This window comes from Garra rufa, chromosome 3 (genome assembly GCF_049309525.1).
Source record: "Garra rufa chromosome 3, GarRuf1.0, whole genome shotgun sequence".
NCBI lineage: Eukaryota > Metazoa > Chordata > Actinopteri > Cypriniformes > Cyprinidae > Garra > Garra rufa.
Genome location: NC_133363.1, coordinates 61,359,991 through 61,504,169, shown reverse-complemented (window position 1 = coordinate 61,504,169; position 144,179 = coordinate 61,359,991). Strand labels below are relative to the sequence as shown.

General features: G+C 36.0%; 3 protein-coding genes across 3 annotated transcripts in view; all 3 read left to right on the top strand.

Annotated features, from left to right (window-relative positions):
* actn3b (actinin alpha 3b) overlaps positions 1-8,909 on the top strand; it is a 65,203-nt gene extending 56,294 nt beyond the window's left edge. Inside the window, exons 19-21 of the mRNA XM_073836470.1 lie at positions 422-487; positions 588-746; positions 6,912-8,909. Coding sequence (XP_073692571.1) covers positions 422-487; positions 588-746; positions 6,912-7,070 — 384 coding nt within the window. The 3' untranslated portion in view covers positions 7,071-8,909. The remainder of the gene's footprint in view (positions 1-421; positions 488-587; positions 747-6,911) is intronic.
* Positions 8,910-17,436: 8,527 nt separating this feature from the next.
* On the top strand, positions 17,437-59,772 carry gal3st3 (galactose-3-O-sulfotransferase 3). Its single transcript, XM_073836469.1, has 3 exons — positions 17,437-17,657; positions 53,216-53,313; positions 54,889-59,772. The coding sequence occupies exons 2-3, from the start codon at positions 53,231-53,233 to the stop codon at positions 56,153-56,155; spliced, it is 1,350 nt and encodes a 449-aa protein (XP_073692570.1). The 5' UTR covers positions 17,437-17,657; positions 53,216-53,230; the 3' UTR covers positions 56,156-59,772.
* Positions 59,773-85,521: 25,749 nt separating this feature from the next.
* Positions 85,522-142,372, top strand: rin1b (Ras and Rab interactor 1b). The gene is made up of 11 exons (XM_073837531.1): positions 85,522-85,989; positions 120,387-120,503; positions 120,854-120,956; positions 121,971-122,043; positions 122,153-122,244; positions 123,035-123,405; positions 125,675-126,179; positions 129,911-130,216; positions 130,297-130,428; positions 138,235-138,401; positions 141,433-142,372. The coding sequence occupies exons 2-11, from the start codon at positions 120,387-120,389 to the stop codon at positions 141,748-141,750; spliced, it is 2,184 nt and encodes a 727-aa protein (XP_073693632.1). The 5' UTR covers positions 85,522-85,989; the 3' UTR covers positions 141,751-142,372.
* The last annotated feature ends 1,807 nt before the right edge of the window (positions 142,373-144,179 follow it).

Below are 144,179 nucleotides of genomic sequence, written 5' to 3'. Positions count from 1 at the left end.
TTTTTAGTTAACATTTTGTCATTTTTGTGTTTCATTTTGATTTTGTATATATTTACTCTTTTGTAATTTAAATACAGTTTTGGTAATTTTGGAGTGTTTGGTAATTTGCATTATTTTGTATATTTTTCATTTAGTTTTATTTTTTAGTATTATTTTAAATATATGTTTTATTTCACTTTACTTTTAATTGTTTTTATATTTATTTTTGGTAATTTTGGAGTGTTTATGTAATTTGCATTTTTTTAAATCAAATGTTTCATTTCACTTTATTTTGAATTATTTTTATATTTTTAGTTTTCATTTTAATTTTAGTAAAAATTCTAGCATTTTTGTCATTTCTATTTTTTATTATTATTTTAAATATATTTTTATTATATGTGACCGTATGCAAGTGCATTTACTATTGTTTCTTAACTTGCAGAAGAGAAACGGCATGATGGACCCCGACGACTTCCGCGCATGTCTGATCTCTATGGGTTACGATCTGGTGAGTGATGAGAAAACTCTGCCCACTCATACAAAACACCTTCAAATGCACTGTGACTTCTGTGACATAATTCTTAAATCTCATTGTTGGCTTCTGTCAGGGTGAGGTGGAGTTCGCCCGCATCATGACTCTGGTGGACCCCAACAACACAGGCGTCGTGACCTTCCAGGCCTTCATCGACTTCATGACACGTGAGACCGCTGAAACCGACACTGCTGAACAGGTCATGGCCTCCTTCAAGATCTTGGCCTCTGACAAGGTGAGATCAACATCAAGTGCCTCTTCTCTTTATTTCATTTGTGTGTATGGCAAACCATTTTATCCATTAAACATACTAACATCTATTTTTATGGGACTAGTACTTTTTTGCGACTAATATCTGTTAAATTAGGTGCTAGTGCTTCTTTATTAGCTACTAGTACTAATACTAATACTTATTAGATACTAGTATTTATTAGTTACTATCACTTATATGGCAAGCCGTTAACAGTTAATCCTCAAAACATACTAATTTCTTTTTTCATGGGACTAGTACTTTTTTGCTACTAGTATCTGTTAAATTAGGTGCTAGTGCTTATTCATTAGCTACCAGTACTTATTAGATACTAGTTCTTATTTATTAGTAACTATCACTTAAACGGCAAGCTGTTTAACAATTAATCCTCAAAACATACTAATATCTATTTTCATGCTACTACTAGTACTTATTCTTTAGCTCCTAGTAACTTTATTAAGATACTAGTTTTTACTCATTAGATACTAGTACTTATTTATTAGTTACTAGTACATATATGGCAAGCTAGTAAGGTACTAGTAACTTTATAAAGATACTAGTTATTATTTATTAGATGCTAGATATTATTTATTAGTTACTAGTACTTATTTATTAGTTACTAGTACGTATATGGCAAGCTAGTAAGGTACTAGTAACTTTATAAAGATACTAGTTATTATTTATTAGTTACTAGTACTTATTAGTTACTAGTACTTGTATGGCAAGCTAGTAATTTACTAGTAACTTTATAAAGATGCTAGATATTATTTATTAGTTACTAGTACTTATTTATTAGTTACTAGTACATATATGGCAAGCTAGTGATGTACTAGTAACTTTATAAAGATACTAGTTATTAAACATTAGATACTAGTACTTATTTATTAGTTACTAGTACGTATATGGCAAGCTAGTAAGGTACTAGTAACTTTATAAAGATACTAGTTATTATTTATTAGTTACTAGTACTTATTAGTTACTAGTACGTATATGGCAAGCTAGTAAGGTACTAGTAACTTTATAAAGATACTAGTTATTATTTATTAGTTACTAGTACTTATTAGTTACTAGTACTTGTATGGCAAGCTAGTAATTTACTAGTAACTTTATAAAGATGCTAGATATTATTTATTAGTTACTAGTACTTATTTATTAGTTACTAGTACATATATGGCAAGCTAGTAATGTACTAGTAACTTTATAAAGATACTAGTTATTAAACATTAGATACTAGTACTTATTTATTAGTTACTAGTACGTATATGGCAAGCTAGTAAGGTACTAGTAACTTTATAAAGATACTAGTTATTATTTATTAGTTACTAGTACTTATTAGTTACTAGTACTTGTATGGCAAGCTAGTAATTTACTAGTAACTTTATAAAGATGCTAGATATTATTTATTAGTTACTAGTACTTATTTATTAGTTACTAGTACATATATGGCAAGCTAGTAATGTACTAGTAACTTTATAAAGATACTAGTTATTAAACATTAGATACTAGTACTTATTTATTAGTTACTAGTACGTATATGGCAAGCTAGTAAGGTACTAGTAACTTTATAAAGATACTAGTTATTATTCATTAGATACTAGTTATTATTTATTAGATACTAGTACTTATTTATTAGTTACTAGTACTTGTATGGCAAGCTAGTAAGGTACTAGTAACTTTTTAAAGATACTAGTTATTATTCATTAGATACTAGTTATTCCCCCAGTTTCATAGACAAGGCTTAAGCCTAGTCCCAGACTAAAATGCATGTCTGGGCTGTTTAAACTGAAAGAAACTAGCACTGACTGATCTTAAAATATGTCAGTTTTTTTGTTTACCTAAGGATTTTTTTTTTTTTAAAAACTACATAAATGTCTTAATTGAATGATGGCCTAATCCTGGTTTAACCTAAACCCTGTCTGTGAAACCGGGACATTATGTATTAGTTACTAGTACTTATATGGCAAGCTGTTTAACAGTTAATCCTCAGAATATACTAGTATCTATTTTCATGCTACTAGTACAGTTTTTTTTTTTTTTTGTTACTAGTATCTGTTCCAATAGGTACTAGTACTTATCCATTTGCTACTAGTGCTTATTCTTTAGGTACTAGTAACTTTTAAAAAGATACTAGTTATTATTCATTAGATGTTAGTATGTATTAGTTACTATTACTTATATGGCAAGCTGTTTAACTTTTAATCCTAAAAACAGACTAATATCTATTTTCATGCTACTAGTACTTTTTTTTAGTTACTAGCAGTGTTGGGTGTAACGCGTTACAAAGTAACGCGTTACTGTAATAATATTACTTTTTTCAGTAACTAGTAGTGTAGGGCATTACTCGTCTGAAAATTGTAATATTATTACAGTTTTCCCGAGCTAGTTACTTGCGTTACATTTGCCAGTAGCACCTTCATCACACACAAGGCACACGACAACACAGAGAACAGAAGGGAAGGGAAGGGGGGCGTGAATGGAACAGTGATTGGTCTGGGTTTGGCACGAGGTATCATTAAATTACCATCACCGATTGGTCGACACCCGGCAGCCAGCAGCAGAGCGGCACTTGCAAATAGAGACCTGCAAACCCGCGGGACCCAACGCAACAGAGTGCGGCGCGGGACAAAACTTGATGGACAAGTGCGTGTGCTGGTGCGGGCGGGTAGAGACTCGTGTGTGTGTGTGCGGGATGCGGGAAAATAAAATGATTCGCGGGACTCACGCAATATAGAAATATCTAAACATAAAATATCTAAAAAAAAAAAAAAAAAAAATGTTATTCATCTATTGCACAAAAGCAGCAAGAACAACATATATGATTAGTAAGAGCAAGAATAGGCAGTTTCGATTTAAAACTTGTTTGCAGCATGAGCAATGTAGCCATCTGCTGATTTTTGGAACACATCGCCAATCAATGGTGTTTAAGATAGAATTCACTCACTGCTCAAAAGTTTTGAACAGTGCTGAATATTGCGTGCTTACGAATTACAACACACGTAGACCTTTATGAAAGATTAATTGTGCATAATATCCATTGTGTTATAAGAGCTTTATGAGATCGCGTATGCACTGGATGCACGCAGTAGGTCATGCTTTTTTGTTTAGAATAACAGTTTTTTGTGTAAGAAAAAAAAATGTAACTAGTAATATAACTAGTAATATAACTAGTTACTTTCTCCAGGGAGTAATAAAGTAAAGTAAGGCATTACTATTTTTGAGAGTAATATGTAATATGTAATATATTACTTTTTTGAGTAACTAACCCCAACACTGGTTACTAGTATCTGTTCCAATAGGTACTAGGTACTTATTCATTAGCTACTTTTGCTTATTCTTTAGCCACTAGTAACTTTTTAAAATATACTGTTGCTTAAATTTAGATACTGATTCTTATTTAATAGATACTAGCACTTATTTCAACAGTGACTATAATTATTCTACTTTTACTAGTAACACATTTTACAGATTTGCCATTGACTTCTATGGGAATCAGACATTACGATAATAACTATTCAGTTCTGACTAGTATGTAAGCTACTATTATGTAAGACTTGTGTACTAGTCACAAATGGAATAGCTACTAGTCAAAACTGAATGGTTAATATGTGAATGACAGATCCCCATAGATGTCAATGGCAAAAATTTGAAATGTGTTACTAGTAGCAACAGTATAGTTACTAGTCACTGCTGAAATAAGTACTAGTATCTAATGAATAAGTTCTATTATCTAATAATAAGTATGAGTATTTAATAAATAATTACTAGTATCTAATGAAAAAAGTACTAGTACCTTTTAAAGTTGTACTAGTAACTAAATAATAAGCACTAGCACCTAATAAATACTAATAGAAGTACTAAGTACAAGTATCATTAAAAAAATAGATACTTGGATGTTTTAAGGATTAAATATTAAAATGGCTTGCCATAGAGTCTGAAATCCTCAGAATTAATTTATTTGCACATTTTTAGTATTAGTTTTAGTACAGTTGGTGAGTACAAGTATCTCTAACGATTAGTGTTGCTTTCGTCAACGAAAATTATGACTAAATATCGTCGTCAACGAACCTTTATCACATGACGAAAACGAGACGAGACGAAACGAAAATGCTGGTCATGTGACGATAACTATAATAAAATGTATAATACAATATCGTTGACGAATAAAAACGAGACTAAATGTGGTTTACAAAATAAAAACTATGCTAAAATGTCTCTTCATTTTCGGCGACGAAAACTAGACGAAACGAAATGTTATAACGTTAAATTGATGTCTCGTGCCCAGTAGCCAGAGCTAGAAGGGATTAGCCTAAACCGCAGACGACGTCACTCCCTCAACCCACACTCGCGGCATTATTAGAAGACGACTACAAACAAAGTTAAGTCTGACACAGAGAAAGGGAGCGATGGCTGGTCAGCTGTGGTTCGTCTTTGGGAGAAAAAGAAGAAAGGACACATACAGTTATTCCTACTGTATACTCTTTAGTAGTGATATGAAAATGAAGCTTTTCAAAGCAAGCTTTTCAACACGTTCTACTCTAATGACATCTCGCGGTCAAAGGTGGAAAACGTTTGTTTTGCGTCCCAGATGTCAAAGCGATTTTTGGACAGTTTCATAAAATGAATCAATTTGTGCTACGAAAACCATAAGAAATATTTTACTTACACAAATTAATTAATCTGTAAATAAACTTATAAAAGTACAAGCATGATTTGTGTAGCCATAGATGATCAAAGTAAATTAAGAATATTGTTAAATTGACTAATTATTAATTAGAAGTGCTTTTGAAGCGGGAATTACTACTAAATAAACATGCACAAAACTACACGTATATATTTATTCGTATTATGATTTATTCTTAATAAACAAGTGAATGACACTTGAAACCTGCACAAGGGGTTCGTGTTTGAATCAGAATACGAAGCAGTCACGTTTGTTGAACTTGAATGTATTTTTTTTTCTGGCATTGTCATGTGATGCTATTTTATTTATTTTATTTTATTTATTGTTTTTATTTATTTTATTTCAATTTATGTGTGTGTAATTCTAACATGTTTGGTATGTAAAATAAATGTTGTAATTTCAAATTAGAGCATCTTCCATGTCTGGAATAGATGTATTTTTGAGTTTATAAGGTAGCCTAACAATAATATAATAAGATAACCTTGTTTGAAATTGGTTTGGCTAAAAGAAAACTTTGGTTTCGTCTATACAACTAGGTAGTTATACTATATTGACTGGGTTAAATAAAATTTCATTGACTAAAAATTGACTAAATGTCATCAGTTTTCGTCGACTAAAACTAGACTAAAATGTCATCAGTTTTCGTCGACTAAAACTAGACGAAAATAGTCATGGGTAATTCTGACTAAAATAAGACTAAAATGCTCAGACTTTTAGTCGACTAAAACTTGACTAGACTAAAAAGAGTATGAACGTGACTAAAACTACTAAAAACTAAAATGAGAGCTTCACACAAAGACTAGACTAAAACTAAAATTAAAATCGGCCGCCAAAAACAACACTACTAACCATTAGGCCACAGCTGCCCCTATTTAATAAATAAGTACTAGTATCCAATGAATACGTACTAGTATCTTTTAAAATTGTACTAGTAACTAAAGAATAAGCACTAGTAGCTAATGAATAAGTACTAGCACCTAATAGATACTAATAGAAGTACTAAGTACAAGTATCATGAAAATAGATACTTGGACGTTTTAAGGATTAAATGATAAAATGGCTTGCCATAGTGTCTGAAATCCTCAGAATAATTTATTTGCACATTTTTAGAATTAGTTTTAGTACAGTTGGTGAGTACAAGTATCTCTAACCATTAGGCCACAGCTGTCCCTATTTAATAAATAAGTACTAGTATCTAATGAATATGTACTAGTATCTTTTAAAATTGTACTAGTAACTAAAGAATAAGCACTAGTCGCTAATGAATAAGTACTAGCACCTAATAGATACTAATAGAAGTACTAAGTACAAGTATCATGAAAATAGATACTTGGACGTTTTAAGGATTAAATGTTAAAATGGCTTGCCATAGTGTCTGAAATCCTCAGAATAATTTATTTGCACATTTTTAGTATTAGTTTTAGTACAGTTGGTGAGTTGATGTTAAAGTGTCTCTTCTTGTCATTCAGTCTTACATCACTGTGGAGGAGCTTCGTCGTGAACTCCCACCCGAGCAGGCCGAGTATTGCATCAGCCGCATGACCAAGTACATCGGCACCGACGGGGCCCCTGGAGCCCTGGATTACATCTCCTTCTCCAGTGCCCTCTACGGAGAGAGTGATTTATAAGCGCTCTAAATGTCTTTCTTTTCTCTTTCTTTCCTCTTATCTTTTTCTCTCCTCTCGTTTTCTCCAAGCCCCCAAATGTAGCTTTCGATCTGCCAAGGAGTTTATAATATCCCTCGTTTCCCCTTACTGTTTTTCTGTCTTCTAGCTTTACCATCATATTGGTCTTACATTCACCCTGTAAAAGACGGGGGTTTTTAATCTCACTGTCACTCAGATTGGATGCCAAACCCTGCAATATGCATCTAAAGTAAACATGGCATAAAATCAGTCATATTCACGTTGCTAATTCACGTTTTTGTGAACGATTCATCAGTTACACCAACAAAAATCTTTCATTGAAATATAATATCTTGCTCCGAAACGACTTTCGTTTTCAGATGAGGTCATCCAGGCCAGAGATAGTCATAGAGCTGCAGTCACAACGTAAAAGTCAAACAGGTTATAAACACTGATTCATGTGGACTTTCGCACACCAAGCCCAAAATTTTCCCTCTCTGTGCCTAATAAAACCTTCCAAAATGATAAAAGGTATATTAAAAAGTGTGTTTGTTGATGCTAAAGAGCGCTTGTGAAGATGCACGCTGTGTTTATTCTACAGACATTAATTTGTTAAGTCTGTACTGTATTTTAAGACCCCAAAAAGCACTACTGCTGTCAAGTGTCTTCTTAATATGAAACTGTGAGAACAACTCAATAGTCTCTACACAGAACGTCATGTCTCTGTATGTTTTGTTGTCATGTTTACCCCTTATTATCACTTATGATGTACGTCTTCACTGTTCGGAAGCAAATTCATGATCTGTTTTCCTTTTATTTGGAGAGTTTGTGCCAAAATTATCAACCAAAGCCAGTAAATGAATTTAAAGATGTTATGGCAGAGTGTATGTGTTGTACTGACCGGAAAGGTTTCTGCTAGCCAAAGAGCTAAACGAGAACCAGGTTTGCCTTAAAACCGACTGTAAAGGCCAGGTACGTACAAGACAGTGTTGTAAGAGTTTAATGTTCACACACCTGTAATTTAAAGTTATGGTTCCCTCAAAAAATAAAGTTTTCATCATTTACTCACCCTCTTGTTCCAAACATTCATATTTTGTGTGTTTAGGTGGTCTGTCAAGGCGTCTATAATCACTTAAGGTGTTCTGAAGATATATGTGATCTTGTGAAAAACTGACTCTAATATGAGTCTTACATCAACTATAGCCTCCACACCAACGGACAATAACGGTCTTTGTATTAAAAGCCCGCGCTTTCTTTTACGTCTTCTGCCTGCGTTTCGATTGTCAATTGTTTACCGTTCATCAGCTGGAAAAAAAAATCGTTCTGAAAAAGTTTTCCAAATTGTTCCTCTGTGTTATTTTTATAGTTGTGGCGGGAACTTCCGTATATAGAACGTGCGAAGACAAGAAAGACATTCTGGTTTTGAATGTGAGTAAATGATAAGAGTTTTTAATTTTAGGGGAACTATTTCTTTAAAAGCAGTGTCGTGAAGAGAAGGTATCTGGTTCTTTTAAGGAAAGAAATTGAATGTTCTGGATGTTTTGGAAGGAGGCAGAAGGTTCTGATACCTTCATCCTCAGGCAGGCCTTGACGTTATTTAAGGAGATGTTCTAGTTTCTATTGGCGATATTGAAATAATTTCAGATTTCAGATGTTGTTTGTTGATTATTATCCACCATGATGTGATTTCTGGGTAAAAAGCATTTCACTGACCTTTCAGATCGCCTCATTGTGATCACCTCTCTGTCTCCTGTGGGTCTCCATTATCCTCATTCGCTTTTCAAACACAGTATTAAAAGTTAAACCGACAAAACCCAGAATAAAACGTCTCAATCGGCTCTATCTGTATCTGTGTTTTGTGTTGTCTGTAGTTGATTGTGTTTATCTCGGTTGTCTCCAGTAGGGGGAGCTTATGGATGGATTTACAGTAGATGAAGGCCAAAAGTTTTTCTCAGCAGTCAGCTGTGGGTTTCAGGGATTTAAGCTTTGAATATTTTTCTTTCACGTTGTCTTTCATGTAATGATAACTAATTTGTCAATTTTGTTCGTAATAATACGATTCACACCACTCTTAATAACTTAAGCATTTCTAATCGTTAAATTGACGGTTTTGACTAGGAAATTAACATAGTGTAGGCAACAGAAATTTGAAATCCAGTTACAGTACAATAAATATATTGTTCATTTAAGTATTTGTCAGTGTCGAAACATTAAAAGATGAGGTTAAAGGAGTTATTCACGAGTCCTCATTATATCGGTGACTTCATAGTTGGTGCATGTGCACGCCAACTTATTTTTGTTTAGGTTACCTCAGAGAAGAGGTAGGGTGAATTCAAGTAAAGTGGGTCACTTTTTGTAAAACGTTCAATTTACTTAGATGTTTTTTGTTAGTTTGTTTGTTTGTTTTCCTTATGACTTTTATTAAATTTAAGGTCCAGCTATAACATTTGAATATAGTTCACATATAAGTTTTATTTGCAAGTATATACCAATAAACATTTTGAGATTGTGCACTCCAGGAAAAAAATATTTCAGGTAAAGTGGGCCATTCCTTGTTAATCAAACAAAATCGTCTTAATGAAAAGCACACGATTTATTAACACATATTATCAGACAAACATATGTAACAAACTCAAAATATATATAATCTGCAGATTATAAATCAGATTTATCATGTGTAAATCTTGATCTCAATTCATGTGTGAAATTCCAGACAACTGGAAAAACATGCTTTGTTGACATGTGATTAAATCTGAATATCAGAATATTCAGAAATCAGAATATTGATAAAATGAACTCTACAATATGTTAAAAACGTGACTATAACAAAAGCAACAACAAATAGTCAAAAAAATTTAACAATGTTTTTCTGTCTATGCTCTTTAAACACTTTAAATTAACTTAAATTCTGCATCTAAATTTTGCTTCTCTCATCCTTCTACTCCACAGATTGAACTTCATGCATTGACTTCCTTTCTGTTCTTTCCTTTTTTTCATCTCTGACTTGAATTTTTTTGACTGCAGTCTCATTTCTGTGTTCTAAAAAAGTAAATAATACATGTCAACTACAAAATAACCAGTGAATTTCAATTTATTTATGAATTTTAGTATAATTACTAAAGGTTAAAGTGAGCCCACTTTACCTGAATCCCACTTTATCTAACACATTCAGCAAAAGTGGGCCAGCAATATTTAAACACTTACAAGAAACACATTTTTAAACAATTTGTTCTTTGCATTTTATTCCCTGTTAACTGTGAAAACAAAAACAGCAGGAACTAGTGAGCCAACCAAAACTATTTTATCATTTGGAAAAATAGTGTATCGTTAATTTAAAAAAAAAAAAATCATTTTTATGCTCTGAAAGTGCAAACACTTTGAGCACAGTATAATCAAACTTAAATGGCCCATGTTACCTGAATTCACCCTAAACTATTTATTACCCTTTATCTTTGAATACCTTTATCCCTTGCACATACCAGCATGCTCTGATTGTTGGTAAGGTCCTAAACTAATGAGAGGCTGAAATGTAATTTTGACATGCTTTATTCGGTAGATAAACATCCATCAAAGTACGCCTCATTCAATGGTCTAATTGAATCGGGACGATCCTCAGAGAGAAGGGTCAATAAAAACCAGGTCTGAGTTAATTATATCCAACAGAAAACAATTTCCTTATCGGCAGAGTGAAATCCTGTCCCGACTCCAGCGATTTGTTTTCTCATCATGAACTGCTCCATTGTGTCAAATAGACCCAAATCCATTCACCGCAGCTTTATGGTACTTCAAGACCCATTGCTGAAATCAACCTGAGTTGAGAGGATTATTTCCAGAGATGTGTGTGTGTGTGTGTGTGTGTGTGTGTGTGTGTGTGTGTGTGTGTGTGTGCGGCTGATCTGAAGTGGATGATGTGTGGGGTGTTTTCACAGATAAGCCGGTCTGAATGGCCCCGGCTGGATGTGAGTTGTGGCCGACACCGGGCTGGCCTTCATTATGAAGATTGGCTGCCGGTCTTAATCTAGATTTTCTTTTTCATCTCCAATCCAACTCATTTGGGAGCGACGTAAACCTTTTATTGATGCAATGGAAATGCTAAGCTGCACTGTACGCAAGTTGAGTGTGAGTGTGTCTGGTACAAACCGTGCTGTGACAGTGAAGGCGGATTGATATTACACTGCATAATGCAGGAGTGTGGCTGCATTTGTAATAACTTACTATCGCACTACTCATACTGTTGCAGTGATTTTGTATGCATTCTGCATTATCAGTGCACAATGCATAAAATAAGCATATACTTTTTCATATATAGGTCTTGTTTCGATTCCTTGAGGAAAGGAATCGAATTCATCGAATTCATCAGGCAATTAGATGAAACACATTTAGTCATTCAGAAACCACTATTTGCAATAAGTAGTAAAAATAGCAGAAAATACTGGTATTTTAACATAGTGGAAATGGAATAGCTATTTGCACTTAGTGCTGGTCATATAATTAATGTCTTCAAAGAGTTGATTTATTTCACTAATTCCATTCAAGAAGTGAAACTTGTATAATGTATACATTCATTCCACACAGACTGATATATTTCAAGTGTTTATTTCTTTTAATTCTGATGATTATAACTGACAACTAATGAAAACCCCAATTCAGTGTCTCATTATTGTGAAAAGGTTCAGTATTGAAGACACCTGGTGCCACTCTCTAATCAGCTAATTAACTCTAAACACCTAAAAAAGGCCTTTAAATGGTCTCTTAGTCTAGTTCTGTAGGCTACACAAACATGGGGAAGACTGATGATTTGACAGTTGTCCAAAAGACGACCATTGACACCTTGCACAAGGAGGGCAAGACACAAAAGGTGTTGTGTCCAAGCACATTAATAGAGAGGCGAAGGGAAGGAAAAGATGTGGTAGAAAAAAGTGTACAAGCAATAGGGATAACCGCACCCTGGAGAGAATTGTAAAACAAAACCCATTCAAAAATGTGGGGGAGATTCACTGCAGCTGAGTGGACTGCAGCTGGAGTCAGTGCTTCAAGAACCACTAGCACAGACGTGTGCAAGACATGGGTTTCAGCTGTCGCATTCCTTGTGTCAAGCCACTCTTGAACAACAGACAGCGTCAGAAGAGTCTCGTCTGGGCTAAAGACAAAAAGGACTGGACTGCTGCTGAGTGGTCAAAAATTATGTTCTCTGATGAAAGTCAATCTTGCATTTCCTTTAGAAATCAGGGTCCCAGAGTCTGGAGGAAGAGAGGAGAGGCACAGAATCCACGTCGCTTGAGGTCCAGTGTAAAGTTTCCACAGTCAGTGATGGTTTGGGGTGCCATGTCATCTGCTGCTGTTGGTCCACTGTGTTTTCTGAGGTCCAAGGTCAACGCAGCTGTATACCAGGACGTTTTAGAGCACTTCATGCTTCCTGCTGCTGACCAACTTTATGGAGATGCAGATTTCATTTTCCAACAGGACTTGGCACCTGCACACAGTGCCAAAGCTACCAGTACCTGGTTTTGGGACCATCCCACTGCGCAATGTGACGTCGTAGTGACATCTTTTCCATGTCATTTTTGGACGTCCAATTTCCGTCCATTGATGGGGTTGTTTTGTAACGCCAGGCGACGTCTTTTTTCGACGTCTACCGCACGTCTAATGTTGACGTTGGTGGGACCTCCATGTAAGGGCTACTCCAAAAGTGGTCCAAACGTGATTTTTTTTAATATAAAATATATAAATTTATACATATATATACAGTGTATATGTAATCCCTCACACACAGGTCCTACCGCATTCGCTCCGCGCAGGTCTCGAACCCGGGTCTCCGGCACGGGAGGCGGACGCACTCACTATGAGGCTAGTGCATCTCTTGAAATCTGGAAGTGCGGTTTACCTACTCATCACTTACTAGATGGCCTCCGTTATATATAACATAAAAAAAAATTTACTTGATTATAGGCTACTTTAAATAAAATAAAAACTGTTAAAGGAAAACAGGAAAATGTAAAAAAAAAAAAAAAAACATATGGACTACCAAATAAATAAATAGTCATACAGGTAATAAATCTTGTTTGTTTATAAATAATCTGTATTCGTATGTATAATCATGTTAATAGGTTAATTCTATTTTGTAAAACACATTTACTGCAACTGCCATAGACGTCCAAATGACGTCCAAAAAAACCCAGATCAAATGTTGAACGTCAAAATGACGTCTAAATTGGGTCATGGATAGACGTCCAAATAGTGGACCTAGTTTGGACGTTGAATAGATGTCCAGAATTGGTCCGACCGACAGACCCAATATAGACATGATCTGCACGTCTATCCGACGTCCAATGTGTATATCACAACTGCCATAGACGTCCAAATGACGTCCAAAAAATTAAGCCAGATTAGGTCAAATGTTGAACGTCAAAGTGACGTCCAAGTTGGGTCATTGTTGGACGTCCAAATAGTTGGACGTTGAATAGATGTCCAGAATTGGTCATGGACCGACGGACCCAATATAGACATGATCTGCACTTCTATCCGACGTCCAATGTTTAGTGGGATGGTATCCCTGTTCTTAATTGGCCAGCAAACTCGCCTGACCTTAACCCCATAGAAAATCTATGGGGTATTGTGAAGAGGAAGATGCGATATGCCAGACCCAACAATGCAGAAGAGCTGAAGGCCACTATCAGAGCAACCTGGGCTCTCATAACACCTGAGCAGTGCCACAGACTGATCGACTCCATGCCACGCCGCATTGCTTCAGTAATTCAGGCAAAACGAGCCCCAACTAAGTACATGCTCATACTTTTCATGCTCATACTTTTCAGTTGGCCAAGATTTCTAAAAATCCTTTCTTTGTATTAGTCTTAAGTAATATTCTAATTTTCTGAGATACTGAATTGGGGTTTTCATTAGTTGTCAGTTATAATCATCAAAATGTGTGGAATGAATGTATACATTATACAAGTTTCACTTCTTGAATTTAATTAGTGAAATAAATCAACTTTTTGAAGATATTCTAATTATATGACCAGCACCTGTATATGGATGAATTGTGCACAATAAGATCTATAACATGCATGTACAAAATAGTGGTTTACACTGCAGAATCAACATTGGATTAAAGTGGCACTCTCTGTGTATTGTGTATTTCAATCCTCAAAATGCTGTCATTAGACAATCACAATCGAGTACTTTGGGAGCTGTGTAATATTGAATTATACTATTTTTCCCACGGTTTATTTGACACATCCTGTCAGAAGCAGTGGCAGATGTGGATAGGCGGGGTCTGAAATGGGACAGAGACAGCGATTCAAGTGGCTCACAAACCTGTCTGATCCCTCTGAGGTTCACATGCATTTTACAAGCAAAGGTAAGTCTGAAACATCTCCTGTTCATCTTTAACTAGTTTCAAGTCTCACCATCCACTTTTATTCTCACCCAGAACTCATACACAAGGTCTATTCTTCTGCCAGCCTGCACTTAAACACACACACAGAGAGTCTCACCCAGGCCTCATTGTTGTTAACAGTGCTCTGTGTGTGCTGAGATACTTGATCCCACAAGGACAAAGTCACTGCGCAGAAATAAAGGGAGAGAAAATGAGCAGTAGGGGGAGAATAAGAAACATAGCTGAAACCATAGCAGAGGTGAGGAGCCATATTTGAACAAAAAAAAAGTTATTGACTTGACTTGAACCTCATTTACCTCATAATAACACCTCAATGCAGACACTAGAAACAATATAAAAAACTTTAACAACCAGTAAAGCGGATTTTAGTATCACTGATGTTATAGTTTTAATAATATTTGGAATTAGTTCTTACTTTTGTATCATGTTTGTGTCATTTTATAATTTTTTAAATGTCTGTACATTCAATAATTTCTATTTCAGTTTCAGTTATTGTGGTACATCGACATATTGCCTTTTATCTTTTAAAACAAGGAAGCAAATTTGGTGGAAAATAAGATCTGTTTGCTTTCCACTAGAATTACGAATCAGAGCAGATGGTATTTCAGTCATAATATCAGAAGTCCACTCTGATCAGAGGTAACACTGATTATATATTCTCTTGTAACATAACCATGGCTCATGTCACAAACCAGTTTTATGATATAGAAAATACGTTCTGAACTTGTTTAGCAGTAGAATGTTGGCATTTGAGCATGCCAAACAACACATACTTCCTTTATTAAAGACGCACAAAAGCATTTAGTAATGCTGTTTAACTTGCTCCATCCTTTGTACTTTCTAGGTTGGAAGGATCTACATTTACATTACATTTACATTCAGTTGACTCTTTTATCCAAAGCAACATGCAAAAAAACAACAAAAAAAAAACAATAATAGCAGGGCTGCAATAGCTAATTATAAAAGTAAATTAGAGTGTTACGAGACTGTAGGTCTCCATAAATAATAACAGATCATTGCTCTTTTCGGTGCCCATGATAATATTTATGATGCTAATATGAATTTATGATAAGAGATTAGGGAAATGTCAATGGACAAAGTAATAAATGTGTGATTGTGTTTTCCTGATAAAGACACTTAAGTCACCTCAGGATACGCCTAAATGAACAAAAACAAGAACCATAATATGTGACCCTGGACCACAAAACCACAAAACCAGGGTCAATTATTTCAAATTGAGATGTTAGAATAGAACAATATTTGGCTGAGATAGAACTATTTCAAAATCTAGATTCTAAGGGTGCAAAAAAGTCGAAATAATGAGAAAATCGCCTTTAAAGTTGTCCAAATGAAGTTCTTTGCAATGCATCAACCATTTTTGATATATTCACAGCAGGAAATTTACTAAATATCTTCATGGAACATGATCTTTACTTAATATCCTTATCAATTTTGGCATAAAAGAAAAATTGATCAGCGCTTTCCTTTTACAAATGAAAGAAAAGTTTTCCTCTGCGTCTTCAGTGGCTCAGATGTCAGGAGTAAATGACGACTGCTATGTTCATTATTACATCAAACAACAGAACACCTCAAACACTCAACATATATCTCATTACATATCTTACATCTTCGTTGTTGTTATTGTTTCATATAAGATGCAGTTGCCAATGTGACAATAGACTGTCATTTGGCATGACATAAGGGTGTGGTAAGTAACAGATTAATTTTTTCCCCCCGCAGTCAACTTGGAATATAGTGCAAAAGTCATATGGGCCACCTCCTTAATAGTTCTTTTTGTTATTTTGGAGCTTTTTAAATCTTTGTCCAAGTGTTTATCAAACATTTCTGTTTGTGTTCACAAACAAAATAATGTACTATGGGTTTAGAAATTTGAACAAAAGATAAATGTTAATTTTGGGTGAGCGATTCCTTTCAAACACACGGACTGATGGTATAGCTGAGTTCAAAAGTTTTGGTCCCACACATTTTTTGGTTTTCCTGCATTTTTATGTATTTGAACCCTCTCCAACAATGACTGTATGATTTTGAGATCCATCTTTTCACACTGAGGACAACTGAGGGACTCATATGCAACTATTACAGACGGTTCAAATGCTCACTGATGCTCCAGAAAGAAGAGCCGGGAGTGAAAACTTTTGGAATTTGAATATTAGGGTAAATTCATCTTATTTTTGGTTTCTGGAAAACACGTATCTTCTGTAGCTTCTGAAGGGCAGTAGCCTACTAAATGAAAAATATGACATTTAGGCAAAATAAGACAAATTAACACATCTCCATTCTGTTCAAAAGTTTTCACCCCTGACTCTTAATGCATGGCTGTCCTCCTCAGTGTGAAAATATGCATCTCAAAATCATACAGTCATTGTTGGAAAGAGTTCAAATACACAAAAATGCTGGAAAACAAAATTATTTGTGAGACCGGAAGTTTTTTTTCTGAAGAACAGCAGGCAGTTTAACTATTCAGCTGTTCAGGACAAACAAGGGACACATGAACAACTATCACTAAACAAAAAAGCTGTGGATCATTCAGGTAACAACACAGTGTTAAGAATCAAGCCTATGTTAACCTCTTAACTGTGTCATTTTTATAAATTCAACTATTTTCTTTTGTAGACTATAGCTATGTCAATATCTTTCATGTGAAATATTTTATTCAGGTCAGTACTAAATAAACAATAACATTTTGTATGATCCCTCGTATTTTACTTAAAAAAATTACATTTTGCAGATTATGAAACGTTTGACCTCATCTGTAGTACAAATGACCAGAAATAGGCTATGCGAGAAAACGTCTGAAAAAATGCGAGATACACCTAAGTGACTCTAAAAATCGTATTCATTTGTAAGTTAATTGTAGACCCTATCGGCTCCCGATTCGTGCACCTTCCACGCGCGTGCGTCGTGAGTACGCGGGCGCGCGAGAGGGGGAGCGCGCGGTGCAGGCAGCCAGTGGCGTGAAACGCTGATGACAGACAGCGGCAACCGACGCGCCGATATCAACGCTGAGATGACCTACCGAACACCTCAGAGTCTCATAAGCTTCACGTCTGTTGATTCCGAGGGCAAATAACCGGGGACGAGCGAATTTGAAGCGTTTTGGTCTCGCCGTTTCACTGTGCGGGTCAAAAACTACATCCATCCATCAGTCGCGGGAGCGTGAGATGACAAAGGTGGGTGAGAATACAACCGGCTACCGTACTGCTTCATCACCGTCACTGGCCTGGATTGACAGCACACCTGTCTCCTTTCACATCCTAGTATTAATACACAGGTTGTCTGTGGTCTATTTACAGTACATTGTTACGTTGGTGCAAACGCACCGCATCGGCGTCCGCTCATTCACCTTTCAGATTCACCGTGGCTGATTTATGGATATTGATCTCATTGATCTGCATGATATAAATCAGCTTTTAAATGGCAGGTTCACCTGTGAGGATGTGTTTGGCCAGCCGGTTTCATTCAGGATTACATCTGACATCAGCTAGTTCATTTAAATGAATGAAATGTAATGATGTTCGTTTCAGTGTTAGCTAAAAATAAGCTAATAAATTAGTTTAGCATTGGGATATCATAAAAAGGCTTGTTATTTGTGTTCAGAAAGTTTTTAAAGCTGTTATTATGATTCAGTGCTCACCTTAGCTCTTTGGTTTCAATTTTTACAAGAGTTCAGTCTTGTTAAAAATGTAAAATGGATAGTTATGCTGTCCCCGAATGCTTTTTTAACAGGTTTTTAGTTAACATTAACACAAAACTGTCAAGTATGACTTGTCACTGTGTGTTTTGCAATTCAAATAACACCACACCAGGCTTTAGCACATCAGGCTTGCGTGGCATGAGCTGATCTAGTCTCCTTCGTCTTGTTTATCTTTTTCTGTTTGTCCTGCTGTTCCTTGTTTCTCCCTTTAGAAAATTATTAATCATTTTTAGCACAGCAGATAATCACTCGGTTTATAGGCTCAACACCATCTGGTTGAACAAATGCAAATACAAAGAGATAGTAATGAAACAATATAGTTATAAAATCTGAACTAAGAAGAACCGGAACTCAATATGGATAAAAAACATTTTAATTAATATTTTAGAATTTATAAAAAGAGAAAACGAGTTCGAAAAATCTTATCTAATGAGTTTATAACTTATGGTTTGAATCCAGTACGAGGTCTTGTTTAATCCCAGTGACTTTTAGCCGATGTAGGTTACCAGCCCAGATCCTTGTGCATGTTAGGTGAGCGCGGGAGTCTGACCCCGAAACGTTATTATTATTTTTTTTAGCAGCATAGAGGATCTGATTATTAAAGGAAAAGTTAAGCCCAAAAATAACAATTTGCTGAAAATGCTCCCCTCTGACCATCTGAGATGAGAAATGTTTAATCACATCAGTTGCTCACCAACGGATCCTCTGCAGTGAATGGGTGCCGTCAGAATGAGAGTTCAAACAGCTGATAAAAACATAACAATAATCCACAAGTAATCCACACCACTCCAGTTCATCAGTTAACGTCTTGCCAAAAGTTGTGTGTTTGTAAGAAACACATTCGTCATTAAGACGCATTTAACTTCAAACAATTGCCTCTGGCTAAAATCCATAATATTGATATCTCCAGTGAAAAACTTTGTGGATTTTAATGTGAGAGACAACAGAGGATGGATTATGGACTCGTGTTTTGGTTGAAAACAATGGTTAAAATGTCTTAATGATGGATTTGTGTCTTACGAACATGCAGCTTTTTGCTTTACAAGATGTTAATTGATGGACTGGAGTGGTGTGGATTACTTGTGGATTATTGTGATGTTTTTATCAGCTGTTTGCACTCTCGTTCTGACGGTACCCATTCACTGCAACATATTGCATGAATGAAACTCTAATTAACAAAGTGATAATCTTCATTTGAATGAAACTGTGCAGCTTTCAAATAGTTTTGTCCAGTTTGGGCCACCATATAAGCAACTCTTCCCAAATATATTGAATGTGCACTACTAGTCAAAAGCAAACTATGCTTGCATTTTGTTGATATAAAGTACAGCAAAAACTGTAAAATGTTGTAATATTTTTTACTGTTTAAAATAGTTGTTTTCTATTTGAATATTTTAAAATGTAATTTATTTTAGCATTATTACTTCAGTCTTTAGTGTCACATGATCCTTCAGAAATCATTCTAATATTCTGATTTGCTGCTCAAAAACATTTACTATTATTATTATTATTATCATGTTGAAAACATTTTTTTGGTTTCTTTGATAAATAGAAAGTTCAGAAGAACAGCATTTATCTGAAATAGATATATTTTGTAACATTATAAATGTCTTTATCATCACTTTCTATCAAATTAAAGCGTCCTTGCTAAATAAAAGTATTAATCTATATAATAAAAAAATGCTATATATATATATATATATATATATACAAAAACGAAATGCGAAAAATCAAGAAATTATATCATTTAATACTTTTATTTAGCAAGGATGTTACAAATAATGTTACAAAAGATATCTATTTCAGATAAATGTTGTTCTTCTGAACTTTCTATTCGTCAAAAAACCTGAAAAACATTTACTCAGCTGTTTTCAACATAATAATAATAATAAATATTTTTTGAGCAGCAAATCAGAATATAAGAATGATTTCTGAAGGATCATGTGACACTGAAGACTGGAGTAATGATGATAAAAATCCAGCTTTCAAATAGAAAAGTTATTTCAAATAGCAAAAATATTACACATTTTTAGACTTTTTGCTGTACTTTGGATCAAATAAATGCAGGTTTAGTGAGCAGAAGAGGCCTTTTTAAAAATGCATAAAAAATCAGTGCATGTTGGCAATGCGTTACTTGCCTTATTTTTGTAACTGCGAATTTCACTAGCAACGTTCTTAATGCAGGTTTATGAAAATGTAAATTTACCAAATTGCCACTCGACGTGGTTAGACCAAACGTAATTACAATCTTGGATCTTGAATATCGCATTACTACAGTAATATATCTTGAAACGGCTTTGTTGTGAGAGTCTGATCGCCACTCTCCCTGAAAGTCAATAGGAGAACGTGTGTTCAGCTGCGATCCATTACATGATTCTCTTACATTTTTAATAGAGCCTTCAATTGGTGCTAATCTAGTCTGACGGGGCAAAATACCATCAGCAGCTGTCTAAAATGACATTTATGGGATAGATTTTGATCTTTATGACTTAATGTAATAATTAAATTGCAGTGATGTCAGTCAATGTGATATCAAAATAATTTGCTCTTGATTATTCTTGCATGTATTGTGGGCACTTGAGAATGTAAGGTGAGATGCGGAGACGGTTGACGGCGCGTCTGGTTGCCCGTCCGCTCTTGTGTTTCTACTGTGCTGGTTTGTGTCGGCATTTAAAGTGGGAATCTGATTAGATCGCCTGTGATTAAATATTTACCGGCGGCTCCTCCGCTGCTTCAAAGAAAAGTGAAAGCGGGAAGGTGTGTGTGTGTGTGTGTGTGTGTTTTTGCTTGCATGCATCTGCCTGCTTGTTTGTGGGACTAATTTGCTGCACTCATTAAACTCGCTGTTTCTCCATTTTCCCTTTGGTTGTCCTGGTCGCAACCTTTTCCGTGACCCTTGCATTAATTTTCCTCTGAGGATGCTTGCAGCTTTTCTTGTGTGTCTTTTCATCTGTGTCTCTCTCATCCTCATTTTCTTCCGCTTGACTATTAAAGTCCGTTTTGCTTTATCGGGGAGCTGCATGTGTTTTAATGTGAATCTTATCCTCCTACTGCATTACTTCTGTTCTCAGTGCAGATTAATCATGTGTTGGTTGTTAAAACTGACGGGGAAAAGATATGAAGTGGACAGGAAACAGTGGTGGTTTGCTTCAAGCAAAGTGTCGGATTTGAGACTTTTGTAGGTTTACGATGAAATACACTATTGTTAAAAAAAATAGAGATCAGGGTTTTTTGGAAGAAATGAAGACTATTATACAGCAATGATGCATTAAATTTAGTCAAATATGACGTTATAGATATTTATAGTTAGGGTTGCAAAGAGGTGGAAAATTTCCGCTAAATTTTCGGAAACTTTCCAAAAATTCCTAAAGGATTCCAAAAAATCCTGGAAAGGTTCTAAAATTTCTGAAGTGTTTCCGAAATGTACTGAAAATTTTCAAAAAAAATTTGCAACCCTATTTATAGTGTTACTTACTTATAGATTTTTATTTCAAATATTTTGTTTCTTGTTTTTATTTCTTAATTTTTAAACATAAATTGAGACTTTTATACCGCAGTGATGCATTGAATTAATCAAGTGACATTATAGATATTTATAGTGTTAAAATAGATATTTATTTCAAATATGTTTCTTGATTTTTATTTCTTATTCTTTTAATGGAAATTAATACTTTTATTCAACATAGGTGCATTAAATTGATAAAAATGACATATTAATAGTGTTAAAATAGATTTTTATTTTAATTTTTTTTTTTTTTTTTTTTTTTTTTTTAAGAAAGTAAGACTTATACAGCAATGATGCATTAAATTGATCAAAAGTGACATTATAGATATTTTTAGTGTTAAAATAGATTTTTATTTCAAATATTTTTTTCTTATTTTTTTCTGGTTTATTCCTTTTTTTAAATAAAAATTATATACCAATGATGCATTAAATTGATCAAAAGTGACATTTCGAATATTTTGTTACTTGTTTTTTATTTCTTTTTTTAAGAAATGTATACCTTTACAATGATCAAAAATGACATTAGAAATATTTAAAATGTTACAGTAGATTTTAATTTCAAATATTTTGTTTTCTTGTTTTATTTCTTAATTTTTTTTAAAGAAATGTACACCTTTACTCAATAAAGGCGCATTAAATTTATCAAAAATTACATTATAAATATTTATAACGTTACAGTAGATTTTTATTTCTAATATTTTGTTGTTTTTTGATTTATTTCTTTTTTTAACTAAATTAACACTTTTATTCAACAAAGGTGCATTAAATTGATCAAAAATTACAGATATTTATGTTTTTTTTTATTCTTTTTTTTTTAAGAAATTAAGACTTTTATTTAGCAATGATGCATTCAGTTTATCAAAAGTGACATATTTCAAATATTGTTTCTTTTTTTTTTTTTTTTTAAAGAAATGTGTACCTTTAAATTGATCAGGAATTACATTATAGATATTTATAGTAATAAAAATAGTTTTTTTTTTTTCAAATATTTGGTTGTTTATTATTCAACAAAGGCACATTACATTTATTTATTGTTACAATAGGTTTATAGCATTACAATAGGTTTTTATTTCAAATGTTTTGTTGTTTGTTTTTTTATTTCTTAAGTAAAAAAGAAATTGTACTTTTATTCAGCAAAGACACATTAAATTAGTGAGAAATTACAATAAAGACATTTATAATGTTGCATAAGATTTCTATTACATGTAAATGTTCTTTTTAACTTTCTGTTCATCAAAGAATCCTGAAAAAATTGCGATTTCCACAAAAATATGAAGCAGCACAACTATTTTCAACATTGATAATAATAATAAATTTTTTTGAATAGAAAATCAGAATATTAGAATGATTTTTGAAGGATCATGTGACACTGAAGACTGGAGTAATGATGCTGAAAATTCAGCTTTGATCACAGAAATAAATTAAACTTTACAATGTATCACAATAGCAAACAGTTATTTTAAATTGCAATAATATTTCACATTTTTAGTGTATTTTTGATTAAATAAATGCAGAGACATTTTTCAAAAAATTTAAAAAATCCAACCAACCCCAAACTTTTAAATAGTAGTGTATATTTAGCCACTGTTCTAACCTGGAAAATGCATGTCAACATGACTAATTTTTATTTATTATTATCCATAGTAAATATAGTATCACATTATTGATTTAAAACGCTTTACATTAGCAGCAACTCACAATTGATTCCTGTTCAGTTTGATATGCTTTAGCAGACACCATTAACGAGTTCATTATCTAATAAACTCTCATGAACTTTTGCAACACTTTCTGTTTTTTTTTTGTTTTTTTTTTTGTTTTTTTGGTGAAATGCAGACAAACTTGTTTTGATGGACCAGTTAAAAAGACCGGCTGTCAGCCTTTCGAAGGTTTGATATTTCCCTCTTCTGCCGTTTGACAAACTTGAGTTGTGGTATCAAACGGCTCCACTTTGACCTCAGTGTTACGGCGGACTGAAATTAGCCGCTGTTGTGGTCCCGACGATATTGCGTTTCAAAGCAGCGTTTTTCATCCTGTCATCTCTGTGAATGGAGAAGAGAGTCTGCACAGTCACTCCTTGTTTTCTCTGAAACTTCAAATGTACTCGTATGAAAACATCGCAGGCTAAGCTCTTGGTTTTAGTGTCAGGAAAATAGAGATGGTTTTCAGCAAGGTCTTTTTCCGGCTGTCACGTGTAGAATTTCTTATTATTACATGTCTTTGCTATGTTTGATGTTTCATTTAGTGAGTCAGATTTATTTTCTCAAAAAGTAGACTTTTATATTATATTTTATTTTAAAATATTTAAATACTTAATTAAAAAAGATATTATTATTATTATTATTATTATTATTATTATTATTGTTCTTGTTAAATCCAATTTTGTGTAAAAATTGCATTGGATATTTGACTGATGTCTGATGTTTAATTTATAGTGAGTTGGATTTATCTCAAATTAAATGTTTAATATTTATTATATTTATCTATATTATAATTTGTATTAAATATTTAAAAAATGTCTATATTCAGTCATATTATCTAACATTTTTATATATTTTATTTTAAAATTATTTTATACATTTTTAAATATTAAATATTTTTAACATACCTTTTCAAAATATATATTTTTATAATAATTAATATTATTACTACTATTATTATGTATATAAAGTCCTTTTTTAAGTATTTAGTAGTAGTAGTAGTAGTAGTAGTAAAATGTCCTTGTTTAATTATTTATTATTATTTCTATATAAAAATATGAATTATTAATGTTAGCTTATATATATATATATATAATTAGTATTCAATATTAAATAATTTTTATTTATATTGAAAAATGTTTTTAATCTATTTTAAAATATTTTATACATTTTTAGATATTTAATTGTGTAATAAATTTTAAAAATATATTTTTTCATAATAATAATTATTTTTATTATTATTATTATTATATCAAAAAATGTTTTCATTTGATTCTTATTATTATTATGCGTAAAATGTTTTTAATTATTTCTTTATTTTTATAGTATGTTAATAAATATAAAAAAATTATTAAATATTCTTTTTTTTTTCTTTTTTTAATATTCAATTATTTTTAATCTATTAAAATATATAATATAAATATATATAATATAAATTCTCTTACGTGTAAAAATGCTGTCATGCATCGGATATCTGACATACTGTGTATGCATGACATACTATTATATTGAGTTTGAATTTATCTAAAATGAATTTTTTTCATTATATTATTTAATTCATTTATAAAATATGAATTATTAATTTTAGCTTTTCTATAATTTGTATATATTTTATTTTAAAGTTAATAAATTAATTAAAATTAATAATCTTTTTAACATTTTAATATATTTTTTTTACAAATATATATATTTATTTATTTATTATATGCAAAAAAGTTTTCAAGTAATTTGTATCACTAAAAGGTTGAGCACTTTGCATTGTAGAATATTCATTTGTATCCTTCAGATTTTTGCCTTTTGCTTCAATGTTTCCATATAAAACATTTGAATGCTGTGCAAAACTAGTATAAGGTACATCGTTGCAAACACACCCATAAACACTTCTCTATTGTTGAATTTTATTCTCAGGCTTGCGGTGGACGGCCGGTTGCTCGGGGGCCGCTGGAGGATTAATTAAATGCTCTTTAGGAAGGGCTTTGACTATCGGTCTGTTACAGATGCTCCTTCCCAGCAACAGATCCAATAACCCCATAAACGCACACATACAGACACAGAGCGGCACGGCTGAACCCCCGCGGGTGAGCGCAGGGCGTCTCTCGCTGCTCAGACAGCAGGAGTGTAAGTGGATATCAGTGGCGGCGCAGTGACAGCTCGCATTAAACCCCGCAGACGCTGCTCTCATCACTGATACTGCCGGCACTTTTTCTGTATGCTGCACTTTTGTATACAAATGCTACACACTATGCACATTTGAATGACTTCAGTGTTAGTATTAGTGGAAACTAGGGGTTCCCTAACATTTCTGTCAGCCGAACCCCTCAGACATAAAATATTTACTTGCAATACCCTTGATATTTTACGTTATGTATGTAATATTTCAATAATTTAGTGACACATTTGTTCAGGTTTTTTTTTAATGTAAGTGAATGGTCACATGATGTGCTTGTAAACATAAATATTTAATCGCTTTTATTTTGACTTTAAAGCTGGATTTTAAAGTGGACACAGTTCTCTTTTCAGTTGGGAAAGTTGGGAAGACCATAATAATGAATAATAATAATAATAATAATAATAATAATAATAATAATAATTAGTAATAGTAACAGTAGTATTTAATTTGGATGAGTTCCTAGTGGGGAAAATAATAATAATAATAATAATAATAATAATAATAATAATAATAGTAATATTTTACATAGGTGTTTATGAACCCACAATAAATAAATAAATAAATAAACAATCAAATTTATTACTATAATAATAATAATAATAATAATAATAATAATAATATTTTCAACCTGCAATAAATATTTGATAAATAAGTAAATGTATTATTATTATTTTTATTATTATTATAAAAGTACTATTACTATTAATATTACTAGTATTATTCGTTTGGTTGGGCTCCAAAAACACTAGTGTAAATAATAGTAATAATTCTAACAGTAATAATAATAACTATATGTATTTATTTATTGTTTTTATTAATACTGCTGTTTTAGAAACCTGCAATAAATAAATAAATAAATTGATAAATACATTTATTATTATTATTATTATTATTGTTATTATTATTATTATTAACTGCTGTTTTAGAAACCAGCAATAAATAAATAAACAATAAAATGTATTAATAATAATAATAATACATTTGATTGTTTATTTATTTATTGTGGGTTCCTAAAACAGCAGTTAATAATAATAATAATAATAATAATAATAATACAAAATGTATTTATCGATTTATTTATTGAAGTTTTAAAAATAGTGAAAAATATTATTATTATTATTATTATTATTATTATTATTATTATTATAAATAATAATAAATAAATAATTTACAAAATTATGAAATGCAAAAATAAAATTATTATTTTTATTATTATTACTGTTATATGTTTTAGGAACCCAATCAAGGTTAATAATAATAATAATAATAATAATAATAATAATAATAATAATAATAATAATAGTTTTAAATTATAAAAATAAAAACAAACGTATTTCTGTTTTAAATTACAATTGTGTCTATACATATAAATATTCCATAATTATTCCATAATATTTTAGCTAAAATATCAAATATGGATATTTGTGTTTTAAATTATCAACTTACAAATCTTAAAACTCTATAGCTTTTAATAATAATAATAATAATAATAATTTTGATTTACATTGGTACCCAATCAAACTGATTAATAATAATGATTAATAGTAATAATAATACAAATAATATATATAATATAAAATGTTTTAAATTACAATTGTATTATAAAATAAAATAAAACAAATATTTCATAATTATAATGATTTTATATTAAATATACAATACTAATCAGTATTGTATGTTAGGAACAAAATTAAATTATTAATAATAATAATGATTAATACTAATAATTAATATAAAAAATATATAAACATCAAAATGTTTATTTTTACATCACAATTGTTTATTATTTTTACATCACAATTGTTTTATAAAATAAAAAAACTAATATTTCATAATTATAATTTTATTTTATTTAATTTATAAATGACTATAATGATTAAAAGTAATAATTAATATAAAAAAATATAAACATGTTTTACATTACAATTGTATTATAAAATTAAAAAATAATAATTATTATTTTATTTTATGCTGCAATATAAAATACTAATCAGAATAAAACACAATCAAATGTATTATTATAATAATATTAGTATTGTCACTGAGCTCTACAGGCAGTTATCTTGACCTCAGGACTTGGTTTTTGCTCTGATATGCATTTACAGCTGTTAGACCTTTTCTGAGAGGTGTGTGCCTTTCTAAATCACACTCATTCAAATGAATTTGCCACAGTTTAACTCCCCTCCAAGTGTAGTAACATCTAGAAGCAATATGAATGCTCCTGAGCTAAATTTCGAGTGTTCTAGAAAAGGGTATGAATACTTATGCAACGGGATCTTTTCAGTTTTTTTATTTCTAATACATTTGCAAAGTTGTTACAAATCTGTTTTGTGCTTTGTCATTATTATGGTGTATGGAGTGTAGATTGATGTGGGAAAAAAAGTAATTTAAAGCAGTTTAACATAATGCTGCAACAAAACAAAATGTGAAAAAAATGAAGGGGTATGAATACTTTTGCAAGGCACTGTAGTTCTTCATCAGCTAACAAACCTGTTTATTAAACCCTTACATAAACTGTTTCCTACTTTGTCAAAACTGCACTTCTAGTCCTTAAACAAGACATGTTTGTGAATGCAAACACTTACAGCACATTTGACATTTAGAGCAAGATCCATCGCCCCTTCAAACACAGAGTTTTTAAGAAATAACGCACGAGCGGTTTTTTTTTTAGTTTTCTCATTCACCATCCTTATCAAAATGCTTATTATGGAAAATGCAGAAAATCAAACACGATCCGATTTTTTTTTATGACGGACGAAAGTTTCAGAGGCATTGTGTAAACTCGATTAACATAACCGGTATTTTATTTTTTTTATGTGCAAAAATCTCATACGAAAATTTCGTACTCATGTGTGCAATGACATTAACTCCAGCAGCTCGTGTTGGATGCAGGGTTGCCAAGTCCGCGTTTCCCCCCACAGAATTGGTCTACTTTTAATCTGTTGCCATGGGTTGATTTCCCCCAGTTATTTGAAGGTTTTAAATATTGCAGAAATTAAATTTCAATAAAAAATATTTTTTGTTTTGTTGTACACTAAGTAGTCTCGCGTAGCCAGACCTCCAGACTGACGGCTGAAGGTCTGGAATTCATGGCAACTTTAATTGGCCAAGGCCCGCCCATAAGACCGTTTGACCGACACGTCAAACAACCAATCACAGTTCGGGGTGTAGAAATGCCCCCACAACAACAGACTGGCGTGCAACAAGTCAGTCATTAAAATAACCAGCATTAAAAGTTAACGAAGAAGAGGGAGAACAAGCAGTAAGTCAGTAATTTGTTCGCGAACGTCGCAAATGTGTATAACAACAACGGCGTCTGCATAAGCGCCTTTTAGCAAAACGCGAGTAAATCAGTCTGCTCTTTGTTTCCCGGCGGACCGAAAATAAACGCGACACTCGCGTGTTCCGGATATCCGATCAAATTCAACGAATCAGATCACTACTTCGACATTCCTGAAGTGTTTCCAGTTAAGTGTACCATATGCATCAGACGTTTAGCCAACGTTCCCTGGGCGTGACGCCTGAGGCTGAGACTATACACTAAGTAAGATCTTTAGGTTTTTTGCAAAATAAATATGTTGAGAATAGGGTTGGGTATCGTTTGAATTTTATCAATTTCGATTCCGATTCCACTTATCGATTCCGATTCTTTTCGATTCCCAGTTTCGATTCCAGTTTAGTAAAAAAAAAAAAACAACAAACACAAAAGCCAAACATTAATATATCAAACATGTTTATTTTCAGTGCTAGCTTGCAACATATTATTTTATTACAGGGGTTCTCAACCTTTTTTATATCAGGGCCCCCTTCTTCTTGGGTCAATTTTGCAAGGCCCCCCTATGCCTGACATTTCCTCTAAAGTGTTTATTTTTGAATATACATATACAGATTTAAAGCACCTGAATTATTTAATTCAGAAATTCTTCACAACTTCAGAGTACTCTTTCTTAAGTGACTGAATATCTACTGTTTGAAATTTTTATAAAATAAACATATAAATTAAAAATACAGTAAATACATAGTAAATCTGTTTATGCTGGTGCTCATATGTGCATAAACACCACTGACCCTTACAAGATCCACCTCTATGGGTAAGCATTCATTATAAAAAACTCACAGGACATTTATTTTGAAAACTATGCAAATATTTCGAAATTTCACGCAAAAATACTATGGATCAGAGCCCCGAAAGCATGAATAGTTTGTGAATCACCAGCGGACTTATGCGTGCCTAATGTACGACTCCGATTTACAAGAATGAATACATTAGGCTCGCGTGACTTCAATCAAATTCGTTACTATTACTCTGGTCATCTTTGCCTTTACATTACCGGGAGGGTTTGTTTCATGCAGCCAAGAGATGAAGTAGATACCTGTCTTCCCACGGGGGTAGAAGTTACTTTTATGTGGGCTTTTGCGGAACGAAATAACATACATTCCTTCTGGAGCGGGCGGGCGCAGGACTAAAATCCGTCCCTTGAAGATCTCTAAGATGAAGTTTGCGTGCAGCGGTAGATTTGTCTTCGGTTTTTACAAAGCGTAGACACACTTTTAAACGCTTACCGCGATCCATCTTATCAACTGATGTTTACATTACCACATAAGGTCCTGGCAGGTTGTACGCGCGGAAGGTCCTGGCAGATCACTAGATGAAAAAATGCACCCAGGAATCGAAACAAGGAATCGAAATTTTAATTTTATAACAAGTATCCGATTCTTTATCTTAAGTATCCGATTCCAGAATCGGAATCGATTTTCGATTCCCAACCCTAGTTGAGAATGCATAATACTCTCCCATGTCTCTTTTTGATAAGGATACCTACCATTTACTTATTATATTATAAAACTATTAACTTTATTCACATACTAAAGGGACAGGACAGGCTGCTCCTCCCAAAATGTACCAAAAAAAGTAATACCGTGATATTATACCGTCACTGTTCATAAGATGAAAAATAATTTTAGGTCATATCGCCCACCCCTATAATGCGCTATCACTCATGCACACGTTTCAGGACGTAATGTTCCCGTCTTTCACTCTTCGTTCCTCTCTCTCTCTCTCTCACACACACAGCTCCTGATCGCTTTCATTTATCTCCCCGCAGCGTTACACCAGAGGTTGTGCCATATGCTCAAGTCCATAAACACGACGGGCGCTAGTGAGGGCCGGACAGATCTGAGCTGATTCTTACATCTCGCACAATAATTCAATCTCGCGCTTGGCTCGTCTGGCGCTCGAGGAGCGGAGCTGTCTGTCTGCCTCTCGGGATGTTTTGGTCTGCGGGGATTTAGTCAGACGAGCGCCAGGGGGTTTGACCCCGTGACCTGTCGGGATGCTCTCGCCGCCTCGGTTGCTGCGCGCGGGACGCGTCTAATCCTGCGGAGGACGCTGGAAATTGATTTGGAAAGGCGCACGTCTTTTAAATGTTTCTGGAGTTCAAGAGTGCAATCTGAAGGACTAGTTAATCATGCACTTCATGAATAATTATCCCTGTTCTCTATTCATTGTCGTCGATGCAAGAAAACAGGCTGTTCCCTTATTAACCAGAGGAACATTTCTCACGGATTCGAGCTGCATAATTAGGAGCGACCCCAGACATTTAGTAGCATTTAGTAGTCGATGAAATGTCTTTGTGCAAACCAGTAAAATCTTGCTTTGTTTTCATCATTATGTTTAGCTTTCAGAGTTGCACCTAAACATATATGAAATTATCAAAACAGTTCTCATGTTTGTGACCTAAAAGTATACAGATAAAATATATATATTTTTTACATAATTTTCATAATGTTAAGTGTTTTATTTTTACTTTTAGCTGGACTTTAAAGTGGACTCGTACTTAATAATAATAATAATAATAATAATAATAATAATAATAATAATAACAATATTAACAACAACGATAATAATAATAATAATAATAATAATATAATTAATAAAATGAAAAATTATTGTTATTATTATTATTAATATCATTAATATGATTAATAAAAATAATTATTATTTTACAATTTGGGTTTTTAAAACATCATTATAAATTGTTAATAATAATAATAATAATAATAATAATAATAATACAATTTATGTTTTAAAAAATGATGATAAATTGTTTTAATTCTAATCTAAATAAATATAATTGTAAATATTATTAATAAATAAATGTTAATCTAATTATAAAAATAAAGAGATTTTAGCTACAAGTTGAAATAATAAAAAAAATACAATTACTGTTATTATCAGTAATACGTATTATTATAATCAATAATAATAATAACAATTATTATTTTTATTATTATTACTATTAATAATAATAATAAAAAGGTATAATTGTTGTTATTATTATTCATTTAATTTAATACAATTATTAATAATGTTTAATTATCTACATAAATATTATTGTAAATATTATTTTCATTATAAAAATATACAAATATATTACTTTTTTTTTAAATTTGCAATTGTACTGTAAATTCAAATAATGAACATTTCCTAATAATTATAATTATTTTAGCTACAAGTTACAATACTAATATTTGTTAAACCTTTATAAACATAATAATAAAAATAATTTAATATTGTTATTAAAAAAATGCAGTTGTCCATTGTTATTATTATCAGTAATACTTATAATTATTATTATAATCAATAATAATAATAATAATAATAATAATAATAACAATGATTATTTTTATTATTACTATTATTAATAATAAATTTATAGTTATTATTATTCATATTATTATTATTTTATTAATTTACAATTTGGGTTCTTAAAACATCAGTGTAAATTTTGTCAATAACAAATTATTAATAATAATGTATTCATTATAATCTAAATAAATATTATTGTAAATATTATTCTTAAATAAGTATTTAGTATCATTAATCTAATTCTAAAAATAAAGACAAATATTACAGTTTTTAATTGCAATTGTACTGTAAATTAAAATAATGAACATTTCCTAATAATTGTAAATATTTTAGCTACAAGTTTAAATACTAATATTTGTTAAACCCTTATAAACACATAATAAATCCTATTTATTATTCATGTTTTAAGTCATTCTTAAAATGAAGGCAGAAATATATAATAACATTATATTCATATTAATTAAATAATACATAAAATATAATAAAATACAATCAAATGTAAGCATAATAATAAAAAAAATCATTAGTCATTATATACTATATATTAGTATAATTAGTTATTATTTAATAATTGTTATTATTATTGTCTAATAAAAAATAAGAAATATTACCATTGTAAATTTTATAATTATAATTAATTGTAAAAATAATAATAATAATAATGTTTTAACTCATAATGAAGACAGAAATGTATTATTGTTTATTGTAATACAAAATAAAAATTATATTTTCTCATTGTAAACATTTTGTTTTATTACAGTACAAATATTATTAGATTTTCACATTGAAATGGTTATACCCTTTAGTGTTTAACATTTAAAATATTTTAATAGCAGAATATAGGTGAAATGCTGACTTCTGTCCACAAAAAAAGGTCGGAAATTATGCGAATGTATAAATAAAGTGAACATAGAAAATGTTGTGTTCACAAATGTCTGTTAAATCCACTGAGATGTAATTTGCTGCTTTGTTTAACTCTACATTTGCTGCAAAAATTGGTAGGTTTATGCTATATAGTATAGTTCTTTGTTTGCATCTATAAACTCAACAAATATGTTGTTATTTAAAATTGAAAGGTCAAACTGTGAAGGATGCGCAACTGTAAATGCTCTTTTAAACTGAAATCCTACAAGTGGAAAACACGAGTAAACATCCAGCTTTGAGCAGGAATTAGTGTCGAGATGTAAAGAGACGTCTGTGCGTCTAATCTGCTCTTCTCTCCGGGGTATTTGGGGCAACCGGCGGGTGGATGAGGGACGGTGGACGCTTCGTGGGGCGTCATGACATGTTTGGCCACAAGCTGTGAGCAAGTGCTGAGCGTTCATATGAAAGAGCACAAACACTGAGCTGCTGTAGATAGTGATTAAGTGCTGTGAAAACAAACATAACCCATTGTTCCTTTGTGTTTTTAAGTTTAGTGTTTCAGCCTTTAGATGATTTGATGCAGTCAGTTGTGTGTGTTAAACCAACAATAGTCTCTTTCTCAGATGACACGCCTGAGGACTGTTTATGGATCTGATCCTGACGAATCTTGCATGTTTGCTTTGAGATGACTAGAGCTCTTGTCTGAATCGCATCACTAGAACTTGTCACTCCAGATATCGAAATTAAATGAACATCTAGGTGATGTGGCAAAAAAAAACAACAGTATCATGTAATTGTACTATAATTGCTTTTTCCTTTTCATGGCTGGATCTTTATGTACAGTCGTGGCCAAAAGTTTTGAGAATGACACAAATATTAGTTTTCACAAAGTTTGCTGCTAAACTGGTTTTAGATATTTGTTTCAGTTGGTTCTGTGATGTACTGAAGTGATGTTTTCTGAACAAATTTAGGGAGGAGCTCGCGCAGATAATTAACACGGCTGGTTCACCATCAGCAATCATTCCCAATCATCCCAGGAAATCCCTATAAATATCACAACATTCCTACCTTCACTATCTCTTGTTTCATCAAACGCTATGGATCATCCAACCACCGCGGAGACATCCGAAATCGACCTCTATCCAGAGGATAACCTTTTTGAAGAGGTACCAGCTCCTGCATCTCAGGCCACCACCGCCCCGCAGGACCCTCCAACTGAGCCCGTGGCTGCACCGAGAGGCCGCAGGCCTTCCCGCACCACCGCCGCTCGTCCTCATCGACGCCTTTCCCCGCCATCACCGGCACCGTCCAGGCGTCCACCACCTTCCCCGGCGTCTTCTTACGCCTCAGCTGCATCTTCCGCCCCAGCCACAGGGAAATGGACTGTGGCGGGGCTGAGACAAGCGCTCACTAGCGCCGGCGTCATCTTCCCGCGCCGAGCTACAAAAGCAGATCTCCTCAAACTGCACGCTTCGCTCCAACCGGGCGAATCCTCCAGCCTCACCCCTGCATCCAAGGCGCACAAAACGAGCGGGCTCCGCTCTACTCCCTACGATCGACCAGATCAAACCTTCAGCGCCGCAGGGACAGGCACCCGGCCAGGGCGCACCAGCAGACCGTCAGCGAGCCTAGGCCGCGCCCCGGTCGCTGAGGCCGCTAGCCCCCGCCCCCTCCCGCGTTCATCAGAACGCCATCACCGCGCTCGCGGCTCAAATCTTAACCCTACGGCTTCTTCAAGCCATCGAGAGCTCCAGCCTGAGCCTCCCCGCACTCCCCTTTCCTTCCCATGGCCGGCAGCGCCGCCATCTCACTCCAGCGCCAGTACCCCTTCACAGCCAGCGCAAGCCCAAGCGCCCGCCACTCCGCCCCTCCTCCCTCCCTCACTCTTCACAGGATTCGCGTCTGACGCGCGCATGCCGCCGTCAATAACGCAAGCCCCAGCGCCCCCTATCCCTCCCCTCCTTTTTTCTCTGCCATCAGGCCCAGTAATCGCCCCAAGCGTGAGCATGCCTCCGCATACAGCCACTCTTTCTCACGCCCAAGCCCGCCCTTCTTTTACGCTCGCCTCAGCAACACCCTTGCCCGTTCCCCCAAACGCCTTAGCCCTGGAACCACCCCTAGTGCCAACCTCCATCAGGAACCAGATCCTTTCAGGTGCGGATATCGACCTTTTTCTTTTACTTTCTCCTATCTCTCCGCCAACTTCCGATCGCCAAGTCAATTGCGGCGATTTTTCAGTCACTCTCAAAAATTCCACTAACAATCCGTCACGCATCTTATCTTTTGCCGAATTCACCATCGCATTCACCCGCTACTTAGAAGTAATCTGCACCGTTTTTCCACACAGAAGGCGCGAGCTCGGCGATTACCTCACCATAATAGCCGAGCTCGCATTATCATACGGGGGTTCCCATTTCTACACATATCACAAGCTTTTCGCCGCAAAATGTGCCATCCGGGTTTCACAGTGGAATCAGTGCCCTTATTGGGGGGCCCTAGACACTGAATTGCACAGCAGAGTATTTTTAGGCTGTCGCAACATTTCCTGCGCTGTCTGCCGTTCATTTAACCATTCCACTGTCATTTGCCCTTTCATAAATCCATCTATTCCCCCCTGCCCTGAACCTTCCCAGCCCAAATCCACCAGCTATGTTCCGCGGCTCATGGACAATCTCACTACACCCTCTCACTCATTCCGCCGCCGCCCCCCCCCCCCCCCCCCCACCGACAACCAGGTATGCGCCAGCTTCAACAGCGGCAGATGCACAAGACAACGCTGCCGTTTCATGCACGTGTGTAATTTTTGCGGCGGAGCCCATGCTCGCCTGGTTTGTCCCGTGCAAAAAGCTGCAAATAAAAATTCTAAACAGTACTTATCGACTCCTGTAAATATTTTTCGTCTGTCTCAAGAACTATTGCATCATCCTGATTCTCAGTTTACAGAATATATTCTAACAGGTCTGTCTCGTGGTTTCCACCCCGGAGTCGTAAGTCTCCCTTCCGAAAGCTTTATCTGTCCCAATCTACAGTCGGCGTCTGCCGAACCCGAAACAGTCGACCTCCTAATTCAAAAAGAATTAGAAGCGAACTTCATGATCGGCCCCTTCCCCACTCCTCCCTTCACCGTCTTTCGGGTCAGCCCCATTGGCGTAGCTACTAGAAAATTTTCTGGTAAGAAACGTCTTATAATTGATCTGTCGTCCCCGCATAACTCCCAGTTTCCGAGCATTAACAGCCTCATCCCGCTCGGCGAATTTTCTCTTCACTACCATGACATTGACCAAGCCATTACCCTGATCAAAAAAGCAGGCCGCGGTGCTTGGCTGGCCAAAGTCGACATCACCTCCGCCTTTAAAGTCATGCCCATTCACCCAGATTTTTGGCATCTATTCGGCATCTGCTGGCAGAATAAATACTATTTCGCCGTCCGCCTCACCTTCGGCTGCAGAAGCAGCCCAAAAATTTTCGACATGCTTTCAGAGGCAATTTGCTGGATCCTCTCCAACAATTACGGCATACCGTCGCTAGTCCATCTCCTAGACGACTTTTTGATAATCTCGCCCCCCGACTCCGTCCCAGCAGCTCATCTTCTGACCACCCAAAAAGTCTTTTCAGAGCTCGGGATTCCCCTCGCCCAAGACAAAACCTTAGGCCCAAGCACTTCCATCGAATTTTTGGGCATCAACCTGGATTCCCAAAAATTCCAGGCCTCGCTACCCAAAGAAAAAATTGATAGAACCATACTGGTTTGTTCCTCTCTCCTAGCCAATCCAAGCTGCTCGAAGCGCGAGCTTCTGTCCATTCTAGGTCATTTAACCTTCGCTATGCGCATCATCCCGCAAGGCCGCCCTTTCATCTCCCACCTCCTTTCACTCGCATCCTCCGCCCACGCCCTAGAAGATCAAATATCCCTAACAGACCCATGCCAAAACGAGCTCAGTCTGTGGATATCCTTCCTCCAGCAATGGAACGGATTATCTTTTTTCTATAATAACCTAATCTCTTCCCCGATCGACATCCAACTGTTTACAGACGCCGCCCCCTCTATCGGTTTCGGCGTTTTTTTCAAAGGCCGTTGGTTCGCATCCACATGGCCCCCCCAGATGGCCAACTTGCCGCCCCAGCTATCATCCTCAGCACTATTCGAGCTATATCCACTAGTCGTTGCGGCCTATCTATGGGGTAAAGAGTGGTCTGCCACTAGCATCCTCGTCCACTGTGACAACGAAGCTACCGTGCATTGCGTCAACAAAGGCCGTTCCCACTCCCCTACCCTAATGCCTTTGCTAAGACGCCTAATATGGATTTCGGCTTGCGACCAATTCATTATCACCGCTAAACACATCCCTGGGTCAAAAAACCAAATTGCTGACTCTCTTTCTCGTTTTTCCTTCCAGAAATTCAGATCCTTGGCGCCGGAGGCGGACCCACTCCCGACCCCAGTACCTCCCTATTCAGAGCTGATATTCCCATAAACCACCCCTTGAGACCCCTCCTCGAAGCTTCCCTCAACTCCATCCTCCAAGCAGTTTCCCCCAGAACCCTCCAGTCCTACCTTACAGCTTGGAAATGTTTCAAAACATTTCACGCAGCTTACAAGCTATCGTTTCCCGACTTCTCCCTGCTAGCCATCACCTCCTTCATCTCCTATCTTAATGCCATCAAAAACCTCCAAGTCAGCTCCATCAAAGGATACCTTAGCGGCATCCAATTTTTCCACAAACTCCTATACGGCTCTCCTTCCACCCAAATCTCCAATTCCCAGACAGCCCTACTCATTAAAGGTATACAAAAAACCCACCCCACCCGCCCAGACACCCGCCAACCGATAACACTCAAAGTGCTATCAAAGTGCATTTCCACCCTCCGAAAAGGCTACCAATCCATCCACACCGCCCGCACGCTAGATGCCATGTTTATCCTGGCTTTTTTCGGCTTCCTCAGGTGCTCTGAGCTCGCCATCACATCTAGCTTCGACCCAGCCATCCACCCAACCATTTCTGACCTAGCAGTACTAGGCAGTGAAGCTATTTCCTATTTTATCAAACAAAGCAAAACAGACCAATCCAAGAGAGGCCACTTCATTTACATTTTCAACCTCCAATCGCCCATCCAACCCTTCCAAACCCTCCTAGCCTTTTTGCAGATCATGAAATCTAAATCAAAAAACCCATCTGACCCCCTCTTTACAGACGATTCCAACCGTCCCGTCACCCGTTTCTGGTTCCAGAAACACCTTAAGTCTGTATTACTCTTATCCGGCATCCCAGCCGACAACTTCTCCAGCCATTCCTTTCGAATCGGCGCAGCAACAACAGCAGCCCAAAAAGGCCTCTCCCAGCAGCAAATCCAAACACTCGGGCGCTGGTCGTCAGAAGCTTTTAAGAGCTACATCCGATCAGACCGCTCCCACATCAAAGAAGCCCAACAAACACTGCTAAGCTAAGCAATCATCCCAGTCCAGTCCATCCACTACTCACCCCCACTATTTCATACCCCGCAACACAAGCCGCTTCCGCAGAAGCCTCTAGCCCCCCCCTTCTTATCCCAGCTCCTAGCCCCCCCGTTTTTCTCCCTTCTACTGCCGCAGCAGTTTCACTCCCGCTAGAGCCCATATTCACAACCCTTCCTTGCCGAAAGAGAACCAGCTTCCGCAGAAGCTCCTAAACCCCTTCTCTGCCGCAGCAGAGCCCGCTTCCGCAGAAGCATCTTCCCCGCACCGCAGTGCCAGCTCCCGCAGGAGCATCCCCCCCCCTCCCCTCCCCCCCCCCCATTTTCTGCCGCAGCAGAGTCCGCTTCCGCAGAAGCATTTTCCCCGCACCACAGTAACAGCTTCCGCAGAAGCTCCTAAACCCCTTTTCTCTGCCGCAGTAGAGCCCGCTTCCGCAGAAGCACCTCCCCGGCACCGCAGTGCCAGCTCCCGCAGGAGCCGCCCCCCCCCCCCAGCCCCCCTTTCTCCCTTCTACTGCCGCAGCAGTGTTCACTCCCACTAGTGCCCATATTCACAACCCTTCCTTGCCGAAAGAGAACCAGCTTCCGCAGAAGCTCCTAAACCCCTTTCTCTGCCGCAGCAGAGCCCGCTTCCGCAGAAGCATCTCCCCGGCACCGCAGTGCCAGCTCCCGCAGGACCTCCCCTCCCCTCCCTCCCCTCCATTCTCTGCCGCAGCAGAGCCTGCTTCCGCAGAAGCATTTTCCCCGCACCGCAGTAACAGCTTCCGCAGAAGCTCCTAACCCCCTTCTCTGCCGCAGCAGAGCCCGCTTCCGCAGAAGCATCTCCCCCGCACCGCAGTGCCAGCTCCCGCAGGAGCCCTAGCCCCCTTCCCCCGCCCACCCATCCCCCTTTCCCCACTGCCGCAGCAGCATTCACTCCCGCCGGAGAACACACTTACAACCTTCTCTGCCGCAGCAGAGACCACTACCCTCCTCCATAGGAGTTTTTCCATTTTTCCCCCAACAGCGCTGACGCAGCTCCTCCCGTACATCACTTTACGCTGCAACACTCACTACGAGCGTCCAGCATCCCTTAAGTCTTAAAGCTTTTTGGGGAGCTATTCGGCTGCTGTCCTGCAATTAATTACTTGCTCTTTGGGGAGCGCTTATAGGGTTCGGGCCAATGCTGAGCTCGGACCCCTCCCCCTGGGCGGGGGAGAGCCCTGGGCTCGGGAATGGCTACCGAGCTCGAGGCCCTCTCCCGGACAGCACGCCAAATACGCTCAACCTTTCACTCAGTTCATTATCAGTAAGAGGGAACTCGTTAAGTGATGTTTTCTGAACAAATTTAGGGAGGAGCTCGCGCAGATAATTAACACGGCTGGTTCACCATCAGCAATCATTCCCAATCATCCCAGGAAATCCCTATAAATATCACAACATTCCTACCTTCACTATCTCTTGTTTCATCAAAGGCCCTCCTCCTCCCCGTCTCCTCACCTTTTTTCCCAAAGGGGGAGCGCTTATAGGGTTCGGGCCAATGCTGAGCTCGGACCCCTCCCCCTGGGCGGGGGAGAGCCCTGGGCTCGGGAATGGCTACCGAGCTCGAGGCCCTCTCCCGGACAGCACGCCAAATACGCTCAACCTTTCACTCAGTTCATTATCAGTAAGAGGGAACTCGTTAAATATAATTACAAGCACTTCATATGTTTCAAAGGCTTTTAACGACAATTACATGACATTTATGCAAAGAGTCAATATTTGCAGTGTTGGCCCTTCTTTTTCAGGACCTCTGCAATTCGACTGGGCATGCTCTCAATCAACTTCTGGGCCAAATCCTGACTGATAGCAACCCACTCTTTCATAATCACTTCTTGGAGTTTGTCAGAATTAGTGGGTTTTTGTTTGTCCACCGCCTCTTGAGGATTGACCACAAGTTCTCAAAGGGTTTAAGATCTGGGGAGTTTCCAGGTCATGGACCCAAAATGTCAACGTTTTGGTCCCAGAGCCACTTAGTCATCACTTTTGCCTTGTGCTCCATCGTGCTGGAGATGCATTGTTCTTCACCAAACTGTTGTTGGATTGTTGGAAGAAGTTGCTGTTGGAGGGTGTTTTGGTACCATTCTTTATTCATGGCTGTGTTTTTGGGCAAAATTGTGAGTGAGCCCACTCCCTTGGATGAGAAGCAACCCCACACATGAATGGTCTCAGGATGCTTTACCGTTGGCATGACACAGGACTGATGGTAGCGCTCACCTTTTCTTCTCCGGACAAGCCTTTTTCCAGATGCCCCAAACAATCGGAAAGAGGCTTCATCGGAGAATATGACTTTGCCCCAGTCCTCAGCAGTCCATTCGTCATACTTGTTGCAGAAGATCAATCTGTCCCTGATGTTTTTTTTTGGAGAGAAGTGGCTTCTTTGCTGCCCTTCTTGACACCAGGCCATCTTCCAAAAGTCTTGGCCTCACTGTGCGTTCAGATGCGCTCACACCTGCCTGCTGCCATTCCTGAGCAAGCTCTGCACTGGTGGCGCTCCGATCCCGCAGCTCAATCCTCTTTAGGAGACCATCCTGGCGCTTGTTGGACTTTCTTGGACGCCCTGAAGCCTTCTTAACAATGCAGTGGAAAGTTTTTTTCGGGATTAAATTAATTTTCATGGCAAAGAAGGGCTATGCAATTTATGATTTTAAATGTTGATAGCAGTTTTGTTGTGTAATCTTTTAAAAATAAATTCTTTGATGAATAGACAGTTCAAAAGAACAAAATTCATTTGAAATATGATCTTTTGTAACATTATAAATGTCTTCACTATCACTTTTTAACAGTTGCCAGCACTTGATTTCCACATGAGAAGGATGTGGAGCATAAAGTGGGTAATGCGGAAATGGGACATGGACTGTTTCTGTAAAAATGGCCAAGCATCATTGCAAATGTAGAATTTATCAAATCTGCTCCAACCGGTTCATACATCCAAACTTCAGAGTGGAAACATTTTTTAAATATTTTTAGTTGTTTGCTTTGATGTCAGGCATATCATTTGTTATAAAATACTTTCAAATTAAAAGGGAACTTGTATTTATCTGTAAAACATTTAATAATTCAAAAAAGATATTCCCACACAGGGCTCTACAGTGCGAACATTTCACTCGCATTTGTGACTGAAAACTACTGTGTGACTATGAAAAAAATATTTAGGAGCACCAGTGCGGCTGACCCAATCAGCATAATTGTGTTTGCGCTGAGGGTAGCTTCAAAGGTTCTACGTGTTTTTACAGTTACAGTGGTGTGAAAAAGTATTGGCCCCCTTCCTGATTTTTTTATTTTTTTGCATGTTTGTCACACTTTAATGTTTCAGATCATCAAACAAATTTAAATACTAATCAAAGATAACAAGTAAACACAACATGCTGTTTTTGAATGAACTTTTTTTATTATGAAGAGAAAACAAAATCCAAACCCACATGGCCCTGTGTGAAAAAGTTTTTGCCCCCTAAACTTCATAACTGGTTGGGCCACCCTTAGCAGCAACAACTGTGATCAAGTGTTTGTGATAACTTGCAAAGAGTCTGTTACAGCGCTGTGCAGGAATTTTGGCCCACTCATCTGGGCAGAATTGTTGTAATTCAGCCACATTGGAGGGTTTTCCAGCATGAACCGCCTTTGTAAGGTCATGCCACAGCATCTCAATAGGATTCAGGTCAGGACTTTGACTAGGCCACTCCAAAGTCTTCATTTTGTTTTTCTTCAGCCATTCAGAGGTGGATTTGCTGGTGTGTTTTGGATCATTGTCCTGCTGCAGAACCCAAGTTCACTTCAGCTTGAGGTCACGAACAGATGGCCGGACATTGTCCTTCAGGATTTTTTGGTAGACAGCAGAATTCATGGTTCCATTTATCACAGCAAGTCTTCCAGGTCCAGAATCAGCAGAACAGCGCCAGACCATCACACCACCACCACCATATTTTACTGTTGGTATGATGTTCTTTTTCTGAAATGCTGTGTTACTTTTACACCAGATGTAATGGGACACACACCTTCCAAAAAGTTCAACTTTTGTCTCTTCAATCCACAGAGTATTTTCCCAAAAGTCTTGGGGATCATCAAGATGTTTTCTGGCAAAACTGAGACGAGCCTTTATGTTCTTTTTGCTCAGCAGCGGTTTTCATCTTGGAACTCTGCCATGCAGGCCATTTTTGCCCAGTCTCTTTCTCTCTTTCTTAAGATGGAGTCATGAACACTGACCTTAACTGAGGCAAGAGAGGCCTGCAGTTTTTTAGATGTTGTTGTGGGGTCTTTTGTGACCTCTTGGATGAGACGTCTCTGCACTCTTGGGGTAATTTTGGTCGGCCGGCCACTCCTGGGAAGGTTCACCACTGTTCCATGTTTTGGCCATTTGTGGATAATGGCTCTCACTTTGGTTCGCTGGAGTCCCAAAGCTTTAGAAATGGCTTTATAACCTTTTCCAGACTGATAGATCTCAATTACTTTCTTTCTCATTTGTTCCTGAATTTTTTTGGATCTCAACATGATGTGTAGCTTTTGAGGATCTTTTGGTCTACTTCACTTTGTCAGGCAGGTCCTATTTCAGTGATTTCTTGATTGCAAACAGGTGTGGCAGTAATCAGGCCTGGCTGTGGCTAGAGAAACTGAACTCAGGTGTGATAAACCACAGTTATGTTTTAACGGGGGGGATTGTGCAGTGTATAGAGAGTTTCGTTGATTCTAATGGAACTTTGTGAGATTGCGATGAACTAAGATGAGTGACAGCTTTTAATGATTTTTAAGGGAGTTTGCAAATGTGATGTTGATTTAATACAACAGTTCAATAAACAAGAAGTTATTATTAAGTGACTTACATTGTCTGACTATAACACTATTGCCTGATTTTGCTCTGTTTCATTGTCAAAAGTAGTCTGAAACAAGTCACAACTGAGCTGCTGCGCATCTCCATTCAAACACAGCGGTGTTTTGTTTATGAAGGAACGTGCGTTTTTAAATGAATCTAGTGAAATGATTCAATATCCCATTCATAAAGACACACTTGCTTTATTCCTGAATGAATCAGCTGTTCGAACGAATCAAAGGAGTGAATGATTCAGTAATTAAATCAGTGTCTTGTCACCACCTGCTGGCAGTTTTAGTTTCATTTTTAAAGTATCTTTTCAGTTATTTATATCATTTAATATTTCTGTATTCAAAATGTTATATTTAAAACTTTAATCTCAACATGAAGTTTATGAACCTCTGAGCCTCGTTAAACATCTGAAAATACACCTACAAGCCACTTTTGCGTTCTTTTGTGCCATCTCTGTAGTACAAATTAATTTTACTGATTAATTAAATGAAATACTGATTTCATTTGATTGGTAACTTATTCTTATCCTACTTTTTCTTATTCTGTTGTTCAAATTTGACATTTTAAAAAGCTTAAAAAATATTTATTTACATTTGACAAGATTATATACTTTTAATAAAATTAGAAAAATGCCATTTCAAAGGTAAAAACAAAATTCACTTGTAAATCACTTTAAGGAGTCAAATATCACCTTGTAATAGAATAGAATGTGCTTCTAAAAATTTTAAAAGTTTTAAGTTTAAAAGAAAAGTAAGCGTAGAGAGTTAATTAAAAAAGAATTATTAACTTCTAGGTTGCGTGTGTGTGTCTGTGTCTGTGGGGATAAATGTGGATGTGGATGGTTGGGGGTTTGCTGATGCTCATTTTCAAGCTTCATTTCCCAGATTGATTTTTTTGGGGGGATTTAGACAATAATGCCGCATCAGATGTGCAAGCAGAGAGAGAGAGAGAGAGAGAGAGCGAAAATGTTTTTTATGCTTTACTGAACTGTGATTACAATAAAGTACTGCAGAAGTGCTTTGTGGTGTGATATATTAAGACAAACTCAAATATAATATCTGAGTTTAGAGCTGCACGGTTAGTTTTGAATAGAGGCTTCTGTTGCAGTTTGCACAGACTGTTTTTCACATGTATTCCTTCACATATAAATCCATTCCGGTACTCAAACCAGCTTCCTCAAATTAAAGAGGAACACTTTTAAAGAAATTTAACACATTGTCATCGTTCCAGTAACGGATTTGGTCACAACTTTAAAAAACGGAAATAAATGTAAACGAACCAAGCCTTTATGAATATGTTTGCAGATATTAGATCTCAGCAGGGTGTCCATTGAAAGAGTTTTTTTTTTTTTTTTTTTTTGTATAATTAACTTTTAAGCTCTATTGACAGCTGGGTTGAGTGTCATTCAGCAATGAATCATCAAGCGGTTTTTAATCTCCAGGGCCATCTTTACTAAACTTTGTCTTGGCACTAAGACTAATTAATTTAACCATTAAAACAGAGTATAGACACATTAAAACAAGGGGAAAAATGAATTTGTAAATAAAACAGATTTCATAGGGCCCTGTAATTATTCTTCTTTTTTTTTTTTTGCGGTAATGAAAATAGATGTAAGTGAACAATAGCCTTTAAAATTACTTAAAATACATAGATAATAGCAATGAGACAATAATAATTAGTTCGAAAAGTAAAGAATCAAAAGCAAGAAATTATATGGATTTATTGCACAAAACTGTTGAAATACATAATGTATTATAAACAATAGAGCTGACGTACATTACGTATTACACCAAAGGCCTGCAGAGGGCGCCAACGGCCTGACGATTGTTTTTACACTTTACTGCGGTATCTAATGCTTGTTTAATATTGACTAAACGTCTACTTAATCTTTAATGTTTGCCTATATCTTTACAAAGGAAATAGCCACAGTAATTCAAATCGTGTAAACTCAGAGTGAGGGTTTAAACTTTTATTTTGAAATCGCGATAAACACTTAGCATGAAGAGACAGATATTGATGTATTCTCCTGAGTTTGCATAGGTTTATAAATGGTTTATCTTACAAATCTGATGAAATAGCGCATGTTGCATTCCCAGATGAACGTTATAATAAACCCAAACTCACAACAACATGCAAAGATGGAGTTTGAGATGCTCCACACATGTAAATAATAACAGTTCCTGTGAAACAGCATATTGTGAAAGGAGGTGCTGCAAGACGCACGTACGTAACCTACATGCATGTAAATAATCGACGCACATGTGACCCTGGACCACAAAACCAGTCTTAAGTCGCTGGGGTATATTTGTAGCAATAGCCAAAAATACATTGCATGGGTCAAAATTTTTGATTTGTAATATGCATTGTTAAGAACCTAATTTGGACAACTTTAAAGGTGATTTTCTCAGTCTTTTTGATTTTTTTTGCATCCTCAGATTTTAGATTTCAAATGGATGTATCTCAGTCAAATATTGTCCTATCCTAACAAACCATATATCAATAGAAAGCTTATTTATTTATTTATTTATTTATTTATCAGTTTTGTCAAATTTAACCTTATGACTGGTTTTGTGGTCCAGGGTCACATATGTTAAATCTGCATCTAACTGGATCGTAGCATTTGTGAATTTACAATTATGCTTAATTATGATCTTTAAATGGGTTTAATATATAATGCAGCCTTGGAAAACAGTCTAATAATGCATTTCATGGATTTTTGTCTGTGAAGTGCTCCACTTGCCGTATTTCGCTGGTTACTCAACATGGGCAAAATGAAATCGAGGATTTAAAAAAATCAAATAGTCGATTAGAACGAACGAATCGTGACAGCTCTAATGTAAACAAACTTTTGAATCGGCTAATAGCAAATAATGGTTTTGCAGCCCTAGTTTCGATTGCAATTACCAGCAGTCTAGTCACCATCATAAAGAGCCCTGCGTGCTAACCACATGCTGCAAAATCTATCACGCTTACATTCTCCACATGCTGCGAATTGCAGTCAGAACAAACAGCGCAGGCAGATAGTAACAGTAGGCCCACCCAGACAGGTGAATGTAAACTGTTTAAGCGAGTGTCAAAACCAGTGACAGTAGCAGCTCTCACTGTTTGCGGACCTTTTCAGCGTGGTGCAATAAAAAGTGAGAAATAGAGATGCCTTCTGTTCAACTGTAAGAATGTTACATTGGGAGTCTCTCAGGACTTATATATTATACCTATATTTGGGATTGAGCTTGTAAACTTTGTCCTATCCCTATTAATGGGTTAATATTTAATGGTAAATTCTGTCCTTTCCTTTTCTTCCTAAATTCCTGTACTATATACAACCCTGCATTAGATCTAATAAAACATTTCATGTAGTTGTACAGTTAAATTACAGTATTGAATGTAAAAAAAATCTATGCATGTTCACATTTCTCAGAATTCCCATTGTGAAATACTTTAAGTTTAGATTTTGATTGTGAAATATACTTTTTTGTTGTTGTTTAATTATAAATGTATACAATATGTTTTAGTAATTTTGTTTCTTAATTATGTTTAGCAAGTATAAATTCAACCTGCAGTACTGCAAAGATGACAAGGTACAAATCTCTAAAACGTATTCCTCACGGAGCATTTTCAGTTCAAACCATATGAACATTTCTCAGGGTCATTATTCAGGTCAAAATTGTTCTCCAGATTTTTGCAAAAGTGACTGCATTTACCCTTTTCTATACACGGGTCAAGATGGACACTTATAGAGACGGCTTTCCTTTTATATTCTAGATATGAGCTTCAACAAGCAATGCATAATGAGTCCTTCTGTAGCTAAAACACAATTTATGATGAATAAATCATGCAAAACACACACAACTGTTTTTAAGCATAATTTACCTTTAATTTCTTTCGCTTCAAATCAAATCAAACCAAACTTAACAAACTGGACTCCACAACTGTGTCAAAAAGACAAAAACATATTAAAATATGTGAATTTTTAATTTTTCACACATGGTCAAAATTCACATATTTTAATATGTTTTTGTCTTTTCAGCTGTGTTTTGTAAGATAGAGAGTTGTGACACAGTTGTGGAGTCCAGTTTGTTAAGTTTGTTATGATTTGAAGCAAAGGAAATTAAAGGTAAATTATGCTTAAAAACAGTTGTGTGTGTTTTGCATGATGTATTCATCAAAAATTGTGTTTTAGCTACAGAAGGACTCACTTTGCATTGCTTGTTGAAGCTCATATCTAGAATATAAAAGGAAAGCCGTCTCTATAAGTGTCCATCTTGACCCGTGTATAGAAAAGGGTAAATGCAGTCACTTTAGCAAAAGTCTGGCGAACAATTTTGACCTGAATAATGACCCTGAGAAATGTTCATACGGTTTGAACTGAAAATGCTCCGTGAGAAATACGTTTTATAGATTTGTACCTGGTGGGAGTTTTTTTATTTGTCATCTTTGCAGTGCTAACTGAGGTTTTATAAGGCACTGTTCTTTGTAAGCTGCTTTGGAAAAATATTTGTTGAGAAAATGCTCTATGTATTCAATATTTATACCTTTTGTACTGTACCTTTTAAATACAATAAACCTTTGTTAGGATTGATGTTGCATTGATTTTTACGCTGATGAGGAATAGACTTACATTCTTTACAATGATAGATACTGTGTATACAGGTTTCACAACTTTCAAAACATTAGTGAGTCTCGACCGTTTTTTGGAAAAGCCTTTCGTTTACTGAACAACTGTCATGTTGTTCAATCCATTGAATGAACTGTACTCCTCTATCCCTCACAGCCTCGTTCCTGTCAGAATGAAGTATGGTTATAGGTCTTTTCTGCCCACTTTGTTTCTGTGGTAAACCCTAAGTGCAAAACTGATGAGCAGCAAAGATGCTGCGATTCCTCGAGTTCCTTCTGCCCTCCAGAAATCATTACATGCAGAAAAGCTAGTAGAAGAGAAATGTCAATGCAGTTACCACATAAATAAATGTCACTACTCTCTAAAAAGATATTTAGGGGACCTTTTACCACAACTTAAATTACTGCATAGCTGCAAGTTAAAAAAATAAGATTTATTGATTAAATTCAAATTCAATTCAAGACATTATTTTTGCATAAACGAAATAGAGTTGTCTTGATAACTTTGAAAATTTGCCATTGAAAATTTGCATTTGGAGAAAAAAATATTGAAAATAAGTGTGTGTATCTTGTATTTATTTATTTTAGTAATGTGTTTTTTAGAAGACATGTTAGTGTTAGATGCTTTCATCTTTGACATTCAAGAGTTTACGTTCAGGGTTACTTTTAAGAATGTTTTTATAACAGTTGCAAATTACTTAATACAAAAAAGTATTCAGTAACGTAATCCAAGCACAACAATATGAAAGTAATGTACTTTTTAGTCTCTCTCTCTCTCTCTCTCTCTAATAACTGCATCAATAATTACATTACTCTGAATCTCTCTCTCTCTCTCTCTCTCTCTCTCTCTCTCTCTCTCTCTCTCTCCCAAATTTGTTACTTATTTTTTTGATCAACTTAATTGTTTATGCTACAAATTAGGTTCATCTACCGCAGTATATTTGAACATGATTTCATTTTTTTTTAGAAGTAGGATAAGTCGAAAAGTAATCTAAACCGAAATTCAGAACCTCTAACCCACGTAATTTTCCCATGTAATTTATTTCGTTTTTTTAATCCTGTTAATACTTTCCCTTTTAAAAACATACTACCACTTGTATAATCAGTGCTATATAGACGTGTATGACTGTTGCGCTTGTGTCTTGTTCAAAGGTTATAAGTAAAAATGTATATTTTTGCTATCTCATGACCCGTAGGTGGCGCTGTTCCCAGCTTTGACATGGATCCTCAGAACATAGTGTTGATGAAGCATACCAAGTTTAATTTCAATTGATCAAAGTTTGGCTAGGATACAGCTTCTTAACCTATTTTAGGTCAACTTCCAGATGTTTGTGACTTCATAGCTTTTGAACAAAGATGAATATCAAAAATCTGTTTTGTAATTTCTGTGTGGCTCGGTCCAAAGGTTATCCAAGCCAATTTTCATAAGAATTGGTCACATTTTGAAGGATAGGTATAAAAAAAAAAAAAAACTAATATTGTACTTTTCAAAATGGCTGCTACTATCATAGGTAAGGTCTAGATCAGAGGTCTTCAACCCTAATCAAACACACCTGAAGTGGCCAATCAAACTCCTCAAAACTGCTTGAAAATTGCAGGTAGGTGTGCTGAAGCAGGTTGAAAATGAACTTTTTTAGGAGAGTGGGTCCCCAGGAGCAGGGTTGAAGACCTCTGTTCTAGATCAAAGGGTTCAAAAGTTACCGTTTGAAAAGTTCATTTTTGAGCTGGTGATGGTCCAAATTTGCACCAAATTGGGTCAGGTTACTATTCATGACCATCACTACAAGTGTGCCAAATTTCATCATTTTCCTATGTTCCCTTCATAGGGCTGCTGTTGACTACCATTTGGGAAAAACAATGATAATAAAGTAAACTAACGGATACAATAGGGGCTATGCCCCTTCAGGGCTTGGCCCCTAAATAATTGTTCATTAATTGCAAGGTAAAATGTTCAGTTTAATTGAGATTTAGATTTTAGATCATATCATCCAGCCCTATTTAGAAGTCATCAAAACTGAGTGTGTATCTGACCTACCGTGTCCTCTTGACCACCATCTGTCCCAGACATCTATAACGTTGCATGCCTGGCTGGACGTTCGTCACGTCACTGCTGGATTGGTCACACAAGCTTGGCTACATGACAGTAACTCGACACCTTCTCCAGAGAGCGTCTTTCCACATGTCCACAATAGCACCACTCAGCACCGTAGGCTCACAGCTTGACTCTCGGTGTTTTCCCCCAAAAGCCACATTTCGATTCCAACAAAACAGCACAGATCGGGTTCTAATCTCCTTTCCTTCACCTCGACTCGGGCTTTGTGTGGCTTGAATGACAGGGAATGATCGTGAATCTGTTGCGGCATTACTGGCCTTAATGTACTACTAAAGGGATTAGCTGTTACTTTCAAGGATGATTATGTTTTTAATATGTATTTCATGGCTAAAAGTGTCTTTTCTTTGCTCCTAGTACAGCTTCCACTCTTTTACACTAGTTTTTTAAAACAAGGAGACAGGTACTGTATATGCTTTATCCTTAAAGGGAACCCTGGGTATTATGACTTATATGGATCAGTATAACGTAAATGATGTCTCTTACTGAAATATATAATAGAAAACTTTGAAAGATTTGCGTTATTTAAAAAAACCCACATTGTTTTATGCAGAATTTGGACTATGGGGGGGTACCATTATGACGTGAATTGGTTGCTGTTGCTATTTTTACCGCAGCACAGTACAGAAAACGCAGCTCTGAAAATAAAATACTGAAATGATTACCAGATGTAATGAAAGAATGGATATAAGCGTAGGCTTAAACCAAATGCCACACCATCGATTTTTCCCACAAGGAGCCTAAACGATATCGAGTTAAATCCATTCGGAGGAACTCCTTCAGTGGCTGTGGCGTCTAGATGTTTACATCCTGCCAGGACATCATCTAGATTGTCTCTGTCGTTTGTAAGCTCTTTCTACTAAAAGCCTTAAAGGCATCAGGGCTGAAGTGGAAAGAACAAAGACGCTGGTCTTTAGTAAGTCTGTTAATTCTTCCGATCCCCGATCCAGCTATTTTTTCAATATCGGGCCCGATATCTGATCCTAATATCGGATCTTTGCACCCCTAATCTAAAGGCCAATATTTAGTTATAATCATAGCACAACCTGTTGGCAACAGGATATGTCATGTTTTACACCAACTCAAACATACCATATTCAATCTGCACTAAACTTCATGCGTTCGATAAAAGTCCTGGCCTAAGGTGATGCATCTATGTCACCTTTTTTAACCATGATGAGTTTGCATCCCTTGGATTTGAGTGTCAGTGAAGCACTGATGTTGGGGGATGGGTTTGCCTTAAAGTTTTCATAAATTTTCCAGGTTTAGAATTCACACTTTTAAGTTTATTCTTTCTCATATATGCTGTTCATCCAAAGAAAAAAGGGGGTGCATCAAAATCAAGTCATCTTCATGCCTCTTTGAAGTTTGAAGTGAGGCCCCCTGGTTTGGAGACGCTCCTCTAGATCAGCCACAGGGAATAACCCATATTGATAGACCAATTCAATGCACATACATGGCCTGTAATAATACCAGGGGAAGAGTGCAGTGTGGTAGAAATAAACAAGAATACATTAAAGTTGGGGTTGTGTTTGTTTGCCTTCTAAATTCTCTTTGATGCCATCAGGAATGTGATTGTTCCTGCCCTAGTCTGGTGTCGATGCACATAGCATGGTTTTAAAATTCATGACCAAATCTGAAAGTACTGTAGATCTGGCCATTTATAATGCCCTGACTTTTATCTCAAACTGTGGTGTTGCATACTTGAGTGTGCGTAGGTAGCTGGATGGTTGCGTGGGTGATTCGTATCTTCCCCTGCCTCGAAATTAGTCTTTCTTCTTGCACAGAAATGCACAATACCTCTACCAAACCTTGTGCATAGTCTGAGCAGCTCTCATGTGCTACCAGATCTTTCTGGATCATTAGAAACGCACGCAGTTTAATTAAAGAGCGTGAAATGAGCTGTGAGTCTCACTAGCCAAAATAAGAGCTTCTTCAAGTAATTTGAAGTTTTAATAGCACATCTCTCCTCAAGCTGCATGGCTTGAAGTATCATTCCCGTAGCACAAAAATATAACAGGTTTAAAGGATTGGTACAAAGCTTTGAGTATGTGGAATATTAATTATGCCTTAGTAAACCTTGCTAATAATTACTTGCTGAGCCTTTTCCTATGAGCTTTTTTATGTGCTGAAATGTGACACTGACAAGTCCAGTACTGGACCTCTAAGGGACCACGCATTTATGCCGTAGGTGATGGTTTATATTACCATTGGAAAAAGAAGCCCAGTCAGCCAGTCTGTGTTCAACTCTGACCTGCAGTATTTATTTGCATATGCATTTTAAGCTTGACTTTGCCCTCAGTAAAACTAATTTCCTTACACTGGTCATGGAAAACAGTCACTGTAATGCATTTACATTTTTCTGCTCAATAGTTGCTTTACTCCATCCAAACTGTGTCTAGCAGATTTTTGTGTCTAGCAACCATTTCATGATCCACTGCACTGTGGTAAAATCTGCAAATACTCCAGACTGCTATAAAATCATAAAACCCAAAGCAGGTGATATCAGTTTTTCCATGATATTGCATGAGATCCATACTAATATTGGACTTGCATGTCTACAGTGGCGCTCATTGCAATGTGCTTAAAATGGGAGTCATGTCATTTAATTGTCTTGGCTCTTTTTTTGTTGATGATTGGCATCGGGAGCCAAATGGCTTACCCTTTTTGTAATGCTAATGCTAATTAAACTACAATAGTATCAGGGCTTGATCAGTGAAAATAAAGGCAGGTTGTGTAGAAGCGCCATTCGATATGGTGAGAGAGAAAGGGAAAGCGAGATGAGATAACTGTAATTAGAAGCCGAGGGAAGAGGTGGCCCTGACTAGTATGGAAGATATCCAAGACTTTGTTAGCGTTAGACAGGCAACACTGTCCGAATGCTAATACGTGACACCCGTCCTGTCCTTGTTCTAGGTTTGCTTGTTCTCTTTGTGTCTGCACGTGTGTGTTTCAGTGACCCAAAACATTGAAAAAAGGCACTTTTTTTTTTTTTAAGAAAACACTGTCAACCAAACCAAAGGTTTGCAGGATCTATACATTTTTGTGCTCATGAATTTGTTATTTGTGTTGCTGGATGCTTGGTGTTTTGTATGCAAGTAATGTACACCTTTGTAAAGTCCCATTCTTCTCTTTTGCAGTGAAAGAACCTGGAGATGTCTCAGAAGAAGATTTTCCTAATATTGATTGCAGTCAGTACTGTCAGCTTGCTTCTGCATCATGGGGGTCACTTGAACTTGTAAGAGCCTTTGAAGAACCATCCCTCCATTCCCACTGTCCCTCATTCTTAGTGATGCACTAAACTTAATTTAACATATTTCAGACAAACAAATTTTACATATTGCAACTGTTGTGGCTTATGTAGCTTATCTACTGTATAGTTGACGTCAAAAGTTTATATACACCTTTCAGATTCTGCAAAATGTTAATTATTTTACCAAAATAAGAGAGATCATACAAAATGCATGCTTTTTTTGTTTAGTGATAGTTGTTCATGAGTCCCTCGTTTGTTCTGAACAGTTAAACTACCTGCTGTTCTTCAGAAAAATTCTTTGGTTTTTCAGCATTTTTGTGTATTTGAACCCATTCCAACTATGACTGTATGATTTTGAGATCCATCTTTTCACACTGAGGACAACTGAGGAACTTTTTGAAGATCAGGGTATCTTCTGTAGCTTCTGAAGGGCAGTACTAAATTATAAAATAATATATTCAAGCAAAGTAAGAAAAATGTACACATCGTTCTTTTCAAAAGATTTCACCCCCTGGATCTTAATGCATGGGTTTTTCCTTCTGGAGCATCAGTGAGTGTTTGAACCTTCTGTAATAGTTGCATATGAGTCCGCAGTGTGAAAAGATGGAAAAAAGATTTCAAAATCACACATTCATTGTTGGTAAGAGTTCAAATACACAAAAATGCTGAAGGGACTCATGAACAACTATCACTAAACAAAAAAAAAAACAGTGGATCATTCAGGTAACAACACAGTATTAATCAAGCGTATGTAAACTTTTAAACGGGGTCATTTTTATAAATTCAGCTATTATTTTCTCTTGTGGACTATATGTCAATGTCTTTTATGTGAAATATCTTATTCAGGTCAGTGCTAAATAAAATATATCATGCATTTTGTATGATCCCTCTTATTTTGATAAATTAAAGTTTTGCATACAATGCAAGGTGAATGTAAACTTTTGACCTCAACTGTATATTGTGTGCATGAAGACGATAGAAAAGTGATAATTAAACACTCTGTTTGGACATGTTTTTGGACCTCCAAAACCATTTTGGTCAAATATTTCCATTTGGTTAAATTTTAGAGCATCACTACTCATTCCTCTTTTCTGCCACTATTTGTTTTTATTCTATTCCATTTGATTCTTGCTCTACCTTGCTGTAAAGACGACGTTCAACCAGCCTGTAATTTGTTGGCCTTAACTGGTTTAGCTTAATGGCCAACTGGTTTCCAGGCTTGACCCCAGAATGCCTCTAAAACCAAAATCGGCAAACCAGCTAAGGCTTTACCAAGTTACCATTTCTGATCTTTCTAAATCAGGGGTGTCAAACTCCGGTCCTGGAGGGCTGCATCCCTGCAGAGTTTAGATGCAACTCTAATTAAACACACCTGATCCAACTAATCAAGTCCTTCAGGCTTAATTGAAAACTGCATAGTATGTGTGTTGGAGCAGGGTTGGAACAAAACTCTGCAGGGCTGCGATCCTCCAGGAACTGAGTTTGACTCCCCTGTTCTAAATTGATTTTTAAAACTGACTATTGATTGATTGCATTTATTCTACCTCCCTATGATTGTAGGACGTTGGAGTCATTCTGGTTGGGCTGTCCATCCTCCACAGCCTCCTCCACCCAGTTCAGGAGTGGACCTTCTGCTAAACACACCAGTGTAGCCTTCCTGAAGACGCACAAAACCGCCAGCTCCACTGTGCAGAACATCCTCTTACGCTTTGCCGAGCGCAACAACCTCACTGTGGCGTTGCCTATTACCACCTGTGACCATCAGTTCTGCTACCCTCGACCATTCAGTGCCCACTTTGTTCATCCACACACTACTCCGCCTGACATAATCACTAATCACTTAAGATTCAGCCGGGCTGAGCTACGACGCCTCATGCCCAACAACACGATCTACATCACGATATTACGGGAACCTGGAGCGATGTTCGAGTCTTTGTTTACCTACTTCAATCAATACTGTCTTAGCTTTAAACGTGTTCCAAATGGCTCTCTAGAGACTTTCCTAGAGCACCCTTGGAGCTATTATCGTCCAGAAGAGAAGGATTCGATGTATGCGAGAAATACACTGACCTTTGACCTAGGTGGTGATAAAGATCGGCCTACTACCGAGGCGGTGGCGTATGCGAAACGATTCGCTGCGGAGATGGAGCGAGTGTTCTCGTTGGTTATGATTTCGGAATACTTTGACGAGTCCTTGGTGCTGCTACGCCGCTTGTTGTCTTGGGATCTCGACGACGTTCTGTACGTCAGTCTCAACATGCGCACCGCTGACTCCAAGAGCAGCCTTTCCAGCGAAAATATAGACAGAGTCAGAGCTTGGAACGCTATAGATTCCGTACTGTATGATTACTTCAATGCCTCGCTGTGGCGGCAGCTGAAAGCAGTAGGACTAGCGTGCGTTGAGCGAGAAGTCCAGCTGTTGCGTCAGTCTCGTGACCGACTCGTCCGCAGCTGCTTCGGAGGGCATTTGCCACCGCTTCGCTCTGCTGCACAGATCACGAATAAGGAATTACGGCCTTGGCAGCCCAGTTCCAAAGTGGAAATCGTTGGGTATGATTTACCAGTTAACATCACAAAAAAAGGCCGCGTTCCTCCACGAGACGAGTGTTTGAAGATGATCATGCCAGAAGTGCAATATACACGGGTGTTGCTGCGCTCAGAGTCCCTACGTTATCGAAAGCGGTTTCCATTACGGAGCTCCCAGCAGACTTCACGAAGCGTGGGACAAGTACGGGCACACAAAGAATCCCCAACTCCGAGTTTGAATCCGCGACCCTCTGAGACTATGGCTCGGAGCACCAAAGGAGCACCACGGCTTTCCCAATGACCGGTGTGAAAGGATAGTTAAACTTCAGTCCTTTTATTCCCCCTTCCTTGCAGCTAAATGTCCATGAGATGTTGGAAGTACTTGAAAGCTTGAGGTTATACCTCATTTGTATTGGATGTGAGCACAACCAAACATACGCTCACAACTCTTTGTGTGTTCCTCAAATTGAAATGTGAAGAAAATGGTGAAGGAAAATATATATTGAAGTTTAAAAGCTTGACATCTGGAATGTGTCTCAATCTCTCAAGGACTATCTCTACACATAATAAACCATTACTTACTGTTTGTATTTAAGCCATTATTACCCTGCTGGAAAATCCTTGGTACATGGTTTTATGTAGTTTCTAGCTATCTTAAGCTAATCTCGTATGGTCATTGCTGGTCTAAGCTTGTCTAGATGGTTGATCTAGATCAGGGGTGCCCAAACTCGGCCCTGGAGAGTCGATGTCCTGCAGAGTCTAGCTCCAACTTGCCTGGAAGTTCCCAGCATGCCTATACCTTTATTATCTTGTTTAGGTGTGTCTATTTGGGGTTGGAGCTAAACTCTGCAAGACACCAGCCCTCCAGGACTGAGTTTGGGCACCCCTGATCTAGATGGTAATGTTTAGGTTGACCTGGCAAGTGATCTTAGTCAGGCTTGGTTTGGACCACCTTGATAGACTACCAGCTACAAACCAGCTTGGAGTTCTGGCAGGGTTTTAGAATATCTCTTTGCTTGTGTTTGGAGTTAAGACACTTTTTTCTGGTAATTGCATTTGAGCATCATTAGGCTTCCTTTTTACCAACTTTTACACATCATGACAGCTACACCTGAGCCACAAATTACCATAATGACTCTTTAGTTGTGGTCCAAAAACCCAGCATCATGTGTCGATGATGCTACCGTCTCGAAGGACATTTAAATATTTAAACATTTATGCTTCAGCCTCTCCTTGGCTTACACAGCCCTGCATTTTTATGAGGCCACTGTGGACCAGGCTAGAGAGGTTCAGCCTTGACTAGAAGCTGGGAATGGTGACAAGACAATTCATCTACATGGACCCAGTCGAGGTCAGTGAAGAAGAATCACTATCGTAAACCAGAGTGAGCAGTGTGTTAGTTTCATCTTTGTGTTTTTGGGATAATGCTTACAATGCAGTGCACTTTCAAATATGTAACTTGAGTAATTAAATTATAGTAGGAAACACAGCTCCACATTGTCCATTTAAGACAGGGATGCCCGGACTTGGTCCTGGAGGGCCATTGTCCTGCAGAGTTTAGCTCTAACTTGCCTCTACACACCTGCTGATTTCTAGTTTCTAGTTTGCCTAAAAAGAGCTTAATTTGCTGGTTCAGGTGTGTTAAATTGAGGTTAGAGCTAAACTCTGCATTACAGTGGCCCTCCAGGACAGAGTGTGGGCATACCTGGTTTAAGACATAATCTACACAGGCAAGAAGTTCTAGCTGCGTAAAATTGATTTAAACAACGCCTGTGGTTGAATACTTGTGTAGAGTGTGCTTTTGGCCTGACTTTACTTTATTGGAGCTTCACTTAACAAAGGTACTGTGATTTAGAGGAACTGGGTGTCCATAAAGAGTCATGCTAGTGGAATGTAAAAACATAGTCTGTTGACCGTGTCTTTGTAATAAACGCAAAACTGCATAACTTTCTTGTAAGCCAGTGGTTCTCAACTTGTTTGTTTTTGCAGCACAGGAGTGTCTTTTAAATAAATTTGCACCAAATTACCATAGAGGATGAGCAGACACAGCAACTGGAACCAACCAGTTGAGAACCACTGGTTTATGCCAGTGTTTACCGATCCTATTCTTTGGAGGAACCCAACACTACACATTTTTTAGCTCTTCATAATCAAACACAACTGAATTAACTCTTCAGTAGAGACTCCAAGACCAGAAATGGATGGGTCAAATAAGAGAGAGAGCTTAAATGTATACTGCTGAGGTGCCTCTAAAAACAAGATTGGGAAACACTAGCTGCGTTTCCATTACAGATAAATGACTAAATGTATTGCGAAATGATTCCGTTTCCATTAAAGAGCAGGTCATATGGTATTTTAAAATGTGCTAATATTGTGTTGTTGTCCCCTGCAACAGGTTTAAATGCATGTAAGGTCAAAAAACTTAATTTTCTCAGTATATACATTTATGCAAAATCATTCATCAATGATTTTGAAATGATTCATTTGAAGCAGCTTTGAACGTAATGTCTGTAAACCCCTTCCTTACCATATGTCTACATTCTTTATTATTAAATGAAGTAATTAGAACAACGACAGTCCACATTAATCAACAAATTCTTGGGAAATAGTGGGTTCACATTGAATTATCAGTAAGACAGTAATATCATGGTTTACCTCGAAACCTAAAGCTGCACTGGATATTATTTTAAGCACTCAGTTTTAAAATGTACACTTAACGTATTAATCGTACTTACCTGTACAGGTTGCGGTTCGGAGACGGTTGTTAGTCCGCATTTTTTCTAATTGCCTGAAAAACCACCTCACGTAAGCATGAAAATCTTTTTGCGATCATATGGGCATTGTTGTGAAATTGGCAAATTTCCATTAGGTGTATTTTCAATTCACAATTTCAGTTTTCGCAATTTGAAGGGTAATGGAAACGCAGCTATTGATTTAGGGTACCAAAAAGAAACTGAATACCTCTGAAAGAACAGCCTCTAAAAGAACAAGTTTCTATCCTGTTCAAAGCCACAAAGTGTGTTCAGTAGAGGAATATGTTGTTGGACAGGATGAAGCTGCACTTTACTGCAATAAGAATTCCCTTCGTCCTGAAGTGAGGTTTTCATCACAAACCTCAAGTCATAATTTTCATCCTTCGTTTGGTGACATCTCCAGACGCATTTTAGAGAGTAGTATTTGGAGCAATATAGCAACGCTATGTACGCCATAACGCAATTACTAGTCAAGTGAAGGTATGTAGATCAAAGCATCATGAGCACCTTGAAACAATTATCCACCCATTCCTAATTAAAAAAAATCTGTGAGTGTTTGTTGTGAACATACGGTCTGGATCTGAATCCCAGAAGACAACATTGTCATCCAGAATCTTCATGTTTCACAATTAGAAATACATCAGATAATAAATGAAAACTGTTGTTAGCGGAAGCATCTCAGTCCTTAAAGACTGTCGAGCCATTAGACCTGTAGAAAGTGCTCTTTGATTGTATATAATGTACTTTCTGTTGAACACAATTTTGAACACGCAACTCGTTCTTCATTCTTGTCCGGGCAAGAAAACCTCTTGGTAGATAACACTGCAGATGATTAAATGTTGTTTTGTCATTTCTGATGTATTGTAAGACTAAGAGAAATTAAAAGTGAGGCATGGAGCGATTTGCCATAATTTACTGTGCAACAGGTCGGACGAGTTTTTCACGATTTTGGAGCAAGTGTTTTCACGCTTTTTGTGCCGGAGGATTAGATGACAATAGATGTTATTCCATCAGATTCATTCTTTCATACTCTATTTATTTAACTGCTACATATTCAATGATTTTGTAGGGGCTTTGAATAAGATGCTTCTGACAATCAGAGGTTGGCTTCTGAAGCTGTGTAATGAGAGATGTGAAAACATTGACCATTAAAGCTGGAAAAACATTTTTCCGACTCATGTGCTTCATCTTTTGTCTGTTAAAAGTTCAACGTTTTTGACTAACAAAGGACTGGACTTGAGTAAGAAGGGTGGCAGCGTGAAATTTCAGCTGGCTAACGTGATACACTTTCCAGTTCAAGCGTAAAATATAATATTCTCGAAAAGGTTATTGTGTTTAGAGTGACTGATTTCATGTCAGTTTACGTCAATAGAGTGTAAGCAAAACTGAGAATCCAACAGGACCTTTTACCTCCTAAACGCAATCATGGTTTAACTTGTGGATGGATGTAACTCAGCAGGTTTCCTTGTCAGTGAAAAACCATAGACAACTTTTGTTCCTCCTTTTGCTATAATCAGCAAAATATGCAAGTTTAATTTGATTCAGTGGCATTGTTTGCATTCAGTGCCACAATATGGCCGATTGATGACACTATGTGAAAACACCTTATTGGAGATACTGGGATGTAAACAATAGCACAGATTGCACGGTTAATGTCCTACTGAATTCGTTGCTCTGCTAATTTATGCTGTCTAAACCACAGGAAAAACATGTGGAAGCTGCTAAATCATATAGAGAAGGACTTAGTAAGCAGGGAACAGCACAATATTTTGACAAACTAAACTTAATAGGTGGTAAAGATACGTATAAGCAGTATTAAGATATTAGTCTAATATTTCACCTACCTGACTGGAAATGATTAGAACAAACACGAATGTTGTCAAGAATATAAACACACGCATAGAGTGGCCACATCGCCTCAACGCGCCGCATATTCATCATACAGTGTAGATACTGTAGATAAACTGATTATAACGGGAGTGTTTTTTAAAGTGCACCTAGCACTAGACTAGGCTACACTAGTTAGTGATGAAGTTCTTTGATAATGTAAATGTTCTTTGCTTGTTATTTGTAGCTGCTTTTTAAGATGATGTAAGGATTATATTATCCAGCATTGCACAGTCATTAGGATAAAGGTAGTAAAATGTGGTTTAGGCTGAATTAAATGCGATATATCAGAATCCGTCTGTATATAGGAAACATAAACATTCACCTCAGTAACATCTATATGCGTTCATTAGAATTACGATGCGATAAAATGGCGCTAAACATACGCACGTGAATTACACGCGCACCGTTTCTCCTCATTCTATATGAACTGAACTACAACATGAACTGATGACAAAGATCAGACATACAGCGGTAACATTATTGCAATATGACGGATATAGAAAGATACATGCATTCACATTCAAGCACGCACATTCACCGCTCACTGAAGATAGCAGAGAATGAAACCGAAAGTAAACTTGAACTTCTCCAGCAAAATCTGTACACGCACAACTTAGTCACATGCCCAATAACAAGACTACCCTTACAAAACGAATTAGGAATTTAGTACATAGAGATTATTAAATTAATTATCACAATACTATCATGTATCGGCGATTTCGCAGGCTGACGATAGGACGATATGAAAATTGAGCATATCGCCCAACACTAGTCTTTATCGGACAATTTGAAAAACTTCCAGACGGGAGAATTCATGTTGCCACTGGTAAGCTCCGCTCTGCTGTTGTTTACCTGTGCGCCGTGCATGCACGTGTGAAAAAGCCGCGCGAGTAATTTACGTCAAGTGATCGGCTTTTTTGATCGGTGCTTTTGGGGTTCGCCGATCAAGCTATTTTTAACCAATATCGGCCGATCATGATCGGTGGCTGATCAATCGGAGCATCACTACATGATAGTTGATTGACATGAGTGCCTTACCTTAGACCCGCCCTCTCCGAGCTGAAACAGTCAGACTCTGACCACCACTGTGTGACTCTCTCGGACTGAGTGATTGAAGCGTTCTGTCGTTGGATGTAATAATAAACATAGCAGTCATCATTTACTCCCAACATCTGAGCCACTGAAGATGCAGAGGATTAACGTTACTTTCGTTTTTGAAAGGAAAGCGCCAATCCCAATCTACATATGCGTCTATGTAAAAAAGACACCACTTTTTTACACTAGGGGAGAGCGGGGCACAACCTAACACTTTTTGAATTTCGCGGTTTATGTAAATCCACTTGGGGTTCAGAGTACAATTTTTATCCACATTATTTTCACATTTGTCTAGTACAAATATATCGCTTTGTTTCATATTTACAGGTGTATACGTTTTTCGTTATTTACCTCAAAAGAAAGGAAGTGAAACGTGACAACATGCCCCATAGATGGGGTACATTGTAACATCTGAGGGGCACGTTGTAACACGACCATATGACAGCTTAAAATGTTATCTGATCGAATGAAAAAAATATACACAACAAACTAAAATATTTTGTCAGTAAAATACATGTTAACTTTTTCAAATGAAGTAATGACGTTTTTTTAAAAAATAAAAATGGTCTAATTTTGGAGTTTGACAGTGAACATATCGCAACGATGCTTTGAACAGTCCTGATCGCAACACACAGCTGTACAGTAGTTCAAAACAATGTGGACAGATAGATGAAACACATTTAGACATTCAGAAAAACACACTCCTCCTTCCACACACAGCTCTCATAGAACACCACACACATAAACCAGCCAAAATGCTTTACATTTCTTGAAATAATAACTTCTGAACATTAAACATTGATTGTCATCCTATATTCACCTGTTTCTTGTGGTTTCTTATCAAAATCCTTAAGTCAATAGTGTAAATTGCATCGTTAATGTCACAGAATAGCATAGTTTAATAACAGCGGGGCATATTGTCACACAGTGTTACAACGTTCCCCATCTGCGAGACTGGAGTTTAAAACAGGTTAGTGTCTTCCGCTGGTTTGTCAAGCATTAATAAACTATCTAAACTGATAAATAACAAATTGGAGATTAAAATAATAGCAGTTTTGTCTAACTTTAAATGAATACTAAAAACAGAAATGAAAAGTTTACTTCAGCCAGAAATGTACTTTTGCTATGGTAAAATAAATATTCAGCGATATCTTCAAAATGCTTTTGAATTTTGGTGATCTTTTTTCTCTGCATAGTGTTGCTATGGCAACTAGTAAATACGTTACAATTTACCCCGCGTTAGGTTGTGCCCCGCTCACCCCTACTTTTGAGAAATTTTAATCAAAGTATGTTATAGACTTCTCATTAAGACTCTAAAGAATCATATCAACTTTTGGAAAATGCCCATTAAGTTATTAGTTTAATATGTCACCTGTCTGACTGGAAAGTTCCTCAGACAGTTTGTTGCACTCTTCTCCTTGATTCGTTATAATTTTTTGTCAGTTAATAGTAGTCCAAATGTTTTTCCTGGTCCAACCAATTAGTACAGCAATTTTCAGCAGCAATTATGTGCAAAATATGCTCTGTTCAGTTCAGTGCCATTGTTTACGTTCTGTGTCGCCAATATGGCTGATTGATGTGGCGTTGTGAAATCACTCTATATTATGGCTAGATGATTAGCAATTGACAGCCAATTGCACGCCTCATATTCACGTGGTTTGGGCCGTCGTGGAACCACCACACATTGTATAAACAGTCATTTCAGCATTTGAGTGAAAACATGAGACAGTAACAGAAAATGTGATTTGGAGTAAAGAAAAGAGTCTCATGGTGTGGTACCATGTTCTCTGTGGATGCAAGTAACCTGCAGATGTAGGTGTATTAGTGGGCAAGCACGAACATGGTTGAATCAGCAGTGCACAGGCAGGTACACACAGACTGTTCCAGTTGTGTTGCTCTGTTCCTGTAGCTTTATGATGCATCAGCGCTGTGTGTGTGTGTGTGTGTGTGTGTGTGTGTGTGTGTTTGCTAACATTCTGTAGGCGGTTGCCCTGCGGCATTACAGAGTGTGTGTGTGTCCTGTCTCTAACCAAGCAGATCAGTTCATACAAGAGGAAACGGAGAAATACACAAGACAGAAACAACACGGATGGCGACAGCAGGAGACTCGTTCTGCAGAACAGGTGCCACCTGTGTCCCTCATGTTTTATGTGTAAAACAAATGCTTTTACAATGAAAATGTTATGTTAGTGTTAGAGAGTTGAGGTCAGAAGTTTACATACAGCTTGCAGAATCTGCAAAATGTAAATTATTTGATCAAAATAAGAGGGATCATACAAAACACGTTATTTTTTATTTAGTACTGACCTGAATAAGATGTTTCACATATATGTTTACATATAGTCCACAAGAGAAAATAATAATTAAACTCTTGAATGACCCCATCCAAGAGTTTACATACGGTTGATTCTTAATACTGTGTTGTTACCTGAATCATCCTCAGCTGTTTTTTGTTTAGTGATAGTTGTTTATGAGTCGCTTGTTTGTCCTGAACAGTTAAACTACCTGCTGTTCTTCAGAAAAATCCCACAAATTCTTTAGTTTTTTTTAGCATTTTTGTGTATTTGAACCCTTTTCAACAATGACTGTATGATTTTGAGATCCATCTTTTCACACTGAGGACAACTGAGGGACTTACAGAAGGTTCAAATGCTCACTGATGCTTCAGAAGCAAACATGATGCATTAAGAGCCAGGGGGTGAATACTTTTTAAATTTTAAGATAAGGGTAAATTTAACTTTTGTCTTCTGGGGAACAAGTATCTTCTGTAGCTTCTGAAGGGCAGTACAAAATGAAAAAAAAAAAAAAAGATATTTAGGCAAAATAAGAAAAATGTACACGTTCATTCCGTTCAAAAGTTTTCACCCCCTGGCTCTTAAAGGGATAGTTCACCCAAAAAATGAAAATTTGATGTTTATCTGCTTACCCCCAGGGCATCCAAGATGTATGTGAAACGATAGGTTTTTGCGAGAAACTAAACAGTATTTAGTTTTATATTTAACGTCACATTTTTTATAGTGATCACTTTTTGATTGCATATTTAAATAAAGCATTTTAAACATGATTCATTTAGCTTGAAATGACACAATTATTAACCCTTGAATACAATTTGTGTCTGATAGAATATTAAAATCTAACAGAAAGTGAATTGAATCTGTAAAATGCACAAGCTGACCAGTGAGAGGGAAAAGAAGTGAGGTGATGGAGAGCTAAAAAGAGGATGGCAGAGGAAATCTCCAGCAAACTGACCCCGAGAGCAGAATAATGCGTGTGTGGGAGAAAGAGAGAGCGAGAGAGAGTGGGCGCAGACGACCCTTCAGAGGAAAAAACGGATGAGTAGATGAAAACAGCAGATATGAGAGGCAGAGGAAGGATGATGGGAGATTTTAACACTAAGCAGTAAAGATTTAAAGCCCTTCAATGCCCCGCACACACTCACACGCTGGCAGTTTAGTCTCTGAGCGAGCGGCCGCTCCACACAGCTGATCTTTCAGCAACAGACTAAATATTTATGGTGTTCGGAGGTGAATTATTCAGGACTCTTACAGACCCTGCAGCCAATAGAGACTCTTAGAGATCAACTCTATCACTGGAGAATAAACAAGCTGAACTGCCCTGAGGAATGTACTGGATGTGTGTGTGTGTGTGTGTGAGTCTCCTTTAGTGAATGCTTCTTATGAGGAAAACTGCTTAATATGAAAATGCAGAAATGTTACTGTGAAGGTCAAGATTTAGGAAACTATCATTAGCTCTGTATTAAAAACAGTAGAGGTCAATGGAAAGTCCTCAGCGTGAATAATAAGTGTGTGTGTGTGTGTGTGTGTGTGTGTGTGTGTGTGTGTGTGTGTGTGTGTGTGCGCGCAGATTGTAGGTCGCTCAGGGCAAAGACACAACAGCTTGTGTGGCGCTGCTCTGTTGCAGCCATCGTTCTTTATAATGCTGAGATACCATAGATTGTGCCACACTAACACTGCTGTTCAAGTTTGGGGTTTGTATGTTTTTTATATATATTCAGCAAGGATGCATTAAATCAAAAGTGACAGTAAATTAATTTATAATGTTACAGAAGATTTCCATTTCAAGTAAATGCTGTTCTTTTTAAGTTTCTGTTAATTAAAGAACTGTGCAAAAAAGGTTTCCACAAAAATATGAATAAGCACAACTGTTTTCAATTAATTTTTATAAATAATAGTTAATAATCATTAAAAAACTCTTGAGCAGAAAATCAGCATTTTAGAATGATTTCTGAAAGATCATGTGACATGTAATATAAATTACATTTTAATATGTATTCAAATAGAAAACTTACGACAGTGTTTTAGTGTCAAATAAAAAAAAACATCGAAAATTATGAGAATAAAGTCGAAATTTCCAGAATAAAGTTGAAATATTTCGAGAATAAAGTCAAAATGTTTTTGGAATGAATTCCAAATTACAAGAATAAAGTAAAAAAAATTAATAAAAATATAATATAAATAAAATAAAGAATAAAGTCGAGATGTTTTTTCGAGAATAAAGTCGAGACGTTTCAATAATAAAGTGGAAAAGTTTCGAGAATAAAGTCAAAATTACAAAAATAAATCTGAATGTTTCGAGAATAAAGTTGAAATTTTGAGAATAAAGTTTAAATGTTTTGAGAAAAAAAGTCAATGTTTCGAGAATAAAGTCAGTGTTTTGAGAAAGTCTAAATGTTTCAAGAATAAAGTTGAAATGATCAAAAACAAAGTCGAAATGTTTTGAGAAAGTCTAAATGTTTTGAGAAGAAAGTCTAAATGTTTCAAAAATAAAGTTGAAATTTAAAAGAATAAAGTTGAAATGATCGAAAACAAAGTCGAAATGTTTTGAGAATAAAGTCGAAATTATGAAAATTAAGTCAAAATGTTTCAAGAATAAAAAAAAAGAGAATATAGTTGAGGTGTTTCGAGAATAAAGTATTAAAACCTTAATCTCGTAATTGCTACAAATGAATTCTCATAATTTTGACTATCAAAATATTTTGACTTTATTCTCTAAACATTTCGAATTTATTCTCGAAACACTTTAACTTTATTTTCGTAATCTTCGTTTTTTTTTTTTTTTTTTTTTTTTTTTTTTACATGGCACTAAAATGCCTTCATAGAAAAGTTATTTTAAATTGCAATAACATTTCACAATGTTAGTGATTTAATGCAATTTTTGAATTACAGCATTTGGTCAGCATTAGAGACTTATGTTAAAAATATTTTTAAAAATCTTACATTTTACTAAATGTGAATGGAGATGAATGCTATCAAGCTCTATTAAAGACAAAAAACTGCATACAAGTATCCTAAAAGATATTCATATGACTTGTGTGCTATATTACAAATTCTTTTGAAGTCATAAAATGCTTTATATGTGGGGAAAAATATTTAGAAAAAAACTAGCTTGACCAATGTGGTCACTATTTACTTTTTATTCTATAAGCAGCCAAACCTTTAAAAGTAATAATACTAAAAGTTTTGAGTGTTTTAAATCAGTTGATATTTCAGTTAATTTGTTTGTAAAACATTTGGCAATCACCTTTTATTGTATGAAAAGGAGCAGCTAAAACTTCTATATTAAATATTTTATCACACTGGAATGGAAGGTCATTGTGGATGGTTATTTATTCATTTATTTATTTGTTAAAAATGTTTGGCATTGACCTTTAATTTTAAATAAATAAATGAATGTTACAATTTAGTTAATTTATCACACTGAAAGTGGAAAGTCAAGCTGAGCACATTGCATAATGCCTATTTTGGTCAATGTAGAAGGTCATTTGAACTTGCATGCATGTATTTGCATATAAAGTTAAGTAGCCTGTGCCGTTCTGAATATATCCGGATGAAATCTTCACCTTCACTGTTTATTTTTCCTTAACCAGATCTTATATTGGCCAAGGCTGCCGATAAAATCTCGACTTAACTTGGTTTATCGGGCTGTAAAGCATGACGGCCGTCATCCCGCCTGAAGATTAATACCATCGACGAGCCATCAAGAGACTTGTGTGCCAAGATGAACAAGATTTTGCTCTTTACTAAAGAGCCACGGCTCGATATTACCAGAGGGGTCGAGAGTGCCTCAGATTACACAGAGCGAGTGAAAGCAGATGTGCCATCATTAACCATCAATACTGCATTGCCCAAAAGGGGGCCCACGGGAGGCCGTTTCCAATCTACAGCTCTCGCTCGTTTTCCCGTCTGTGTGTTTCTGAAAGCCCCTGTAACTCAAGCCCTAAATAAAAGCGCATGGATATTAGGTAATCCGAGTTGTTTTTCACTAGCTGCCGTGGATCTGAGATTTGTGAAACGGGGGCAGCTTGTGTTTTTGTGCGTGTGCAAATGTGCAATACGACCCCCCTTCAGTCTCCAGTTTTTAAAGAACTGCAATCGAGTCTGAAATCAAGCCTGGCCATTCTGCACAGGGCCTCCGAGGGAGTGACGGCTCTCAGAGTTGGATTACGGTGTGTGAATAGGGTCTGTTCCCCTCGGATGGGTTCTCCGCAGAACCCCCGCAGAAAATTCAAAGAAATTCATATACATAAGTGAAGTGTTTAACAATGAAGCTTTACAATATATGTCAGATATGATTTCATTGCATATTCTATAAATGATATTAGTTTGAACTACTTGTACAGATGACATTGTGTTGTTTGATTACTTTGAAATGAAAATAACATTTTGAACAAAACTAATCAAACATTGAGGGACTAATTTATTTCAAGAATATCTATATGTTGGAACAAAATGTATGCAGGGTTGAGGAGTGACTAGTTATGTGTAATGAAATTATGCTATTAAATTACAAAATTAATGTAATTGCAAGTGAGATTCAACACATTCTTTCTGTTGTATGACTGTGTGGAATGTCTTTGAATTGCCATGAATTTAATTCCACTTCCTGTCATTCCAACTCCAATTCAAATTCAGCTTCCTGTGGGTCGGAGTCAATTCAATTCAAATTCCAACTCATTAATTGAATGGCGGCCAATTCTGAAATTCTGAATTGTGCACAAGCCTGGTGGCTTGTATAAATGCAAGCATTGACTAAAGTGTCTGCGAACTGCTCCGATAACCTTGCTGGAGCCGCGCCGTTGACGTGTGCGGTATAGAGGGTCGAAACACACACAGAGCCGCGGCTGCCGTAAACACAAACACTGAATAGAGTGACGATCATCGGTTGACGTGACGGAGCCGCGCCGTAGACGTGTGCAGTGTGTGGTAAGAGATTTATTCAACATACAGCGTAGATAGCTTCACTAGCCTTATGATGGAGCTGGTTTCGGTCATGTAAATAATTAAATAAATTAGCACAATAATGGTAATATCATGTATTGGCGATCTCGCAGGCTGATGATAGGACCAACAATACTGTAGCGTATTATTTACTCACCCTCCATACATCCTAGGTGTATATGACTTCCTGTTTTCAGACGAATGCAATCAGAGTTATATTAAAAATAATCCTGGCACTCCAAAGCTTTAGAATGACATAGACTGGTGTTTCTCTTCATCAGTCCAAACCAAGTCGATCCATTATAAATAGTGTCTTGCATGGCTCTGGGGGGTCAGTAATCCGATGTGTTTTTGTACGAAAAAAAAACCATCCATATTTAAAACGTAAAAATCAGGACTGAAACGCTGTCTACGCTGTTTGCCAATTGCAACACAGTGGGACTGCTAACCAATCACAACACATTTGGTTTTTCAGAAGGTGGACCTTCATCAAACCCAGAACTAATCAAGCCATTTGTGTCAGCCTTGGGAGAAAGCTATTGTAATAATGTAAATTATGAGAAAAAGTATGCGTTTTTCGAACCACCAAGCATGAGAGCATGTTCGAATCTAGTGCACCCCCAAAACAAAATAAAGACTTTGTAAAAAAGCATAATAGGACTCCTTTAAGTCTTCAGCTGACCAGGATTAAACGCTAACTGACAGACGTCGTCTAATTTGGAGCTGTCTTGTACGAGTGGAAAAAGGTGCGATTGTTGGCGAATGGAAAGATGGATTATGACAGTAATCTCTCAGTAAATATCTCGACGTGATTGTTTTGTGTGAGAGTGAGAGAGAGAGCGAGAGAGAGAGCGGTCAAACTGTTCTGCTGTGATTAATTTGGCTGTAGATGTGAAGGGATTACACAGATGTGTCCGTCTTGTTTTGGGACACATTTGCCATGTGTTTGTGTGGATGTGTAAACGCTCATCAGACGCTAAACCCTTCCTCCAATTACCCATCAATCCCTTCTGCACTCGTCCATCATTCCCACATTCCAATTACTCTTCGTTCCATTTGTGGTTAGATAATGACCCTTGTTCTTACAGTTATTTCAGTTCTTTACTTCTGTTGTTCTTTCATTTCTGTCTGTTGTTTTCTGTCCCTCTCTACTTCTGTTGTTCATTCAGTATGTCTCTATATTTTTTGTCTGCTCTGGTTCCCTTTACCATGTCTTTTTGTGTTTTTCTTTCTGTCTGTCATTCTTTTATGTCTGTCTGTTGTTCTTTCTGTCTGTCTTTCTTTTCTAAATTTCTGTCTGTCATTCTTTTTTGTATCCTCTGCTTCTTTTTTCCATATTCCTTTAGCATCTCTCTTTCTTTCTGTTGTTCATTCTTTTTGTCTGTTGTTCTTTTAAGTATGTTTGTTTTTATTTTGTCTGTCTACCATCCTTTTTCTCTGTCGTCTTTGTTCTTTCTGTTTATCTTCCGTTTGTCTTTCTGTTTTTCAGTCTGGCATTCATTTTTTTCTGTCTGTCTGTCTGTCTGTTGTTTTTTCTGTCTGCGTCAGTCTGTCTTTTTCCGTATTTCTGTCTGTCATTCTCTGCCCCTTCAACTACCACCATTCTCTCCTTCCAGTTACCCATAATGCCCCTACAAGCCCCATCCCTCTTGATCCTTCTATTTTGCATATGCAGGGTTTCCCAGACCTTGCCCTGGAGGGCCAATGCGCTGCAGAGTTTAGCTCCAACCCTGATCAAACTCACCTACCTGTGATTTCCTAATGATTCTAAAGACACTGATTAGCATGCTTAGGTGTGTTTGCTTAGGGTTGTTTTTTTTTTGCCTGTCATTCTTTTCTTTCTGTCTGTCATTATTTTCAGTCTCTTCCTGACATCCTTTTCTTTCTGTCTTTCCTTTCTTAGTCATCCTTTCTTTCTGTCGTTCCTTTCTATGTCATCTTTTTTTCTTTGTCACTTTTTTCTGTAATCCTTTTCTGTTGCTCTTTTTTGTCATCCTTTTCTTTCTTTTTGTCGCTCTTTTTATTGTCATTTTTCTTTGTTGTTTTCTTTGTCATCCTTTTCTTTCTTTCTGTCGCTATTTTTATTGTCATCCTTGTCTTTCTGTTGTTCTTTTCTTTGTCATCCTTTTCTTTCTTTTTGTCACTTTTTCTGTAATCCTTTTCTTTGTCATCTTTTTTTTGTTGTTCTTTTCTGTCATCCTTTTCTTTTTTTCTGTAATCCTTTTCTTTGTCATCCTTTCTTTTTGTCGTTCTTTTCTTTCTATCATTTTTTTCTGTAATTCTTTTCTTTTTGTCACTTTTCTCTGTGTAATCCTTTTCATTGTCATCCTTTCTTTTTGTCGTTCTTTTCTTTCTGTCACTTTTTCTGTAATCCTTTTCTTTGTCATCCTTTTTTTGTTGTTCTTTTCTGTCATCCTTTTCTTTTTTCTGTAATCCTTTTCTTTGTCATCCTTTCTTTTTGTCGTTCTTTTCTTTCTGTCATTTTTTCTGTAATTCTTTTCTTTTTGTCACTTTTCTCTGTGTAATCCTTTTTTCTGTAATCCTTTTCATTGTCATCCTTTCTTTTTGTCGTTCTTTTCTTTCTGTCACTTTTTCTGTAATCCTTTTCTTTGTCATCCTTTTTTTGTTTTTCTTTTCTGTCATCCTTTTCTTTTTTGTGTAATCCTTTTCTTTGTCATCCTTTCTTTTTGTCGTTCTTTTCTTTCTATCATTTTTTTCTTTAATTCTTTTCTTTTTGTCACTTTTCTCTGTGTAATCCTTTTTTCTGTAATCCTTTTCTTTGTCATCCTTTCTTTTTGTCGTTCTTTTCTTTCTATCATTTTTTTCTGTAATTCTTTTCTTTTTGTCACTTTTCTCTGTGTAATCCTTTTTTCTGTAATCCTTTTCTTTGTCATCCTTTCTTTTTGTCGTTCTTTTCTTTCTGTCATTTTTTCTGTAATTCTTTTCTTTTTGTCACTTTTCTCTGTGTAATCCTTTTTTCTGTCATTCTTTTCTTTGTCATCCTTTCTTCCTGTCATTCTTTTTTTCTGTCATTCTTTTCTTTGTCATTTTTTCTTTGTTGTTTTCTTTGTCATCCTTTCTTTCTGTCGCTATTTTTATTGTCATCCTCGTCTTTCTGTTGTTCTTTTCTTTGTCATCCTTTTCTTTCTTTCTGTTGCTCTTTTTATTGTCATCCCTTTCTGTCATCCTTTCTTTCTGTCACTCTGTTCATCCTTTTCTGTCGTTATTTTCTTTGTCATCCTTTTCTTTCTTTCTGTCACTTTTTCTGTAATCCTTTTCTTTGTCATCCTTTCTTTTTGTTGTTCTTTTCTGTCACTTTTTTCTGCTGTCTTTTCTTTTTACTGTTGTTCTTTTCTGTCATCCTTTTTTTCTGTAATCCTTTTCTTTGTCATCCTTTCTTTTTGTCATTCTTTTCTTTGTCATCCTTTCTTTCTGTCGTTCTTTTCTTTTTTCTGTCATTCTTTTCTTTGTCATCCTTTCTTTTTGTCGTTCTTTTCTTTCTGTCACTTTTTCTGTAATCCTTTTCTTTGTCATCCTTTTTTTGTTGTTCTTTTCTGTCATCCTTTTCTTTTTTCTGTAATCCTTTTCTTTGTCATCCTTTCTTTTTGTCGTTCTTTTCTTTCTGTCATTTTTTCTGTAATTCTTTTCTTTTTGTCACTTTTCTCTGTGTAATCCTTTTCATTGTCATCCTTTCTTTTTGTCGTTCTTTTCTTTCTGTCACTTTTTCTGTAATCCTTTTCTTTGTCATCCTTTTTTTGTTTTTCTTTTCTGTCATCCTTTTCTTTTTTGTGTAATCCTTTTCTTTGTCATCCTTTCTTTTTGTCGTTCTTTTCTTTCTATCATTTTTTTCTTTAATTCTTTTCTTTTTGTCACTTTTCTCTGTGTAATCCTTTTTTCTGTAATCCTTTTCTTTGTCATCCTTTCTTTTTGTCGTTCTTTTCTTTCTATCATTTTTTTCTGTAATTCTTTTCTTTTTGTCACTTTTCTCTGTGTAATCCTTTTTTCTGTAATCCTTTTCTTTGTCATCCTTTCTTTTTGTCGTTCTTTTCTTTCTGTCATTTTTTCTGTAATTCTTTTCTTTTTGTCACTTTTCTCTGTGTAATCCTTTTTTCTGTCATTCTTTTCTTTGTCATCCTTTCTTCCTGTCATTCTTTTTTTCTGTCATTCTTTTCTTTGTCATTTTTTCTTTGTTGTTTTCTTTGTCATCCTTTCTTTCTGTCGCTATTTTTATTGTCATCCTCGTCTTTCTGTTGTTCTTTTCTTTGTCATCCTTTTCTTTCTTTCTGTTGCTCTTTTTATTGTCATCCCTTTCTGTCATCCTTTCTTTCTGTCACTCTGTTCATCCTTTTCTGTCGTTATTTTCTTTGTCATCCTTTTCTTTCTTTCTGTCACTTTTTCTGTAATCCTTTTCTTTGTCATCCTTTCTTTTTGTTGTTCTTTTCTGTCACTTTTTTCTGCTGTCTTTTCTTTTTACTGTTGTTCTTTTCTGTCATCCTTTTTTTCTGTAATCCTTTTCTTTGTCATCCTTTCTTTTTGTCATTCTTTTCTTTGTCATCCTTTCTTTCTGTCGTTCTTTTCTTTTTTCTGTCATTCTTTTCTTTGTCATCCTTTCTTTTTGTCGTTCTTTTCTTTCTGTCACTTTTTCTGTAATCCTTTTCTTTGTCATCCTTTTTTTGTTGTTCTTTTCTGTCATCCTTTTCTTTTTTCTGTAATCCTTTTCTTTGTCATCCTTTCTTTTTGTCGTTCTTTTCTTTCTGTCATTTTTTCTGTAATTCTTTTCTTTTTGTCACTTTTCTCTGTGTAATCCTTTTCATTGTCATCCTTTCTTTTTGTCGTTCTTTTCTTTCTGTCACTTTTTCTGTAATCCTTTTCTTTGTCATCCTTTTTTTGTTTTTCTTTTCTGTCATCCTTTTCTTTTTTGTGTAATCCTTTTCTTTGTCATCCTTTCTTTTTGTCGTTCTTTTCTTTCTATCATTTTTTTCTTTAATTCTTTTCTTTTTGTCACTTTTCTCTGTGTAATCCTTTTTTCTGTAATCCTTTTCTTTGTCATCCTTTCTTTTTGTTGTTCTTTTCTTTCTATCATTTTTTTCTGTAATTCTTTTCTTTTTGTCACTTTTCTCTGTGTAATCCTTTTTTCTGTAATCCTTTTCTTTGTCATCCTTTCTTTTTGTCGTTCTTTTCTTTCTGTCATTTTTTCTGTAATTCTTTTCTTTTTGTCACTTTTCTCTGTGTAATCCTTTTTTCTGTCATTCTTTTCTTTGTCATCCTTTCTTCCTGTCATTCTTTTTTTCTGTCATTCTTTTCTTTGTCATTTTTTCTTTGTTGTTTTCTTTGTCATCCTTTCTTTCTGTCGCTATTTTTATTGTCATCCTCGTCTTTCTGTTGTTCTTTTCTTTGTCATCCTTTTCTTTCTTTCTGTTGCTCTTTTTATTGTCATCCCTTTCTGTCATCCTTTCTTTCTGTCACTCTGTTCATCCTTTTCTGTCGTTATTTTCTTTGTCATCCTTTTCTTTCTTTCTGTCACTTTTTCTGTAATCCTTTTCTTTGTCATCCTTTCTTTTTGTTGTTCTTTTCTGTCACTTTTTTCTGCTGTCTTTTCTTTTTACTGTTGTTCTTTTCTGTCATCCTTTTTTTCTGTAATCCTTTTCTTTGTCATCCTTTCTTTTTGTCATTCTTTTCTTTGTCATCCTTTCTTTCTGTCGTTCTTTTCTTTTTTCTGTCATTCTTTTCTTTGTCATCCTTTCTTTTTGTCGTTCTTTTCTTTCTGTCACTTTTTCTGTAATCCTTTTCTTTGTCATCCTTTTTTTGTTGTTCTTTTCTGTCATCCTTTTCTTTTTTCTGTAATCCTTTTCTTTGTCATCCTTTCTTTTTGTCGTTCTTTTCTTTCTGTCATTTTTTCTGTAATTCTTTTCTTTTTGTCACTTTTCTCTGTGTAATCCTTTTCATTGTCATCCTTTCTTTTTGTCGTTCTTTTCTTTCTGTCACTTTTTCTGTAATCCTTTTCTTTGTCATCCTTTTTTTGTTTTTCTTTTCTGTCATCCTTTTCTTTTTTGTGTAATCCTTTTCTTTGTCATCCTTTCTTTTTGTCGTTCTTTTCTTTCTATCATTTTTTTCTTTAATTCTTTTCTTTTTGTCACTTTTCTCTGTGTAATCCTTTTTTCTGTAATCCTTTTCTTTGTCATCCTTTCTTTTTGTTGTTCTTTTCTTTCTATCATTTTTTTCTGTAATTCTTTTCTTTTTGTCACTTTTCTCTGTGTAATCCTTTTTTCTGTAATCCTTTTCTTTGTCATCCTTTCTTTTTGTCGTTCTTTTCTTTCTGTCATTTTTTCTGTAATTCTTTTCTTTTTGTCACTTTTCTCTGTGTAATCCTTTTTTCTGTCATTCTTTTCTTTGTCATCCTTTCTTCCTGTCATTCTTTTTTTCTGTCATTCTTTTCTTTGTCATTTTTTCTTTGTTGTTTTCTTTGTCATCCTTTCTTTCTGTCGCTATTTTTATTGTCATCCTCGTCTTTCTGTTGTTCTTTTCTTTGTCATCCTTTTCTTTCTTTCTGTTGCTCTTTTTATTGTCATCCCTTTCTGTCATCCTTTCTTTCTGTCACTCTGTTCATCCTTTTCTGTCGTTATTTTCTGTCATCCTTTTCTTTCTTTCTGTCACTTTTTCTGTAATCCTTTTCTTTGTCATCCTTTCTTTTTGTTGTTCTTTTCTGTCACTTTTTTCTGCTGTCTTTTCTTTTTACTGTTGTTCTTTTCTGTCATCCTTTTTTTCTGTAATCCTTTTCTTTGTCATCCTTTCTTTTTGTCATTCTTTTCTTTGTCATCCTTTCTTTCTGTCGTTCTTTTCTTTTTTCTGTCATTCTTTTCTTTGTCATCCTTTCTTTCTGTCGTTCTTTTCTTTTTTCTGTCGTTCTTTTCTTTGTCATTTTTTCTTTGTTGTTTTCTTTGTCATCCTTTCTTTCTGTTGCTATTTTTTATTGTCATCCTTGTCTTTCTGTTGTTCTTTTCTTTGTCATCCTTTTCTTTCTTTCTGTTGCTTTTTATTGTCATCCCTTTCTGTCATCCTTTCTTTCTGTCACTCTGTTCATCCTTTTCTGTCGTTCTTTTCTTTGTCATCCTTTTCTTTCTTTCTGTCACTTTTTCTGTAATCCTTTTTGTTGTTCTTTTCTTTCTGTCACTTTTTTCAGTTGTCTTTTCTTTTTACTGTTGTTCTGTTCTTTTCTTTTTTCTGTAATCCTTTTCTTTGTCATCCTTTCTTTTTGTCATTCTTTTCTGTCACTTTTTTCTGTAATTATTTTCTTTTTGTCACATTTCTCTGTGTAATCCTTTCACTGAGAAATAATGTAATTCTTTCTGTAATTTTTTTCTTTGTCATCCTTTCTTTCTGTCGTTCTTTTCTTTTTTGTTGCTTTTTTCTGTAACCCTTTTCTTTCTGTCATTCTTTTCTTTGTAATCATTTCTGTCATTTTTTCTTTCTTTTTGTCACTTTTTTCTGTAACCCTTTTCTTTCTGTCATTCTTTTCTTTGTAATCCTTTCTGTCATTTTTTCTTTCTTTTTGTCACTTTTTTCTGTAATCCTTTTCTTTCTGTCATTCTTTTCTTTGTAATCCTTTGTCATTTTTTCTTTCTTTTTGTCACTTTTTTCTGTAATCCTTTTCTTTCTGTCGTTCTTTTCTTTGTAATCCTTTCTGTCATTTTTTCTTTCTTTTTGTCACTTTTTTCTGTAATCCTTTTCTTTCTGTCATTCTTTTCTTTGTAATCCTTTCTGTCATTTTTTCTTTCTTTTTGTCACTTTTTTCTGTAATCCTTTTCTTTCTGTCATTCTTTTCTTTGTAATCCTTTCTGTCATTTTTTCTTTCTTTTTGTCACTTTTTTCTGTAATCCTTTTCTTTCTGTCATTCTTTTCTTTGTAATCCTTTGTCATTTTTTCTTTCTTTTTGTCACTTTTTTCTGTAACCCTTTTCTTTCTGTCATTCTTTTCTTTGTAATCATTTCTGTCATTTTTTCTTTCTTTTTGTCACTTTTTTCTGTAATCCTTTTCTTTCTGTCATTCTTTTCTTTGTAATCCTTTCTGTCATTTTTTCTTTCTTTCGGTTGTTCTTTTCTTTTTTGTCACTTTTTTCTGTAACCCTTTTCTTTCTGTCATTCTTTTCTTTGTTTTCCTTTCTGTCATTTTTTCTTTCTTTTTGTCACTTTTTTCTGTAATCCTTTTCTTTCTGTCATTCTTTCTTTTGTCATCCTTTCTTTCTGTCATTCATTTGATTCTTTCTGTTGCTTTTTTCTGTAATCTTTTTTGTCATTCTTTTCTTTGTCATCCTTTCTGTCATTCTTTTGTCGCTTTTTTCTGTCATCATTTTCTTTGTCATTTTTTTCTGTAATCCTTTTCTTTCTGTCATTCTTTTCTTTCTTTCTGTTGCTTTCTTTCTGTAATCTGTAATTATTGTCATCCTTTTCTTTCTGTCGTTCTTTTCTTTGTAATCCTTTTATGTCTCATTTTTTATCTGTCATTCTTTTTCCTTTCATTCGGTTTGTCATTCTTTTTTCTTTCTTTCTTTCTCTCTCTCTCTCTCTCTCTGCCCCTCGTCTGGTTGCGGTGTGTTTGTGAAGCTGGCAGAGGGCTGCTTATGTAACACTGCAGCGTGTTTTTGCTGACACATATATGTGAAAGAGGATTGGCGTGAAGCCCTGGACAGAGAATCTGATGTTTGGGGATTATTTCATATTGATGCGTGTTTCTTTCAGTGCTCGGTCACTGCAGGCGACTCAGATGTGACCCATGTTATCAGAGGGCAGCACGAAAGCTGAATACAGAGAACTTGGCCTGCAGCTGGTAAGAAGATCGAGGCAGAGCTGCACAGCACCCACTCACACCCTCACTGCGCCGTCTCACTGCTTCTCACACACGGTCCTGCTGCAGGCAGCTATTCCCTGATGTTCTCCCTCCTCGTACAGTTTCACACTCATTGACTAACACGAACGCACATGTGCACAAACACGCATACACAGTAAGTCAGATCTGATCACAAATGAACCCTGAATATCTCTGTTGTTTAAGACAGCTGTGAGGTTAAATGGGTGTCAAATGGAGACTTTACTTTAGTCTCTTTATCAGACATTTCTAGTTAGCTTTAAATGATCTGAGATGCTACATTTACCTTATAGATCTAAACGTTACTTTTTAACAACTATTGACTTGTGGCTCTTCTAATCAATTACAGAAAAGTAAATGGACTACTATTATATTAACTACTGCTCTGACTGTCTTATGAGTATATAGTATATAGTTTTGGTCTTTTTTTTGGAGACTAACAAATTTCTAAACTGTCCTTGTATTGAAAAGACAAAAAATCTTCAAAAATTCTCTTTTTGTGTTGCATAAAAAAACAGCATGAGATCAATTATTCAGTTAAAAGCAATAGAAAGTATTCTCTGGTTGTACTGAATCTTGAAATACTATTAGCGTAATTAATTGATCTATTTTTGAGACGAGTTAACAGTCTCTCTCTGGCATCAGGATGATAATGTGCTTATTTTCTGTAATTGTCTAGGACCACCATCATGCAGCGCAGTTTTTTTTATAATGTGTGGGTTGTTCATGATTGGATGCTAATGCTAATTTGTTATACTGCATTTACTTCTCCATGTCTTCTGTCTCTATCACACAGGCTGTAACCTCTTCTTGGTTTTGATTCGGCAGGTCGCGAGGTCACCGTCAGGCCATGCAGCGCTGACAAAATGTCACTTCCTCCAGGTGTCTCGAGGCATGAATCATATGATGATGCCATGAACAGCGTGGATCCCGGTAGCTCCATCATGCATACGCTTCAGCTCTTGCGGGTCCCTCGGGAAGGATTTCCATGTGGAAATCTGGAGTATGTGATGGGAAGAGAGGCAAGCAGTTTAATCCGCATCCAAATCAGACGTATTTTGGTGAGATGGTTGTATGTGTTATGGTTGTACGTGCTGGACGAAGCGAGACGAGACAAGATAAACAATTAACACTATTTTAATATAATCTTCTGAATAACAAGCAGGAACACAGATCATTTCCACACACAAGTAACATATGCAAAGACCGACATCTAACTGAACTCAAAGACAGACTTATAAAGACAGACTAATAATTAAAGACAGGTGACGGGGATCAGGGCAAACGAGGGCAAAACCAAATCACACAAATCAACGGGGGAAGACAAATGGAAGAAACCAAAGACATAAACAGACAGAACTGTGACAGTATGATGATGTACTGGTGGAATGGTTCTGTGGTCACAATTAAGTGAATTTAAATTTTTTTTTAATTGGTTTGGCGCAGTTTTCACAAGCAATTGGTACATTTTCAAAACTCTTAGTACTTATATCACAACAGATCATCAAAAGTGCACTTTTTTCAAACATTTAAGCATATTTTCAATTGTGTTAGTACAATACACATAATCACAAAATATCCTTTTCACTACAAAAAATACGTGTTTCATCTAAATAAATGTTTCATTCACAGTAACTGCCTTTCATAATGTTATCACTATCAAATTTTTGATTTGCATCTCTTATCATTCAGTTGAATACATTTGTCTGTCATTTAATTCAACTGATCTTAATGTTTAATCAATGAATCATTCATTATGTCCATGCATTTTCAACTTGACTGATTGTTGTCTGGTCATTTGTAAGTTTACAAATTGCTGAGTTTTCAATCAAGAAATACTAATTACTAATTGTTTCCCCTGATGATCACAGTTAGTTACCATATAAGTAGAACTGTGTTTGAGACTTTGCACTGTTCAATAGGTGAATAAATATATTTTGCTTATGTAAATATACATTGCCTGGCCAAAAAAAAGTAGTAAGCTGAAAAAAGAACTTACTGTTTTGTTTGGGTGATTAAAGCAAATGTTCTCAATATATATCACAATGATCTTGTGTTCTGAAACAATGATTAAGTGGAATGAAAATATGTCCAAATACAATGAAATCATGACATCGGATTTGAAAGAATGACTAGTGGTGTTACAAATGTGATCAGTTTACAGTTTTGTACTAAGAGATTTGAAAATGCACACTTTACTTATGAAAATAGTACCAAACCAATAAAAAGAAACTGTAGTCAGTGTGGATGCTGAGATGATCTCCATGATGACTAACAGCAGCTCTCCTGGTCGGCCTATACTGCCATAGAAAGGAAGAACGCAGCAACTGCACATTCTAAAAAATCCTGGGTCAAAAAACAAAAAAAAACAAAAACAATATTGGACAGAACACATGCTGGGTTATTTTGACCCAGTAAGTTAAATTAAATGTTTTACCCAACATGCTGGGTTGTTTTATTTAAATCAACTATTGTTTAAAAATGATTATATTGCTTGCTTAAAATGTGCTGGAAATTAAAAATCACACACAGAATGATGGGCTGCTGTTCACCAGGGGAATATGAATCTCAGATGTTTCACTAGTAGCTGAAAGATGCTGTGACTGACTCCATAACCTGCCAATAAACAAACAGTCCTTAGATTAGACAACATGTTTTAACATTAAATTAATGGACGATTAATACAAGGAGATGACTGACATCTCATCCTTGTATGCTGCACTGCATAAAATAATATAATTTACAGCACAGTAACAATTTTAGAAATTAAATAAAATGTATACAAACCTTTATTTTGCTGAAGAAGTGCATGGCAGAGAACCGCTTTCTTTTGTAGAGGATGCAAAAAGCCTGCGCTCTGACTATAATTCAACAGCTGGGTTGTTTCTTCGGTGACAGGCCCAACCCAGTGGTTGGGTAGAAAACAATAACCCAGCATTAAAAATGACCCAGCAGCTTAGTTACATAAAAAATATTAAAAACAACCCAATATGACCCAAAAAGCTAAACCCAGCATTTGGGTTAAAAAAAAAAAACAGCATTTTTTTGAGTGCAGAAAAATGACCCAGCACCTTGGTAAAAATATTTCTTTTAAAAACCAAAAAGATGATCCAACAATCTGAACCCAGCATTTTTTAGAGTGCATAAAAACGACCCGGCATCTGGGTTAAGATATTAAAACATTTGATTGGGTTCAAGTCCAGACTGTGTCTGGGCCACTCAAGGACATTCACAGAGTTGTCTATAAGCCATTCTCGCTGTGTGCTGAAGGTCATTGTCCTTTTGGAAGTTTAACCTTTTGCCCAGTCTGAGGATCTGAATGCTCTGGACTGGGTTTTCTTTAAGGCTATCTCAATATTTTGGTGCACTGAGCTTTTCTTCCACTCTGGCGAGTCCCTCAGTCCCTGCCGTTGAAAAACAGCCCTACAGCATGAGGCTGCTACCACCGCACTTTTATTTTTGGGATGGTACTCTGCAGGTGATGAGCAGTGCCTGCTTTCCTTCAAACATGATGCTTGGAATTGAGGTTCATCAGACCAGAGAATCTTGTTTGTCACAGTCTGAGGGTCCTTTAGGTGTTTTTTTAATTTGCAAATTTCAAATGAGTTTTAATGTGTCCTCACTGAGGAGAGGATTGAGTTAGGCCACGCTGTGATAAAGCCCAGATCAGTGAAGTGTTGCAGTGATGTTTGTCCTTTTGTAAGTTTCTGCCATCTGCATACATGATCATAGAGCTCAAGAGTGACCATCAGCTTCTTGTTCACCAGTCTAACCAAAGCCTTTCTCCATTGATTGCTCAGTTTGGTCAGGAGGCCAGCTCTAGGAAGAGTCGTGGTTGTTTCAAACATCTTCCATTAAGGGTTCAGTGCAGCAGAATTTTTTTTAACTCTTCCCCAGATGTGTAAATTGATGCAATCCTGTCTTTGAGCTCTACAGTGAGTTTTTCTTACTTCAGAGCTTGGTTTTTGCACTGATATGCATTTTCAGCTGTTAGAACTTTTATTAAGAAATGTGTGCTTTTCCAAATCATACCCATTCAATTGAATTTGCCACAGGTTAACTCGAAGTGTAGTAACTTTTACAAGCAATATGAATGCTCCTGAGCTAAATTTCAATTGTCCCAGATAAGGGTATGAATACTTATGCAATTACATAATTTAAGCTTTTTATTTCCAATAAATTTGTCAAATTGTTAAAAACCTGTTTTTCTATTATGGTGTATGGAGTGTAGATTGATGTGGGGAAAAAACAGTAATTTAAAGCAGTTTAACATAAGGCAGCAACATAAAACGTGAAAAATGTGTGTGTGAATACTTCACGCAATGCACTGTATCTTTGTTTTTTAAGGCTGCAGTGAAGTTAAACGGAGGTCAAATGGAGACTTTTACTCAAGTCTCCTCATCAGACATTTCTAGTTAGCTTTTAATGATCTGAGATGCTACATTTACCTTATAGATCTATATTGTTAACTTTTAACAACTATTGATCAAGGAATTACAGAAAAGTAAATGGACTATTATCATATTAACTACTGCTCTGACAGTTTTATGAGTATATAGTGTATAGTTATGGTCTTTTTTGGAGACTGACAAATATTAACACTGTCCTTGTATGGAAGAGATAAGGTTTCTTTAAAACATCTCTTTTTGTGTTGCATAAAAACAGCATTAGATCAGTTTATTAGTTATTAGTTAAAACCCTAAAACTGATTTTGGGACAATGGAATGGGAATTAAATGCAATCATTTTCTCAGCCCTTTTTCACCTCAGTTCCTGTATTGCTGTATTTATTCCTACCAAAAATGAACTAATTCCACAATTGTACCATAATATAAGTGAATCGTTACAGCATGAATGGGGCCTGGGGTCACTTTTAAAGGGGTGTTCACACAGCAACTGGCAGAAAAGTGACAAAAAAATCATTCATCTTCTATGACCAATTTGTGGCAACATGCATGAACGACTGTTGACAAAGTCAAGTCAATTTTAGCTGTATAGCGCTTTTCACAATGCATATTGTTTCAAAGCAGCTGTACAGAAAAGCATGATGTTCATGTTTATAATACATTCATATCCTCAAGCCTTAAAGTCACATTTAGTTGGAGCTGTGCGATAATTACAGTAGTAATACTAAGTTATTACTTAATTATGTGGTTTTATATCTAGCAATGTGGCGTAGTGAAAACGTTATGCAAACGAGCACTGATTCAATGTGAGACACAGATCTGACCCGGTAACATAGCTTGACCAAAGTGACAAAGCAGCATATTTTGTGCCTGGGTCATGCATGATTGCTTCATGAGGGCACGTCTCTACAGGTTTGCCTGTAGACTATAAATGAAATCTGTCGACTACAGTTTCGCACATTTTTTCCCCTGAGTTTAGCCTGTTCTGGATTGACTCTGTCCTTATACAGTATGCCTTAATAAACTGTCCCGTGGTTGTTGTTAGTGAGACGTATCTCTTTCTGCCTTCTGTGGTTCTGTGCTCTGCGGCGAAGGGGAAACATCCACCTTATTCAACCATGAAGATCGCCAGAGGTGCAGCAGTCAGCTCTCTGCACTAATTATGGCTGAGGATAAGAGCAGTGGAGAGCGTGGAGATTGTGGCGTGTTACTTTTTTTTAACCTTTTGCTGCTGAAGCAGAGATTTCTTTGAAAAGGGGAGGAGAGAACGGACACTTAAGATGGAGAAAAGTTTAATGGTTGGATGATTTGTTCCCAGTATGTTTGCTAAGCATGTGAGGGTGACATTTCTTCTCTTTAAAGGAACAGTTCTGTCATCTCACTCCCTTTTATGTTTCATATGACTTTTGATATGATCTTGGATTTGATATGGTCTTTTATGTAGGAACACCAAACTGCTCTTTTCCATTCAACAAGTAATGACTTTGGGTTATCAAGCTCTTAAAAGAATAAAATTTACCATTAAAAACGGGTTTTAATATTGTGACCCAAGGACCCCAAAGAGGGACCCAAAGTACTAGAAAAAAAAAACAGTGTAAATATTAATAAATATGAAAGTAAAATAAAAATATATATTTTATAATAAATTTAAAAAATTATAATAAATACTTAATAAAAACATTAAATAAATTATACAAAATTTGATTAATAATAATAAATTATGAAATATTCAATTAAAATAAATTCATAAATACTAAATAATAAGAAAAATGAAAGAAATATGAAAGTAAAATTAAAATAAAATAAAGATTATAATAAATAAAAAATATTAAAATAAATACATAATAAAAACGTTTGAATAAATAATAAAAAATTATGTTAAAATAAATTAAATATTAGATTTAAATAAAATATTTAATACAAAATAACTAAAATTGATTAAAATTATAATACATTGATTAGAATAAATAACAATATTTATTACATGTTTTGTACAAATTTTTCATTTATTTATTTTACGTAAGTTTATTTTTAATTAAAATAAATAAATAAAAATTAATTGTTAATGGAGTTTTAAAATTGGGACCTGGGGACCCCCAGGAGCCACAAGAAAGTGCAATTAAAGTAAAATTAAAAATATTAATACAAATAAAAATACATTAAAATAAATGCATAATAAAACATTATATAGTAAAAAAGATTAAAATAAATTATGAAATATTCGATTAAATTAATAAATTAAAAACTCAAATTGATTAAAATTACAATGAATATTACAATAAATAAATTTGATTATTTTTTTCTTTACAAAATTTGTCATTTCTTTATTTTACTTAAAGGTTTTTTTTATATTAAATGAGTTAAATAATAACAAATAATTAAAGGAGTTTTAAAATTGGGACCTGGGGACCCCTGGGGGGTCACAAGGAAGTGCTAGATGGGGTCCAGTATAAAAAGGAATAAATATAAAGTAAAGTAAGTAAAGTAAAATTAAAATAACAAATAAATTATAACAAATAAAAATATATTAAAATAAATACATAATACAAACATTAAATAAATAATACATTTTTTATTTAAATAATTAAATATTAGATTAAAATAAATTAATAAATACAAAATAATAACTTGAATTGATTAAAATTACAATATTAGAATAAATCAATTAAATTTATCACAGTTTTTTATTTTCAATTTTTTTTCATTTATTGTACTTAAGATTTTATTTTATTTTTTAACAATAATAAATATTAGATTAATTAATTACTAAATAATGCATATCACTTAGTAGGGCTACTGTAGTGAGTATAAGAAAAACAATAATTTTACAAGTTATATTTTGTAGGCTATATGTATAATACGTATAATCTACAGCTGATATATTAAACTTTAGGTAGGAGTCCCTCAGACAAGGATGAACCTATCTGGGGGTCTGTGGTAGAAGAAAGTAGTAAATTTATGTGACTACAAGCTGAACCATACCTTTAACTGTCCACAGAAGATTAGCACAAATTTCCTTTTGTGTCTAATTAATGGAACAGTTATTGTATAAACAATAACGGCAAAACCGTGACCCACCAAGAACTAGCCTACTGAGTTTCAGGGATTTGAGTTACCTTACATTTGGGATCGATGGATGTCAAAGTGTCCGTAAGGATATGATAACGTGTTCCTGAGGTAATCCGAGTGGGGTTTGCATATTGTATTAATCTTTTTAAGCATTTTATATTGTTAACCGTCTGTCATCTGTCGTCTCCATCTTTTAATATCTTTGGCGCGCTTTCTCTCTCTCTCTCTCCTCTAGCGACATCCAGCGGAAATCACGTGAAACGCAGGAGCTGTTCCAGCGCGCGCTTCATGTGGGCTGTGTCTTCAACACTTCTACTCGTGATTTCTCTCTCATTTATGGGCTAAGTAACATGTTTCAGTGTTCAGTGCGAATTCGGTTGTTCCTTTCTTTTATATATAATATTCAGGTAATGTTGTTGTAGTCGACTATTCGCTGACCGCGATAAAGATTGACCATGGCAAACGACTTGATCTGAGACATTATTTTTATTCTCTTTCATTTTATATTTCAGTACAAACTACCCTTATGTTGACATTTTAGTTATGACTTGAAGAAATCTGTATGTGCGCACGCAGTGACACAAGAGTTTGTGTCGCGTGGGGAAAGTTGCGCGCGGAGCTCCAGTGCGCGTGAATCAGAATGTGATGAACACGGAGGATCGTTTAATGATATCAAACTCATCATATCACATGAACGAGGATCACCTCATCAGATCAAACACACCGGTGCCGCCGAACGGATCAAATGATGCTCAGCCGAAAGCGCGCTTAAATTCATCAACCTGATGATGGACGCAAAGGTGAAGAACTATTAACGGAGAAGGTAAAGTTACTTAATCATCTACAGTCTTTCCTCTCATTATCTTACACTAATTACAAAGTATATGGTTGCACCATGATTTTGGGCGTGTTCTTATTTTTAAAGGCTATTATTTTAAATATCTATCGTCTTATGCATGTATTCTTTGGAGTACCATGTTGGTCATCGTTAAATACCATGGTATTACCACAGTACTCAGGATAGATGGATGGGTGCATAAAAAGGCTAACAAAAAGTACTTAGGTCTTACCAATTTTTTTTTTTTTTTTTTTTTTTTTTTTTGGATGTATACCATGGTAGTACCATGAAATTCTGTGCCATTATATATCAGAGTACCATGGTATTACCATGGTATCTGTTACCATTAGGGTCACATGATGCTACCTCAGTATTTTTAGAAATAGGTGGATAGATTGCTAAGAAGCGACAAGCACTTTAGTAGTTAAAAGTATTACCAAGCTTTTTTGCACATGTACCGTGGTAATACCATGTTAACTTATACTTTAAAGCAACTTAAGATACCATATAAATACCATGGTACAGTATAAAGCCATGGTATTCATTCAGTACCATGATATTTCTGTGATATGTTGCTGTACCAGCGCAGGTGTCACCACAGTCATTTTGACAGACAGACAGATAGACAGACAGACAGATAGATAGATAGATAGATAGATAGATAGATAGATAGATAGATAGATAGATAGATAGATAGACAGACAGATAGATAGATAGATAGATAGATAGATAGATAGACAGACAGATAGATAGATAGATAGATAGATAGATAGATAGACAGATAGATAGATAGATAGACAGATAGATAGATAGATAGACAGATAGATAGATAGATAGATAGACAGATAGACAGATAGATAGATAGATAGATAGATAGATAGATAAAAGTACTTAAATAGTACTATGTTTTTTGGATGTGTACCATTGCAGTACCATGAAATATATCAAAATACCATGGTTTTACTACTGTATCTGATACCATCTGCTACAGAATTTGTAGGAGTAGGTGGATAGATTGCTAAGAAATGACAACCACTTAAGTACTGTAGTTAAAAGTATTACTATGCGTTTCCACACATGCACCATGGTAATACCATGCTATACTTTGAAGTACCTTGAGGTACCATATAAATACCATGGTATGAAGCTATGGTTTCCATTCAGGACCATGGTATTACTGTGATATGTTACTGTACCAGTGAAGATGTCACAGTTCTTGCAATAAATACATAGCTAGTTAGATAGAAGTACTTAGGTACTTTTGCTGTTTTTGGATGTGTACCATGGTAGTACCATGGTATTCTTTGAATTACTATGGTACTGTATATAAATATAGCCATCATTCAGTACTGTGGTACAGGTATCATAGTATTAGTGATAGGTACCACCAGTTTCACATGGTAATGCCACTCAAAAGTATTGGCATGCATTTTTTGGATGTGTACCTTCGTAATACCATGTTATACTTTGAAGCAACTTGAGGTACCATATATACCATGGTATAAATCTATGGTATTCATTCAGTAGCATGGTATTGCTGTGATACGTTACTGTACCAATGCAGATGTCACCAGAGTTCTTTTGATAGATAGCAACTTAAACTACCATATAAATACCATGGTTATTCTTTGAATTACTATGGTACTGTATATAAATAGCCATCATTCAGTACTATTGTGCAGTAGTATCATAGCATTAGTTTCTCATGATACTGCCACATAAAAGTATTACCATTCACTTTTTGATTGTGTACCATGGTAATACTCTTTTACACTTTGAAGCAACTTAAGGTACCATCAGTATTATGGTATTACTGTGATACGTTACTGTACCAATGCAGGTGTCACCAGAGTTCTTTCGATAGATAGATAAAAGTACTATTACTATGAAAAGTACTATTACTATGCTTTTCGTTTAAATGTGCCATGGTAGTACTATGTTATTCTTTGCACTACTATAGTATTGTATACAATATAGCCATCATTAAGTACTATGGTACAGTATAGTATCATAGTGTTAGTAATAGGTAGCATCAGTTCTTTCAATAGATAGATAGATAAAAGTACTTAAGTATTACTATTACTTATGTTTGAATGTGTACCATGGTATCACCATGTTGTTCTTTGAATTACTATTGTACTATATATAAATATATCCATCATTTAGTACTATGGTACAGTATAGTATCATAGTGTTAGTAAAAGGTAGCATCAGTTTCATGTGGTATTGCCGCTAAAATAATGCGTTCCATGGTAATGCTATTTTATACTTTGAAGCAATTTTGGTATGAAACTATGGTCCACCAATGAGGACCATGGTATTACTATAATACATTACTGTACCAGTGCAGGTCACCACAGTACTTTCAGAAAAGATAGATGGAAAGATCAGATTACTGAAACTACAGTTTGCATATGTTTTCCATCTGAAGCCATAATGTATATAAACAAACAGTAATTACATCCAAACCATGTAAATCCCAATATGATTGAATCTTAATTCAGAGCATGTCAGGATATATTAAGCATGATCATTCACAGTCCATGTGCTGGTTTAACACAGGTGGCACATAGTCAGTTCAGTTTCTCTACAGGGATTCTGTGTGTTCCCTCTGCTTGTTTTTCATAGACGATCTCTACAATGATTCAGATTTCTTGTTAAATGAGTTTGGATAAGAGCAGTCTCTAAAATGTCTTAAGTATGCGTTCATTTGCTTTGGAAATCGTCCTTTTTTTAGCATGTACAGTAAAGGTTTGTTGCCTGGTGGTAGTTATACAGAAAATCCACCGCGGCTCTGAGCATCTTTGGCTGCGGGGGTGGCAGTGTGAAAAGTGTGGTGGTGAGCCTCCTGGGAGAAACACACACACACATACACACTTATATACACACACATACAAGCAGTCTGTTCACACTTGCAGTGGCTTTGTTCGCAGCACATTGACTGATGGATAAAACTCTTGTTTTTCCAGTGCTATAATGATCAGTCTATTGAAATGATGTCATTTGTGCTGTCATGTCATGTCGTTCATTGTGGACACTATGCATATCCTGTTTTGTCAATGATATGAATGCGTAACGCCCTTACCATTATTAGTTTTTAAAAAGAAGTTGAAACCATTTGCCTTTCTTTCTCTCTTTTTTTCTGGTAAATGCAATTTCCTCCTCACATGACAAATTGCCAAGCACAGACTGCCAGGATTCATAAGGAGTGATATCATTTAAAGGAATAGTTCATCCAAAAATGTGCTCACCTTCAGGTCATCCAAGATGTAGATGAGTTCGTTTCTTCATTAGAGTTGGAGAAATGCAGCAATACATCACTTGCTCCTTAATGGATGTGAATGGGTGCCGTCAGAATGAGAGTCCAAACAGCTGATAGCAACATCACAATAATCCACCAGGCCCGGTTCTACGGGGGTGCTTGAGGGTGCTAAGCACCCTCAAACGAAATCAATAGCACCCTCACTTAAAGCTGTAATAATGTTATTTTATTGCAGATTTAGATAACAATCCAGTGCATAATCGTTAAAAAAAACGATTTATTTTTCGGCTGTAAGCATTAACAATGCCCTACCATATTGTAACGCATCAAAGCAGTCAATTAGAGCGTTGCATTTCAGCCCCGGCCGACTGGCCGACTTTTTTACACCTCTAGTTGCTGGGCTTCAAGGCCAATTTTCACGTCAAAGTTCAGAGGCGGGCGGGCACCGGTTTATCTGTTTTTGGTTTCTCCTTATTTTAATATTTTAGACATCCATAAATTATGGTGAAGAAAAAAATGCCGCGCTGGTGGAAACAACAGGAGACTTCACTTTTGCTTTCACTTTCGAGACCGTTACAGACGGCAGCGCAGCTGGAACAGATCCGCGCTCAAGCACACAATATGCTGAAAATTGCCACAAAGATAAATAAATAACACTGAATGTGCCGGGCCGGAAAGAGTAAAGCTTACTTAAATTATATATTAATAAACTAGTGTATTCTGAGTCAGCATAACAAAAATCCTTTTTGGATGCGCCTTTAGAGAGAAATTTATCTTTACGGATTACATAATGAGAGAGTTTTTGTTTTCTATTTGTTTTATTTCGTTAAGTCATAATGTAAAACTATTTTATACGTTTTGTTAAGTGCACACAAATAAAAGTACGCTACACCCTTTACAGTACCGAATGATGTATTACTCTTACCTTTGTGAGCAAAAATGACAGATCATTTTAAATTGCTTCCACTGAAAAAAATGCACTGGCGCCCATGTCCTGCGTCTTCAGCTTCCACTCTCTGCACAAACTATTGGATATGCGCCTAATACCACACATTTATATAGGTTTAACGTTTAAACTAACATTGTTTTATACTTGAACTATTTTATATCTATAGATTTTAGGCAAATCATGATGATTTGAGTAGGCAAACTGATCAAACAGACAGTCTACCGCTGGGCGCTGTTCGTTAAAAATAATAAAAATACAATAAAAAAACAACAACTTATATTTACGAACAAATATGCTCCAAACGTTTTTTCTAAATTAACTTAATTAAAAATAAAACGAAACTAATTATAATCAATTTGCCATTACATACCAAACTTAAGTATTTTGATTTTAAAATCTGGCTCAGGACGTGCGACATCAGTGGTAGACCGGCTCCAGAATTAAATCCCTGAGGCTGCTTTCACATATATATTTTTGCCCCGTACATTACTTTGATATCACTGTGTTAGTCACTGCTATTTCGAGAATGAATCCAGCATAAATATTCAGATGTAATTCCCTAAACATGGCAGCGTGTATGTGTCCGAAAAAAGACAGTTTCATACAAATTCTGAATGGACTGTAGTCTGGAAAGTGTAGGCTACAATACGCGGTCCCTTTATTATCTTCACTAAAAGCACTGAATTTATAGAGATCTCACAAAATTCCGTTATAATAATCAATAAAGCTTTCTAAACTACACAATGAGTCTTGTATTTATCGCGTCATCCCCCCTCCTACCCCCTAATGTCGCCTGTGGGTATAAGTTTAGAGCACCCTCATTAATTTAGGAAGCACCCTCAGTGATTAAGTTCTGGAACCGGGCCTGTAATCCACAAGTAACCCACACCACTCCAGTCCATCAATTAACGTCTTGTGAAGCCAAAAGCTGTGTGTTTATAAGAAACAAACCCATCATTTAGATGCTTTTGACTTTAAACTACTACTTTTGGTTCAAATACAATTTGATAATCCATAATAACACTTCCTTGTGAATTATTGGGATGTTTTTAGGGGAAGATTTTCAGTTTCAGTTTCTCACACAAAAGCTTTCAAGTGCTTTTAGAGATGTTTCTAAACCTGTGCTTCCATGCAACTTTATACAACTTAAAAATACATTTTGTTACATATTTATTCCATTTATTTTAGTTTAATATTACCAGTCAAAAGTTTTTGAACAGTAATATTTTAATGTTTTTTTTTTAAAGAAGTCTAAAGTATTTGATCTAAAGTACAGCAAATACAGTAAAATTGTGAAGTATTTTTACTATTTGAAATAACTGTTTTCTAACTGATTTTTGTTAAATTGAATTTATTCCTGTGATTTCAAAGCTGAATTTTTAGTATCATTACTCCAGTCACATGATCCTTCAGAAATCGTTTTAATATTCTGATTTGCAGCTCAAAAACATTTATTATTATTATTATGTTGAAAACAGCTGAGTAGAATTTTTTTCAGGTTTCTTTGACGAATAGTTCAGATAAAAATAGAAATCTTTTGTAACATTATAAATGTCTTTATCATCACTTTTGGTCAATTTAAAGCATGTTTGCGAAATAAAAGTATTCATTTCTATAATTTCTTTCCCTAAAAAGAAGCTTTTGAATGGTATAGTGTTCAAAGGCTTTTTATTTCAGATAAATTATTATTCATCAAAGAATCCTCAGAAAAAATGTACTCAACTGTTTTAAATATTGATAATTGTAATAAATGTTTCTTGAACAGCAAATCAGCATTTTAGAATGATTTCAGAAATGAAAAGCTGTGTGTTTGTAAGAAACAAATCCATGATTAAGTCCATAATTCATAAAACCACTTCCTTGTGGATTATTGTTAAGTTTTTATCAGCTATTTGGACTCTCATTCTGACGGCACCCATTTACTACAGAGGATCCATTGCTGAGAAAGTGATGTAATGCTACATTTTTTCAAGCTCTGATGAAGAAACAAACTTATCTACATATTGGATGGCGTGTAAATTAGGATATTCTTAAGGCTATTTGGTGGAGGGGAAGATTTTCAACAAGTACTAGCTAAAGTTTCAGTTTGTTTCTCAGACAAAAACTTTCAAGTGTTTCTAAACCTATGCTTCCATACAACTTTATACAACTTACAAATTTATTTTGTTACATATTTATTTCATTTATTTTAGTTTAATATTACCAGTCAAAAGTTTTTTAATGCTTTTAAAAAAGTTTCTTCTGCTCACCAAGCCTGCATTTATTTGATCTAAAATACAGCAAAAACAGTAAAATTGTGAAATATTTGTACTATTTAAAATAACTGTTTTCTAATTGAATATATTGTAAAATGTAATTTATTCCTGTCTTCAGTGTCACAAGAAGCTCACGAATGCTGTAGTGTTTAATGTTACAAAAGCTTTTTATTTCAGGTAAAGGCTGATCTTTGGATGATTTCTGAATAAAAAGCTGTGCGTTTGTAAGAAACAAATCCATCATTAAGACATTTTAATCAGTTGCTTTAGACTAAAATACAAGTCCAAAATTCATAATACCACTTCCTTGTGGATTATTGTTAAGTTCTTATCAGCTGTTTGGACTCTCATTCTGACGGCACCCATTTACTGCAGAGGATCCATTGCTGAGCAAGAGATGTAATGCTAAAATTCTCCAAGTTCTGATGTAGAACCAAACTCATCCACATCTTGTTTAGCCTGTAAATTAAGATATGCATAAGGCTATTTGGCGGAGGGGAAGATTTTCAGTGAGTACTGATTGAAATTTGGTCGGTTCCTCACAAAAAAAAGCTTTCATGTGGTTTCAGAAATGTTTCTAAACTTCCTCTGGATGTAAATCATGTTTTCAGACGTGCCGAGAGCACCTGTGGCAGAATGATCACACGTCTGAATGAGCTTGCAATCACCAGCTCCCAGCTTTAGGACAATATCAATCTGGCTTCATCCAACTGTGTTTCTGCATGTGGAGAGCCCTTCACCAGCCATCCATGTGTGTTTACAGTATATGAGTATATGAGTCATTCACTCCATCACACAGCAGAACTTTCCATCGCTGTGAGATACTCTAGTATGGCATTATTTGATTTTATGATTGTTGCGAAGAGAGAGAAAGAGTTGGGAATGCCAAAAAAAAACACATAATCAACAGTCAAATGTGAGGGATGTACTTCAAGTTAAGTTGCAAATAACAAATAATAATAATTATCATCATCATTATTATTATTGTATATTATACTTAGTTATAATTTTTCATTTATTTTTAACAAGATTGTGAAATATGTTATCTTCGATATAAATGGAGACACTGAAGGCAGAAACACCGTTTTTTCATGCATCTATCAAGTTTGAGATTTTGGGCTTTTTGGTTTTTCATAAAGTGTTTTTTCAGACTAGTGGAAAGAAAACATCCAAAAAACACTGTTCTTTTATAGCTCTTTATCTCTTTGTGTCAATAGATTTAAATTACAATACATATTTTTAAAGGCCGTTTTCTCAATATTAGTTTTTTCTTCTACACTGAGCCATAAATCTCCACTTCAGTAGCACTTACATACACCAAACTTTACATTTTTATTCTTGTCTATATCCTGAAGGTTTTTACAGATGGGTTTGTTCATATAAGATTTGCTTAATTTTATACAACATTTTATTTCCCAAAAAATGGTAAAAAATATAGTGTTATAAATAGTGGTGGGCCGTTATCTGCATTAACGTGCTGCGTTAATGTGACACTCTTATCGGGCAATAAAAAAAAAAATCGCCGTTAATCTATTCTCAAAGTTGGGTTGGGAGCTGGGTCTATACTACTGGATAAACACATGCAGCATCTTAATAGTTAAGAAAATGGTATTCCTAATAAATGTCCATAGCTTCTCTTTCTTATTGGAATTAATAGACACATTTCACTATGTCTTTTCAAATGCCTAGGTCTGTTTAATTTCCTTAATTATAAAATTTCTAGCACTATTTGTAACGTTTATTCAAGCAATAATATATAAGTTATCTCATGTATATGCTTGTTTAAAACCAGGGATTAAAAACGAATTCCAAGTAAAAACGGTATTTCCAGAGAGCGAAACAAACTAAATTAAACATTACTTAATAAATTCAAGGCACTATAATTTCCTTATTCATTTGATACAACTATTATAGCTATACAATTAATATATATAAAATAATATTATTTTGTCATATTCGTGATTCCTGAATTTACATATGAAAACTTTGTTTTGAAGTGCATTCGTTATGTTTGTATAAGAAAATTCGTTAACCTAGCCTATTAAGTTGATTTAATATTCTTAATAATTTTTAGAATAAGTTAAAAGTTATGAAAAAAGGAATTAGCTTGTAGTCTATATATATTTAGGGCTATAGGCTAATCTTTTTCTTAACTTTTATTACACTGTAGATCAGTGTTGTTTTCGTCAACGATGACGATGACGAAATTATTTCGTTGACGCCACTTTTTTTCATGACAATAACGAGACGATGACGAGATAAAAATGGCTCGTTGATGACTAAAACATGACGAGACGTGTGTGAGTTTTCGTTGACGAGACGAGAATAGACGAAAATGTTAGTGGGTGGTCCTTCAGACGTTTAAAATGCATGACATTTCTGCTTATTCTGCATGCCAATTAAAACTTAAAAAGTATCTGACGCTATGGAAAGCCGTTTTAGCATTAAATACTCTTTGCTATACTAGTATGGCAAGCCGTTTTAGCATTCCATCCTTGTTTGTCTTTTATGTTTTAAAACATTCCTTCATTATTGTAATTATCGGTGAAAATAGTCGATCCGGAAGCTCACATTGTGTTGAACTATAGATCTGCTATTTTCAGAACTTAAGTGACACTACCCAACAGCAAAATACTTACTAACCTACATTAATTTGTTAAAAGACTACTTTTGTCCCCTTTTTTGACTAAAACTAGACTAAAACCTTTTTGACTTTTCGTCGACTAAAATTGGACTAAAACTATCACATATAGAAGTGACTAAAATTTGACTAAAACTAATAAGCATTTTAGTCCAAAAGACTAAGACTAAATCTAAGATGGTTGTCAAAAACAACACTGCTGTAGATCGAAATAAAATAATTCTTGATCATATTTAACATCGGAGAATCACTGACATAATTTAGAGTAGCCTACTTCGAAAACTAAACTATTTAAATCTGTATTAAGGAAAGACAAAATAAATCACAACAAGAACAATCTGTATTTTTCTTGTAATCAAGAACAGTGCTTTTGACAAAATTACCTAATTAATGCCGAATGATGTTTGACAGTGAACACATCTCCAACGCATATAGCCGCATATAATCGCTGCTGTCAGTCGCAAATATTAAAAATGCGGGTCAGGAAGCGGGTCGGGTACAATATATATATATATATTTATTTATTTTATTATTTTTTTTTTTTTTGCGGTCCGAGTTGTGGGCGGGTTAGTTGAAAACGTCGGTAGGGTTCGAGTTGTTTATACATTGACTCGCGCATCACTGATTTACATTACTAACAACATTTATTGTGATCTTAAAATTATTACGATGCCCCACGGACGTTTGTGTTTCCTAAACAAATACATTTTTTGACACCAGGAAACCTCAAATAGAATAATTTAAAGTTAATAATTTTTACTATCAAATTTTTTTTTTAGCACCACAATTTTATTGGGGGCTTCTCTGGGCCCTCTCTCAGTCATGGGCCCCGAGAATCGTCATCGTTTACCCCCCCATTTGTAAAAACTTTTGACACTAATATGTGACCCTGGACCACAAAACCAGTCTTAAGTCGCTGGGGTATGTTTGTAGCAACAGTCAAAAATACATAGTATGGGTCAAAATTATTGATTTTTCTTTTATGCCAAAAATCATTAGGAAATTAAGTAAAGATCATGTTCCATGAAGATTTTATGTAAAATTCCTACAGTAAATGTATCAAAATCATAATTTTTGATTAATAATATGCATTGTTAAGAACCTAATTTGGACAACTTTAAAGGTGATTTTCTCAGGATTTTGATATTTTTGCACCCTCAGATTCCAGATTTTCAACAGTGTTGTTTTCGTCAACAATGACGATGACGAAATCATTTCGTTGACGCCACTTTTTTTCATGACAATAACGAGACGATGACGAGATAAAAATGGCTCGTTGATGACTAAAACATGACGAGATTTGTTAAAAGACTACTTTTTCCCCTTTTTTGACTAAAACTAGACTAAAACCTTTTTGACTTTTCGTCGACTAAAATTGGACTAAAACTATCACATATAGAAGTGACTAAAATTTGACTAAAACTAATAAGCATTTTAGTCCAAAAGACTAAGACTAAGACTAAATCTAAGATGGTTGTCAAAAACAACACTGATTTTCAAATAGATGTATCTCGGCCAAATATTGTCCTATCCTAACAAACCATACATCAATAGAAAGCTTATTTACTGAGCTTTCATATTCTATATACATCTCAGTTTTGTAAAATTTAACCTTATGACTGGTTTTGTGGTCCAGGGTCACATATGTCAACAAAAAAAATTAAACAAGAATTTTGAAACTGACTTCATCAAATGCTTAAATTTTTGTACTAGAAATGTATGCAAATTAGCGCATATTTCATTAAATAATGTTCCATTTGCATATTTAAACCTAACATTTTAGAAAACTTGTAATTCAAAAAAACGTTTGCAATTATTAATGTAATCAATCAACTGGGTAAGTAAGGTCATAACTATTAGTTGTTTTTATTACCCTATTCACCTGCAGTGTCTCACCTTAAATAAAAAAATATATATTAATATTAATTATTAGTAGTAGTAGGAATTTATGTTTCTGTTTAGTAAGATATTGTGAAATGATGCCTTACTTAATATAAATAGTGTTTCTGTCTTCGCCATAATCCTGGTCATTTTAATAGCCCTTCATCTGCGTGTCATGTTTGTTTGCGTGTGTCTGACTGTAAACTATGTATCTCTTCTGTGACTTCCGTCATCCTGTTTCCTGAAGGCCAGCTTTATATACGGGCTCCTCAGTGGGCAGCTGGCATTAGGACCCCCGATTTCACACATCCCACCTCATCTTATCCGTCACTTTAGGCCTGTTTTAGACACAAGCTCAATCCGCCACGGCTGCGGTGTGTCATCATTCATCAGCCGCTTAAATAGAGTATGACAGCATCGCTGCGCTAATAATGACACTCACATTCAGATACATTTCAGTCAAATGACATGCAAACATTGACAGATTTTAACGCTTAATAGTAGTCTGTAACAGCTGAATTGAACTGAATGAGATGAGTTTAACTGAGTTTACTTGAGGTGAGGTGAATTATATTGAAGAGAGAGTTTGCTTTTTGGACACTATTGACTTTAATTGTATGGATAAAAAACACTGATTTAAAACAAAAAAACATTTTTAATATTGTAAAACATTTCATTTAGAAGAAATGAAGTCAAGCGGAATGACATGAGGATGAGTAAATTATGCCAATTTTCTTTTTTTTGGGTTGAACCATGCAAAAGAACAAATGAACCAAATTCAGATTCAATTAATGAATTTTTCCTTCATTTTAGAAAATTAGAAAGAAAAGTTGGACCTATTTCAACTTAAAAACCGTTTAAGTTTAATCAGCTTAGTTGTAAGAAATTTTAACTTAAATAATACTAAACCAGCTTAAAAATATATTTCAAAAAGGTTGAAATTGCTAAACTTATTTTGATGAGTTAAAGAAATGTAAATGTATAAGTTGTCATTACTTACATGTATAATTTTTTTATGTGAGTCTGTAATATATATATATATATAAATTTGTATTATAAAATTGCATAATATTTATTATATTATAATTATAAGATTAATGAATAAAATGTTTATATACATAGAGAGAGAGAGAGCGAGAGAGAGAACACTTACTAAATTAATTTTATAATACAAATATATATAAATGCTAAAATTAATAATAAATAATTATTTTTTGACTAAGCAATATGTGTATGATTTTAATTAACCTCAAGTCAAAATTAACTCAAACTTCCTTGACTATTACGCCGGAATGGGAGTGTAGTTCCTAATCTTATCGGCCTACAAAATCACAGCTTTGCATTTCCTTTGGTCTTAGTACATGATATAACTACAGAAGAATCAAGTTTTAAATAGGACAAATATCGAAACTCGTTGGTCATGTTTGAATGCGCTGCTGGTGGTCTAATAGGATTCAATGATCTATGCTAAGCTATGCTAAAAGTGATTTCGCCAGAACAGAAGAACGGCTGAATGGATTTCAAAACGGTAAAAATCAACTTATTAACTCGGGGGGAGTTGGAGAATGAGCCTATTTCCAAAAAAAGTGGAGTGTTCCTTTAAGAATCAAGTGTATGTAAACTTTTGAACAGGGTCATTTTTATAAATTCAACTATTATTTTCTCTTGTGGACTGTATGTGAAATGTCTTTTATGTGAAATGTATTTATTAATGTAAGATACATACTCTACACGCATAAGTTTGTGTTGAAAAAATAATTTGTAAAGCTTTTTACAGAATGCGCATTGTTTTTACGGACTACACTTTTCAGGCTTCAGATCAGATTGTGGAGTGATTCGGTGTGACGTCTGTGTTCTGTATGCTCCACATTTCCTTCTCAAAATCTGCCCCGCCGCCATCACAGGCGCACGGATCTCATCTAAAACTTTCTGCGTCTGAGCTCCATTATTCTGACAGCTGCTGCTGCTGCTCATTTTCCAGCTGAAGATGCAGCGCTCTCCTCCTCTGCAGGGCTTCCTGTCTCTCTCTCTCCCTCTCCGTCTCTCCTCACTTCCTCCAATCTCTCTCTCGCGCTCCTGTCCCTGGAGATGTTTCTCAACAGGCTTTTGCTGCGACTCGTGTTTGGTCTCCCACACGCTTCTGCTTCATGAAACCATCTCGACGTGTCTCTCCAAGTCCTCATCCTCTCTCTCTCTCCATCTCTGAGCTTGTTACTGGAAATGTTGAGAGCTGTCTTGCAGAAGTGCAGCAGTCTGTCTGACAGACCGTCCTCATGTCACTGAAGTTTAGTTCTTCATTTACGCAGAGCAGCCGCAGTGACCACCTGCTCCACGGCTCGCTCATTTCATGTTTTCCTAGTGGCCTCGAAAACTATTTGAGACTTAATTTCAAGAATGTATTACATTTCCTTGGATTGCAAAAACTCATTTTGAGCTGTTCTCAGAATTTTCCATTTTGCGGTAACTTTCAAATCTTATTACCAGTCAAACTTCTTTAAAGAGATTCTGTTTTTACTGACCCTGTAGATGAGTTTGTTTCCTCATGGGAACAGATTTGGAGAATGTAGCATCACTTGCTCACCAGTGGATCCTTTGCAGTGAATGGGTGCCATCAGAATAAGAATCCAAACTGCTGATAAACACATCACAAAAATCCACAAGTAATCCACACCACTCCAACCCATCAGTTAATATCTTGTAAAGCCAAAAGCTGCATATTTGTTAGAAACAAATCCATAATTAGGTGTTTTTTTTCCACTTATGGTTAAAATACAAGTCTGTAATCCATAATAACGCTTCCTCCAGTGAAAAAGCCCAACTTTTGTTGTCCTCCCACATCAAAATCCACACACCTATTTGTTTAAAGCTGTTTTAGCGCGTATTTCTCTCCTAATTCGTACCAGGTAACTGGTGAAAGCCGTGTTTTGGATTATATAACTTGTATTTTATCTGCAAGTGACAGTTTAATCCTAAAAATGTCTAAATAATGGATTGGTTTCTAACAAACACACAGCTTTTCACTTCTCAAGATGTTAAGTGATGGACTGGAGTGGTGTGGATTACTTGTGGTTTATTGTGATGTTTTTATCAGCTGTTTGGACTCTGATTTTGACGGCACCCATTCACTACAGAATATCCATTGGTGAATAAGTGATGATACATTTCTCCAAATCTGTTCCTATGAAGACACAAACTCATATACATCGTGGACTGCCGGAGTGTGAGTATAATTTCAGGAAATATTCATTTTTGGTTGATCTATTCCATTAATAACAGCTACTGGTTTTTAGTAAATCAACAATCTTTAACAATATTTAAAGAGCAGGTCAAATGATTGTTTAAAGTGTCCAGATATTGTGCTGGAGTCTCCTACAACAGGTTTAAATTAGAGATGCACCGATTGCAATTTTCTTGGCCGATTCCGATTCCAATTTTTCAGTAAGTGTGACCTGCCGATTCCGATTTAATGAAAGCATAGGCCTATACAGAAACATTTTCTTTAATTAAATTTATTTTATAATAAAATACATTTTTAAACATTACAGGATCTTCTTACAACAAAATAACTTTAACAACAAAATAAAGTGCTTTGTGCCTTTGAAAAAGGAATAAAATTACTTCCTGTAACTAACATAGTATAGTTATGCTAGCAAAAATCTTTTCCTCAATGTTTTTTTTTTATTTATTTTATAATAAAAGAAATGTATAAACATTACAGCATCTTCTCATATAAAAGCAACTTTAACAAAATAAAGTGCTCTGAGCCTTGAAAACATTAGAAATAAAATATAAGTAACAAAGCAGGCATACAAAAATCTACTTTTCTTCAATGAATTTTATATGGATTTTTTTAAAAACATTAATTACAGGATCATCTCACAACAATAACTTTAATAACAAAAAGTGCACTGTGTCTTCAAACAGAAATACCAATGCTAGTACTAAATGCTATTACTTGAGCATTAATGGCAAATTTTCCTTGATAAAGAGAAGCATTTCTACCTTGTCACCAGTTAATCCAGTGGTACTACACCTGGTAACATTCATTCAAATATTTGCGCTACGCCACCGCATACAGCGTCTTCACACACAGATGAAACTTACTAAAGAAGTGTGACCATAAATGCATCTGTAAATAAATACAAATTAAATTCACATCGCGCACGCTTTAATTACCTTCAAATGGAACATATGCGCTCGCTTCGAACTATTATTAGTGTGTGAAGAGGCTATATGCGGAGGCGCAGCGCAAATATGTGAATGAATGAAAGTGTAGTAAACGTCAACGGATATCCCCTGCTCAGGGAGTAGGGAGCAATGAACACTGGGCAGGGACCATGTCAATCGGAACACAGTTCATTCACGGAGCTTACTTCTAAGGAGAGGGTTATCTGAATCAGGTGTGTTAACTAACAGAGACATGCAAAATATGCAGAGCGGGGGCGCATCTTCACTCACACCAAAGACATGTTTCCACGCGACTGTGAGTGCGCACGCGTGGCTGTGACGTAATTGCATGTGCCGCTGGCAATAAAGGGATTGGCTAGGAATCGGCAAGAGGAGAAATTGACCGGCCGGTCACCGATCAGGGCCGATCATGCGAAAAATCGTCCGATTCCGATCACTAGCCGATCAATCGGTGCATCTCTAGTTTAAATGCATCTAAGGTCAGAAAACATTGTAATTTTCTCAGAATGTACATTTATACATAGTCATTTGTCAATGATTTTGAAACTGTTCGTTCGGACCAGCTTTGCGCATAATTTCTGTAAACCCCTCCCTTTCATAAGCCTACTCTGCTCTGATTGGTCAGCTGGCCAAGTCTGTTGTGATTTGCACAGATTTGCTACCATCTAGGTTGCCAATTCCATGGGTTGAATCAACCTCAATAACATCATATGTGACCTTGGACCACAAAACCAGTCTTAAGTCGCTGGGGTATATTTGTAGCAATAGCCAAAAATACATTGCATGGTTCAAAATTTTTGATTTTTCTTTTATGCCAAAAATCATTAGGAAATTAAGTAAAGATCATGTTCCATGAAGATTTTTTGTAAAATTCCTACTGTAAATATATCAAAATGTAATTTTTGATTAGTAAAATGCATTGTTAAGAATTTAATTTGGACAACTTTAAAGGTGATTTTCTCAGTATTTAGATTTTTTTGCACCCTCAGATTCCAGATATTCAAATAGTTGTATCTCGGCCAAATATTGTCCTATCCTAACAAACCATACATCAAAAGAAAGCTTATTTATTGAGCTTCCATATGATGTATACATCTCAGTTTTGTCAAATTTAACCTTATGACTGGTTTTGTGGTCCAGGGTCACATATTTAGTCCTTGGAATGCAAATTTACCAGGAGAACCCCAACAAAAATATTTTACAGCCCTGGAACATGATTTTTAACAGAGGACCCACCTTGAAATGTAACTGGGCTAGTTTTGAGTACCAGTTGGGCGGGTTTTGTTATAAAAACCTGACAACCCTGATGCACCTTTACATGAAACAATAATATAGTTCTCCAATCCGTTCCTAATATAATGGCATTTTGTTTAACAATTATGCAAGCGAATCGTGCCCAGCTAAAGTTGAGCTGCTAAACTGTAAACACTAAGGCTGTCACTATCGATTATTTTGGCAATCGAGTAATCTGTCAATTATTCTGACGATTAATCGAGTAATCGGATAATTATAATGATTTTTTTTGTTATAATACAAAAAAATGACTGAAGTACATATATAATAGCAATGAGGCAATAATAATTAGTTCAAATAATGTATCAAAAGCAAGTAGTCATATGGTTTTATTGAACAAAACTTCAAATACATAATGTATTATAAACAGTAAAGCTAATGTACATTATGCATTATAACAAATGCCTGTTTTTTAATCTTTAATATTTGTTTAATCCTTGTTTAATATTGACTCAACAAACATTTAATTCAAATGTCCACTTAATCTTTAATATTTGGCCATTTCTTTACGACAGAAATGCTGCAAACACTGTAATTTGTTGAATATTCTCGCCTACTCTTTTATGAATACTGAAGATTCAAACATACTTATTAACTCGCCTACTGCTTTTTGCCTACTAAGTAACTTACACACATGTAAATACTCGAATAGAATCGAGGAATCGTTACAGCCCTAGTAAACAATAACGGTGGATACGTTAGCCGAGTGCTAACGTGACTAAGTGATGAAACAACACTTGTTTGTAATCCAAAATATGTCTAAGTTACATTCTTTATTATCAAACAAAGTAATTAGAACAACAACAGTCTACATTAATCGACACATTCTTAGGAAATTATGTGTTCACAGTGAATTATCAGAACAATTTCAGTAAGACAGTAATATTGTGGTTTACCTGATTTTAAAACAGTGCCCTACTCACATACATTGGAGTAACTTGATAAAAATGGTCTCATTTCACAGAAAATATCCTAAATTTTAACACAAGGGTGGAATAATGTATATTTTTTATTGTATTTTTCGTAATTTTATGACAAACACACAAAAAAAAATTTATTCTGATTTCTTTTTTTTTTTTTTTTACTAAGTTTTTATATGAAAGTCTGTTTTTAAAGATCTGTTTGGCCCATCATCCTGCAGAAAGTTTCTTTTGATTTCACTTGGTGCCAGGTAACAGGGAAAAAAATATTTTCTTTGTAACATATAAAGTTATAAAGTTTGTGGCCACTTTTAGCACACTGAAGTAGTAATCGAGGCAGGAATGTCACATAAATGTTTATTTGTTTACAGTTATTTCCATTTTCGGTCTTTTGACCATAATTCTCTGTAATGTTTTAGATCGATTAAATAAATCACATTTGCATAATCAAATTTGGTGGAACGAGAGCTTTCATTTGATATATGTGACCCTGGAGCACAAAACCAGTCTTAAGTCGCTGGGGTATATTTGTAGCAATAGCCAAAAATACATTGCATGGGTCAAAATTATTGATTTTTCATTTATGCCAAAAATCATTAGGAAATTAAGTAAAGATCATGTTCCATGAAGATTTTTTGTAAAATTCCTACTGTAAATGTATCAAAATGTAATTTTTGATTAGTAATATGCATTGTTAAGAACCTAATTTGGACAACTTTAAAGGTGATTTTCTCAGTATTTTGATTTTTTTGCACCCTCAGATTCCAGATTTTCAAATAGATGTATCTCGGCCAAATATCGTCCTATCCTAACAAACCATACATCAATAGAAAGCTTATTTATTGAGCTTTCATATGATGTATATATCTCAGTTTTGTAAAATTTAACCTTATGACTGGTTTTGTGGTCCAGGGTCACATGTGTCTATATTTGTTCTCCAACACGTATAATATTTTTAAAAAACACGCAATGACGCAATTCCTATACCGGTACCGCTATTACGAGCTTAAGGGGTTAATCGTACTTACAGGTTGTGGTTGGGATACGCATGTTAGTCCAAATAAAAAAGATTCGAAGCCAAAGAAGATAACAGCCAAGCTTTTGAGAAGCATGTCCTGGGTAAAATGACAACCACACAACAAAAGGTTTGAATTGTATTGCTGTGGTATAGTGGGAAAAATTATTTTAACCACTGATTCTTCATCTTTCGGTAATGAAAACAAAACAAACTTGCTTTCACAGCGCAGAACAGAGTCTTGTAGACATGATGGAAACATTATCTAGCGGAAGTGTTTGTGGGCAGGTCAGAGTGTTTGTATTTAATGGGCAGGTGGGATTATGCTAATAGTACTTACTTAACGAGCACTAAAAGAGTACGTACTCAACAGCCAAATCTCGTTGAGTATGAATGACGTTATCATGTGACCTATTGACGTTATAACAAGCGCAACAACCGATATGAGCGACGGATTTAATTCATCTATCTGTAAATATTTTGATGTTGATGAAATTTGGATTGATTTAAGTTTTTATATTTTGACAATGCTAAAATGATCCAGTTTAATCCCTAAATATATTATTTATTATTACGAAAACCCCAAATTGTTGTCTTGAATATGTCAATGTGCAAAATTGTTTAAACCGCATGCGAAACTTAAATACTCGTTTCTTTTTCTTGCTGAATTTCTCTCTAGTTTCATCCCTGAAACTTATAAATAACAAAAACAACAAATTAGTTTTTTGAATTCATTATGATTTTATGAATATTATGCTTATTCAAATATATTTAATCCTTTTTTCTGTATATAATCTTGTACTATGATACGCAAACCCATTATAGTTATGTTTTCAGTCATAAATGTTCTTTGTTAAAGATGCTTAGTCTTTCCCTGAGCTTGTATGCAATTAAAAATGCAGTAATACTAATACAAAAATTAGAGCAATAGTTGAATAAACACCTCATGGCATCAGTAACACAACCCTACATAGTACGTTTTCCTCCATGTTTGCAATATCTACACAAAGGAGATGTCGATCAGCTGCTCAAAGATCTTTCTTTGGAGAAGACAGTTGATTTGACACTCAAAAAATGTAAGTATTACTACTTAAAAATTAAGATTACCTCAGAATGCATTGCTAGCCCACTCCAACACTTACCAACAATAATGATAAATGCTGACTAATAATTATTATTTTTTTTTTTTTTAAACAAGCATGTTTTTTTTTAATTAAGTAATGAATAAATGCATACATTAATGAAACTGTTATATTTTATTTACTGACAACAACAGGAAACATGAATAAATTAGTTAAATAATAAATAAAAGTAACCATGAACATAAAGACACACGGAACAAAGCTTTATTCAAACATGTTGGTCTTTTAGTCTGAAGGTGGAGTGACGGAGGGTCTCATCCATGGCACTAGACCATTTCCAGGATGCTGTTGTGGATTTCTCCTTTCTCACTGCACACACCAGTCTGCAGACATTTCAGATCATACAACGATGTACAAATGTAATACAAAAGCTGCCATTTTAATAGCACATGTACAGATTTGATCTCTGTATTGGAGGTTACAAATGATCTTACTTTATATTTACTTTTTCCCCACAAGTCAGTCTACACTACATAATAAGCTCACATACTGTAACGTACATCACTCACTCAGATGTCTGTTTCGTGTTGTGTTGTGCTCATCTGTAATTATCTTAGAACATTTTCCTGTCATTTGTTAAATAGACATTTAGTAAACGTGATATACATCTATAAGATGTACAGGTCCTTTTCAAAAAATTAGCATATTGTGATAAAGTTTATTATTTTCTGTAATGTACTGATAAACATTAGACTTTCATATATTTTAGATTCATTACACACATTTGAAAGTAGTTCTAGCCTTTTATTGTTTTAATATTGATGATTTTGGCATACAGCTCATGAAAACCCAAAATTCCTATCTCAAAAAATTAGCATATTTCATCCGACCAATAAAAGAAAAGTGTTTTTAATACAAAAAAGTCAACCTTCAAATAATTATGTTCAGTTATGCACTCAATACTTGGTCGGGAATCCTTTTTCAGAAATGACTGCTTCAATGCGGCGTGGCATGGAGGCAATCAGCCTGTGGCACTGCTGAGGTGTTATGGAGGCCCAGGATGCTTCGATAGCGGCCTTAAGCTCATCCAGAGTGTTGGGTCTTGCGTCTCTCAACTTTCTCTTCACAATATCCCACAGATTCTCTATGGGGTTCAGGTCAGGAGAGTTGGCAGGCCAATTGAGCACAGTAATACCATGGTCAGTAAACCATTTACCAGTGGTTTTGTCACTGTGAGCAGGTGCCAGGTCGTGCTGAAAAATGAAATCTTCATCTCCATAAAGCTTTTCAGCAGATGGAAGCATGAAGTGCTCCCAAAATCTCCTGATAGCTAGCTGCATTGACCCTGCCCTTGATAAAACACAGTGGACCAACACCAGCAGCTGACATGGCACCCCAGACCATCACTGACTGTGTGTACTTGACACTGGACTTCAGGCATTTTGGCATTTCCCTCTCCCCAGTCTTCCTCCAGACTCTGGCACCTTGATTTCCGAATGACATGCAAAATTTGCTTTCATCCGAAAAGAGTACTTTGGACCACTGTGTTTTATCAAGGGCAGGGTCAATGCAGCTAGCTATCAGGAGATTTGAGGTTTCGAACGTACTTCTTTCTTCACGTACTCATTTTCCCTACTATAAAGTAAGTAAGTAGGCATATTCGGACGCAAATTAAGTATACGTTCGTCCGAATCTCGCGAGAATTAGTGCATTCGCCTACTATTCTCGCCTACTCTTTTATGAATACTGAAGATTCAAACATACTTATTAACTCGCCTACTGCTTTTTGCCTACTATATAGTATGGAAGCCAATATCTTTATGTATAATGCACTTTTTTTGATTAACAACTTTGCAGACTGTTTACACTAAAGGATAGCTAAATTACAACCTGTAAAAAATATATTTTTTTGAAAACCCAATTGACCTGCTCTTTAATGCACGTAATAATGGTCATGTTGTTGTAGCACCTGTAGCAAAGTATAATCGCAAATCTGATCTATTTAATATCTCCTGAGACCCCGGTAACCTCACATGCATCCGCCTGTGAGATTTCAACAGTGTGAGCAATAAAAAGTCCTCAGAGTATTCAAAAGCCATTGAAACTTCAGCCTGCCTTTTTATGTGCTATGAAAAAAACATTCACGACTTCCTTGATTCATAATTATAATCTTCCTGAACTCAGACTCAAAAATAGCATCAATAAAAAAAAAAGTTCTTCAAGAGGAGAAAGAGACTCGCTGCTCAAATCGAACTCACCTCCCTCTCTTCTCCTATTCTTTCTCTGTTTCTCTTCCTGTGTTTCTCCCCGTGTGACGCTTAATTGCATAACCGTGTGTGTAGGCTGCTTTATGTAAGGAGGCCTACGCTGCAATCGGACATCATCTGTCTCTCCTCGGATGTTATCCGGTTAGGGTTTGCAGTATGGAGGTTACTGACCTGTCAGTTTTGTGCGTTGATGGCACACGCTCTCAGATTCTCTCGCAGTGGTTTAGTGCTTGTGTTTGTGGGTGGTAAAGTCATCCGGGCCGGTGATGTGATGTTTATGTAATAAACTCTCTCCATAAACCTCAGATGGTTGTTCGAGGTCTACAACATACACATGAAATAAACAAAGCACGGCTGAGATATAATAGCTGGCATTGTGTTGCTGAATGGAGCGTCTGGTATATTCGGATACCAATCAAACCGATTTTTCTCACAATTTCCAGTCAAGGCTGCCTTTAGCCAGAGTAGAATGTGATTTATTGTATCTGAACATTTTTTGTGGTAAAAAAAGCTGGAAGCTGGATGGAAATGTCAAGGTTTATGACTCACTCAGTTGTATGCTTGTGAAAGCATTCTCTTCTGCTCACCAAGGTTGCAATAATTTGATCAAAAATACAGGGAAAGAGTGAAATATTACAATCTAACAACAGTTTTCTATGTGAATATATATTCAAATGTAGTTTTGTAGTTAAGTTTGACAGTTAATAATTTAGATTAAAAGCTCACTGTATTATGTGGAGTATTATGAGAAAGAGATGGACTGAACGAGTGTGATTACCTGCATCTGATACAGCATTCATTCTTAGATCAATCTCATATTCACAATAAAACATCAAGCTGGCTGCACACTAGATTTTAAGCGCAATTTGCACGCCCGAACGATCGGGGGTGGCATGATTCACAAAATGTCACAAGTGATTTTTTTGTCCAAATGATCCTCTATTGTGTGGTGTTATTACTATTATTTAACTGCACCCAACTGAGACAAAGCGTCCCGGAACTCAAGTTGTAAATGTTAAACATGTTTGACATATTTACGATTCTTGTTTGGTCTGCCTCTGACATCATACCCACGATAGCCAATGAGAGCGAGCAAGCATCACTTACTGGAGGTTGCGTGCTTCTATAGCTCAAACCTAGCCGCCACAAACACACCTCAAAATATTAAGTATTAAGTATAATATTTTTTATACTTAGTTTTTCACTGTGAAACAAAACGCGCACCAGGAGAGCCAGCTGACAACATTAATTGTCTTCCATTTGTTTTTCTTCTCTTGTCACGTTTGATCTTGCCAGCCCCCGTGAAGTCACTGTGAAATCGTTCAGTTACTATCAACAAGTGTGTGGTCTGCTCGAATCGTCTAGTGTGCATGTTCAGAGGATTATAAGGCTAAAAACTTCATGTCTGTGGTCTCCCAATTTTAAAATCGGTTAAAATTTGAAAATTGTCTAGTGTGCAGTCAGCCTTAGTTTGAATGTCTGCTGAGGAAAGCGATATATTTGTCACACTATTCTTTCATCTGTAAAGGGTAATTTCCAATGACAGCGCTGCTCGGTGCATTTGTTGGCTGTGCCTTACAATGTGTTGTAGAAATTAAAAATAGCTTCTGTGTTTAGAACCCCGTTTCAGTCTCTTTCGAAATAAAAGTCTGCAACAACAGCCATCATAAAACATGTTAGGCAATTCAGTCAAAAGTACAAAGACACTGCACTGATTTACAGCATTAAATTTGCATAAAATATAACGTGATGAGATTTTTCCCTCAGCCAAAATATAGAACAAAATATGGATTAATGAAACCAAAGACTGCTTGTTAGATTTTCCCAAAACAAATTATATCTAACAAAAGAATGTTAAGTTACTTCATTGAAAGCTTATTGTATTACTGTATTAAAAGCTCACTGTATTATGTAGAGTATTATGAGAGATGGACTGAGCGAGTGTGATTACCTGCATCTGATACAGCATTTATTCTTCAGCTCAATCTTATATTCAAAATAAAACATTAAGTTGGCCGCACACTAGATTTTAAGCACAATTTGCACCCCTAAACATTTGGGGGGGTGTGGCCTGATTCACAGCTTGTCACAAGCAAATTTTTTTGTCCAAAAGACCCTCTATTGTGTGGTGTTATTAAGATTATTTAACTACACCCGATCGAGACGGAGTGTGCCCAAACTCAAATTGTAAATATTAAACATGTTTGATATTTAGGATTCTTGTTTGGTCTGCCTTTGACGTCATACTCGCGATAGCCAATGAGAGCGAGCAAGCATCACTTACTGGAGGTTGCGTGCTTCTATAGCTCAAACCTAGCAGCCACAAACTTGCCTCAAAAGCAGAATAGATCCCCCATATTCTTTTTTATACTTTGTTTTTCACTGTGAAACAGAAGGCATCTTTCATTTGTTTTTCTTCTCTAGTCATGTTTAATCTTGCGAGTCTCTGTGAAGTCACTGTGAAGTCATTCCTGCAATCAACAAGTGTGTGGTCCTGTGGTCTGCTCGAATCGTCTAGTGTGCACATTCAGAAGATTATAGGGCTAAAAATTGGCTGAAACAGTCTTAATGTCTATGGTCTCTCATGGTTTTAAAATTGGTTATGATTTGAAAATCATTTAGTGTCCAGCCAGCTTTAGTTTGAATGTCCGCTGAGAAAAGCGATATATTTGTCATACTATCATTCCATCTGTTAAGGGTGATTTTCGATGACAGCACTGCTTAGTGTAGGGTTGTGCTTTATTCATCATCAGTGATGGGCAAGCTACTTGGAAAATGTAGTGAGCTAAGCTAACAGCTTACTCCTCATTAAATGAAGCTTAACTACACTAAAGCTACAGCCTTGGGTAATGTAGCAAGCTAAGCTACAGCATCATGGCAAAAGTAGTTCACTACATCTAAGCTATTTTTTTTTTTTTTTTTTTTTTTCATTTTTCTATTGAACCAACATCATACCAAGTCAATGCTCTCTCAGTGATCAATTAAATTGTCAGTCATACAGGCATACAAGTTCAGTTTAATTGTTTATTCAACCACTCTTCCAAACCAATTTGGCAACAAAAATCAGTATCATGTACAGGGCTGGATTTATCTCATATTTGGGGGGTTGAATTCTTTCTTGAAAAAACAAACAAAAAAAAAAAATTAAAAAATTAAAAATGGCACCAGTTTCAGAATATTAAACGAATAAAACAGGGAAAACATGAAATTCCACAACAAATCCTTTAACTTTAACCTTATTCAGAACAGAACAATGATGAAATAAATAAATAAAAAAAATTGCCTAAGCAATCCAAAACAAATTAAATGCGAAACTGAAAGTAAAGTTGGGCTTATGTAGACTACCTCTCTCGCTACAAATACAAATGATCCATTTCTGCAATGTATTTGAAGCGAAATTATTATGCATTGGGTAAGCTTTGTACTTCATGCACGTCGACGGAAAATATCATGATGAGCAAAAATGTGCCACAGGACCGGTGGTCACGCTGAACTGCATGTAATACACACTATTTAAATTGACTAGTGTAACTTTTGGGTGACTGTGTTTTATTTTTCAAATGAACAGGCTGCAGTGATAGTGTGTGTAATAAGACACAGGCACGATCAAACAGCTGAATATCATATTCTGTCATTTTGGTCATAGTAAAGGCATAATTCGATACTGCAAAGTCCAAAGCAGTTTGAAGTATCACGAATATTAGCAAAGATTATTATAATTTGTTTGTTTTTGCTAAGAACGAACCGAAACATTTTGCCTTTCGCCATGAATTTGACACCTGCTCCCACAGACCCACTCCCCATCTCGTACTTCTGAGGTTTGAGATCTTCCCAGAGCACTAGCCTGCTTCAAAGACTAAAATCAAGGCGCCCATCACTAGTTCTAATACTACGTTTTGCATTGCAGATTATACAGTTTTCTGTTGCTATGTGGGCGCTCAGTTTTTTTCTGACATTTAGCTAAAATATAAAGATTCAGCGCTTCACATAAGCAATTTGGTCGTGTCGACAGCAAGTGCTAGACTAAGACACACTTTTCTCATCTCCTCGAATGCAAAAAAACCCATTAGCCTTTATAAATACAGTGCTGTATTATAAATACAGAAAACATGCACTTTTCAATCAACACATCTTTATTTACCTCAAGTCTGCAAACACGCTGAGATGCTTCAAACTGCGCGCCGCACTTCATTCACGAGAGAGGCGGGAGGAATAATGAGGTTTGACTGACAGTTTAATGAGCCAATGGCATCACGAGGTTTAGTGGCAGTGGTGCCACTTACTGACCCAGGATCAGTGATCCGTAGCAGTTATATTTCCGATTTGAGCTTAAACTATAGAAAAATATATAGCTTGTAGCTTTTGTTGACGCTACCGCGCTACTTGATCAAAATAATAGCTTAGCTACTGAAAAGCTATTTGATTCAGAAAACAGCGACGCTACCACCACGCTACTGAGAAATGTAGTTAGTAGCGTCACTACTTGTAGCGACGCTACTGCCCAACACTGTTCATCATACAGTATAGATAACTGAGTGTAATGGGAGTGTTTTCTGGCAATAGACTACGGAAGTCAGCAATGATGTTCTTTGATAATGTAAATGTTCTTTGCTCATTTTCTGTAGCTGCTTTTTGAATAACTAAGCAAATGTAAGCATCATATTATCCAGCATTGCACATTCATTACACTGTAAACAAAATCTGTAGAAATTACAGTATTACTGGCAGCTGGTTGCCAGTAACTTACTGTAGATTTTAATTTATGCTATTTACTGGCAACAGTTTGTTCAAAGTTAATTGAACATTAAACATTAACAAGTCTTTATCTTTACAGAATAAAACTAAAATAACAGCCTCATGCAAAGCATTCTGGGAACCAAAATCTGAAGGAAAAAAACAGAAAAAGGTTGATGAAGGTTTCTGGTTCCCAGAATGCTTTGCAGTAGGTTGTTATTTTATAGTTTTATTCTGTAAAGACAAAGACTTGTTAATGTTTAATGTTCATTTAACTTTGAACAAACTGTTGCCAGTAAATAACATAAATTAAAAATCTACAGTAAGTTACTGGCAACCAGCTGCAGAACTACAGCAATTTTTTTACTGTGTAGGATAACAGAGGTAGTAAAATGTGGTTTAAGCTGAAATAAACAAATACGATATATCAGAATCTGTCTGTATATAAACATAAACATTCACCTCAGTAACATCTATATGCGTTTTGATACGATAAAATGGTGCTGAACATACGCACATTGCTTCTCCACATTCTGAATGAACTGAACTACAACATGAACTGATGACAATGATCTGACATACAGCAGAAACATCATCACAATATGACAGGTAAAGAAAGATAAATTCATTTACATTCATCCACGTCTTGTTATTATTCAATAACAAGACTACCCTTACAAAACGAATGAGGAATTTCATGCATAGATAATTAAATAATTTAGCATGATAGTATCGTGTAACGACAATCTCACAGGCTGACAGGCTGATGTGAAAATTTAACATACACTAGCTCTGTGCATTTTTTGGCTTACAGTGTGTTGTTGAAAGTAAAAATAACTTCTGTGTTTAGAACCCTGTTTCAGCCTTTTTCAAAATAAAAGTCTGTACTGCTGACTCACTCATAAAAACAGTCTCTTATCACCATCTAATGACAAAACAATGAAACTAATCACCATCACGAACACGCACACAGTTTTCCAATACTAAGTACTATTATCATACTACTATTGTTTATGTAAAATATTATTTAATAAACAACAGCAGCCATCAAATAAGTTGCTAGCCAATACAGTCAAAAGTACAAAGGCAGCGCTCTGATATACAGCATTAAATTTAGATTAAAATAAAACATGATGAGATTTTTCCCTCAGCCAAAACTATTTGCTCTGGAAAAAATATTGGATTAATGAATCCAAAGACTGGCTGTTAGATTTACCCAAAACAAATTATATCTCATGTTTGACTATAGAGACATACTAGAGGTCTTCACGGGTCCACTTTGAAACCTGAGATCCTACTCGAGACCCGAACGGGTTTGGGACCAAAACTTCTACGAGTCTCTCAGACAAATATTGAATTCATACAAAGAAATCAGAACATTTAAGTAGACAAGTTGAGTCATAATAAGTAAAGTGAAATGACACAGGGAATAAGTATTGAACACACTCTATTTAATTCTTTGTAGAAAAGCCTTTGTTGGTGATTACAGCTTCTAGATGCCTCTTGTATGGAGAGACCAGTCGTCTGCATTGCTCAGGAGTGATTCTGGCCCATTCTTCCACACAAACAGTCTTTAAATCTTGAAGGTTCCTTGGGCCACTTTTATGAACCTTGATCTTCAGTTCTCTCCATAGTTTTTTTGTCAGGTGATTGACTGGGCCATTCAAGCAACTTGATTTTCTTGCTTTGAAACCACTTCATTGTTTCCTTGGCCTTGTTTGGGATCATTGTCTTGCTGAAATGTCCATCCTCTTTTCATTTTCAGCTTTCTGGTAGATGGCAGCAGATTTTTATCCAGAATGTCCCGGTACATTTGTCCATTATTCCTGCGTTCAATAATATGAACCATGATGCTTCCACCCCCAAACTTAACTGTTGGTATGGTGTTCTTGGGGTGGTGGGCAGTGCCAGTTCTTCTCCAAACATGGTGTGTAGAATGACTGCCAAAAAGTTAAATTTTGCTTTCATCTGACCATACTATAGTCTCCCAATAATCCACAAACTTTAGCTGAGCCTCAACATGCTTTTTGTTCAGCAGTGGAGTCTTTTGTGGTGAGCGTGCATGGATGCCATGGCGGTTCAGTGCATTGCTTATAGTTTTCTTTGAAACAACAGTACCTGCTGATGCAAGGTCTTCCTGAAGTGGTTCTTGGCTCTTGGAGAACTCTCCAGATTATTCTTTGGACTCCTCGGACAGGGATCTTACGTGGAGCACTTGATCGTGGCCGGTTTTTTGTGAACTGATGCTCTTTCCATTTCTGGATGCTCACAGGAACATTCAGCATTCTGGAAATGCACCTATAACCATTCCCATCAAAATGCTTTTCAACGATAAGATTACGAAGATCTTGAGAGAGTTCTTTGATTTTACCCATCATGAAGTCTTTCCTGTGTGCCTTCTGGGTAATGAGAAGCCTTTATAGGCCATCAATTAGGACTAAAGCAGCTGATATCAATTAGTACTGATAGGGGACAGGGTTTCACTCTCAATACTGACAGATTTCAGGTGATCTCCTGGCTTTCTATGTCATTTTGCACCTTGTTATCTTCATGTGTTCAATACTTATTCCCTGTGTCATTTCACTTTATTTATTATGACTCAACTTATATACTTAAATGTTCTGATTTCTTTGTATGAATTCAACATTTGGCTTGATGGCTACATCTGGTGGAAATTTTGTATCAATAGCCCACTTAGAAATACCCTTACTGATATAAATATATAATTTTAGATATGTTCTTGTATTTATTGTACAGAGAACTTAAATATATTGTATTTTGAAAACAGTTAAATATGTCAGCCAGAGACTAAATATTAATACATAAATATTTGACTGGGAAAGATTATTTTTCTTGGCACAAAGAGCAAGAATATTGACTGTAAATTATGATGTAGTTGTTATGCAGTGATATTTGCTTGGCCAGATATGCAAGCCCGGTACATTTTCACTGTAGCAGAGTTCAATTAAAGCACAAAGCCAGTTTTGAAAGATAAATGTCACACATGTTATGAATCAATTAATTTATTTACTGTGATACTATCAGTCTTCTATTCAAGCTGATATGAGAATTTGATGTGATAATTAATTCCTGACATTTTCAGGCACAAACAGCACCAGTTTCTGAGGATGACTGTTAAAGAAAACCAACGCACTGAATTTGTTGATGTAACACTGTCAAACTCATATCTCTGTGTTTGTGCGCTTGGCAAACCTCTCTTTATTGAGAAGCCCGATGCATGATTTTGGAAGCTGCGAAACGAATGCATGTGAATTGTGCTTGTTTTATCAACCAAAGCAGATCGTATTTAAATCAATCACTAAAACTAAACCTCAGTCAGTTGCACACAATTGCATGGTTACTTTTATGCCACCGCTGGCCTTTCTTCATCGCAAAGCATATTAACGAGTTCCCTCTTACTGATAATGAACTGAGTGAAAAGTTGAGCGTATTTGGCGTGCTGTCCGGGAGAGGGCCTCGAGCTCGGTAGCCATTCCCGAGCCCAGGGCTCTCCCCCGCCCAGGGGGAGGGGTCCGAGCTCAGCACTGGCCCGAACCCTATAAGCGCTCCCCCTTTGGGAAAAAGGGTGAGGAGACGGGGAGGAGGAGGGCCTTTGATGAAACAAGAGATAGTGAAGGTAGGAATGTTGTGATATTTATAGGGATTTCCTGGGTTGATTGGGAATGATTGCTGATGGTGAACCAGCCGTGTTAATTATCTGCGCGAGCTCCTCCCTAAATTTGTTCAGAAAACATCACTAAAACACCAACGGCAGCTGAATCTACCTGTCTGACGGTGTTTGAGGAGGGTACGTGGGCTTCAAAAAACGAGATAAAAATATCGCAAAGAGCCCTGATTGTGCCGGAGAGCTCTCTGACACCGCTAGAGAGGGAAAGGGCAGGAGAAGCAGGAATTAAAAAACATCCTCTCTACTTTGCCAACAGTTCCTCGCCGTTTTAAGCGCAGTCTGTCTTGTGCGCGAGCGTGTTTCGGGTGAGTAGGTGTCTGTGGATGAGTGGGACTGCCTGGTAGGACGTGTAGGCATCTGTTGCCATGACAACCATCTGCTGTTATGCATAAGCATCCTCTCGGGCTGCCCACACAGTGTCATCGCAATGAGATACAGAGCGAGCGAGCGTTTGAAGCAGTGACTGCTGCACGGCTCATTGTCTGCGTGTTTCATGTAGGCCCAGACAGAATACTGAGAGTTTTTCCACAGTTTCTGTGCCGGTTTTTATGGGGGTAAAACTGCAGGATGGGTTTAAACAGTGTTAAACTGTGCAGAGAGAACAGCAGTGCGCATTTGCATTGGTATTATAAACAGTGTGGGTGTAATGCATTACTGAGTAATTATGTTCTGTCATTTGATTACTTTTCCCGTTAAAAAAGTAATCGGATTACTTAATATTTTTCTATAATGTAACTACAGTTACATCCAGTGTTGGGTTAACGCAAAGTTACGTAATAATGTTACTTTTTCCAAGTAACTAGTAAAGTAATGCATGCATTTTTAATTGACAAGAAAATATCTGAGTTATTTTTTTAAATAAGTAACGCCAGTTACTTTTTCCCCTCATTTATTGATTAAAAGCTCTCCTGTCCTCATTGTTGAGAGAAATTGTGAGTAAGATGTTACTTTAGTTCTAGAATAAATGTGAGCATGCATTAATTCATCTCACTCACTAAAAAACAGATTCACTATTCCTCAGAATGAATAAAAACAGTGAAATTCAATGCAAACCTGCAATAACTAAATATGTCAACTAATCCAAATATCCTTTATGTATTTAATCCCTTTTTATTAACCGATGTCTTTGCTGCCAACCTTCAATGATCCAATTCATCCATACTAATAAGCAAAAATTACTCAAGATAATCTAACATTTGTTTTTGTTTTTGTTTTGTTGCTGAAGAGTTGACAGTTTTCTTCTGCCGTCTACTGTACAGACATTAATTTACTTTTTTCTAAGGCTTTTGGTGTGAAAAGGCTTTTCCATTTGCCAAAAATAGAACTTTTTATATTAAAAACAAACAAGTCCTGCCCAGATTTAAAAAGTAGCGCAAAAGTCACATAAAGCATTACTTTTCATAAAAAGTTACTAAGTAACGTAATTAGTTACTTTTCTAGGGAGTAACTCAATATTGTAATGCATTACTTTTAAAAGTAACTTTCCCCAACGCTGGTCATTTGATTACTTTTCCATTGAAAAAGTAATCGGATTACTTAAATTTTTTCTATAATGTACAGTAACTACAGTTACATCCGATGTAATTGCATTGAATATGGGAGGCTGATATGTTATTTAGGAATGAAAAAAGTAATGCAATACTCTTTATAGAGAGTAATACAGTAGTACAATAATCTAATCACACTTTTGCAGATAAAATTAATAGCAAGTAGTTAGTTAATTACATTTTTAGAGTAACTTAAAGGATTAGTTCACTTTCATAACAACAATGCGCAGATAATGTACTCACCCCCTTGTCATCCAAGATGGTCATGTCTTTCTTTCCTCAGTCGTAAAGAAATAGTTTTTTTTTTTTGAGGAAAACATTTCAGGATTTCTCTCTTTATAATGGATGTGGATGGAGCTCTGAAGTTTGAACTTCTGAAATACAGTTTAAATGCAGCTTCAAAAGGCTCTAAAGTATCCCAGTCGAGGAGGAAGGGTCTTATCTAGCAAAACGATCGGTTATTTTCAAAACAAATTGACAATTTATATACTTTTTAACCTCAAATGCTCATCTTGTCTCATCTCTGCGCAGTGAATGTGTAGTCAGTAGAATTCGGGTCAATGCAGTCATGGGATGTCGTAAAACTCCCATCTCGTTTATGTTTTCAATGTCAAAATTGTCCTATAATGCTGTTCTTAACTTTTTTTTGTAAAGTGCTGTTGGGGAAAATTCATAAGGGGTGATTTTTATGCTTATGTGAGACCTTTTAGAATACTAGAGATTGTGAAAAACAACCGGTGGTAAAGTGATGACCAGACTCGTCTGTGAGAGGGCCTCTGCCTGTGTAGGGAGTTGGGGACTCTATGGCGCCTTAGGGTGACCTTTAGGGTCGCAGGAGGCCTAAAATATAGGCAGAGGAGGCCTGGAAGGGATGATCTATAGAGATGTTTTTCTGTCTTTCTGTCCTTATGGGAGAACACCAGCTGTTCTTAGTTTGTAACCTTGAGTGTGAAAAGAGATATAAAGTGGAGGAAAACTCTCCCGCCTTTGTCACACTCGGGCAGGGCACTGTATCTGTTTGACTGTGAACCTTTCTTGCAAGAAATAAACCTTTAAAGCTTTAATCGATTTGTCTTTATTGACGGAGAGTCTCTAAACAGGAATTTCCTCGACAGTGCGTTTGAGTTTGTTTGTATGTTCACTTTGTAAACACTATGTCAGTACTTTTTCAGCGATCTAAGGCAATTTTGAAGTTAGGGAAGAAAACGAGATGGGAGTTTTTAGACGTACCCTAACTGTATTTACCCGAATCACATAGACTTCGCATGTGCTGCCAGAGATGAGACAAGATGAGCATTTGAGGTTAAAAAGTATTTAAATTGTCAATTTGTTTTGAAAATAACCAATCGTTTCGCTAGATAAGACCCTTCCTCTTCCACTGGGATAGTTTAGAGACTTTTGAAGCTGCATTTAAACTGCATTTCAGAAGTTCAAACTTCGGAGCTCTATCCATATCCATTATAAAGAGAGAAATCCTGAAATGTTTTCATCAAAAAAACATAATATCTTTACGACTGAGGAAAGAAAGACATGAACATCTTGGATGACAAGGGGGTGAGTACATTATCTGTGCATTGTTGTTATGAAAGTGAACTAATCCTTCAACACTAATAGAAATGTAATATCCCTAGTGAAAATAAAACTGGAAACTGCTAAATTGAAACATATTTTGTACTCAGTGCACTTAAATTGTGCAGAAGTAGTGTTAAAGATCCAACTAAAGATATACTAAATTGATTGTGCTAAAGTGGAACTATTGCAAGTATACTTTTTTTGCATTTAAAGAATGATGATATTTAAAGATCATACAATGCTCATCAATAGTGACATTAAACCATATTTTAATTTTTTAATTATGATTTTTATATCAGTAAGTATCAATTGATATGTCAGTAAATGTTAATAGATTTTAAAAATACTTAGTATGAAATAAATGTATTTTAAATATATTACTTTTAATAGGCAAACTGGTAACATTGTACAATAAAGTCCTATTATCCTAGTGAAACATAAATATACTTAAATGTAATTAAAATACATTTATTTCATGCTAAGTGTACTACAAATACATTTACATATTATGTACTTAATAAAAAATACCCTGCAAATGCACTTTTTTAGTATACTAAACTGGTATATTTAAAGTCTGCTAAATTGGAACGACTAATTTTGTACTTAATGCTCTTTAATTGTGCGAAAGTCCAAGAAATACTTGTGCTAAACTATTGAAAATATATTTTTGGTACACTTTAAATATTTTGCATTTAAAGACAGATAATATTTAAAGATCATAAAATCCTCATCAATACTGACATTAAAACATATTTTAGGCTTAATATTAAGAAATGTCCATTGTGCACAAGTAGTACTCCAAATAAACTTTAATTACAATTTTTATATCAGTAAGTCTCAAGCGATATGTCAGTAATTATGTTAATAGACTTGTACTATACTTAGTATAATATAAATGCATTTTAAATCTATTACTTCTTTACTAAAGTAGTTAATGATATTGACATCAACTAACAAAGAGCAATACATTTGACATATTTTATCAATCGCTAACAGTAGTTAATAAAATATACATTTTTTGTGAATGACAGACTTTCTGTGATGTTTTTTTTTATGTGTTTGTTAACCCCTGTCCTCTGTTGTTATAGATGGACGCGAGGAGTTTGAGTGTTTTGGACCGTCTTCTCCTCACACACTCCATATGGCTGCAGCTGTCAATCAACACTGACTCCGCCCACCAAATCCTGCAACGAGAGATAGTCGGGGTGAGAGAATCCCTTCAGCCACTTAGAATCATGTCATCACTGTTATATCACTGTTATTCACAATCTAAATTCATAATTACAGTAATCATACAATGATGTACCTCTGTATAACCTTTGAATGCATAATAATGGCCAGAAAGAGGGGTGTAATTTGCAACTAATCAACCAATAACACTTTAGATAAACACTGTACTAGAGGAATCCTGTTGGATTACCCTCAGGCTTTATGTTCTTCTGCTTGATTTTGGTTTCTCAATTTTAGTTTTATTTAATTATATATCCACTTAATATATGTACAACATCATCTAATGAGGTTAATGAATGCTGCGTCTCCCCCTCTTTGTCCATAGACGTTTCTGGTGTGTAAGTGTAGCGCCTCCCACAGGAAGGTTCTGTGTGTGCGGCTGCAGGAGGGAGGAGTGTCACAGTATTACATCCGTGAGGAAGACTCCAGTAGGTTTCACACACCACACATACACACAGCATGTACTCAACAGTGTTTAGACTAAGCTTATGACATTTTATATCCCATAAAGAACAAACAAGCATTTGGTCCCCCACAATATATAGAGTGTTTGCACTTACGTCACGATTTGGTCAGTTATCCGGATGTGCGGCCGTACTGGCGATGTAAACAACAGCATGGATTGTACTGTAAATGTGCAACTAAATACGTTGTTTTGCTAATTTATGCTCTCTAAACCACTGAACAAAATGCGTGGAAGCTGCTAAACCATATAGAGAAGGTAAGCAGGAAATGACGCATATTTTGACAAACTCAAGTTAATAGGTGGTACAGATACGTACAAACTGTATTACTTATTATCTTATTATATTTCACCTACCTGAATAGAAAGGATAAGAACAAACATGAATGTTGTCAAGATTCTTGCCCTGGAAATCCTGGTTCAATTTGGCCAACCGCAAATGCCTTTTTGTTCAACTGCCAGTTTTTTGCACTCTTCTCCTCAATTTGATATAAATTTGGCAGTCTATAGTACTCCAAATGTTTTTTCCCAGTCCGACCGATTATTACTGCTCAAAACATGACAATAATTGACCATTTTCAGCAGTAATAATCAGCTAAATATGCAAGTTACATTCGGTTCAGTGGCATTGTTTACGTTCAGTGCTGCCAATATGGCCGAATGAGGATGTGTTGTAAAAACTCTATATTTGTTGTTATTTTGTGCTGTGGAGTTTCTATAGTAGTTAAGCAAGTTATAGGTAATATAATTTAATTCAAATCCTCAATAACTAGTATTTTAACATGAAAATATTAACATAAAATATTATTTTGTCTATGTTTGGTTCTTCATACTTTCAGTCATCGATATTATAGCAAACCTGACATGTGTTTTATTTAGTACTCCCCAATAAGACAAGTTCACACAATTTCATTATCAAAATACAACATGGTAGAAATTTTATATCTTAAATTATTGCATCTTCTTTTTTACCATTTAGCGTTTTCGCTTGATACTTCTGCCCTGAGCTTCCCCGATCTCTGCAGACTAGTGGCATTTTACACCGTCAGCAGGTAACAAACATCAAACCAACAAACACTGACAATGATTCCTGTATATTAAACAAGTGTTTTATCTATAATGCGTTATGTAATTTCTGCTGTTTATGTATGTGTTCAACAGAGATGTATTGCCTTTCCCACTGGAGCTACCAGATGCAATTATACAGGCCACAACACACACCCAGCTGGAAAGCATTTCCCATTTGGGTTTAGGTAGGAATGCATGTTCTTCACGAATGTTTCCACCCCCGTCTGACCTTTAAAACTCAGCTAGCCTTTTTGCTGATGAACCTTTAACACTTATATGTAAACACCCACTTAGCATCCTTAACGCCCTCTTACTACCAGCTGCAGCTCTTTTCTGTGGTTTTGTGGTGTGCGGTTTTGTCCTCTGTAGTTTTAATTATCCCATCCACCCTTTATCAACAGCCTCTTTGCAAAGTTAGGATTTCCTTTTGACAGGATCACAAAATTTGTTGAAATATACAACAAAAAATAGTGCTGAAATGTACTGCTCAATCTCTGGGTAATTGTTTGGTGCGTAGGAGTAAGAGCGACTCATTTGGCAAACTTTCTCAAAAATCATATTCTTGGTGTTAGCTACAAACTAACATACACCATGTGGTTAAGCAATTACAGCTAACATGCATCGTTATTACCAATCCATAACAGACCATGTTTCTCTAAACCAGGGGTGTCCAGTCCAAGTTTAGCTCCAACCCCAACCAAACAAACCTGAAGCAGGTAATCAAGGTTTTACTAGGCATACTAGAATGTTTCCAGCAGATGTGTTGAGGCAAGTTGGAGCTAAACTCTGCAGGACTGAGTTTGGACACCCCTGCTCTATACAGATAATGTAAAGAAATCAAGCATCTCATGTTATGTTTTCCTGGTACATTGGAAACTTTAGTTTTGATAGATCAAGGAATATGCTATGACCACTGCGAAATGCTTTCTTTTCCATCCCAATTCCACTCTTTGCAACCTTCCATGGCTTTTTCAGAGTTCTGGAGCTCTCAGATGTCTCCTGGCCTTCCTAATGGCCCCCCTCCACCCTCAGCACCCCACCGGACATTCAGATTGATCAGCCCATGTTTCGTCAACCCCCTGTTCCTTCAGCCTCCCCAACCTAGCAGAACCGCCTCACACAAACGCCACCGCTTTAAACGCAGCCTTAGGGTTCGTGTGTCCAATGAAACTTCTCTCAGCCTCTCGGGTGGAGAATCGGAGCTAACCCAGGGGGAGACACATGGACAGAATTCCAATCAGAGCGGCCCGAGACGAACAGGAGGGTTAAGTGTGCTCAGGAGGACCCCAGCACTCACTCCCACTTCAGAAGAGGAGGACGATCAGATGTTGGGACAGATACCACCTGTAAGTGTGTACCATTGGCTGGGTTAGGTTTTGTCTCAAAGCTTAGATTCAGACAAGGTTGTCCAAACGTTTATCTTAGAGGTCCATTTTCTGACAGCGTATAGTTGAGGGGTCTCCAGGGCCAGTGTCCAACTTGCTTCAACACTCCCACCTGGAAGTGCCTAATATTCCTAGTAAGACCTTGATTGGCTGGTTAAGGAGTGTTTAATTATGGTTGGAGCTAAACTCTGCAGGACAATGGCCCCTCCAGGACCGAGTTTGGAGACCCCCGGTTTAGACAGGTTTAAAAACACCCACCAGTAAGTTTATAGTACTTCTCAAACCTGTGCTGACCCTCAACCACTACATATTTGTATCTCAATCATTTAACACACCTGATTCAACTCATCAGCTCTTTGTGCAGTAGTTCGGGTGCCTAGGAGAGGTTTGAGAAGCACTGCTTTTGAAGACCTTGATTAGCTGGTTCAGGTGTGTCTAATTAGGTAATTACAGCTAGAGCTAAACTGTGCTTAGCTGTAGACCAAGGTGTCCAAACTTATTCCTGGAGGGCCACTGTCCTGCAGAGTTTAGATCCAGCTTGCCTCAACACACCTGCCTGGAAGTTTCTAGTATGCATAATAAGACCTTGATTAGCTGGTTTAGGTGTGTTGATTTTGGGTTGGAGTTCAAATCTTCAGGACACTGGCCCTCCAGGACCAGAGTTTTGAGTCTCTACTCCTGCCTCTGGGCCTGCCAGAATTAGACACAGCTGGATTAAGGTCTTAAACAACATTTCCCTCTGTTTTTAGGGTTAGTTAATGGTTAAGGTGGGGGTAGGCTTGGGGTTAAGAATATGTTTGCTTGTTTCTAAACGCTTGATTTCTAGATCAGTGCTCTTGTTGGTGCTGAAACAACAATCCAGTCATCAAAGTAAGATTTTAGGTCAGAGGTCTTCAACCATGTTCATGGGGATCTACTGAAGAGTTTAGCTACAACCTTAATTGAACACACCTGAAGTGGCCAATTAAGCTTCTCAAGACTGCTTGAAAATTGCAGGCAGGTGTGCTGAAGCCATTTGGAAATAAACTTTCCAGGAGCCGGTTTGAAGACCTCTGTTTTAGGTATAGGGAAGAGATTAGGCCAGAGGGAGTCCAGTCCTGCTCTTGGAGGTCCACCTTCCAGCAGAATTTGTTCTAGTCCTAATTAAACCCACCTGAACCAGCTAATCAAGGTATTCAGAAACTTTCAGACAAGTGTGTTGGAGCTAAACTTGTGGCCCTCTAGGAGCAGGATTTTGGGCCTGGGCTAGGGTAGGGGTCTCCAAACCTGGTTCTGGAGGGCTGGTGTTCTGCAGAGTTTAGCTGCAACTTCCTTTAACACACCTGCCTGGAAGTTTCTAACATGCCTAATAAGACCTTGATGGAGGGACACCTTACTGCAGACTTAATTTCCAAACCTTCTCGAAAACACCCCTGCTCTGCACATTTTGCATGTCTCCCTTATTTAACAAACCTGATTGAAATCATCAGCTCATTAGTTCAGTTTATGGATCTCTCTCTTAACGAGCTGATGATCTCAACAGGTGTGTTACTGTAAATAAGGGAGACATGCAAAAAGTGCAGAGCAGGGGTCCCCCAGGACCAGGATTGAGAACCACTGCTTTACAGTAATCCTGATAACCTTGTATGGTTCAGGGTTGTGTTTTTATTAGGGTTGGAGCTAAACTCTGTAGGATGATAGCCCTCTTAAAGCATGGTTGGCTACCCCTGGGATTTGGGGTTAAACAAAATTTGTATTAATCCCTCATTTCACTCTCACGTCTGAGCTAGTTAATAGTTAAAACAAAGACACTCTTAATCCTTTCCATTTGCTTATGTTAACATTGTTTAGAAACCACAAAAAACATCCTACAATGCTAAATCTGTGGGGTTTTTTTAGTCCTGGTCCTAAGGACACACTGTGTTTAGTTTATGGAGCTCTCTCCTAACCAGCTGATGATCTGTATTAGGTGTGTTAAATAAGAGTAGTTGGTCCCTAGGACCAAGATTGAAAACTACTGGGCAAAATCACAGTCCTCGGTGCAGTAGTTAGTGCGGGTGGAGAGAGGTTAACACAGATATAACCTCTACTGGTTAACTGCCTCCTACAAACAGTATAATGATATTCCACATACTGTGCCTACACTGCTCTTGTGGTTCTGGAAGGTCATGATCGTGATGTGTGTTTGAAAATATTTCTGTAGTGCCATGTTGTAAAAATAACATTGTTTTTCTTTTACCTTACCCTCTAGAGTAACTCCTTACCCCAACAAGGCAAAACTGAACACAACAGAGATACTGAAGATGGTGAGGTGTGTCTTGCTTTGGAAAGGACCCGAGCTCCTTCCCTTGCTGAGCTGGACAGCAATAGTTCCTTCAGCAGTCTGGAGGAGGAGGAAGCCGAGGCGGACATCGCCCATCAATGGCCGCCTGCCGCACGTGGCACCCGTTTCCCCTCAGCGAATCCAACCTCAACTCTGCGCCGTATGACCGCTGCCTTTGTATGCGTGTTCGCTCCTGAGCGCAGAGTTGCCCGATTGGTGGATGAACTCTCACGGGACAAGCGCTCCACATTTGGGTCACTGGTGCAGGACTTTTTAGAGAAGCAAAGGCAAGAGATCGAGGCCTCAAAACATAGTTCTGCTGTGGAGCTGCTCCAGGGGTTGAGGAGATTTCTGTCTCAAGCCAAAAGTCTTCTTCTGGAAGCAGGAGAAATAGAACCTCCAATTGAGACGTTGGTGCCTGAGAATGAGAAAGGTAAGGAGGCATCACTTTAAGTTAGATCAGGGGTCTCCAAACTTGGTCCTGGAGAGCCAGTGTCCTACAGTGTTTAGCTTCAGCTTGCCTCAACACACCTGCCCAAAGGTTTCTAGCATGCCTAGTAAGACCTTGATTAGTGGGTTCAGGTGTTTAATTAGGGTTGGAGCTAAACTCTGCACGACACCAGCCCCCAATGCCAAGTTTGGAGACCCTTGGGTTAGATCAATGACACAATACAGTAGATCCTGTAGCTCAGGGGTATTCAATCCTGCTCCTGGAGGATCAATGACCTAAAGCAGTGTTTCTCAACTCCAGTCCTCGGGACCCACTGCTCTGCACATTTTGTATGTTTCTGAGTCTGACACACTCAGTTCAGTTCATGAATCTTTCTACTAATGAGCTGATGATCAAAATCAGGTGCCTTAAATGAGGAAGACATACAAAATGTGCAGAGCAGTGGGTCCCGAGGACTGGAGTTGAGAAACACTGACCTAAAGAGTTTAGCTCCAACACACTTGCCGTTCTATTAAAGGATAACTATTGTCAAAATGCAACCTGGGCTGTTTTTTTTACTGTAAACGAGACAAACTTATATCTAAAAGCATAATTACAACATAGAGCCGTTTTTGAGATTGACTGTGATTTCGTTTTGTGGTCAATGGCCGGTGAATGGGAGTACTAAGGGCACTACTTTGAGCACATCAAAATCGATATTTTTATGACACTAAGAAGGCTCGACACACCATGACACTTTGCTCGAAGTATCGCCTGGGTCTCTACACATGAACTCGAGCATTGAGAACATTGTTTGTGTACACTGAGTATACTAAAAAGAAAGGTTTTGAACAACTCACTTATACTGTTTGAGTTTCCGCTCGTGGAAATTTGGCTGAAGTCCTACTTCCAATGCCAATTATTTGCCCATTTTAATATCTGCCAGATGGAAATTAAAAGTCTGATGTGAAAGTAAACAATCAACAAGAAGCATGATGTATCATTCGAGTTCTGTTCACAGCACAAATGGTGCAGTCAAGCTGCACCATGTTTATTACACTAGGATGCACTAGGAGTTTGTTCATATCATTAACCCCAAGCATGAGTAATATTAATTGCGATGCTTGACTTGGCAGATGCCACTTTTTCAGGACGTAAATGACTCAGTGCCATGAATTGTGTCATGGAAACCAATCAGTAAGTTTTAAAATCTCTAAAACCACTGGAGTGGATAAAAGATGTGATTTGTTTTCTTAGAATCCTTTGATGTAATACATTTCTGGAAAATAGCATTAATGTTTGAATTGCACTGTTACGTGTAGCTTATATTAGCACAGCTGTAACACAGTTTTGTTGTGATGATGGTGATGATGATGAGGTTCTATGATGCACTTGTAAAATCGTGTATATATTTTCCTTGCAGCGGGCTAACTTCTGGCAGCACAGCGGTGCTTAACACACAAGTTTAAGTTACTGTAGCTCTATTTTTATACTGCAGAACAATTACGTCAAATAACATCATCCAATCTTTTATAAGCCCGCATAGGCTGGGATTATGAGCTGATTGTGAGATATCTCCCCCAAATACAAAGCAAGAAATCTAAAAGCCGGCCACGTCCCCGGGGATGGATGCTGTTTCAGATGTTGGTGGAGGCATTCGCGTTTTCCACTTTGCATTTATCATTAGCACATAGCACATTCCCACGCATGCTTCAGGAAGCGCGTGGAGAGAGAGAGAAGAGATAGAAGGGATGAGGCGGAGATTTTGCACAATGCACAGATTTTCTTGTTTGCTATAATGTGTCTGGCTCTTTCTTCTGCTGTACAAACATTAATTTGCTATTGAACACAGCTTATTTATTTTCGCCAAGCTGCTCAGTGGCTGTGTGCCTTTCTGTTCACTACCAAGGACATAAGCATGTTTAAATAGAGCTACAGGAAAACCGTGCACATTCCAAATAGCTTTAGGCAAACATGAGTAGGCCAGTATGCAATCTGTGCCATATCTTCTCATTTTCTGCTTTGCATATAAATATATGAAGAAATATTCTGTAAGCATTGACAGGAAAAATTGCATGCACAGAAATGCATATACAGTCGTGGCCAAAAGTTTTGAGAATGACACAAATATTAGTTTTCACAAAGTTTGCTGCTAAACTGCTTTTAGATCTTTGTTTCAGTTGTTTCTGTGATGTACTGAAATATAATTACAAGCACTTCATACGTTTCAAAGGCTTTTATCAACAATTACATGACATTTATGCAAAGAGTCAGTATTTGCAGTGTTGGCCCTGCTTTTTCAGAACCTCTGCAATTGGACTGGGCATGCTCTCAATCAACTTCTGGGCCAAATCCTGACTGATAGCAACCCATTCTTTCATAATCACTTCTTGGAGTTTGTCAGAATTAGTGGGTTTTTGTTTGTCCACCCGCCTCTTGAGGATTGACCACAAGTTCTCAATGGGATTAAGATCTGGGGAGTTTCCAGGCCATGGACCCAAAATTTCAACGTTTTGGTCCCAGAGCCACTTAGTTATCACTTTTGCCTTATGGCACTGTGCTCCATCATGCTGGAAAATGCATTGTTCTTCACCAAACTGTTGTTGGATTGTTGGAAGAAGTTGCTGTTGGAGGGTGTTTTGGTACCATTCTTTATTCATGGCTGTGTTTTTGGCCAAAATTGTGAGTGAGCAAACTCCCTTGGATGAGAAGCAACCCCACACATGAATGGTCTCAGGATGCTTTACTGTTGGCATGACACAGGACTGATGGTAGCACTCACCTTTTCTTCTCCGGACAAGCCTTTTTCCAGATGCCCCAAACAATCGGAAAGAGGCTTCATCGGAGAATATGACTTTGCCCCAGTCCTCAGCAGTCCATTCGCCATACTTTTTGCAGAAGATCAATCTGTCCCTGATGTTTTTTTTGGAGAGAAGTGGCTTCTTTGCTGCCCTTCTTGACACCAGGCCATCTTCCAAAAGTCTTGGCCTCACTGTGTGTTCAGATGCGCTCACACCTGCCTGCTGCCATTCCTGAGCAAGCTCTGCACTGGTGGCACTCCGATCCCGCAGCTGAATCCTCTTTAGGAGACGATCCTGGCGCTTGCTGGACTTTCTTGGACGCCCTGAAGCCTTCTTAACAAGAATTGAACCTCTTTCCTTGTAGTTCTTGATGATCGTATAAATTGTTGATTTAGGTGCAATCTTAGTAGCCACAATATCCTTGCCTGTGAAGCCATTTTTATGCAACACAATGATGGCCGCACGCATTTCTTTGCAGGTCACCATGGTTAACAATGGAAGAACAATGATTTCAAGCATCACCCTCCTTTTAACATGTCAAGTCTGCCATTCTAACCCAATCAGCCTGACATAATGATCTCCAGCCTTGTGCTCGTCAGCATTGTCACCTGAGTTAACAAGACAATTACTGAAATGATCTCAGCAGGTCTTTAATGACAGCAATGAAATGCAGTGGAAAGTTTTTTTCGGGATTAAGTTAATTTTCATGGCAAAGAAGGACTATGCAATATTTCAATCCCTGACAAGGCCAAACAAAGCCAGCAAACACTGTAAATGGCAAGGACAAGAGAAAGAGATTATCATTCAGAAATATCCTCCCACAGGAATTCACACAATGATTTAGAAACTTTACAGCTTTAAATATCACACCATGTGTTTTACCAACAATACAAGATGCATATTTCTTCATATTTGCTGTCATGTGACCCACAGATCTTGCCCTGGAAAAGGCTCTGTTTGGCTGTGTGTTGAAGCCGTTGAAAATTCAGCTGCAGCAGACGCTCGTATCCCTCCACACCCGGGACGGCTCCTTACAGAAGATCACTGATAGCTTGCTGGCCTACCAGGAGGGGGCGCTAGAGCGCCTGGCTGTACAAGTGGGTGTCCTGGACAGTCGTGGCCTGGATAGAGCGAAGGCGAAGCTCACGTTAATGCAGCGCAGCCATTCACCCGTTGACAAGGTGTTGCTTCTGCTGCAGGTGTGCAAGGGTGTGTACAAAGCCATGGGAACACAACCTGGTGAGGAACGATTTAGATACTGGTTTGTCAACTTTTAGGCAACTTTACCTGTCAAGTTAAGACTTATTTCTTCTTTGCAGATCAGGATGTAGGTTCTGAAGACTTTCTACCAGCGCTGTCCTATGTTCTAGTTCAGTGTAACATCCCGCAACTGCTGCTGGAGACGGAGTACATGATGGAGCTGCTTGAGCCGTCATGGCTGACAGGAGAGGGTAAAGGAGAACTTAAAGGAGAAGTTCATTTCCTGAACAAAAATGTACAGATAATTTACTCACCCCCTTCTTATCCAAGATGTTCATGTCTTTCTTTCTTCAGTCATAAAGAAATTGTTTCTTGAGGAAAACATTTCAGGATTTCTCTCCATAGTGGACTTCTATGGTGCCCCCGAGTTTGAACTTCCAAAATGCAGTTTAAAAAGGGCTCTAAACAAGCCGAGGAAGAAGGGTCTAGTCTAGTGAAACAATTCAATTTATATACTTTTTAACCTCGTCTTGTCTAGCCCTACGATGTGCATGTGTACTCTGGTTCAATACAGTTAGGGTATGTAAAAAAACTCAAATTTTCTCCTCCAATTTCAAAATCGTCCAGCATTGCTGTTTTACCTTTTTTTATAAAGAGCGTTTGACCTTCTTTGCACATTCGCTTTTGTAAACACTGGGTCAGTACTTCTGCAGCGATGTCTGACAATTTTGAAGTTAGAGGAGAAAATGAGATGGCAATTTTTCGACATTCCCTAACTGTATTGAACCAGAATACACATGCACATTGCAGAGCTAGACAAGACAAGCAATTGAGATTAAAATGTATAAAATAACCAATCGTTTCACTAGATAAGACCCTACTAACTACGATTTTCATGTCTTTCTTTCTTTAGTCGTAAAGAAATTGTTTCTTGAGGAAAACATTTCAGGATTTCTCACCATATAGTGGACTTCTATGGTGCCCCCAAGTTTGAATTTACAAAATGCAGTTTTAATGCAGCTTCAAAGTGGTTCTAAACAATCCCAACTGAGAAAGAAGGGTCTTATCTTGTGAAACGATTGGTTATTTTCTAAAAATAATTACAATTTATATACTTTCTAACCTCAAATGCTCATCTTATCTAGCTCTGCTATGTGCATGTGTACTCTGGTTCAATACAGTTAGGGTATGTCAAAAAAAAATCTAATTCTCTCCTCCAACTTCAAAATCATCCAACATCACTGTTTTACCTTTTTTTGTAAAAGGTACTTTGTAAACACTGGGTCAGTGAGAGTTTTTGACATACCCTAACTGTATTGAACCAGAGTACACATGCACATCGAAGAGTTAACAAGGCAAGCATTTGAGATTAAAGTTTAAAAAATATATGAATTATCTTTTCTTTTTTCTTTTTTTTTTTAGAAAGCTGCATTTAAACTTTGCATTTTATAAACTTGCGGGCACCATAAAAGTCCACTATATGGAGAAAAATTCTGAAATGTTTTCCAAAAAGCATAATTTTTTTACGACTGAAGAAAGAAAGACATGAACATTTTGGATGACAAGGAGAAGAGTTAATTATCTGTACATTTTTGTTCTGGAAGAGAACTTCTTGTTTAAAAACAAAAAACATACAGACTGTGTTCCCACTTTTACATTACACTCTTAAAAATAAAGGTGTTTTGAAAGATTCTTCAAGCATTATTTTAAAGAGAGGTAAAAGCACATTTTAGTTCAAAAAGCACATTAGTGTCTCAAAATAGCAAAATTTAATACACTATAGATGTTCTTAAAATTATCTTAAGAAGTACTAAATACTTTTTAGTATATTAAGTATAAAATTAGTGTGTGTGAAAACAGAGTAAGTATTATTTAAGTGTATTATGGAAGTGCACATTTTCCATTTGGGGTAATTGCTGTTACACTTTAGTTATATGTTGATTACATTACCACCACTGCAGCACCTTCACTGCCATTTTGCATTTTTACAGAAATAAAAATAATTTACTGCAGTTGGAAAATGTAAGCTACAATTCTAAACTGAAAGCATCTGACAACAGGGTTACCATGTCTGTATGACATACAGTAACTAGCCAAATGGCCAGTCAAGAACAACCCAAAATAGTGCACTGACCATATCCCAAATATCAAAACGTATATACTTAATTTCCATATCTAAAATACACATTTTAAAGTTGTGCACATTGATCATAAACACAGCTGAAAGGCTTCCTACTAGAGCTCTTCACAGAGGACCCGGGACCCGTGTGGGTTTCGGGTCTATATTTTAAATGGTCAGCCGGGTCCGGGTCGGGTCCAAATCTATTACTTCGGGTCCAGGGTATGTTTAACTTGTGTGTAATACCCGAGTCGATTGGAGAACATCGCACCTGCCAGTGTCAGTCACCACTTTGCATGTGTTTTGTAACTTGTAAAATTATGATAAGAAAAGTGTGAGAGGGAAATAAAAAAAAGAAGATTAAATAAATAAAAACGTGTGTCGCGTGACCGCAGCAGCGAGAAGCAGAGCGCGGGAATAGTTAACGTAAACGGACGGTCGGTGATCATGGATTCCTTCATGAGTGATGCATGTGAAATAAAAAGCCTTGCACATTTATTTATTTCACATCAGCAACAAAATATGAGATCAAAAATGAACAGTCACATTAATGTTGTCTGTGATGTTTACACTGCATTAAAATAAGGCACATGAAATGTTTCTATGGCAACCAGAGCTGGCGACTTTTACCAAAGACCAGAGCCATAGAGAAACTCTGCCAAAGACTATAGAACACCCTTAAGGTCTTAAAGGGACTTTGCTTTTACTCTGCCATAGTACACATTGCATTCTTTCTTACGTTTATAATAATACGGAAGAACCATCTTGTCATATTTTAATTTTTTTGGTCAGGCTCGGCTCAGAGAGCACAGTAATGATAGAAAATATGGTGAAAAAATACACTCTTTTCAGAATAAGCTATTTACGCTATCAAGCTGTCTCGTGCTATACGTGCGGATTCCTCCTTTAAAGGCACAATATGTAAGTTTTCGCCGCTAGAGGTCGCATTTTTTAAAAACAATAACAGAGGCGACGCTTGATGACGCAATTACGGAGCGTAGAACGATGGGAAATGTGTTTTCACAAATCATGTTCACGGATGAGATAGTAGGTGCGTTCGAGATGCACTACAGTAGCCTGCCGCGCTTGCATTCGGGGGAGGAGTAAAGAGGTGGCCGTCAGGTCGGATGAAACTGTCTTTCATGTCTTTCTTTCTTTAGTCGTAAAGAAATTGTTTCTTGAGGAAAACATTTCAGGATTTCTCACCATATAGTGGACTTCTATGGTGCCCCCAAGTTTGAATTTACAAAATGCAGTTGTGAAAATGTAAAATGAAACTGTATTCCAAACATACAAAAAAAAAAGGAATAAAGAAAAAGAATAAATGAAACTACATTAGATAAAAAAAGAAAAGAAAAAAGTTTCCCTAGCGTTTATTCTATACAATCGTTTTGCTTTTTTATTGATCATATCAATGTGAGTTACTTTTATGTAATGCAATATGATGTTAATTATTTGTATCTTGGTTTTGTAGTTAGCTATAGGACATTTTTCAAATATAGGCCTAAGCAGTTTATTCAGTGTAGTGAAGCCTCTCACAACATCCATTAAAAAAACGGCCTCTGGTTGACCAGTTTTTTTCCAAACTTTAGCTCTTAAACAATAAGAATATATATTTACCATATCGCCTAATCTTCATTTTCATCATTATTGTTTTGTTTGAATATCAGATATTCGATATAAAGACTGATTACATACAGGAAGTTTTTAAAAAAAAAAAACACGCAGCACACGTCGTGCTTGTCGTCACATAATCTGACCAATGAGAATAAAGTGTGTCGTTATCAAGGCTTTCGCAGCCGAATTTGAGTAACTGCAGCGCCTGACCTCTGCGGCCAGTGTTGCCAACTTGGCGACTTTGTCACTAGATTTAGTGACTTTTCAGACCCCCCTAGCGACTTCTTGGACAAACCTTATTTAGTTTATGAGACTCTCTGGTACTGCCGCACGAGCGTGAAGTCGTGCTTTCCCAATGCGCGCGCGCTCTCCCTCTCTCTCTATCTGCGTCTGCTCTGTTCAGTGAGCCGCAGAGAAGCAGCACTTTCAGACAAAAAAGATATTCTGATGCTTATAACTCTATTTTACATAAAAGTATAGCCGAAATCACAGCACAGCCATTGTCTTAATCGTATGTGTATTAGATTTCATTAGACAGTGTTGTGATTATGAATCACGATTTTAGTGTAGATGAATATCTTCGAGAGCTGGTTATGTAGTCCTAATGGGCCGCGTTTCAGTCACTATTTCATATTTACCCCGTTGTCTGACAAAAGAAACCGTAAAATATATCAATATATCTATGAAATATATAAATGAAAACAGTTTTATTGAATTTGGCTGCATTAAATAGCAGTATGTGAGCACAGAGACGCAAGACAATACGACGTACTGACGTCATGAATATGCTAATGAGCATATGATGTCATTTAGCGACATTTGGCTTCTTTTCAAGCGGGGTTTAGCTACTTTCCATTGAGAAAAGTTGGCAACACTGTCTGCGGCTGGTCTCGTTTTGCTCTCACGGTACTTTGATGGCACATGTGATCGAAAGGCGGCTGCAGCGTCGATCAAAGTCGGACAAATGATCTTACCAGAATGCATTGTTTTGTAAGGCGACAGCCGATTTCTGGCGGCGCCGCATGAACTCGAACGCACCTACTGTCATTTTTGCCTACCAATCTTATTGAGTATCACTGGAAGAAGCTATTGTAGATAGTGTTTGAAGAGGCACTCCTCCTCTAACAGAGAACTGCTTAACTTTACACTTAGGATGTACTCACACTAGGCACAATTGCCTTGAACCGAGCCTGAGCGCGATTACTCCCGCTGGCCGCGCACTCAAACTCCGGCCGAAACACACTTGCGTACGAGATAACGGAGAAAATCACTTTTTCTAATATTCTACCTAATAATTAATAATAATTCATCTATGCCGTTCATTGATTTTCACTTGTATGTATCAGAGAGTTATTACGGAGAGTGAAAGAATATGAACGTTAGTTAAAGAATTTGCAGCTTTACTGGCAAACTACAATTCCTGTTCATCAATAAGGAGAGAACCAGACCCATTATAAACTTAAATATACTTTACTGAATTAAATTATTTGAAAAGTGCTGTGTTGGTAATAATAGGATACATTTGTGGTCGTAATGATGACAGTAGTAGACACAGAATTGTATTTGTTTTGTGCTCGACGCGGTTAACGCTTACACTATGTGTACCGCGCCCGAGCCCAACCGAACTGCTCTCTGGCCCACCTCTTTCAGCCGGGACAGGGCCAGCTAAACGAACGGCACGGAGCACTTACACAAGTCAAACGAACCGGGCTTTGGGCACGGTTTAAAACGTCTAGTGTGAGTACACCCTTACATACTGCGACATACTGACATAATGACATACTGGTCATTTATTTCACCCGTACGTCTGCGCTTCACAGAACGTGCAGGCAAAGCATAATCATGATCCATAACTATGTTATTGATTGAGGTATAAATACTAATATAAACAATATAAATATAAAATATAATAGTATTGATCAAGACTAGCTACTACTTTTTCTTCATCTCTTCTTTGCTTCTGTTCCCCTTTGTATTTGGCGGTTCCGCTGCTCCGCAGGTAGTTAGAGAAACTAGAGGGGTCAAAGGTTATATGACGCCATAGACGGGCGACAAAACGGAAATAAAGAAATGCGCCGTGTCTTCGAATTAAACTATAAATTTCTCCGGATTTGAAAGTTCGTGGAAACTGTCGGGATAATGTAAGTACACAACTAAAAAAAATATATAACATAGATATAGTGATTTTTGCTATTTTTAAAGCTGAAAAATTACATATTGTGCCTTTAAGTTTCATAAGATGACCACTAGGTGCCGTAGGTGGAGCTCTAAACATATGTTTTGTATTGCTTTATCTTACTGAAGAAGATACTGCTATTGAAGACGCACGCAGTAAAGTTTACCGCATTCATTGTTCTGTGCCTTTTCGGAAAAAAATGATTAATAATAAATTAATAATAAATAAATTAATAAATAAAACAATTGCGCCGAGTCTTTATTGCAATCTGCAAAAGTATCGTTATTGTAGTTCAAAAGGGTAAACGCAACGGTCGAAGTTGACTTAGAGGAAAAAAAAAGTATTGCATTAGTCATTCGTCACCGACCGTGACCGCGAGTTGCCTAAACTAAAGTAACTATTAAATCTGGAATAGTGGATTAAAAAGGGACTTTCTGTCGGCAAGAGAGAAGAACAGCCTAACATGTAAATGTACTGGCAAGGAGGTGTGTATGCAACGCTACTAACAGTAGTTTACGCCAAAAAGTTTTTTTTTCCTTCGCGACTTATTTACAGTTAATAGCAGTTTGCTGTGCAATATGTGCCAATCGGGTACAGTCGGGTCTGTGTCTTCCCAGCCGGGTTCGGGTCCAACTAGTACATTTAAGGTATTTTTCGGGTCTTCACGGGTTCGGGTCCCACTTTAAAATAAGTTCGGGTACGAATTTTTGGACCCGTGAAGACCTCTACTTCCTACCAGTAGCCTTCACAAAACCTAATATCCAGCATCGTTTTATCATAGGTAGAACGCAAAATATTTAAATACAGGCATTTTATTGAAATTTAATATCTGCAATATTTAAAACCTTTAAATAACTGGGGCTATTCAACCCATGGCAACAGTTTAAAAGTAGACCAATTCCGTGAGGAAAAATGCGGACTTGGCAACCCTGCATCTAACACGAGCTGCTGGAGTTAATGTCGTTGCACACATCAGTACGAAATTTTCGTCCGAGATTTTTGCACGTTAAAAAAATAAATACAGGTGAGGTTATGTTAATCAAGTTTACATACTGTCTCTGAAACTTTCGTCCGTCATAAAAAAAAAAAAATCGGATTTTCTGCGTTTTTTCACATCCATAATAAGCATTTTGATAGGCTGCTCCCTTTACACAGAGTGCGCGTTATGGCAAAATCGAAAGTAAAAGTAAACAGCGCGAGCACTGCATATTGAAAGTGCGAAAATTATTTACAATATTAGAATGTTTGCGGGTGTGGCCAGTAAGAAAAAATATGGAGCTCAATTAAATATCGCACCAATTTTGTGATTGGCTATGTAGTGTGGGGCTTGGGTGGGCCAAGCTTCTGATTGGGTGGGCCATGCCCACCCTGGCCCCCCCCGTGGAGCTGGGCCTGAGTCAAAGGTTCTTTAAAGAACTTTCTTACCTTTTTATCATTTGAAGAACCTTCTTTCGCCACAAAGAATCTTGAAACAGAAAGCTTCTTTAGATGTTTAAGGTTCTTTATGAATCTATTTAGACAAAAAAGGTTCTTCTCTGACATCGTAAAGCACCTTTATTTTTAAGAGTGTACCCTGTAAGATAACCTTAAACTACCTTAACTTGTTAGATAACAGGTACTGCAAGAGATATAAAAATCCTGGACTGGGAGGAACCGAATCAAGGGTTATTCAAAGCTAATCAAAAATGTACAAATTTGCATTAATTACAGGGGAATGTCAATCAAAATAGTTTCATCTAAAAATCAACCAGCTCTAAAAATGCCGAAACTCCTGATTTCTAACAATGAAACGCAAACCTTTAAAGACAGGCCTACTGTGAGCTGTGTGCCGCAAGTGGGTGTGATTTCCACATCATTTATCATTTATCTTCATCAACTTCAGTAGCCATATTCCCAGTGAAGAAGTACACTACCTGAACTGAGCAGCAGCAATCAGAAGTTGCTGTTGCCATGGAAACCCAGCAGAGAACGCACACACTTCCATGAAGTCTTATGAATTATGTAATCGAGTTGATCTACCTACACTTTAAAACTACTTATATACATTTTTTAATTTAGATGTTCTATAAAGGAGTTTAAAAGTTTTAATTGTTGATATCCCAACTTGAGTGTTTTTTTTTTTTTTTTTTTATGGTTTGTTTGTAGGTGGATACTATTTGACGAGTGTGTATGCCAGCCTATGTCTGATCCAGAGCAAGCCTGGGGCCACGCCCACTTGCAGTCTGACCAATGAGGCTCAAGAGTACTTGAGGGAGTGGAGCAGGAGGCGGGGCCAAGAAGCCAAGACCCAGAAAGACAGTCAGCAGAAACAGGTTAAAAACCATAGACTGCATGTATTTTATACTATATATGTGTGTATATACACTGCCAGTCATAAGTTTATGAACTGTAAGAGTTTTAATGTTTTTTTTTATATATAATTTTTCTCTTCTGCTTACCAAGCTTGCATTTATTTGATCTAAAATACAACAAAAACAGTCAAATTGTGAAATATTTTTACTATTTAAAATAACTGCTTTCTATCTGAATGTATTTTAAAATGTAATTTATTCCTGTGATCAAAGCTAAATTCTGTGATCATCACCCCAATTATCAGTGTCACATGATCCTTCAGAAATCATTCTAATATGATTTGCTGCTAAAAAAAAAAATAATAGAAATTAATACTTTTATTTAGCAAGGATGCTTTAAATTGATCAAAAGTGATGATAAAGACATTTATAGTGTTACAAAAAATATATGTATTTCAGATAAATGCTGTTCTTCTGAACTTTCTATTCATCATAGAAACCTGATAATAATAATAAATAATAATAATAATAATAAATGTTTTTGAGCAGCAAATCAGATTTTTGGAGTGATTTAGCTTTAAAATCAAAGGAATAAATTACATTTTAAAATATGTTCAAATAGAAAAAAAGTTAAATAGTAAAAATATTTCACAATTTAGCTGTTTTTTCTGTACTTTGGATTAAATAAATGCAGGCTTAGTGAGCAGAAGAGACTTAAAAAAAAAAAAACATTAAAACTCTTATTGTTCAAAAACTTTTGACTGGTAGTGTATATTTATAGTTGTGATTTTTTCTTCTGTCAGATATCAGGGAAATATCTTTTAAAGGGACCATAGATCCAAAACAATTGACTTATAGGTGTATTATAATTTAATGTGATAATTTTGTGATTAGAGCAGACTGTTTGATTGCATTTTGAAGAAAAAACATGTTAGGTAACATTTATGAATTTATATTTTTTCCCTGCCCACACAGGCTTGATTACATCAGCCGAAATGTTGAGAATATATGTGACCCTGGACCACAAAACCAGTCTTAAGTCGCTGGGGTATGTTTGTAGCAATAGCCAAAAATACATTGCATGGGTCAAAATTGTGGATTTTTCTTTTATGCCAAAAATAATTAGGAAATTAAGTAAAGATCATGTTCCATGAAGATTTTTTGTAAAATTCCTACTGTAAACATATCAAAATGTAATTTTTGATTTGTAATATGCATTGTTACGAACCTAATTTGGACAACTTTAAAGGTGATTTTCTCAGTATTTTGATTTTTTTGCACCCTCAGATTCCTGATTTTCAAATAGATGTATCTCGGCCAAATATTGTCCTATCCTAACAAACCATATATCAGTAGAAAGCTTATCTACTGAGCTTTCATATGATGTATATATCTCAGTTTTGTAAAATTTAACCTTATGACTGGTTTTGTGGTCCAGGGTCACATATTTTAATGATTGATTATGATAACGTGTTTTTTTTTGTCCTTTTAAATAATGTGCACAGATTAATCGTGCATAATGAAACTGTAGGAATATAAACAGTTGATTATTTATTTATTTGCAGTGAATGGGTGCCATCGAAATGAGAGTCCAAACAGCTGATAAAAACATCACAATAATCCACACCACTCCAGTCCATCAGTTAACATCCTGTGGAGTGAAAAGATATGTTAGTAAGAAACAAATCCATTATTAAGACATTTTAACTGTCTAAAATACCTGTCCATAATCCATAATATTGCTTTGTCCAGTGAAAAAGTTGTCTCACCTGAATCAGGAGAGAAATCTGCACAGATCAAGCACCGTTTACAAGCCAAAACAGTTGCTTATGTCGATGGATTTTAAAATTGAATTTTTTACTGGAGGAAGCGTTATTATAGATTATAGACTCATATTTTAGCTAGAAGCAATGGTTTGAAGCAAGGTTATTTTCGTTAACGAAAACTAAGACTATTGATCAAAAAAACATTTCCGTAAACTGAAATAAAATAAAAACGCCAAAATAAATCAAAAGCTAAAACGAAACGAAACTAACAACAGCTACTGAAAAACTAATTGAAATAAGAGATTCAAATCTGTATTTGCACTGCTGCTGACACAGAGAGAGCAGTCACCATGTTTAGGTAAGAAACAGCTTCACAAACATACTTTTCAAATACCCAGTCATTCATATTATCACAGCAATACTGGGATCAAAGGTCATAGTTTGGATATAAACATGGTAGAGATCAAAATGATGCACGTCATCTTTTGAAAGTAATTGGTGCTTCAAATATCGCCACTAGGTGGAAACAAGTAATTGTTAAATTGTCGAGAGATTCCTTCAAAAACCTTGATTCCTCCAGTAATGTTTTTATGAGTGAGTCATTTATTCATTCAAACCATTTTTTTTCATATTAAATTTCATATTAAAATTGGTGCATTAAATATATTACATTTTAATACATGTAACATTAAAATGTTTAATAATTCATTCAAATTAAAAACTTTTAAATGCTGCAGCAATTCATATTTTGTTTCACATTATTTTTCTTATAGAATCGCGGGGAAATCGTGATATCTATAAAACTAAAACTGAAACTGAACTATATAAAAACGAAATAGAAATGTGTCCAGAAAATAAAAACTTAACTAAAACTAGCAAGATTGTTAATGAAACTAATAAAACGAAACTAAATTTTATTGCAAATTTGAAAACGAAACTAAATTTTATTGCAAATTTGAAAACGATATTGAAATAAAATGAATTTAAAAAAGCAAAACCATAATAACCTTGGTTTGAAGTTTAAAAACGTCTTAAGGATGGATTTGTTTCTTGCAAACACACAGCTTTTCTCTTAAGAAGATGTTAATTGATATTCTGGAGTGGTGTGGATTACTTGTGGATTATTGGGATGTTTTTATCAGCTGTTTGGACTCTCATTCTGACGGCACCCATTCACTGCAGAGGATCCATTGGTGAACAAGTGAGGCAGTGCTACATTTCTCCGAATTTTCAAGTCAAATCCAGCCCTAATTTAGCGTTTCTTGTTTTTTCCTGTCGGAGTGCAGAGGTTTGTCCGAGTGTTATTTCAGGACGACAATCGTAGTGCAGTGCGGACGCTCCTCTGGAAGGCAGGGGACAACGTCGACACTTTATCCAAAACCTGCGCCGGTCTGTTTTGCGTGACGGAGCCGCAGCACTACTGTCTCTTCTGGAGGAGCGAAGGGGAAATGCGTCCTCTGCCGGCCCACGTTCAGCCCCATCAGCTGGGGGCGCATGAGGGAGCGTCTCTGTCGTACCTCCGCTCCGATCACGACTTCAGCAAGATGCGCAGACTGACCAGAGGCGGCGCCGTAGATCTGGGCGAGTCGGTGTGCGAGGAGTGAAGAGACGCAGGTGCAGAATGTGACTTTTACATTTACATTTGTTGTCACGTTCGTGGCAAGGGGATTATGGATGTCACAAAGTATTTGAATGCTGTTTATGTGTTCAGTTCTATGGATGATGGTGATTATTTTCATGTGTTTTGGGTGTGTTGCGCGTGTAATCGGAAAGCACAATAGCATTTCACATGAATCGAAGCAAGATACTTGGTAATAATGCAAAAAGCAATAGCTGCCAAACAGGAGATCTGGAAACGCTCTGAGATTCAGCGCTCACTTATCGATTGGCTTGCAGAGGTGTGTATTGCAGAGTAATACCAAAGTGTTGAATATAAACAAACAAATTGAAATAAAAATGAGTCATGTTTAAACAGTTCATCATATATGTACACATCTGACAGGCTCTGAGTAATGACACTGTGTCTACACTGGACGCATGTAGCATGTTGCATCAAATTACTCCTATTTGAGTCACTGGATGTGTTTACGCTGGACGTGTTTGACGCAACATACTTTTTAGTTCATGCTTTCTGTTTTTGACACATTACAGGGCTGCCTCCCTGTTTTTCCTTAATTCATCTGAAATACAAAAATATATTTCCAAATGTTGTAAGTGTGAATTTTGTTTACATTAGGGTCCATAAGGTCATATATATATATAGCCCATTTCCACTAGGTAAAAAAAAAATGCCTTAAAAAATCGAAATTATGACATACTAAATCAAAATTATAACTTAATTCAATTACGAGAAAAAAAGTCAAAATTACATCTTAAATGCCGAAATTATGACTAAAAAAGTCGAAAGTATGACTAAAAAAGTCAGAATTATGACTCGAAAAGTCTAAATTATAACATAATTATAATTATGTTCAATTATAAGATAAAAGATAAATTTAATTATAAGATAAAAGTTGCAATTATGTCTTAAAAGTCTAAATTATGAGATAAAACTAAGCAAAAGTCTTAAGTCAAAATGATGACATAAAAAAGTTTAAATAGTAACTTAAAAAATTGAAATTATGACTTTACACATTAAAATGAACTTAATGACTTTATAAACCCTTTATAAAAACTATCACAGGACAGCGGTCTAATGTCGCTATGGAATATGAACACAACACACACAAAGTCTCATGTTAAGCGTTTATTTTTTTTTTAAGTGTCTTGTAAAGTAATAATTTTGACATTTTAAAGTCACAAATTGGACTTTTTATCTCATAATTGTACCATAACTTCGGCTTTTTAACACATAATTTCCACTTAAATTATAATTTCAACCTTATTAACTAATTTTAACTTTTTAAGTGATTATTTCAATGTTTTATCTCATCATTTTTTACTTTTTAAATCATAATTTTGACATTTTATCTCGTAATTTAGATTTTTCAATTCATAATTTCATTTTTTTTAAAGTCATAATTTTGACTTTTTGTCTCATCATTTTGGCTTTTTAACTTTTTTTTTTTTTTACTTTTTTAAGTCATAATTTCAACTTTTTAAGTCATAACTTTGACTTTTTATCTCGTAATTATGACTTTAAGTCATAATTCTGGCTTTTTAACTCATCTTTTTGACTTTTTAAGTTATATTTTTTTTAATTAATTCATGATTTCAACTTTTTAAGGCATAATTTTGACTTTTTATCTCATAATTTCAACTTTTTATCTCATTATTATGACTTAGGTAATTTTGACTTTTATCTCATAATTATGACTTAAGTTTATAAACACTTTGGTCACAGGATAGCGGTCTGAATATGAACACAACACACACAAAGTCTCATGTTAAGCGTTTATTCTTTTAAAGTGACTTGTAAAGTCTTAATTTCGACATTTCATCTCATAATTTCAATTTTAAGTCATAACTTAAGTAAGTCAAAATTTTGGTTTAATAATTTCAACTTTATTAAGTCATGATTTTAACTTTTTAAATCATAATTTAAACTTTTTATGTCATAATTATAACTTAAGTCAATTTTGACTTATCTCATTATGACTTAAGCCATAATTTAAACATTTTGGCCCGGTTTCGCAGACAGGGTTTAGACTAAGCCAGGATTAGACCATAGTTCAATTAGGACATTTAAGTAATTTTTATAAACATGCTAAGAAAAAAACATTACTGGTGTGCATCTTGAGACAAAATAAAGGCACTGATATATTTTAAAATCAATCAGTGCAATTTTATTTCAGTTGAAACAACTCAGACTTACATTTTAGTCTAGGACTAGACTTAAGCCTTGTCTGCGAAACCGGGCCTTTATCTCATCATTCTGACTTTTAAAGTCATAACTTCAACTGTTTATCTTGTAATTATGACATAAAAAGTCAAAAATATGAGTTATAATGCCAAAATTATGACTGACTTAAGTCATTTCAACTTTTTAAGTCATAATTTCGACCTTTTAATTCATTATTTCAACTTTTTTATC

Coding starts and splice junctions, on each gene's coding strand:
- gal3st3 (XM_073836469.1), top strand. CDS start 53,231: ATGTCTCAGAAGAAGATTTTCCTAATATTGATTGCAGTCAGTACTGTC. Junction 53,314..54,888: donor CATGGGGGTCACTTGAACTT/GTAAGAGCCTTT, acceptor CTATGATTGTAG/GACGTTGGAGTCATTCTGGT.
- rin1b (XM_073837531.1), top strand. CDS start 120,387: ATGGACGCGAGGAGTTTGAGTGTTTTGGACCGTCTTCTCCTCACACAC. Junction 122,044..122,152: donor GCATTTTACACCGTCAGCAG/GTAACAAACATC, acceptor TGTGTTCAACAG/AGATGTATTGCCTTTCCCAC. Junction 130,217..130,296: donor AGCCATGGGAACACAACCTG/GTGAGGAACGAT, acceptor TCTTCTTTGCAG/ATCAGGATGTAGGTTCTGAA.